Here is a 142,495-nt window from a genome sequence, read left to right on the forward strand (position 1 = left end):
ACCACACTGTTCCTCCTGAATCCGAGGTTCTACTATCGGCCGTATTCTCCTCTCCAGTACCCTGGCATAGACTTTCCCGGGAAGGCTGAGAAGTGTGATCCCCCTGTAGTTGGAACACACCCTCCGGTCCCCCTTCTTAAAAAGAGGGACCACCACCCCGGTCTGCCATCCCAAAGGCACTGTCCCCGACCGCCACGCGATGCTGCAGAGGCGTGTCAGCCAAGACAGCCCCACGACATCCAGAGACTTGAGGTACTCAGGGCGAATCTCATCCACCCCCGGTGCCTTGCCACTGAGGAGTTTCTTGACTACCTCAGTGACTTCGGCTTGGGTGATGGACGAGTCCACCTCTGAGCCCTCAACCTCTGCTTCCTCAATGGAGGACGTGACGGTGGGATTGAGGAGATCCTCGAAGTACTCCTTCCACCGTCCGACGACATCCCCAGTTGAGGTCAACAGCCTCCCACCTCCACTGTAAACAGCGTTGGTAGGGCACTGTTTCCCTCTCCTGAGGCGCCGGACGGTTTGCCAGAATCTCTTCGAGGCCAGTCGATAGTCCTTCTCCATGGCCTCACCAAACTCCTCCCAGGCCCGAGTTTTCGCCTCCTCAACCACCCGGGCAGCAGTCCGCTTGGCCTGCCGGTACCTGTCAGCTGCCTCAGGAGTCCCACAAGCCAACCAGGCCCGATAAGACTCCTTCTTCAGCTTGACGGTCTCCCTTACTTCCGGTGTCCACCACCGGGTTCGGGGATTCCCGCCTCGACAGGCACCAGAGACCTTACGGCCACAGCTCCGAGTGGCCGCTTCGACAATGGAGGCGGAGAACATGGTCCACTCGGACTCAATGTCTCCAGCCTCCCTCGGGATCTGGTTGAAGCTCTGTCGGAGGTGGGAGTTAAAGATCTCTCTGACAGGAGACTCGGCCAGGCGTTCCCAGCAGACCCTTACAGTACGTTTGGGTCTGCCGAGTCTGTCCAGCTTCCTCTCCTGCCATCGGATCCAACTCACCACCAGGTGGTGATCAGTTGACAGCTCCGCCCCTCTCTTAACCCGAGTGTCCAAAACATATGGTCGCAGGTCAGATGAAACGACCACAAAGTCGATCATCGACCTGCGGCCTAGGGTGTCCTGGTGCCACGTGCACTGATGGACACCCTTATGCTTGAACATGGTGTTCGTTATAGACAAACTGTGGCTAGCACAGAAGTCCAATAACTGAACACCGCTCGGGTTCAGATCAGGGGGGCCGTTCCTCCCAATCACGCCCCTCCAGGTGTCACTGTCGTTGCCGACATGGGCGTTGAAGTCCCCCAGTAGGACGACGGAGTCCCCAGTCGGAGTACTTTCCAGCACCCCTCCCAGAGACTCCAAGAAGGTCTGGTACTCTGCACTGCCGTTCGGCCCGTAGGCACAAACAACAGTGAGAGACCTACCCCCGACCTGTAGGCGCAGGGAAACGACCCTCTCGTTCACCGGGGTAAACTCCAACACATGGCGGGAGAGCTGGGGGGCTATAAGCAGACCCACACCAGCCCGCCGCCTCTCCCCATGGGCAACTCCAGAGTGATGAAGTGTCCATCCTCTCTCGAGGAGTGTGGTTCCAGAGCCCAAGCCATGCGTAGAGGTGATCCCGACTATCTCTAGTCGGAACCTATCAACCTCACGCACCATCTCAGGCTCCTTCCCCGCCAGCGAGGTGACGTTCCACGTCCCTAGAGCTAGCTTCCGTGTCCAGGGATCGGGCTGTCGAGGCACTCTCCTCCGACTGCCGCCCGATCCACTACGCACCGACCCCCTATGGTCCCTCCCGCACGTGGTGAGCCCACGGGAAGGCGGCCCCACGTCGCTCCTTCGGGCTGAGCCCGGCCGGACCCCGTGGGGAAAGGCCCGGCCACCAGACGCTCGCATACGAGCACCAACCCCGGGCCTGGCTCCAGGGTGGTGCCCCGGTTGCGCCATACCGGGCGACGTCACGGTCCTTGTAATTGTAAACATCATAAAGGGTTTTTGAACCACTCTTAGTCTGACCCGTCGCCTAGGACCTGTTTGCCTTGGGAGACCCTACCAGGGGCATATAGCCCCCGACAACATAGCTCCTAGGGTCACTCGGGTACTCAAACCCCTCCACCACGTTAAGGTGGCGGTTCAAGGAAGGGCTAGAGTATCTTGAATATATTGTATAGTATATGCAATATCTGTGATAGACAAAAGCAAAGACTCATAGACATTTTTTTCACGTTCACTAAAGTGTCTTTTTGGTTAAAGTGAGGAGGAACATTGCTGAAAGCTTATATTAATACTGTGAGGTGAAGCTCAGACTCCTCTTTGACTGCTGTTGAAGAGCATTATGGTGTGTGTGCTTCTTCCAGAAAGTAGTTCTTATTAAGGTCTGCTGACCAACTATTGTTATCTGTCCCTAGAACACGGGAGATCGAGCATTTTCAAACATGAAGCCTAGGTTGTGGAATGATCTGCCTATGCGCGTTAGAGTAGCTCCCAGCCTTGGCATTTTTAAATCACGACTCAAAGCTCGCTTTTAAACCAGCCTGAGAGTTTATATTCTGCATTTTAATCTTCTAGTTTGTCACTTGTTTAACTTGTGTCTTGTACTCATGTCATGTCAAGTCAAGTCAGCTTTATTTATATAGCGCTTTTTACAATTTTCATTGTTACAAAGCAGCTGTACAAGAAAACATTGACAAAACATCATGTGTTCATAATTTGTCTGAAATGATGTCAGTGTCCAGCACTTTGGCTAACCTCGGTTGTTTTAAATGTGCTTTACAAATAAAAATTGATTGTATTGTATTGTAGCATCTGTGGAGCCCTAATTTATAAGACCTAGCTGTTAAGAGTCTTTTAGAGCGAAGGGTTGATCCAATGTGTTTTTAAAGATGGACTGAATTTATTAGGTCAATGGATAGATTTAACTGTAGCAAAATAAATCAAATACGTTTTGAGATTGAGATATACATGACTTATTGTAGAATTCAAAAGGTATTTCAAAATGTTATTTTATTTCATATTAAAACAAAACTGCTAAAACCAAAATGCTTCGGTAGAAAGTAATTTTTTGCAGCAATCCGGTAAAAACGGTAGTATTCCGGCAGCTGGGATGACAGGACATTTTTCAGTGTATATGTTCAGTGTAAGGACTAAATGCCAAATGCGTCAGTAGCATAGAAAAAACACACATAAATTAATAATACATATATGTTTATTTTATATCTCTTAATATTTCATTTATGACTTTATACTATACATGTTTTCTCTTAACAGTCTTTGAGACATACATAGATCATAGTTAGACTTTATAAAGTACAATAGATTTTCAACACTTTGATAGACGGAATAATTCATTCTGTTAAGAAGGGAAAGATCAGCACTGGATTGAAGCACACGCACACAGCTGCACAATATAGGCTTATGTCTACGACATGCACACACACTGACAGAACCGACCATCGATGTACACCTCACATGTCAGTTCAACAGAGACATCGACATTCACACACTTGCAAACTCAACAAGTACACAACGCCTTACCACATGAATAGCAAAACTCACGAAATACACATGCACATACCTAAATGTGCAGTCACGTCTTATGAAACAAATGTATGTAGGATTAAAGCATTTGGAACAAGAACATACTGTAAGTATTTGGTTTCTGCTACATTGTGATACACACAAAAGAAATATGTAAAAATAAATGTTGAGGTCTGTAACCTTTATATACAAGGGAAGAAAACATGATTCCCCAGTTTTCATATTCGTGTAAATTAAAAATTTTCAGTAAGCGATTTTACATTTGGTCAACATTTGGTAAAATGCCTGTAAATGCCGTTGGTCAACAAAGTCCAGTTGTAAATAATGAAAAAGCATTTAATGCTCGCACAAATAAATATGCAAAACAGTTGGAAAGCCCCTGCTAAAGGCTAAACACTTTATAACTGATCCATTTAGAGCTTGTTGATCTCAAACTCAAACACACATATGCTCACTTACAAACACACCTGTGCAAAAACACAAGAACATCTGCATGAGCGACCAAAATTCAACTAATTTGAACCCTTGCTTTTCTCATAAAAATATTTACCTTTTCCACCACCCTCCGTCCACATTCGAACCATAAAAGAAAACTATAAAATAATATGTGTATAAACATAAAACAACCCATATTTAGTAATTGATTCAGTTTCTAAACCACAAACAGCTTCTTTGAAGTCCTGTAACAACAATAAAGATGTCAACAAATGATTTTTGGCTTTATATAAGAATACATGAAAAACATACCTGAAATTGGTCACAAATATAAAACTGTAATATTATAATCTTTATAAAGTATAATGTTCTATATAATATTTAAATGATCAAAAACACTCTTCATAAAGTTTATATCTCCATACAATAAATTGAACCAATCTGTGCGTGTTCCCATTCTTAACACAAACTCTGCTAAACAGATATACATAGAGTCGTGAATTCATGCCAGTCATTAATATATGGGCTATGGTGATCCTAAAACTGACACGGAACAGAAGGACAAAACCACAAACTCTGTCATCTTTAGAACCTGCCACAGCGAAGCCACCACAGTCAACGAACATATGACAGTGGTCACATTAAACAAATGGCATAGAAAGAAACTATTTCTGTATTCAGAGGCCTGGCTTCACCATAACACAGTTCTCGGACTCCTCTGGGGTGAGGTGTGAAGTGAGGTCAGCTGGGGCCCTTGCAGGGGTCACGGGGTCCCCTGCGTTTGTGCTACATGTCCAGCAGGCGAAATGACTTAGCGTCACACGGCGTTGGTAACAACGATTATGTCTCCGGGATAGCCGCTGTTCCCCGGAGGCTCAGGAGTGATGCTCTTGAGCAGGCGCTGTGGGAGTAAACAGTGAGATGTTTGCAGAGGGTTGAAAATGTGGAAATGTACTAGATTAAAGCTCTCAAAGTGTGTCTAATAGCTGAAGCCTCAAAGAGATACTGTATGTCGCAGCTGTTTTGCATCTTTCTGCACCTGGCAAACAGAGCTAACAGACACAGAGTTCCTGCATAGATGAAGACGCTTTATTGACCGACAGCCATGTGTTCTGGCGACCTTTGATGTCTATCTTCACGTCTCAAACAAAGAGATTGCAACGTGACCGGGCTCATGTATCGCAGTTTGTGTAAGTGTAATTATGTATAGGAAGAGTTTCAATGGGTTAGGCTGTTTAAACTCACCTGTTTGAAGGTCCCTTTGGTGGTGAGCAGATGGTAGACCATGTAAGAAGGCACACAGATGAAGGAAGACAACCCAATGCAGTAGCCCAGCACCGTGGTCCAGAAAGGGTACAGGTAGTCAAACAGTCTCACCTCTGGAGGGAATGCCAGGAAACTCCCAATGATATACTAAAGGCATGAAGCAAATGGAAGCGAAAAGAATACAATTACTTAACCCAGACAGGGTGAACAGGAACCCTTTGACTGGTAACCGACCAATGAAAACCCATGTGATTTTAAACCTATATGGGTTTCATTCATTTGCAGAAAACAAATCTTTTTTCTGAAGAATGTTGGTAACCGAACAACATCGACCCCCATTGACTTCCAATATGGATAAAACCACTGTGTCATTTCTCAAAACATCATCTTTTGTTTACAACAGAAGAAAGAGTCATATACAGGTTTTGAGCAACATTAGGGTAAATAAATGATAGAATTTTTAGTTTTTGGGTGAACTATCCGTTTAAGTGTACATGCATGTGAAAGCATTTGGACTGACCAACAGGAAGCAGGGACAGATGGCTATCCAGCAGACCCTCCAGAACAGACCAGGGGAAAATCCAATCATCAGTTTCACATCATTGCAAAAACGTGTCGTCCCTGCATGCATTTGCAAACACACTTAGTACACATTGCCTTGATCAACTTACAACATTAAGTAGGTCTGTACTGTTGACTATTATACAAATACTCGAATACATGGTAAACTAGATGAAAAAGAAGAGATGGTCGGTTAAGTGATCTTAAGCATTAAGTGATATAGTTTACCTTTAAATAGATTGTAAACTATATACGTTGTAAACTATAGCTTAAACTAGTTAGCTTTGCTAGACTATTATGTTCAAAATTACCCTTACAAAACATTTATTCAAGTGTGATTCTACTATAAAGTAAAAATAAAATGAACACACAAATGTTTTCTGTACTTCTCAGAAATATACTTTATGTACTTCTCAGAAAAAAGTAGTTGTATACTTAAAGTACACTTAACATGTGGGCCAATTTCATCTCATGTAGTACTAAAAAGTCCACTAAACAGGTATACTAGTATTTACTAGATAAAATAGCTATGCTTAAAAATATATTTTATTTGATAAAATGAACTTCAAGTATACTTATTTTTATAAAGGTAACATTCCAAAAACAAGCAATATAAATGAATTATGCCTGAAGGTTTAACGCTAATGCAAAAAAAGATTCTGTTGAAGTCTGTGGAATTTTGAGAAACATAAGGGGACATTTGCGCATCATTTGTGAGACATGAAAACCCATAGAGTAATGCTCTCGGGCAGTTTTTCAAACTTCTGGTTCCAGCCCAAATAATTTCATCTAGAAAAATCTTTGTTCTTTGGAAAACTTTCTCATGCCAACATGGGTTTAGATAGAATAGATAAAGTTAGATTGAAGCAACTACAATAAAATCAACATTCTGGCTTTGTCAAATAAATGACACATACCATAGAACCAGGAAACAGCAATGACCTCCAAGAAGACTACAGTGATAACAGCGGGGCCTGTGGCATACTCCTCAAATAGTTTAACCACAAATGCCCCTCCCTAGAAACATATAACCTCACTGTTAATATGAACACATAGTGTAAGCACTACAAACCACAACATTTTGGAAAACGGAGAGTTATTTTGGTGACATTCCAAGTTTGATCTGTAAACAACGTTTAAGGCCACTATGGCCGTGTTTCTCAGGCACAAATTGCTCTTGGCCACACTTCAGGGGAAAAGCCTTCAACATAAAACAAGTTTATTTTTAGAGGTACTGATAGACTTACATAGGTGAGAGTGGACAGGGCACCCAAGTAACAGACACACACCAGGCCCAGAACAAACCATTCTCTCCTCTTGGCCAACAGGTGAGGAAACTCGTCCAACATGGCGGTAATTACCCCTTCCAGACCTGCAAACTGCAATCCACAAAAAAACAGACAAGAGATAACAGAAAAGTATTTCAAGGACCCATTAAACCCGTGCAAGTATTACTCCTAATAATGGCCCTTATGGTTAATATGACTCGGTGGCTTTTGACAGTGACAAACATAACAAAAACAGAAAAAGACCAAATATAGATGCCTGGTTATATCATTGGCAGAATGTAATAGGTCATGGGCCTATAAACATATTTTCATTCTGTCACCATAGGAACGGATGTGAGTGGTCTGAAAGAAGACGTTCATACTGAAGGCAGATGAGGGGTTAACGGACACTAAAGACCTAATGTAATGAAACACTGTTGACAATACATCATGCTATATTCAGCGCTAATAAGATGGGTAAACAAAAGCTCAAAAAAACTAAAGGAATTGATTAAAAGCGGAAAATTTAATTGGCTGCTATTTATAGAAAGAAAGAGAGAGATAAAGAACGCATATACTGTACATATCTGTTGACATGTTTATAAATGTTATAATGTATGTGTGTACTGCTGAGGAGATACTGAGACAAAGACTGACCGTGCTGTCCAGCCCCAGCATAATTATCATGAGGAAGAATATAATGGCGAAGAACGTGGCAGCCGGCATATTGGCAATAGCCTCTGCATAGATGATGAACAGCAGACTGGGACCTTAGAACAGATGCATCCAATAAACACAGGTAAATCAAATGTAATTTCAGTGTAAGCATAACTCAAGCCACATGGCATGGCTCCTCAAGAACTTTTAACTTCAATGATGTAGCCTACTCGATGTTGTTGTTTAAAAGCCATTCAAAGACTGTTTTTTATTCAGTACTCAATTATAAAATAAAACATACATAATTGTACAAATGAGCTAGAACTGTGGTACTCACCAGCGTCCTTAGCTACAGCTTCCACACCTAGCTGACGCATCTCAGCCATGTAACCCAGCACTGTGAAGATCACGAAGCCTGACAAGAAACTCGTCAAACAGTTGACAGAGCTGATGATCAATGCATCTCTACCACAAAAAAGATAGAAAGAGATGTGTAAAAAGAAGAGCGTGAATAAAACATTAAAATCTGCTATCTAGAACCCAACATTAAACTTTAGGAAAACCTTAGCAAGCACCAAAAATAAACCGTTAAGGTGGATATCTGCAAGTTTGAAATAAGGAAAGTTCAAATCTGTGCAGAAATGCGTGCCAAAAATATGTAAAAATGAAAGAGGTCGTATTTGAACCTCCTCTGAGTGTGTTAAACAACATGAGAGAGTTTGTGAATGTGATCAAGGCGTACTTGTAGCAGTTGTTATGAAATGGATTGTAGCTGGCGAAGGCTAGAAGAACACCAAAGCCTGGACCCAGAGAGAAGAAGATCTGTGCAGCTGCGTCAAGCCAAACCTGAAACAACACACATGGTCTGATATGTGATTTGAAGATTCTCATTCAAGCATATCATCACAGAATGCCAGCTATAGTTTGTTCATGCAAGAAAATAACTCTGCCTGACAGATGCTGAAAAAGGCATAGCAAACCTCAAAATATACAAACATTGTGCAATATCTGGGGATTTTGAATAGGTTTCCACTCACTGTAGTGCTGAGAAGTTTGCTCCAGTCGGGTTTCAGGTAGTAGACAACTCCTCTCCAGGCTCCGGGCAGGGTTGCTCCTCTTATTAACAGGATAACCAACACCAGGTAAGGGAAGGTAGCCGTCACCCATACTACCTACAGAAGAAGTTTACAAATTGTTTCTTAAACTCTCTAAAGTGTAACTTTATTTCTTTAATGCATAACCCACATTGAAACATTGTTTGTCTCTCAATATCAATGTTTCTTTCTTTTTTCCATGCATTTAGCTCAAGACTTCTACTGGCAGTCTAGAAGCCTGGGCATGAGCCATGACCCATCTTTAAGAGAGAGTCTACTGTATATCTGACCTTGCCTGAGGTCTTGACCCCCTTCCAGATGCTGAAATAGACAATGATGAAGATGAAAAGTAGACAAAGGGCCAGCTGCCAGCTCACATAGCCCAGCTGATGAAGACCAGGGGACAGATGTACCTGTAACACCTGCCGTCTACGGAAGGGTGTGTGTGAGAGAGAGCGAGAGAGAGAGAAAGGATGTTATTGGTTAAAACATTTAAATGCAACAAGGACAGAGTTGAATACCTGTAGATGCAGTATATCTATTGGAAGTAAATGTCAATATTTATTTAGCAAAGTAGTAAAACAGGGCGGAATTTTTTGGGTTGATAAAAAGTGATGAGAGGGAATAAAATCAAATAAATTAAATAAACACCCAGATAGCAAAGATAATTTATTTAATGTTGAATCAATGTTGAGAATAACTGAGTTTTCACGTTAAATAAATAATCTTTGCTATCTAGACAACATTTAAGTAGAAAACAGGACATTCCGGCATCACGCACCACCAGACGGGCCAATAAACTAAATAAATCCTTCAGGATCTCTTCTAAGCAGCAGATACACACAAACACACTCTTAACCACAACATCATGTAATTCAAAAGCAGACTCAATCCCCCCAGCATCTTGATTCTTCATTCACAAGAATCTTTCTACAAGAAGTCTCATCAAGTCAAAGTGTATCCCTCTTCCTATTTTTTTCTCAATCCCCTGTCCTTACACACACTTACATGCACTTACACATAGAACTCCTCAGCGGGAGATATGGAGTTGTTGGTCCATGAGATGTTTAAGTCAGTGGACAGGTATCGGGTGCATTTGGGTGTGTTCCACCAATTGTCGCAGGTGGTCCAGGGCAACGTGGAGCGAAAGGAGGACAGGAGGTAGTAGAGAGCCCAGGCCATAATGGTGTTGTAGTAGAAGGCAATGTACAATGCAATGATGCAGATGGCAAAGCCAATACCTGCAAGAGAACATCAGAGCGATTTCAAGTCAGTCAACTCGTCTTGCAAATGTCTTGCTGTTTCAAGTCCCTTCTACTACAGTGAGTGACATTTAGGACACAGTTCCATTTACATACAATCAAGTTCTTAAGCAGTTGGCATTTTAAGAGGTAAATGTGAGAATTTGCATAACAGAGTCCTATTTGTACAGGCTATCAACAAACAAATTTGGAGAGAGTGTCAAGCGGGATCGTACTATCATCCCAGCACAGGTCTGTTCGGCTGATATCGTTCCGACCCTTAACCTGAAGCCTTCGTCTCAGAAGTCTGAGCCCTGTGAAGCAGATCAGCCTTACCCTTGAAGATGGGGCAGATATGTTTCCAAATGGAGATACACCCGCTGCGATGAAACTGGCCCAACGCCAGCTCCATGTAGAAGAGAGGCACGCCACCGAACACGGCCATCAACAGGTACGGCAGAAGAAAAGCCCCTGAAGTCAAAAAGATTTAGACAGGAAGTTAACTTCACGCTTGCATTGCGTTGGTTTGAACGCATTCTACAGGCACAATGTAAATTTCGACCATACTCGGGGCTATGCAACTATAAAAACGTTCAAAAGAGGCTAAAGTACACAAAAAAAGCTCTTGTTCAGACAAGCCCCCGTCCTCGATGAAAGCTTTATAAGTGAGCTTTTGATGCAAAATCTAAGATAACTGCTGATTGAGCAGCACTGAGCCAGATTATTAAACATAATGAGAATGATTGAAGTCCCACCCATCACAACCACAATTAAAGCTGTTGGTTGCACAGTTTGTATTTGTATCTCTCTTTCCTATCTCTCATGCACTCCCCTTGCATGGCGAAACAGGAAATTACAAGGATTTTATTACTTCGAATTCAAAAGAAGACCAAAGGCTGTTTGTACCGAAGAAGCTGTATCGCACAAAAGAGCGGAGACGACAACAGAACTATCCATTGTCTATTTGTTCTTTTAAAACAAACAGCACATAGTTGATCTTGTCTCAAAGAAGGAAATCTTTCAATCTAATATTTATTTAACTCAGTCTCCGGTTTGTATAGACCACATCGCACTTTGAAAATCATACAATCTGTTTTAATGTTGTCAACTTACCCCCTCCGTTTTGGTAGCAGATGTATGGAAAGCGCCACACGTTCCCCAGGTCCACCGCGTACCCAATGACTGACAGCATGAAGTCCATCTTTTTGCTCCAGGTCTCCCTAGGTGGATCCAGACTGGTCTGCTGGACCACCAGAGTCCTGAATGTTCCAACAGCGCTCCCTCTGTCCATCCCGGAACCCGCACCTTCCCTCGGGCTTTGTGGGGATGTGCTCGGGTAACCGTTGGAGACTTGCCCAGACCCTGACACTGACTTCTGTTCCTTCTCTGGAACATTGTCCGCAACCAGACGGCCTTTCTCTTTCTCCGGCTCCTCGTGGTCTCGATTCATCATCACTGGTTGTTTCATCTCCATGCTGAGGACTGCTGTTAGGGTTGAGTCGGTGGTCCTCTTACACTGGCTGATATCGCGCCCATGAGGGGATTGAGAGCTTGGAGGAGAAGGGTCCGGTGTGGAACAGAGCAGGCTGGGATTGAAAAACCAATGAGGGTTCAACCGGTTCTTAACCGGTAGGTTTTAACAAGCAGAAAACTGACAAGAATCCGCTCAGGCCCAGCTGCAAAACAAAAAGACAGGGATTTTGCATGATGCTGGGGGGATCATCAACATGGATTTAACACTATTCATTCATTCCTCTTTTGCTGAAGTTGTATTGCAAGATATCTGCTGATGACTATTATGTTTGGGGTCAATATGAGGTTAAAGTTGTTAAAAGCTGCTTAGTGAACTCTACAACATGCCACTTCAACATTAAGCCATGGAGAGCTTCCAAGACACAATTATTTATTTTCCCTTTCCTTGACATTGATGCTGAATTGATAGGATTGGCACAAATTTATGTGAACCAGAATTTATGTGAAACTGAATATGAAGATTATAGCAGGAGATCCCATTGATACATTTATACTTTATATTTTCTTTTTTTAAACAGTGTTACATGCAGGAGGAAAATAATACTACATGTTGACGGGAAAACAAGTTTTCAACTAGGCTATTTTATAAGATTATAATTTGTATTTCAACAGAACGCTTTTGACAAAAATAGAGGTTAGTTTTGTATCAGTTTAATAGTAATCATAACAGCTTATACTGATCAATATTACAAACATTGCAAATAAGTTTTATTGCATCGGCCAAACAAAGCAGTAAAAGAAGACAGGTGAAGTCCTATCCAGAAACTACATACACTCTGCTTTTCTTGCTGTAAACGCTGTTTTTAATGAAGAGTTGGAGATGAAAGACCGTGAGCTGTTTAGATTTCAACTAACCGCTCAGCATCATCATCTTAATAATGTCAAATATAATGAAGAAAATAAAAACGGGATTTTCCTTCACTTGCCCTTTCTAGCCTGCAACAATAAACAGCGAACGCATTTATTCGACGTCAATAATTTGTTCCTCTGAAACACGTTTCGGGAAAAAATACAATACTATTAATTGTTTTACCGCGGGCGTGGTGAAGGTGCGTATCGCACTATTAATAAAAAGACAGAAAGTTCAATGTTGAAGTGCTTGCGCGCATCCAGCATGGCAACCCATCAATGCAATTCAATCGCATGAGCTGCATTGTCAAATTTAAGGATAACACACAAAAAGATAACGTCCCTGTTTATAAAAATAAATAGATAAAGTCGGAAGTTTGAAATTAACATATTATTTCTCGTCTTAGAGCAGAAAAAACCTACAAGATTTACCAGGACGGCTTCCAGTGTGATAGTGTTATTGGCCAACTGTCTAATAAGTTAAGTAGCTGAAGCAAGCCAGAAATGATTCATCTATCTCACACATATTAAATAAGCTCTCTTAATACATCTTGGCTCAATTTTGTCAGATAGTGATAGGTCAAAATTAGAAAGCGTTGTTATGAAAAGAGTTTTCTCTGTTACCAAGTGCACAAATAGGTCTAGCCAGGTTTGTGTCTAAAATAAGCCAATTTCCCATAATTTGTATTATTACACTGCAAAATGCACAGTTCTTTATAGCCAGTATAGATAGTAAAGAAAGCAATTTTTTTCATCATTATAGCATCATTATACAAAGTTGAGTTTTCTTTGCACAATCAAATCCACTAAAGCATCAGAAAGTAGCACATTTAATATCCTTACAAAAGTCCTATAAAGAGCAAGCTAAGATCTGAAACAAGTTTCATAACCCTATAATTAGCACAATGAATCAGCATGTCAATGAATCAACTGTTGACTTATTAAACAATCAATGGCATGCAGAAAAACATTAAAAATGCCTCCTGCTACACATGCAGACGTGTACAGACAGACACAAGCAATGACTTGTCACCCAAAATCGCTCTATTAACACACACATTGCCGCAAACATCATGCACCGTGCAACCCTACCGTGCTGCGGTTGAGAAGTTCTGTGGGGGTCTGTGTTAGGGTGGGGACCAACACCGTCCCTGAGAGCCGTCCAAGACACACCTCCTTCACACTTGCTCTCCCTCTCTTTCTCACTCAATCTTTCTCTCCTATGGTAAGCCACATAAACTCACTCAAAATCCTGACACATTGTTCTCTTCTATTCAATGCATTTCAAAGTTCCTCCACGGATGTTCGATTATTGTATTTTAATGTGATTAAATACAGGTGTTGCTGATCCTCTTCATTTCCTCTGGCCCTCGTAAAACCTGCTCTTATCATGTTTCCCAGTTTAGTTTAGTTTATTTGTTGAGGATGCCTTTTGGCTGTTGTCTTAAAAGTGACTGTCCTTCACTTCAGATGTAGCCACATACAACAATGCTCACAGATATAATTATTACCCCAACGCACACCTGTTCATGCAAAACAGAGACATGAATGGGGAATTCATGTACTGCACATGCACATCCATCCACGTTTATTTGTGGCAGTGTAGGCCTGACCTACATTCTCAAAATCCCACTAAGATATTCAACTTACATGCAGCATCTTTATACATCAGGTTTAAGAGGGACTGGTTATTACTTGGAAAGGACTTCTGATACCTTTGTTTGTGTTAGTGTGGCCGAACACTATATTTTCCACGATGCAGAATAATAATAAAGTCATCGTAGATGGAATAGCACAAATGCAAAACAAATCACTGCCACCTTCTTAAATGTTTTGCTATAAATAATTATTATTGGTCACGCTTTATGCGTGCCACTGGATTTTGAAAATATATAACCAATAAAATGCATTCAAATGTGCTTGTAAACTTCAAAAACACAGTATTTAATCTTTGAAAGGTACAGTTTTTTGCCTGAAGAACAATATATTTGGAAATGCGAGCTTTCAACGATGAGCTATAAAAATATGTTTAAGGTTTTTTATATACAAGCCTCTTCAATTAATATTTTTATTAAATTAAAATGACACTCTTAAAAGTAAAGGTGCTTTAAAAGACTCTTTACAGCGATGCCATGGAAGAACCATTTTTGGTCAAAGAACCTTTTGAAAAAACTTTTTTGAAAGAGTTTACATTTTAAAAACTAAATCGAGCAAACAAATACAATACCTGTCTACAAAACGAAGGCCTCACTTCATAAGCCTTTAAACATACACAGGGGATTTTGTCAAAATGATTATACAAATATTATTTTTAGATTTCTTTAGTGATGTTTTACTGTATACATATGCAAACAGTGATCTGATCGGGTACAGTAGCGCACTGCATAAGAATTAAAACCGTCACATATAAAATCAAATATATCATTGCAAAAATCACACTTTTACATTCTTGTCATCATCTGAGTTCCATGGCAAAAGTGTGAATATGCACACAGCTGGGGACCTAACTGTAAACAAGAGTGACACATTTAAAATGCTAATGCAGACTTTTGGGCAGTACATGCTACCCGAACCAACAGGGAAATACCATAAATGTATAAAACCATTTGTTTTTCACAACTAAGAATAATGCTTGTTACCTGTTAAGAAATAAACATCAAAACACTAAACTGGTTGGGTGCAATAGCTTCATTAGTCTTGACATATTTATACTTTAAACATTATTATCTTATAACATCTCACCAAAGACTGATCGACATGCCTCGGTTAAGGTGAATATGAGCCAGCACGCCTCAAGGCTTTTCATATCAAAACACACAAACAGAAATGATAGCCAATTTGCATTTTGGGACGGAGCAAAGTAGTAGGTTATAGGAAACGAAATGCAAAAAAGTGGAGGGGTGAACTAAAACAATGTAAACTTGCGAGTACAAACCTAAACATAGAAATAGAAAATATAATGATTGTTATGATTATCGAGCAATTACAGGGATGTAATGTATCTCTGTCAGATTTTTTTCAAATGTAACCGACACAAATATGTATACATTTGGCACTGATATGTACCCCCGAGGCTTTAATATGCACTCTTAAGGTGCAGGTGTACTTTTCAAAGGTGCAGTGACAGCTTTGGCAATTTTTTTACAGTGTAATAAAACAGCACAATAGTCTTTCTTTAAGTTTATTTTGAGTTTATTAAGTCTATAAAGACAGGTAGAGGGAAAGATTGGAAAGAGAGTTCGGTTGAGACTGAGGTGTCCTGGCAAACTGATGTCCGCACAAATGGGCCTAGAGAGACAGAAGGTTTAATCTGTATAATGACCAAAACTGGCAGCTCCTGCAGCGTGAACCACGTCACATGTCTCTGTCTTTTCACCTCTCTTTGACCTTAACTTGCTTCTTTTATTCCCCACTCTTATATATTTACTGTTAACCTTTTCTATTTAACATATTTGGGAGAGACAGCGCCCTCTATAGAGAAGTGAGGGACTGCAGCGAAATTGTGGTTTAAATAGGCTATTAAGACTGCATTATTTAAAAAGATGAATGAACTTATATTACAAATAAATCCTTAGTTATTCATAACCCTCAATGAAAATGTGTTTTAAACATTTTTTTAAAACACAATTATTTATTGCACATATAAGTTTTGTAACACAGAAAACGTTTGCCTAGATGGAGAAATGTGACTTACCTTACAAACGTGAAGACAAGTTCTGCATTTCATCTTTAAACAACCAACCTCCAAAGCCCATGTGGGAGATGGCAATACAGAAAAGTTTAGCAATTTTTACATAGAAGCGCACACAAACCGGCAAGCACACACAAAAACAACGCAAGGCACCAAGCAAGTAAGCAAGAATCAGTGGCATTCAGTTTTTCTCACAGACGTCTGCAAGAGGCTGTCCCACTGATTACCATGTTTTTGTCTTAGACGTCTGTGTGTATCTTAGAGCAAGACGAAATAGATGCTACAAACCTGTTTTAAATCCCCAAAGACAAACACACTAGGCCGACAAGATATTGCTCTCGGTTCTCCCGCACACTGATGCTCACAACAGTTGTTCTTCTAGCGTCCCTCACAATACTGTATATATTTTCTTTTCTGCTGACAAACAAACACACATACAGTTCAGAGAGCAGCAAGTCTTTTCAATCTGTCTGAGCTAGTAGGTTAATCCGCAACAAGTCCAATAAACAGAGCCAGAGCTGAGGCTATAAACTAGGTGAAACAGGTTTTTAAGGAGGGAGAAAGAAGCTATTGACGACTGTATTTTCACTTCGCTAATGATACTCAACAAAAGGCTGTAAAACAGAAGCGTTCCTGAAATCACCTTCCTAAAGCCAACAAAAAGATATAGAGGTCAGAAGAGTTCCTGAAACCACTTTGTGAGATGAGGACTCGGAGGTTGTATTGTTCAATGATCAGCCAACGAAAAGGTACAGAGGTCTTTGAATCCCCATCCAAATGTTTTAATCTGAAGTTGGGCCCTGGTGTCTCCTATGACCCCAGTCCCTTTAAAGTTCAGTGAGATGTGTCTTGCTGAGGCTATGAAAAAAATTAAGTGTTGAATCCATGTAAAAAACAGTCTGATAATATCATTTTATAAAAGTGCTGGAGTTTATTCAATGCGAGCGAAAAGGAATAGTTCACCCAGAAGTTAAAATTCTTTGAACATTTCCTCACCCTCATGTCATTCCAATTCCCATGACTTACTTTCTTCAGGAAAAAATATATTTTGAAGAAGGTTGGTAACCCTCCATTGACATTTCTCAAAATATCTTCTTTTTTGTTCCACAGAAAGTCATAGGAAATGACATGAGGCCGAATGAATGATGTCTGAAGTTTTATTTTCGGGGTGACCTATCCATCAGCATCCAATTTAAATGATCAAAACGTAAAAAATAAAGAAATTTGTTGGCAAAAATAGAGTTGCTGACGTAAAACAGAAAATGGCCAAAAAAACTTCTAGTGATTAGACCATCAGAGTTTCAAACCCCCTGAGAATGAAAAGACCTTTTCCACTTTGGCTGCTGAAAAGAGAAACATATAATCCCTTTAAATATCGTGGTAAAAACAACCAGAACACACATACCAGATGTGTATATAATATGTTGCGTGTGTTTTGGAATCAATAGTTTGTTATTATGTTCAAATGTGTCAACGGTGGTTTTATATCCTCTTATCTTGTGGATGTAATTAAGAGGAATAAACTCTTGTTAATTAGATTAAACATACAGGTTAACTCAGCTCAATTTAACTTATCTTTGTTCAAGTTCAATTATATTTTAATTGCTTAAAACAACCAAGTCTGTGAGACTTAGGCATTCATGTTATGGCAAGTACACAACCCCAATATAGTACAAAAATACACAAAGGGAATGTATAGCAACAAATAACGATCAGTATGTGACACAAAAGAAGATATTTTGAGAAATGTCTCAACGGTTTTGAGTCCATACAATGGAATTCAATGGGGGCCGGTGTTGTTTGGTTATCAATGCTCTTCAAAACATCTTTTGTTTTCTGCAGAAGAAACGAACACATTCGACATGACATAAGGATAAATAAATGATATCAAATGTTTCATTTCTGGATGAACTATCCCATTTTAATACTCATTTCCTTAAATTAATTCACACACAGGAGTCCAGTGATAATAAAAAAAGAAACAAAAAAGTTTATTTTTCAATCTAGAACAGTATTTTGTGGGGGATGAGGGAGGGGTAAAACCAGCTCAGGAGGAGTCAATGAAAAACAGGCTTCAAGCGTGGGCTATGCAAGAGCTCCCATGGGGTCCCAGGCCGGGAGGACGATGGGGTCCTGCTGCATGACCTCCAGCACTTCAGCAGCGAGGAAACTCTTATCCACAACCACCTCATACACATACTCGGAGAACCACTCATCTGTCATGATCAGATATCCTGCAAGAGAGAGAGAGAGAGAGAGAGAGGCAGAGATGAGGCTTAGACAAGATAAACGGCTGAAATGAGAGATGAGCCAAGGAGAGATATTGGAATGGAGGGGGTTTAATTTGCTGCGCGGCATCCAACAGAATCTCTTTTGAGACCTTGTCCATTTATTATCTACACTAAACGTATTTACTACTGCTGGTCTTACGGTCCCAGAATCATGTGCAAATGAGACTATAGCACCAACCTAGAATACTAGAAAGAATATTGAGGAATCTCAGTCATGCTTCAGACATAAATGTTTTTCTTTTAAGATCCAATGTTGTGGTCAAAGCGCAAGTAAGCTCACTTTGTTATGTAAAACAGTTCATATTTGTGAACTAAACCTGTAATGAAGCAATATGTCAAGTGTGAAAGTCTAGCCCTAGGAGATGTCCAGTTTAGTACCCGACTCGAGACGTCACACGGGGAAAGCCGATTAGGACTTGTTAGACTTTAACAGCAAACAGTGTTTAGAGCTGCCAAATCTGATGTTAAACTGGGCTGTGCTATTAACAGAGTATTCTCCATTGTTCTACAGGGATGGCCTCACCCTGCTTACGTCGCGCGTCTGTTCTCACCTCTTTACCTCCATCTCCAGTAACTAAACTAATTGTACTTACAAAAATACACAACTGGCCATTTTAATGTAAGTTTTCATTTCGGGTGTGCTTGGGGTTTGTGTCGTACACTACGTCCTGACACAGCTCCTGCTTCTCTCCTAATCTTTTCTACTGTTATTTCATCAAGCAAATTCTTGACATCGGGAGAATTTCAGGGAATAAAAGCAGGAAGCAGATGATGATAAGGTTCAGCAGAACAGGGGTAGGAGCACAGAATACTTTCACCTTGGCTTGTAAAGAACCAATGAAACCGTGCTTAACGTCATAAATCCTGATCAAACAAGCCTGATCTCAACAGGAAAACATTTTTAAAATGGCAACATACGTATAAACCTTTAAGCATTTTTATTCTGCGGGCATGAATACGTTACATACTGTATAGTGCGATACATATCACACATTTGAAACAATGCACACAACCATTCAACCGTTTTAGAACACTTGAATGAAATGTTTCTTTCAAAAGGTTTTCATCTGAAGGTGAATGCTTAAATGCCTGATATTATTTGTATACACAAAAATTTGCGCAAATATAGACCTTCTTCATTATAAATGAATGAAATTGTATTTAATTAAAAATGGATGACGTTGCCTAAATAATGAAAAAAGAGCAGCCATTAAGAGCACAGAACACATGGGAACTGCGTCTATATTCTTTAAACTACTGCTTGAGAAAATTACAAGAGAAAATTTCTGCAAATTTTATGCATAAGGTGACGACATCGAAGATGCTAAATTATAAAAGTAGTTAAAGTTTTTTTTTTGTTTAAAAAAAAATCTCTCAAAACATAATCCTCATAGTTCCCTAAGTGTTATTCTACAGTTTTGAGGGGCTTGAACCTGAGGCTTGTTTTTCCGGCAAATGATACAGGCGTGTCGTTGTAAGTTCCAGTGACGAACGCGCCATTTATTGTTTTGATCCAATAGGATACCGTCATCTCTACATGGAAGCATTCGTCACTGTCATTTGTCGAAAAAAAACAGCCTCTGGTTCAAGTGCAGCCGTGGGATAACCAAAAAATTACTAATATTTTTTTCCTACTATGGCAGTCAATGGTGTTTCAGAACTGTTGGTTGCTAACATCATTCCAAAATATCTGTGTTCAACTGAACAAAGAAATGTATACATGTCTGGAACAACTAGAGGGTGAGTAATCCATGACAGAATTTTCATTTTTGGGTGGAGTTACCATTTAAACAAACGTTTTAGCTTCAGAAGACCTTCACAGACCCTTGTCTAGCAGTTCTTTGTGAAGCTCCAAAAAGTGCATCCATCGATCAAAGTCGATGGCCATTCACACCCATTCTTCTGCTTGGAAGTAATGATAAGTGGTATTATAACTTCGACCACATCATTTTTTAAGAAGAAACCCATATTCAGTTAGGATGCCTTAAGGGTGAGTAAAACATGGGGACATTTTAATTTAGAATCTCTGATGTGAATGCGATCTCATCCTCCCTTGGATGCCATTGGACGTTTAATGAGGCAAACCCTGTTCTAAATCTGATGACCATGTCTTGATTTCTGCTTCAAAACATATATTTACAATATATATATATTTACAAAACAATATTTACACAAGCACGAAGCCCTGAAAGCAGACTTTGAGCGCTTTTCCACCATCGCATGATTGCGTTCGTAATGAAGATCATTCATTCCTGAGCGACAAGAAATGTCGGCGAGGATATTTACATCTCTGTTCATTCTGACAGTCCTAAAATTTACAAGCTACAATGGCCACCAGTTAACCGTTAACAGCATTATAAATATTCTGTCAAATCAGTTACACAATACCCCCCCAGCCACCCATTTGTACCACAATATAGAAGGATAGAACAGGCAGGAATGAGGCCTAGAGGTCTAAAGTATTTACTCTTCCAAGAAACTTCAACCTAACATATTTCAATACGATCTCATCTCCAGGGGAAACAACTGTTATGACCAATTTGAGAGCCATTAACCCATCTGACCTTAATAATCATTTGTTTTTCTCCTCTGCACTGATAAATCTGCTCTCTTCCCTCCGCTAGCTGTCAAACAAGCATGCTCGCAAGCGCAGATTTATATGCAGTCCGTCTTTTGTTTTGAACTCATATACAGATGTGGTTGGATGTGATGAGTAATTTAACAAGATAGAAAGCCCATGTCACAAGACGTCTTGTTTTAATAATATTTAGCGGATTTCTAGATTGATGGATATTTTTATCAAGCAATAATAATCTCTTTTAATTATTTATTTGTTCAATCACATGTCATTCCAAACCTCTTTTTTTCACCTGCAGAACACAAAAGAAGATATTTGGAAGAATGTTGGTAACCAAACAACATTGAACCCAAATGAGTTCCATTGTATGGACACAAAATAACAGACATTTCTCAAAATATCTTCTTTTGTTTTTCACAGAAGAGTCACATACAGGTTTTGAATGCCATGATGGTGAATAAACTATGACAGAGTTTCTATTTTGAGCTGGACTATACCTTTAAGTCATGCATATGGAACAGTTTGGGATGATTTACACACCAAAGTTTAATACGTTTTAACGCACACAGACACAGATTAAAGTCAAACTGGCTAAATCCGCTGAGGAATGCAGTTCAAAGGAATAAATGCACACACACACACACACACACACACACACTTTCTTTCTCCAGGCATCCAAAGGTAATTAAACAGGCCCTCATTGTAACTTCTTTTTTAAAATAAGACACTGGGTATGGACAAGAAGACCAGCTGCGAGCGAAACTACAGATGTGCAAGTCTAACTAGCAAACACCAAATTTGGAGGGGCCCAGTTCAGACCGCGTACTTAATCAAATATCCGACTCAGACAAAAGTTCATAAATGAAGTCGCTGGAGAGCGGAGTTAGGAGGCCCGAGAGGTAATCCTGCTACAAATTGAATTATTCAATGCAAAAAGCCAAATATCTGTGAATTATAAAGCGTGTGTGAGAGGCAGACCGCCTGTGATCTCTCACCTTTATTCCCACGGTCGTCTCCCCACGAGTTCTCCACACGCCACTTCTCATAACATCCCTCCTTCCCTTCCTGTGGAAGATAGTTATGTAAGATCATGCTTAGACATCATTTGTAAATTTAAGTCAAAGTACTGTGCAGACTTGGAAAAACACAGAAAGGTTTCTTTTTTTACTTGTATCACAATTGGATTTGAAGATTTCTTTTTGAAAATGTAGGTATTTATGCAATGTGGTGTGCAAAGTTGTTCAAAGTAGATTGTGTGGTTGCTTTACAATTACTAGGGTGTTTTGCACAGTTGCTAAGGGGTTGCTAAGTGGTTGATTACCCACCAAAATAAAATTCCACCCATCCACATGCATCAACTAATATGCACAAGAATAAAATGGCAGCAAAAGGAAACTGAACAGTGATATGGTTACTTATGAGTGGAAATGGAAAGTGTGTTATATCTAAAAATGCTGGGTAAAAAGAAACAGGATGTAGCCTGGAGAACAAGAAATATAAAAAACTCTGACCCTGTCAAAGTAACCGTGAGAGCCGTTAATGAGCTGACACAGGTCGTGAGTCATGGGGTCAGAATTCCAATGCGCATAATACGATACGCTGACAATTTAATCTGTTGCATATTGCACAACTTCCTGTATTATCCAAGCCTGTGTTGTGCTTTCTGTACCTTCTCAGTGACGGCTGTCAGGATCATGGCGTGTGTCATCAGGGAATCGCCGTAAATCAATCTTTCCGCCTTGGATAAGTTTTTCACAGAGACGCCAAACACCAGCTCATGGTTAAACCTACATACACATGCAAATCCTTAGTATCAAAACATAAGCCCCTCACAGACGTTGTGACTTATTTTAAAAGGGAAAATGGCAATACTCACACATTCATGTCGTTGATGCCCAGTTTGGTATGGAAATGTTTGCCAACATCACAGCCGAACCATACCGCCTGATAACATTAATAGATACAGATGTGCCAGGTCAGTTATAATATTTATTACTGCAGTGTTTGGAAGAAGCACACTGATAACTCTGAATCTTTGAATCTCACGGCTGTGACCTCTTGTTCTCTCTCACAAACCTATTATTTCACTTTAGAAGACATTTATGAACCCACTGGAGTAGTTAAGATTACTTTTATGGTGGATGCATGTGTTTTTTGAAGCTTTGACATTTTGGAATTTTTTATAAAAAGATAACATTTGTTAAGGGAAGTTATGTGGGTCAATGATGTAAGCAAATTTTTTGTGTCCATATTGTTTAAATAAATGTAAAATTTCATTTTTCTCGCATTTCTCACAGAGGAGCTCCAGAAGCACAAGAGAGGAGCGACAACAGGGAAGGGCGAGAGAGGACTAGGCCTGGACTTTATGTTATGTTTTATTATGTTTGTGTGGCCGGCAATCGACCGTGAGAGCATTTTATTTTCTGTTTGTTTGATTATTATATTAAAAGTGGTTTTATGTTTGCTGGCTCCCTTCCTTTATTGAACTTTGTTACACTAATCCTCAAAAAAATAAAAATAAAATAAACACTGTTGGCATTATCTTACATTAGTACTATTTATTAGTGAAATAACTTCACTAATAAATAATATTTAGAACAATGGTGTTCCAATAGGTAATTTGGGGAATCAAGCGAGTCAAGTCAAATTCATGACAGGTCAATGTGGTGTAACCAAATAGAAGCATTTAAATTGCATGCTGATCTTGAACAATATCAACAAAATGGCTCTTTAAACAGTTTTTTTTTCACATTTTACATCTGATCATTATCGGGTGGATAATACCCCAAACACATGGATTCTACCTCTCCACTCTTGATGGAATCTGCAGCAGCTTTCTTCAGCAACTCGATGGGCTGGTTGTTATACAGCGTCCTGTGCCCCCTCACCATGTTACCCAAGAACTCCACGCTGTACAGCTTCCCATATGCGTTCTGAGGCCGAGGGTCATTAACCAAACAAACCTACACAAGGACATTACCCAACGTGAGAAAGTGCCACAACATGACAGATAAGAAGCCACACTAAGCAGACAACCGATGGAAGGATGTGTCACATGTACCTTGTCCTGTAGATTGTAAAGGGGCTTGACGTGTTTTGTGTAGAACTCCAGAGGTGTCAGAGGGTCCAAGCGATGGAAGTTTTTGTCTTTATCCCGGTATTCCCAACAGATGGTTTCTGGAGGACTGCCTAGACACACACAAACCACTCGAAACACCTGAAAATGTGAAACAAAAGAATACAAGATTTACATTTATGGCATTGTGTAACGATGCATTAACATTGTTCATTTACATATACGATTGACATCCTTAACAATCATTTTAATGTTCACTATCGCCTTGAACATAATGGAAGCTCAACAGCTAAATGGCCCCTAACCAGAAACAAAAATTCTAACTCGTTTGATTGAAAGCTTGCGGTAAGTGTGAACTCCACAAAGACGGATGACACATGAATTGTGATATCTCAAATACACAGGAACAACTAACCGCATGTAAGAAATCCTTTGCTTTGACAGGGTGTAACTCAGATGAGTGGTAAGAACACAAACATTGCGTCCAAGCGTCCCACGTTTGACTGGGCTCTGGTGGTCTCGGTTACACTCGTCTAAACTCAAATTGTTTTAAGTTCTCAGAACTTCGCCTTTATAACTCCAAAAGAGCAATCTCTGGCATTTCCTCCCCTCTCCTGACAGTGGCCTCAGCGTTAAATATTGGAACACAGATTTCTGGTAGCCAAGATTAACTTGACCTTGATGATGCACGCTGGTTGATCCCAAACACGCACAGACAGGAAGGCAGAAAACCAGACTGATAAGATGCTCTTGTCCTTTTTTGGCCAAAGGCTAGTAAGTGGATGAGTGAAGATAAAAACTGAATGTTTATGGTTGACTGTTTTCTTTTTCTGACTTTTACCCCATGATATTTTATTTATCTGAATGTGAATACAGACACATGACATTACTGTTTAGCGGATTAAGGAATAGTTTATTCACAAAAAAATATTGCAATAAAACAAACAAGCTTCTACATAACATCTAATATAACACCAACATTTATTTAGAAAGCACAAATTGCCAGAAAACAGTAGATCTCATATTTGGCAAAACACATCTATAGCTTCCACAGAAGACTTTTAAACAGGTTTAGAATGACACGAAAGCAAACAAATGATGACAGACATTTTATTTTTTGGACGAACTGACCCACTACGGCCATATGCTTCCTGTGACCATTTACAGATTTCGCTTTACTGTAATCTTCATATACACTTAAAATATAACCAATCTCACTATTCCAGCCCTATCCCGGAAAAAGAACCATTAAGCGTTTCAGTTTGTTTTCTCTATTCGGTCTCCCCAGAGGGCGTGTAAATACCAGCAGCGGCCGGCCCGTTTTCCTGCCCGCTGGATCCAGATGCTGTACCCACACAAACAGCCTCTGCATCGCACGCTCTCACATCCTTCCTCTTCCTTGGCAGGTTAGATAAACGTGCGGGCCGTCCAAACAACCATTTTTTTGCCTGTTGAAAAGTACCGCCCGGGCAAAACTATGGGCGAGACTGGATGACGTCAGCATGGAGCCAGAGTCAATATTGAGGCACCTGTCAGTGGCTGGGTGGCCGCAGGGAAGCAGGAAGAGCAGTCGGGGAGGAGCGCTTGGCTCACGGGCTGGGAAGATGAGCACGCCACTGCGCAATCTTTCGCTTTGGCAAAACAAAACGTGCCCTCCAAAAGCATTAAATCTCAGCTCCTCTGGCTGTTCCGTCATGCCTTGACTCTGGATCGGGGTGACTTACGTATGCTGCGCGAGAACCTCGCTTAACAAGACCAAGGTGTACAGACGAAATGTTTGAATCATCCTGCAAAGGTTGTTGTTTGTTTCTGTGTGGCCCAAGTCTGACGGTTTATAGTACAAAGAAAGGTACAACTGATGTGAGAATAACTGCTTGTGCATGAAATGCACAAAAGGCACTGAATCTCTAAAATGATGAAAGTCGAGACAGTTTGGAATGTATTTACAGTTATTTCAATAGAGCCACAGCTAATTTTATTGGCCCAATAATCATGACAATCGAATTTATTGTCACAACACTACACGATGGCTTAAAAAAATGCATCTCTCATAGAATCAGCATTAGGAACATACGTTCTAAGTCATAGGAAGACGTGTCTCTCCTCTCAGTCTTCTCTTTGACCATAAAGCACCTGCTCCTGGTTGAATAACATGCGCTTATGTGGACATAGTGTGCAGAAGATGTGAAAGCGGCCGAATACGTTGGGTAACTGTTAGCACAATGCAGGCCTCAGCAAAGAACCACTACGTCTAACATCAGAATAACCCAAAGTGCAGGCAATCACCCATGCAGCTGGCTGGTCATACGAAGCTGCAGTGGCGCCAGTTAGGCAGCCTGCGTCCGGTACAAAGCTGTCAACGTGCTCTTTACCATAAACAACTAGCAGGCACCGTTACTGAAACCACGGCGGGTGAATCGAACGTTTTTGTTTGTTTGTATCCGTTCCCCAAACACAGCTTTACAAGGAAAAAGGTTAAACGCCAGACGTCATGTAAATAACTTGCCAAACCATGTGCCAGTCTGCTTTCATTTTGTGGGTAATAAAACACAAAGCCAAAATGAATTTATAGCACAACTATGGTAGCCTGAGGGCCTAAGTACAGCCGACAAGTGCACTTGGTTAACATGAACTTCTGCTGTAAACATCAAACACATGCCGCCATTACAGACAAACTCAATGAGGTATGGGCATCTTGCATTGCATTTGTTTGCAAAAACATACAAACATGATTTCAGTGACCTTGTGACATCACAACAAGGATTATGTTATCAAAGGTCCGCCCCCATTTACATATCAACAATGCATATCTGCCGTTTAGGAGCTTGGCCTGACCAATCATTGGGCTGTTTTGTGGTTTATGACACATCAGAGGTTTGTTCTGCAGTCTGAATCTGTTTAGCATGAACGTATTACAGGGAGTTGATACGTGCTTTCGTGCATGTTCTGCAACACTGAGACCTGTCAGATGTAGTTTAAAGTGAAACTCTCCAGTCCAGGGACTGCCATCCCACAAATCACTCTGGTTAAAAGAGCGGCTTTGATCCTGTCTGTAGTTCTTTAAAAACACACGCATACACATGAAGGAACATATAGTGTGTGCATATCACCCATGTAACAAGAGACACTTTTACATACAGGAAATGTAAAAGTATACTTAAGAATGATGAAGGGCACACACAAACCCCATGACTCCCATTTGAGCTCCATCTATGTTAGACTAACATCCTGAACTAATTATTAATACCGTCATTATGAAAAAGCCTGTTAATGTGATTTTTGATACGAACAAAAGCAACTATTCCTTCGCGCCCCTAATAAACACACAAATGCTCACACGCTTCCTTACAGCTCCTCTACAACTAAAAGTGTTACAGAAAACAAACCAATACCAGGTGGGCAAACAAACATTTGTCAAAAAACAGCAAAATGTCGAGCATAAGCGTGCTCCAATGCGTATTACAACCATTTAAACAGGGTAGCAGATCGTGCTCTGCACTGCCTTTATTCTGGGAGAGGCGATATTCTTCTAGCAATATTAACTTGATGCGTGTCCCTCTGTAGATGGTGGAGGTATAGTAATATTGCTAGTGAGATTGCCTTTGCCACTCAATGACAGACACCGGGCGATAAAGATCATGTTTGTGGAACATTCTGTCATCAAGTCTTGGAGGCGCTTGCTCTCTCGCAAACACATACACAAACAAAAGCAAACATATAATAAACATACACAGATATTCCTGAAGCCAGTTTTTCTATGTGCGCAGCTTGGTTCACAGGTGGTGGTCATTGTTATTGCTCAGCTAGTCGTGAAACGCACCTTTTATTATTGATGTGCATTTTTCATCACAACAAGCTGTAATTATATTTATAACATGTCAGTACATCATTGAAAGTGTAACATACAATAAGGCACAAAAAGTCTGATATACAATAAAGTTAAAAAATATACTTTTTGTGATTCCAATTATTTGATGTTTTCTGTAATTATGTTCATTTGCAAACTGTGTTTTTGTCTTAGATTACCAATGACTTTTTTTGGTCACAAAATAATTCCCATTATATTTGTGTCATTCCATTGTTTTGATGAGCTTACTATTGTTATAAAATAGTTTTCATTGCGACTAATGTGTCTAATAATTATGTATACATAACTACAAATACAGCCAAGTATATATTTAAGAAATTATAACATGTGTATATTTACATCTTTATATTTATTTATAATATGTATTAATTACAAATATTTATATAAATATTTAATACATATGGATTTTTTATTTTTAGAAAAATATATGCGTGTATTTATAAATACATAATTATTATAAACAGTACACAAACATATATTATGCAAACAATAATGTTTATTCTGCAAACAATTAGTCGCGATTTAGTTTTTTAGTTAAATCTATCCAAATAAAGACCTTCACAAAACTGAAGTTGGCATCAATTTCACAGATTAAATTAAGGCAGTGATCATGCTGTCGTGCCTTTGTTGATTCTGGAGACGCTATGGAAAGATTTCACGCCTCTTTGAGGGCTGATACGGTGGGCACAGTTTTTCAATGCTGGCAACAGCCGATAAGGAACAGACAGTTGCAATCCCATCGTTTTGAAAAGTGATGTTGGTGCTTAGCGTTTTCTCTGTTTAGAGGAAATTTGCAAGACTTGGAATTATACTGAAGCGGCAAAAAGCCTGCGACAGATAAGATCTAAATATTGTGAATCACTTGTGCTCTCAAAAGCAATCATATGGTGCCCTCATCTGGCTCAAGTGAGTGGAGACACTCTGTTGAAAGAATATAGGTTAGGTCACACCAGTCTAGAATAAACAACTCACCTCCTCAATCATAGTGTCTATAGTGTCAGAGAGCTCGATTTTAGTGACTCCACTGGCCACCATGTTCCTCAGCCTTAGACAATACTCTCTCAACTGAAACACAAACAAAACACATGCAAATAACTCACAAAGTGTTACATTGTTTAATGGCATCACAAAAGCAGACATGCATATAAAGTGATGCTCAAACAGATATCAATTTGTAAACATGCCTTTAATACATGACTCAGTCCGAACTGAGGTGTTTAAATCGTTCCACCGCTACACCGGATATTGCGCTGCATCCAGTGTGGACAATTTTTTGGGGTTATTATAATGGGTTCTATTGTCTTTTGTCCGGTGTTGACACGGTCTGATTGTTTTATTCTTTTGAGGCTGAAATTCTCCTTTTGCACATTACGTCTTTGCCATAGGTAACCTGGAATCCCCTGTTTGGGCCTGGGTTCTCCCGGTGCTTTGGGTTCCTCTCCACCGTTTGCATACTGTTGTGCACTAGTTGCCTGGCCGGTGGAGCTGCTTTAGAATTTTTTTTAAGATTTACTTAACTTATTTAATATAACATATAGGAATGTCTAGTCTGTTTAATATTTGACCTGTGTTTCTCTCTCCTTTTTCTCAAATGTGTGCGCGTGCGTCCATGTGTGTGCACGTCTGTGTGTGGTTGTGAGTCCTTGTTTTGTATGTGGGTGTGTTTGAACCAGTGTGTGTGTCTGTCTTCAGTGTTTTCACCTGTTTTATTTTTACATGTATAACTTTATATGTTTTGCTTATAGTCAATATGTTTCATGTACAGCTGCTTTGTAACAATGAAAATTGTAAAAAGCAAGCACTATATAAATATTGACTTGTCACATTTATTCAGTTCTACATTAAATGTCTTGTGCACTGCTATTCCCCGCATTGACGAGACAAAGGAAGTCCAAATTGTTTCCTCTTCGCTCGTCCTGTGACTGAAAAAGTTGCCACTGTCACAAAAACAGTAAATCCACCAACCTTGTGATTGAGAATATCGTTCATTCTACGGGACGCTTCAGAGCTGTGAGATTCAGGGAAAGACTTCTTTGGAATGACACCATATTTTTCTAGAAGGAAAAAAAAGAAAATAAGAATTGTGTAATTAAAAAATAAATGTGCATTAAATCTGCGAAATAGTTCAATGTGAAATATGCTGCAATTTTACAATACTGACCAATAAGGTTGACCAGCATATCCCACTGTCCACCATCATTGGTAGGATTTGATAGCAGAAACTGAACCAATCTGCCATCTACTGGCTCCTTCCGCTGAGCGGTCTCAACACAGGCATGCAGAAAGTAATAGCACCTCTCCACCTGTGACACAAAATGGGAGCAAGGGTGTGAGTGTCACACCGGTGGGCCGCAAACACAATACATCGCAAACAAAATAAGTTTTCTGCACGTTTAGGTCTGTCACGATAATAAAATAATTTTTGACCTTAGACCTCAGGTTTCAGATCATCGCAATTATTGCACATCTCTATAGATGACACAAGGGGGAGCTACAGTGCCTGCATATAGCATATTTTAGTGTACATATTGTAACTTAAGTATGACAAAACTGGTAAAATGTACCAACAATCGTTTAAAAAAAAAAAATTCAAAGCATATGCCATAGAAACCTGTAGTGCAATTTTATATGATTTAAACTAATCTCAATGTGAAAACCACCCTTCCAAAATGTCATTGACATAGAAGTACAATTTTATTGTAATCTTGCAAGTGAGAAAAAAAACATGCATGTATTGTAATGGGAGCTTCAATTCACTCCTGATCAAACTTGTTTTACACGTATTTGGCGGATGTACTATTGCCATGTAAAAGCCAAGACCTTAAATATATGAGGACCCCATATTTTAAGAGAAATTAAAACATAGTCTTATATTCATAACAATATGGTCATTTCAAAACCGACGAAAAATGTATAAGAATTAAATGTCAAAGCCATAAATCAGACAATGAATAGTCATAATCACAATGATTTATTAGACAAGTAATAGTCAGACATACGTCGTAATCGTGACAGCTCAATGCACCTTCACCACTGATACAATGAGAGCAACTAAAGGCTGCAAAACCAGCATACACCAGAATATTGTGTTTGCTTACAGTATCAGGTGCAAAAAAATATGGTTATTAGATCAAACAGTCCATACATTTCTCATAACACTAAAGGTGAATGGCCATCTGGACTTACCTTATCCCAGAAAAATAGATACGATTGGCTGAATTCAAATTCTTCAATGTTAAACTTCTTCATAAACGGAAGACGCATGACATTGAGGCATGAAAAAATCCAACATCTCCCTGATAGAAAACAACAACAGCAGACAGTCAAGCAGGAGCAAACTTAATTTTACGTTCAAGTCTTCCTTTCAACCACATTATGGTCTTGATAGTGTGTCAGCTGTCCAGTAGGGTACCTGAGTTTTTCTGGTTGGTGACAGGCTTGCCTTCTGTAGGGATACTGTGCTGGAAGATGTGCACTGTGTCCTGAACTGTCTGCCGGTGCAGGCACACTTCTAACGGGTCGATGCAGGTGGAGACATTCTGGGCGAGCAGATATCGGGGTTCCAGGTGGAAACGCTTGACAAAACCAGATACTTTCTCACGACTCAGGCCTGGGCAGCAAAAGACAAAACAAACTCTGTGATATTGTTCTTTTACATACATTCACTTATCAAACCGACTCACCATAAAAGTTTGTCTGAGGCAGCATTTAAACTTGTCATGGCACATTGCTTAGTCGGGTATCTTGAGATAATAGTTGTGTAGGGTGTGGTGTGCGTGATATACAACAACAATACTAATTTATACAGGAAAAGACACTCCACGATTATGCCAAAAGATTATATAACAGCCTGAGTTTATATATCTTGAACATTTCTTTACTCTGACGTTTAAAAATGACACGAAGCACAAAGTGACAAACGAACAGCGGTGACAAAAAGTTAACTATTAACCACGGCATTTAGATTTTAATAGCGTTCAAAGTCCTAAAATGGTAGTTCAATGTAAAGTTTTAAAAACAAACTAATCTGGCATATTTGCATTGCCATTGATGGTTTCGGTTAAACGATAAATGTAACACAATCGGAGTGTTTGACAGATGCTGTGACATAAGTTTGAACCCATTCATGTTGAGCAGTTTGCTAACATGAAGCCGGTGTTTGGCTTATTTCTGACTTTCCAATCATTTCTTTTTCAAACAATTGAGCTTAATCGTCAGATCTTACGTGTTTGAAGGGTCGCTCGTTTGATTTAACTGAAATATCAGCGATCAAGTGTTAAATGTTGATCTTACAACCTTTGCTTAGTCACTTCCAGTACCCGTAAACAGCTCCGGCTTGTTAGCCGCACATGCTACTGGATTCACATCAACATAACTGTAGATCTGAGCCCTCGAGCAGCACCGATACGTGACAAAACATATTATTCACACATACGCACCAGTGTCCATGTTTGCAGGTAAAGAGAGGAGATGTTGAATTCTGATTCGTACGTCTTTGTTTATTTCATTCACCGACAGGCAGTCGGTCCGTACGGAATTCCGGAAACAGGAAATCCAATTGAATCGCGTGTCTTTCAGACGAGGTTGCCATGTCCACGGGAAGCTCCCCCCAAACGTTGGGCAATAGAAATAATATAAAAGCCCTTCTGTTTAACCCCGTTCTCTTTGGACACTCATACAGCCACACAAAGTAGGCCTATACTATATGAAATAATATGGCATATTTTTTATATAGTATATTACATCTGTGCAGAGCCTAACTCCACCCTGCACCCAGATCATTCTAAGAGCCGACCGCAGACTTTTTAATAATATGCGTATTTTAAGCATATTAAGTGTACATACAGAGGACGCATAAACCCCAGAATCGTACATCAACGTTGCCGCCATCTTGGATCGGGCAAGACCGCCCCACGTTTCTATTTACTTAAGTATATCAAAATTAACAACTGTCGAACCAAGAAAAATAAGCACTACGCTTGACAAATGTGAGTTTTCACAATTCTTCATTACGGTATTTTCCAGGCGTCACGCTCTCGAAATGGATTGTGGGATTGACGAAGGCCCAGATCACACACCGGGGCAGATCTTAAAATCAGAAGATACTATCTACGGAAATTCGAGGTGTGGCAGATAATCGAGTAAGAATTGATCGAAGGCTTCCAGTTATTGTGAATAATTACGAACATCAACGCTTCACACCCTAAAATATATGATTTATTTTAGCATAGTGCTACACGTACACCAGTCTGTAAACAGTCCCTGTGAGGCTTCTCTATCGTTTTACGCAATGTAGCGTAAAGAAACGTTTGAAATAGGCCTACTTGAAGTGTTGCTTCAGATTGTTCAGCAATTGTCCTCCTCATAGACATCATGGTTATTGTTCAAGGAAAAGTTTAAGTACTAAAGACATCGTTAAATTGGCCAATCTTTCTCAATTGATTTTTTTTAAGCGACGACAATAGGAAGGACCAAAGTTAAATTATGTGAACTGAATTACACTTCATAGTGCCTTACACCCATAATTACCAAAATTGTAAAAAAAGTATAAATGATCTATTTCGTAGATCAGTATTGCAATCAAATAAAATAAGCATTACTGTCTTAATCTAAAATTATAGAAAATACCAGGAAGCTCTTGAGATGAAAACTGCGCATAAGCAGTTAGGCTAAATAAAAATATTATTCAGTCCCAGGCTGTGAGAGTACTGCCCTCTTGTGTCATTCATCTGTACTATTTCTTAAATAAAATTTATTCTAATGCGACTCTAACATATTGCCACAAGAGGACAGTAACGTTGCAACCGCCACAGTTTTCTGCCTCACGTAAAGTAAATAAAACGTTTCTTAATTGTTTTTATATTCAAGTTTGAATTTGTTTTTAAGTTTCTAAATAAGATGTATTCGTGATGATTTACTTATATAAAATATAGTCTATGTTTAATGTCTAAAATATATATATATATATATATCATCATGTACATAATTTTACTTTGAATGCCGACATTTAAAACATTTTAATGAAGTACTAAATAGTTAAATCTGTATTAAGGGTTGGGAACCAAAACTGTCCGAAATCTTTCTAGGCTACATTAAGCCTTTATAGGTTTAAATGTAGACGGGGAACAAAGAACCTGGTTATAGGGACCAGCTCACTTTTCCACAGTTAACCCACAAGGTTGAGAATAGTTTATTTGTCCTATGTTTTTTTTATAATTATGATATTTTAATTGTATATTTATATACATATATAAGACATAGACGAAGACAGCCGATGCACGCTCCAAAATACAAAAGTACGTAATGGTAATGGAAATACAAGCCGATATACATTTAATTGAATAGGTAAAATGACATGTTAAAAGGAAATGCCTTAAAATGTACCTATTTAAAGAGATAAATCATTCCATGTTTATTATTCTGTTTAAGACAAGTATGTTTAGGGAAGTGATTTCACTGTGTTTATTGCTGGTGTTTGTAACAACAACTTGATAATTACTCCAAACAAAGCCATTTTATGCCAGATGAATTATCAAATACCCTAGTCTCCTTTAAAACATGCATGCTGCTGTGTTGTTGCTCGTAAATACATGTGAAATTGAATGCCAGATGTTGTGCAGTCCAGCTAGTTCTTAAGGTTTTTCTCTGCGATGTGCAGAAACAATAGTGTGGGTGCTCATATAAAGATGGGGGCAGATGGGGTCCCCTCTTCAAACAATGTGCATAGTGTGGGGGAGGGTGTTATGCATTGAAAGTCATCCACGACGAGATATCACCCTTTCAGCACTGTGACAGAGGGGGAAAACTGCACGGGTTTATGTGAAAGCTCATAAACCCATATTGCTGTAATGGAGAGGTTTAGCTAAGGGCCATCTGTCCAAAATTTACATATTTGCGCAAAATGTTTTACCAGTAATCAGAATGTGATTTTGCGTGGTACAAATGGGCTTCCATGGTGCATAAACATGGATTTATAAAACATAATCAGTTTTTTAGTCATTTTGTATTTGACATAAATAAGCAAAATGTATTTGCTTTATATACTCTATATGCTTTAGATGTGATTTTTTTTCTCCATGGCACGTACCTGCAGCCATTTTCCTCTGTAACTGCAGATTTCAGATGAGTTTTTATGAACACGCTGTTAAACACTAGTCTGTTTATGCCTATCCCCCACCCCATCAACCCTGCATTGTGGAACCATGGAAGTGTACACTGCAGTGACCTTCCACAGCCAGTGTAAAGCCTTTGTTAGTCTTAATACAATAATCATTACATTTATTGAAGGAGTAACAGCTTCACTCCAGTGTTTGATAGAATAATGTAAGCTACTTTAATTTTCACATTGAAAAGATTTCATGGACGGCTTGACTTAAATTAACTGTTTTATGGTATCTTATTTAGTTCTTTTACTCTCAGTAAATAAAAGCCAAATGTCTCGGTAGTACTGAGTGAGGACTATTTTGGCAGATACCTATACACATGGAGCATGGGTCTATGTATTTTAGAAGATGCTGGCTAAGTGCTGGATTTGTGTGAGGTGGCTCTTTGTGTGCAGATTGATGCAAAAGTGCTTTTCTCTGGTTCTGTGTAGACACATTGTGTGTCAGTGTTTTTGGAGTATATTCCTTGAAGGAATAATAGGGAAGGAACATGTTTTGTCCATAGCATTTTGTTACAGGTACAATGAGGTTTTTTTAGTTGTAGCCTATATCTACAGTTGCATAAACTTCAGATATCATATTTCAGGTTTTATAACTGTTCAAATAGAATAAAAAGCAGTTAAATTAATAACGCACTAGATAAGAACAAAACAGTCAAATCAAAATAAATAAAAACATTAATAATAACGGTAATAATAATAAAGACGTTTAAACGAATGTAGATTATATGCGTATTTCTAAGCACGACTTTCATTTATTCATGCCTACGATTATTTTACAATGATGCTCGCACCTCCTCCTGCATTGTCATGTGACACACAAGATTATTACGCTTGTTTGATTTGATGCGGCACCGCAAGATCACACAGGCGGATGATATCGAAGTACCGCGAGAGCGATTCGAAAGCAAACTTTTTATCTTTTTTCGAATCGCTCTCGCGATACCTTGATGTCATCCGGCTGTCGGATCTAGCGGCGCCGCATCGAGTCGAACAAGCCTTTATCCTTTGCATCGCACGAGAGAAATCAAATATCGTCCAATCACAGTTCAAGGTGGGCGTGTTCGCTTCTTGCATTTGACAGCAGTAGATTGGGCTTCATATGACGTCACCCGCCGCTCTGCGCTCCAGCAGTAACGCGCAAAGATGCTCTGAAAGCAAGACTGCAGCATCTCCGAATCAGAGCCTAGAAAAAACATTGCATCTCCAGTCATTGCACTTCTCTTCCCTGGACTCTATACAACACCATCTTCACTTTCTAACTGCAAGGTTTATCCACCTGCATGCGGGATCCGAGGATCCGGTTGAACGCTGTTTTTTCGTCCACCTCTTGTACATTTTCCCGTCATTATTTATTATTATGTTACTAGTTTTTAGTACTGAATCGTTTTAGCTTTGCTGACCATTGAGGTCATAAATCATTTTCACGAGGAGAGCACCATCAAAGATCGCTGCTTGATATTTAAGGGGAATAACTCGCCACGAGTGAGGACGTTTATCATATCGTTTGAAAGCATCAGTACGTCCTGAACGTAGTCGAGGCACTGGATATCGATGCGTCTTTAATTCTCTATCTGCGCTACTGCGAAGACTCGGTGAGGTCTTACGGTGTTTTGACGGAGGACCGCAACCAAATCGACGCACCCCGCACATCTACATCATCGTGGTTTCGCATTTTGAAACACCATATCTTATACGCATCGTGCATAGGAGAAACGTCTACAGCTTCTTTATAGAAAATGATGGCCGGTGGGGCAGTACAGCAAAACGGGATTTTCTCCAATCCGCATCATCACAATCAACAGCCGCACATGGAGTCTGATCCCCCCGATTCCCGCAAAAGACCCCTGGAGACCCCGACGGAGGCCAGCAGCACAAAACGCACAAACACAGGAGGTAAGGCTATTTTGTGCATTATCAAACACGCGTATGCCTCCCCCAAAACTATGTAAATGGTCACACGAGACATCTGAAACACAAGGATGCGATTATTTCTAAACATGCAACTGCGTGTTAAAGATACATACAAGTTGAGGATGAAAACAATGGTTGTCAACAGCAGGTTCATTTTTCCTCCAACGCAGCATCTCGCCGTGAGCCAAACATGAGGAGTAAAATCGAAAGTGGCTATGCTTCACCATAAGGCTACATCAGTGCTTGTAAAACATAAAAGAAAATATAATAAGGTCATATTAACAATATTAAAAAATATAATTTTAAGTTGCCCTAAATTGATGCCCGCGACCGCCTGTATGTTTACGGATGTAGCACAACAGCGAAAGTCGTTTGTAAGAAACACATCCACAGTGTTCTCAAGTTAAAGACTTATAAGTGTGGGATGAAGAGGTCGTTTATTGCTAAATTCACATAGCGTGCACGTACACAATCGTCGGAAAACATGGCTCGTGCGTTCAGACGCATCTTTGTCATCACCGCAAATGACCTTGCGTTTTGGTCCGGTGCTTTGCTTTAATTTTAAAATGTGGTAGTTATGAATTATAAATGAAAATGTTTACATTTATATGCGATCGATATCTGTAGTTTTAGGGATCATTACAGCATTTCAGTTTTAATGTTAAATACAGGCCACTCATTAATTGGTAAAAAAGCATGGCCTAGACGTGTTGCATACACATTTGCATGCGTACTCCACAAATCACGTGTTCACTTACAGCATCCCTCATTTCATTGCGTTGAATTATTGTCTTGTAGTCTCATCAATATTTTAGTGCTTATAGTTTGTTTACTACATTCCGTCAGATGCTATAGAAATGAGCCTGCTACCAAAGCAGTTTTTGTTTACTAAACTGCCATTCATCAAATAAAAACAATTTAATTTCTTATCCTATAATAACAGTGCATAAATGAAATGATTGGTGGATGTTTACATGTAAAAGAATCAATGCAGAAAGCCTTATGAATTGTCAGGAGGAAGAAGCATGCTGGACCCGTGGGAGGCATAACCTGCACTTCATCCATTTGCTCAAATGAAATGACTTTGCTATAGAGATCTAGAGTAACCTTCACCGGAATGCATTTACCGATCAGTTTATAGTGTTGAAATGGGTTATTTATTTGGTGTAATTTGTATATTTACAGTACTGTGGGTGTTCATATGAGTGAACTGTTTGTTTTATCATACAATATGATTTATTGCTGTTCTACTTGGCTTGTATTAACAAAAACATTTTTAAAGCCAGAATTATTGTTTTACATCAAATCGAGTGTTGTGAAAAGTAGTGCACTACTACATTCATTAACAGATGCTTTTTTTCGAAAACAACAATACTAAAGTACTGGACACAGATAGGAAAGTACCTTTAGTTTTTGTGCTTTATATTTAGACACTAGCAGGTCGAAATATATAGCATTGATCGGGTTAATATGAATTTGTAAAAAAATAATTTTTAATGATTAAAAGATGTAGAAAACACAAATCTAATCCGGTATAGAATATTTGACCATGATTTAAACAATAAAATGTCAATTTGTTTTCTTATAATATTTATAAATGACCTGATTCGCTGTTCATAAATTTGTCAGTTTTCCCTATTTACTGAGAATCATTTCAGATCAGTATGTGTCGATGACAAATAGTGTCTAAAAAACAAAGTTTTAGAAAGAATGATTAAAGCCAGTTGGGTCGCAAACCAGAAACATTTTCCTGTAAGAAGATCATTAAGGCTGCACCCTATTTCAACTTTTACAAAAGAGCCTCTCTCCGCTTTCCTTAGCTGTCCCGTAAGATGTAATGTTTTAATTTTGTAAATGGATGGACTGGCACGGGACCGCTCATCCATTTACAGATATCTTTTAGGGTTGTTTTAGGAGATACCGATGTCCTAACTGGATGGCGTAAAGGGACTCTTAAGGCACCAAGAAAACCTCAACGTGTTTGTAGAATCCTGTGTTTTTTCACTGTACCGTGACATTTTTGGTTGCCGTATTTTTTAGATTCACTTGCTGTAGCGCGCATGAGAGAATAGGCTCAGAAACTGTCTTAGAATGGCATGTTACATAAACATGATCTGCCAGCTGTGTTTGAAGATTCAACTCCATCCTCTGAGACAATAGGACAAATAACTGATTTGGTGTTGTGGCCCACCACGATCAGTCACATCCCACAATGCACTACTCCCACCGGCTTTCAGATTGAGCACACAGATTTCAATATGGTTACCCCGTAGTTTGTTTGTTGCACCTATATTCGTAGCTCTAGGTCAGGTGATCATTTATTCTCCACCCCATCTCTGTCATCAATCATCGATTGGGCGATTGATTATCCATTCATCCCATGTTGATTTCCGTTCGATCGGTTCGAAACGGCGGGGGCGCTGCTTCGTTTTCTTTTTAAAAGCACTGCGTCAAAGAAAAAAGTCTCACGCAGAATGGCGGGGTTGTGGGAGGGCGGTGTGAAAGGCGGCCCCACATTGGATAATTTGCTTGCCTGTCTCGTCTGCCATGGAGGATGGGACCTTCGATGAATATGGATGAGATGAATGGGGAACAGGAACAAAAAGCGATGCGAAAAGGAAAGATCCAACCTACTCTTCCAGCCTTCACGCTTATTAGAACAAAGCATGCCACACGCTGTGAATTGCTCACGCAGCGGAAATCGCGAATTGAATCCTAGTACATGATCGGAAGCCATTTTGGTCAGGCGGCTGCTTGGACAGCCGAGCGGAGAAAGTGGTCCTTTCATCACCTCACTAAAATTAGATGCTTGTGTGTTATGCCTAAGCACAAATGCTCTCTAAACCAATGATGAGTCCCAAATCTAATACAGTATAAGTCTGATGTGAGTGACGGATACAAAAGCAAATGAAGAAGTCTTTTTCCTCACACACGCTCTTATCCAGCTTAAGGGGTGCTATATTTGCCTTTATTGCTTTTTTGGCTATAGTCTGGTTTGTTAGCCCATAACCCCCCCAACAAAAGCTCTCAGGATCTGAAGCTTCAATCCTCATGCTGATGTTGCTTTTTCTGGACCAAAGCTCTCTTGAGAGCCTCTAGCAACCAATGATTTTGTTTACTCCTACTGGTTTATTTTAAGTAATACCCATTTGGGCTTTTGTATTAATTACTCTGACTTCTCAGTGAATTTAGTACACATACATGCATACTCATATAAGCCAGACGAAATTGAACAGCGTTAACGGTCCTGGAGGAAAAATACAAGCGTACCAACGTGTTCTTGTTTTGTTCCCTCTATAGCTCGTTGGGAGTGGTAGGTTGGGCCCGTTTCCCTCAAAGGCACCGTTACGGATAAACATGCAGCTTAATCCACTCATTTTCTCAGCCAGGGCATTGTGTTGACAAGTGACAGGAAAAAGGTTGATCCAAACTTGGGCTGTAGATACGTTGTGCTTCTCGACCATTTTTTCAATGTGTGACAGTGCAAGACATGAAAGTGTATAAAGTAAGTTCACACTGTTTACCCAGTATCTTTATCCATGACGTCAAAGGAAGCTGGTCAGCATTTACAAATATGTTCTTGATTAGAGCAGGAAGTTTAAAGGTAGACTCTGTAATTGTTCTGTTGCAGAAGTGAGCTGTGCTTTCACATTGTTTTGTTTATATTTCTGACTTTTCCACAAAAATTAATTTTGTCATTCACATTCTTTTAGAGAGATGCAACCAAGCGGCCATCCATGATCCACCATTTTCATCAGATTTTGTCGGATTTCACGGTAATTTGTTTAATTCTCTGCCAAATCACATACAGATCTTGTTATCTGCAAACAAGAGTTTACCGTTAACTCTGAGTTTTCTTTCCTCCTTTCGTTATTCTTTTTTTTTTGGAAGTTGTTTTCATACTTCTCTCGTACCATACAATGTTTTAGAAGTGTTCTGCCCGTAGTTAACTTTGACCTAATTTTTAATGTTATGAAGATGCGATGCTTGAAAAAATGTGTCATGTTTTAAATGTGTTAAACAAATTAGTGTATGCAACACTGTCATTTACAAAAAAGACTTGTATCGGCCCCTCATCCAATTTATGTCCAGTTTATGTTAGATGCCTTTGAAGAGAGAATAGTTATGCATGCATGATACACATTATTTATGAAGTAGCACCATATTAATCAAGGTTAAATTTAGACTCATCCATATCAAAAGGAGGACAGTCTTAGCGCGGAGAGAAATCTGGGTCATTGCGCATGGATCTGTAGTACTCAACAGACCCGGTTTAATACTGGCTGTTCATAATGTGTGAAAACAATGACAAAATTGAGCATTCGAGAGAAAATCAGGACTTGTCATTTAGAGGTGTGACTGAGTCCTTAATTTATGACACAATAATTTCGGTCTAATTTCTTGTGTATGAACGGTTTAACCTTGCGGTGTTGAGTTTAGCCTGAGATCTTCTTCATTACGCTTCCAGATCCATTGCCTACTATTGTAATGAGATTAGCAGAAAAAGATTGGCTTGTTAAAACGCCGTTAAACTTATACTAAAGCTCAATGTTAACCTGCAGTTAATCCGCAGTATTAATATTCAGATACTTAGTCAGTATTAGAACTGGGGGAGACATTTCCCACCTCATAAAGAAACTTATGTCACCCCTTAACACACCAAATCACTTTTTGTGAAATTATGAAAATCATTATTTAAATTGTAAATTGTACCTAGCTGCATAAAACGACGACCAACTGTTCAGACTGAACAAACTCGCAGCAGTATGTAATTATTCTACCATGAAAAGGGCCTACCTGCATTTTAAGAATCCAGTACAATTGGTTGAACATGTCAATACTGGATTAATATTCATGAGTCAAACCAATAACCTTCCTACACCCTTTTATCACTAACCCTCTCATTGACTTCCTGTTCGAAATGATGCGCTCTGTGATGGCCATCTTGTTAACAGTACACTGACACTATTCTTAACTTGGCTCACATGTAACGATAGACGTGTCATTACTTTGTCAGTGATACAGTTAAGCCGGGCCTTCAACCAAATCATGCCATACATCCTCACTGTCATTGCCGTTGTTGGCCCGGTGTTGTTTTTTCAGCTGCTCGCTATAATTAATATTCCACAGTCCACGCAGCCTCGCCTTCATTTCACTGTATCTCTTTTTACAGTACCATTGGCATTAGACTGCAGACGCATGTAGCTTAGCTTAGCCTGACAAGATAAACTGCTCCTCCAGAATAACAGTCTAATCTAAAGCGCCCATCTTCTGGGAGCCGACACAGATTAATTGCGGTGGAATATTAAGCACGTACCCAAGCGGCCCAGGCAGAGGGATACAATGTCATGTTAAAGTCGTGGTGCAGGGGCCATCAGCACTGTGCTTCTGGTGACCTGGATATGAAGCAGACAGGTTGAGCACGACTAAAGATAAAGCACTGTACTGCCCCGCCGCTGATCCACTTTCTGCAAAACCTTCATTGACCTTCCTCAATAGGGAGGTTAAATCAGGATGTCTTGTACTATATCACTATATTATATACAGCATATAATATCAGCTGATTGTGAAATCTTATTTAAATTAGAATAGACAACTAAATAGTTACATTAAAATTGAGTCTTATTTATTCTTAAAATTCGGCACAATGATTGATGTGTTTAACAAAACGCACTCTCATTCTTGACCTTTATTGCTTATGTAACTAACAATTTTCTCTCTCACTAACCTGCTTTACCGTTTTGTTTTGCCCTTGACTGCTTTATTTAACTCCTCTTTTTGTGATTCAGTGTTCTTTTTAATATTCAACCAACCTTTTTTGCTATGGTGGTTTTGCAGTTCTTCGCTGCTGTTATTTCTTACCAGTTTTGCTCTATAGAATTTGTATTTATAGCTATTGATTGACACTTACTTGATATTTGCATTTTCTTATGCTTTTAGCATATCTACCACGTTATTGTTATTCTACAGTCTGTATAGGAAGACTAACATCATTTAACCTCCTGGACATTTATTTTATAATGCAGTGTTTGCCTTCATTGCCCCAACAAGAGAACTATAGGAGGTTGGACACACCTATAAACTTTATTACTTTATTCCAGAATGATAATAATATCCTGAAAACTGAAAAAATGTCACAAATGTAAGCAAAATATGTTGTGACTAAAACATGCGTTTTATATTCTCCAAGCCTGGATGCAAAATATGCAGTTTTTCAGGAAATGGAAGAAACATTAGACATATGCAAAAACCCATTGAAAATGGGTGTCTAGTAATGGTTTATAAAAATAATAAAATATGAAGATACAATGTTACAGAAGGACAGCAACGATATGCAAGATGACAGGTGACTGAATTTTTGAGTGGATGCCATTTACATTTTTATCTACAATGTCTTCTTTTTCTATCTCCAGAGGAGGGTGAATATTTCTTAAAGGTGCTGATTCCGAGCTACGCCGCAGGCTCCATTATTGGCAAGGGTGGTCAGACCATTGTCCAGCTACAGAAAGAAACAGGGGCCACCATCAAGCTGTCCAAATCCAAAGACTTCTACCCAGGTAAGTCTCTTACTTCCAGATAGCCTTAAAGAGAACCTACCGAAAACTCTTTTTGTTTACTGCAAAGCTCCATCATGCGCAGCTTGTGAGGTCGCAGTTAAAAAGCACACAATTAATAGCACATGTAGTAACTGTGTAGCATGATTAATCTGTGCATTTGATCCTCAGTAATACATATCAAGGGTACCCCTCTATACAGAAATATAGAAAGGGTACCCCTTTTTTCGGTCATTGGGATGTGTTCCTAATGGGAATCAAATGGGAAGCTGTCACCTTCGGGCATGTGGCCTTACCATATGGCCTTTATCAGAGCTCAGGTTGCACAGCGTGGCAGATCAAGTGAGGAAAAGCGAGCCGAAACACTTGCAAGCAAGCATGTTGCTCAAAGAGTGAGGCGTTGAAATGTCAAAGTCACGATTCACAGGCAATGCATGAACTGATTGACACTTATAATTGTCTGCAAATGGATGAACGTATGTATAGAGATGATTATATTAATATAATTCTGAGTGGATGCTGAAAAAATGCTTGAAATCAATCTTTCAGTAACGTTTATACAGGATGAAGCTGAGAGATCATTTTTGTGTGCCGTGTTGGAATTCTTTAAATGTTTTTAGGAACAGGGTGAGAAACGAGAAAGGGTGAGGGCCTTATGGGCTCTTACTTAGAAGGGCTTTGTGTGATTTGCTCATCCTCCCATGGCTGGCACGTCCAACAGGGCACCTCTGTCGCTTTCCGCTTGGGACAGAGCGTAGAGCGATGGGCAACCACAGATGCCAAATGCAAGATAACTCCCACCCACCCCTTTCATTAGTTTTGGCCACCTTGTGTGCTCCAATGTCTAGAGCAGGGGCTTGAGAAAGCTACTGCATTACGGATAAGGAGAAACCGTGAGAGAGAGAAAGGATTTTGGGGAAGGCAGTAGTTGCCGTTGGTTTAGTAGGTTGTATGGCTGCTTAATGGGGGGTTCTTCCTCTCCAGTCAAGGGGGCATCTGTATGGAAATTAGCTTGAGCTTTTCCTCGGGTGCAAGTGAAAAGATCCACCTGCTGTGCTTCTCTCACAATGAGGAAGGGGGGAACTTTTGGGTGTCTGGTATATCTAAACATATAAACAGTTTTAGGGGTCAATATCACATATCCAAACAGACCGTCTCTGATTAATATGAGATAAAAAGCCATGCTGGCTTTTAATTCTGGACAAAGCAGAACTGCCCAGAGACAGTGTAGCATCCATTATTTCAACAGACAGGATTTATTAGTTGTCTTTTCTCTAAAAATAGCTCCTCCGGCATTTATTGGGAAGCAGACATATTTTACAATGACCTTGAATCTGTAAACTACACTGCTCCATCTTAAAGGCACCACCACAAGGAGTCAGATTCAGTGTCTGTTAAGTGTGGAATGTAAAAATAAGAAATCGAAATCGGCTGAAGAAGAAACTGGTTGAATACAAAGACCTAATTTCTATGTTTAATCTTCACAAATTTGTTCTGAATGGTGATAAATCTCCTTTCGTCAAAATATTTGTGTGAATGTATAATTTAAAAGACAAATTATTCCTGATATTATTAAAAGTTAAATGAATGTTTTAATTTATTTTAACCCTCATGCTATCCAAGAAATATGTCTTCCTTTAGTTAAACACAAACAAATAATTTTACATAAATATGTCATATACATTTGTCATGTACATCTGGAATGGCATGAGGGTGAGGATAATTTGGTGAACTATTCCTTCAATTTTGCAGCAACTGACTAATTTATAGAAGTGCAAAACACGAAAAATATCTGCCAAAGAGTCTCTTAATGATGAAAATTTCCTTTAACTTCACACATTTAATCCAGAAAGTCATTTGCAAGAAACAACAGCACCAAAGATAATTTAAATACATGAAGCTTGCTGGCTTTTCTTGCAGCATTTAGGAGTTAGAGAGTTTATTTCCAGTCTTCCTCTCAGGTTCCTTGTACATTCTGACATTTCCCTGTTCAAACCACTGATCCTCATCCAGCCTCCTTGTTTCAGAGAACAGTATGTAGCAGAATATTAAAGCGTTCACCTAATCCTGCACCATGATTGCAGTTTTCAGTGTTTAATACCCAGAGAGCGAACCCTCCCCCCAAACACATTATCAACATTACTGATTCCTCTGCTGTGTAATCTGCTTATGGCTTAAGCTTTCTGGCCCAAAGATGAAAAGTCACAATATTACAATATTATTGTATAGGTAATGGAAAAGAAAAAATATATAATTGTGTGTTGTTCTGTCAAATTCACAAATGTTTTTGTGGTTATTTTATAGAGACACTTTTTTGGAGTTAACCTAACAAAACATGATGCTGTTACTGTGTTTTTGGACATGGCACCATGCTAATGTTTATTTGTAGAGATTAAAAAAATAGGATCTTGAAAATATTGCAGTAGTTTACCTATTACAGGTCATTTGAACCTATTACCTATAAATGTGGGTATTCTAATAAATGTTACAAAAAATATTTCAGGTAAATATTTGAGGGACAAGAGGAATGTCTGTAAAAAGATGCAAAATTTACAGTAGAAAATACAATTATGTTAAATTGAGCTAAGAATAAAATTGTGTACAATGTATATAACATGAAAAGTGAGTTTAAGATTTCACAGTAGTGCAGTATTGAATAATAACTTTAAATAACACAAAAAACCCAGAAAGACATATGGTATATCGCATCTGGAAAAAAATTTAATATCAATATAGAAATTAATTGTGGCATTTGAACCATGTGAATACCATGTTACATCTGATACAATCACTGTACCATGGTACCATCCAGGTACTTTTTTGTGAGAATTCTTAAAGGAACAGTTCACCCAAAAATGAAGATTCTGTCAATCTGTTCATTTACTCAGGTTGTTCTGAATCTGTTTAAATGTCTTAATTCTAAGGAATGTATATTCTTATAACCAAACAGTCACCATTGACTACGTCATTCTCAGTTGTGGCTAATGCTCGGTGCCACCCAGTGCCTGAGTCTCACACAACCATTTCATACATAAGAACCTCGCTTTCCACAGCGTCTCTGACCCGAGACTCATCATAGACAGACGATATAGAGAGAATCACTCAGTGAGGGTGATGATGGGACAGTGATGTTGAAAATGAAGATGCTAGAGTACATTCGTGATATAATAAAGAAGTTGCACACTTTGTGTGCTTCCATTTATGCGTGACTAAACCTTTCTCATCATCAAAACCTTTATAACGTAGCATCATACTCTTATCTGAGCTGGCATCTTTCTTTCTCTCGGTCTCCTATTAACTCCCCCTTGTTCCTTTTGCCTCTCGGGTATTGTACATTTGCTGCTGTAATGCGTGGCTTTTTTCGTCAGCTGTAATGAAAAGCCTCAGAGGGACCACCCATTAATAGAACACACCAAATTTATTCCAGAGATCAATTTTGGACCATGGGAGTGGTGCCTAGTCCTCTACACCCCCAGTCCCCGTTGTGTGACCACCATCTCAAATGCATCTCTACAAGGCTTCAGTATAAACAGTATTGATCAGCCGTGCCACTGCATAGGGAGCTCGGTTGTTTAATCGAACACTGGATAAAATGCTCCACGAATGCAGAGGCAGCATAAATGAGACTGAAAATAGCCGACAGGCTCTTGCACTCCTTGTGTCTCTTTCCCTAAGACAAGAACTGACATATTTCTTATCACACACAATACATTCGGAATGGTTTTAAAAGTTTCTCATGGAAACTTTGAAATCAGTTTGGCTGATGTCAGCCTTTAGAACTGTAGCCAGATATGAGAATATTCTCTACCCATAAACTGTTTTGTAGATGTGAGAGCCTTTAATCCAGCATTCCTGTAGGGTCCTAGCAGCCGGGTTCTGTCTGTCATCTATCAGACTTTGCATCATTAGATCAGGCACCAAGTGGGCAAGAGTTTATAGGCAAAAGGCTTAGAACTTCAATAACCATGCCACGCTTGACTGATGGGGGCATAGAGGATTCAGATAAGGAGGGTCTTGGTTTGAGAGCTTAAAATATCCCATTTGAGTTGTGTGTGTTTATATCTGTCTGAGGATTTAAGATACGTATGACAATGCAGTTATGGCTGTTCACGTCCTTAGAGGTTGAAAAGACCAGTTCAGACCAGGATTTCCATGGTGATCCAAAACACAACATACTGGTCCAAAACATTGGGACAATAACATTAAGGTAATGGAAGAAAGTTAACAGGAGGAGGGCATGGGGGGTGATTAAATGTCCAGTTGTTTGAATGGCCAATGATGGTTCTGAACTGTGTTGGACAATGAGAAGTGGTGGGCCACTCTTAATGACAATAGAAGCTTTTGACATTGTTGATGGCACAGCTCAAGAGTGGGGGGAGGTGCAGACAGACTGGTCTCCCATCTGCCCGAGGAGGTGTTGGTGTGTGTGTTTGTGCGTGGAAGAAGACAAAAACAAGAGTGGAAGAAAATGGTGAACAGTGAAAGTAAGCTCACCATGCGAATCCAAATTCAGTCTGACTTTCTTCTGCCGACCACACAAAAGAATGTTTTGAAGAAGTTTTCTTTTAACCAAACAACATTGGCCCCATGGCTTCCAATTAATGGACACAAAACCACTGAGACATTGCTTGTCTCAATCTCATCTTTGTGTTCCACGAAAGTAAGAGTCATATAGACTTTCGTCGGACACACAAGCCTGGTCGAAGTTAACTTCCGGTCTGTGTTTGGTGATCAGTCTGGCTAGTAGCTAAAAATATAACCATGTATGCTTTATTTAATTTTTATTCATATGAATATTTTATTGTATTATAAATGGATTAAATAAACAAATGGTTCCATTTTATATTATATACATTTTATTAAATAAACAATTAGTTGAATGGGTTGTGTTACTTTGTCGCATATACGTTTAGCCAAGTAATGTTTCTACTGGTAACTCAAAATAATACTGTCTAGACATACTTTTAATAATGACAGAATTATTTATAGTGAACTGTCCCTTTAACTGCTTTCATTGAATTGAAGATATTTGGGATTGTTTTGGCCCTCAATAAGTTGTAAATGTACATTTATCACAGTTGTGGATCACCTGCTCATTCTTTATTATTATTTTCAAATAATTGTACTTTTGCCAGTAAAAATCCAAAACAAGTAATTAAGCATCATTAAAGTAGCCTTCCTTTGTCTAAAATTTGCCTTATTTCAGCCAACCTGTCGAGTTCCCTTTTATGCTGGGCTCTTATTTGATGCTTTCTTTTTATTATTCGGTCCAAAAGCTATCCAAATCACTTGGTTTTGTTTTATATTGAAATAAAATATAATGTTTCTAACATTTCACTCAAGTGACCCTAAACTCAAGTGACCACTAAACATATAACATCACAATATATTATCAGGATTCATACACTCTTCACGCTTTATAAACATCATCAACAACTTTTGACTTGATCTCTAATGCTTATGCTATAAATGTAGAATTCTAGTGCTTTTCGAATGATGTTGTCCATGATGCAGAGAGAGATTGGTGATATGTTACATAAGTGAGCCTGCCTCTGTGCTTTTGTCTGTCTGTCAGTGGGGTAGAGATGATGAATGTGTCAGTGGGAGACAGCTATTCTCATCTCTCACTGCGCTCACTGTCATCTGCTGCACATCTTATGATGAGCTCATCAATAAACCCCTCCCCCTCCACGCTGTTCAGACTAAGCTCAGCAATTCAGCGCTTGACAGATTTTATTAATTTGTACGGATGTTTACGTAGTTATGGCAGTAGGAGCTTGTGCTAAGCATCTGCTAAATGATTCATGTGTTTCAATTCAGAAAAGCGATTTTGTATCAGCACAGATTTGCTATCAATCTTGCATGTTTGTTTTGTAAATTTCATCTAACCTTTATATTTTTGGGGAGTGAAAGGGTCTTTGATTTGCTAACCTTGTCTGTAGTGTGTGGTGCGACTTCGGCGTCCTATTTCTGTACTTCTCAGTAGTCACAAGGTGAGCAGGATCTGTCCCACAAAGGTGGCATCTCTCCTGGGGTTTGGCGCAAAGCTCAGTGGGGTGACGCACCCCTCCCCTTATCTCACAGACACGCCTTCCTCCCTACAGTTTCTCACTCCCCCCTTTGAGACAAAGCATGCTTTGTTAGTCCTCTACACTCAGTTGCCCCAGAGATGGGAATTAAAGTGACAGCTCCGGAGGCAAGAGGTTTCCCTCCACCACCATCATTAAAGAGTGTCTCTCGTTTGCCGCAGATCCAACAGACAGGTAGATGGGCGACAAAGATGTCTCTCGCCTCGTCGTTGATGTCTGCCTCTGGGTGAGACAGATGCTTGGTCTGAGAGGTAGCGTTAGCTGCAGTGAGGATGTATACTCTTGCAGTCAGGTCACGTAGAGGAGCAACAGCCAATCAGAAAGCAGCAGCTATGCCTCCATTTTGAAGTTCCCGCGGCGGGGAAAAAGCAGCAGATGTCATGGTCCTCTTTCTGAGCAAAAAGAGAAATATATATGTATATATACAGCATATATATATAGTTTATATATATATGCGTGTGTGTAAATTAAGGTGATTAAAGACATTTATAAATCAATAAATATAATCACATTTATTATAAAATAAAAAGTTTGATAAAAGTAGATCATTTAGCAAGAAATGTAATATTAAATATATTGTTAAATCCATCCATCCATCCATTTTCTTCCGCTTATCCGGGACCGGGTCGCGGGGGCAGCAGTCTAAGCAGAGATGCCCAGACATCCCTCACCCTAGACACTTCCTCCAGCTCTTCCGGGGGGACACCGAGGCGTTCCCAGGCCAGCCGGGAGACATAGTCCCACCAGCGTGTCCTAGGTCTTCCCCGGGGTCTCCTCCCGGTCGGACGGGCCCGGAACACCTTCCGAGGAAGGCGTCCAGTAGGCATCCGTAACAGATGCCCAAGCCACCTCAGCTGACCCCTCTCGATGTGGAGGAGCAGCGGCTCTACTCCGAGCTCCTCGCGGGTGACCGAGCTTCTCACCCTATCTCTAAGGGATCGCCCAGCCACCCTGCGGAGGAAGCTCATTTCAGCCGCCTGTATCCGGGATCTTGTCCTTTCGGTCATGACCCAAAGCTCATGACCATAGGTGAGAGTAGGAACGTAGATTGACCGGTAAATTGAGAGCTTCGCCTTGCGGCTCAGCTCTTTCTTCACCACGACGGACCGGTACATCGACCGCATTACTGCAGAAGCTGCACCGATCCGTCTGTCAATCTCCCGTTCCCTCCTCCCCTCACTCGTGAACAAGACCCCGAGATACTTAAATTCCTCCACTTGAGGAAGGAACTCTCCACCAACCTGAAGTGGGCAAGCCACCCTTTTCCGACTGAGGACCATGGCCTCGGATTTGGAGGTACTGATTTTCATTCCAGCCGCTTCACACTCTGCTGTAAACCGTCCCAGTGCATGCTGAAGGTCCTGGTTTGAAGGGGCCAACACGACGACATCATCCGCAAATAGCAGAGACGAGATCGTGTGGTCCCCAAACCTGACACCCTCCGGCCCCTGGCTGCGCCTAGAAATTCTGTCCATAAAAATTACGAACAGAACCGGTGACAAAGGGCAGCCCTGCCGGAGTCCGACATGCACTGGGAACAGGTCCGACTTACTGCCGGCAATGCGAACCAAGCTCCTGCTTCGGTCGTACAGGGACCTGACAGCCCTTAGCAAAGGACCACAGACCCCATACTCCCGAAGCACCCTCCACAGGATGCCGCGAGGGACACAGTCGAATGCTTTCTCCAAATCCACAAAACACATGTGGATTGGTTGAGCAAACTCCCATGCACCCTCCAGCACCCTGTAGAGGGTGTAGAGCTGGTCCAGTGTTCCACGGCCTGGACGAAAACCACACTGTTCCTCCTGAATCCGAGGTTCTACTATCGGCCGTATTCTCCTCTCCAGTACCCTGGCATAGACTTTCCCGGGAAGGCTGAGAAGTGTGATCCCCCTGTAGTTGGAACACACCCTCCGGTCCCCCTTCTTAAAAAGAGGGACCACCACCCCGGTCTGCCATCCCAGAGGCACTGTCCCCGACCGCCACGCGATGCTGCAGAGGCGTGTCAGCCAAGACAGCCCCACAACATCCAGAGACTTGAGGTACTCAGGGCGAATCTCATCCACCCCCGGTGCCCTGCCACTGAGGAGTTTCTTGACTACCTCAGTGACTTCGGCTTGGGTGATGGACGAGTCCACCTCTGAGCCCTCAGCCTCTGCTTCCTCAATGGAGGACGTGACGGTGGGATTGAGGAGATCCTCGAAGTACTCCTTCCACCGACCGACGACATCCCCAGTTGAGGTCAACAGCCTCCCACCTCCACTGTAAACAGCGTTGGTAGGGCACTGTTTCCCTCTCCTGAGGCGCCGGACGGTTTGCCAGAATCTCTTCGAGGCCAGTCGATAGTCCTTCTCCATGGCCTCACCAAACTCCTCCCAGGCCCGAGTTTTTGCCTCCACAACCACCCGGGCAGCAGTCCGCTTGGCCTGCCGGTACCTGTCAGCTGCCTCAGGAGTCCCACAAGCCAACCAGGCCCGATAAGACTCCTTCTTCAGCTTGACGGTTTCCCTTACTTCCGGTGTCCACCACCGGGTTCGGGGATTCCCGCCTCGACAGGCACCGGAGACCTTACGGCCACAGCTCCGAGTGGCCGCTTCGACAATGGAGGCGGAAAACATGGTCCACTCGGACTCAATGTCTCCAGCCTCCCTCGGGATCTGGTTGAAGCTCTGCCGGAGGTGGGAGTTAAAGATCTCTCTGACAGGAGACTCCGCCAGGCGTTCCCAGCAGACCCTTACAGTACGTTTGGGTCTGCCGAGTCTGTCCAGCTTCCTCTCCTGCCATCGGATCCAACTCACCACCAGGTGGTGATCAGTTGACAGCTCCGCCCCTCTCTTAACCCGAGTGTCCAAAACATATGGTCGCAGGTCAGATGAAACGACCACAAAGTCGATCATCGACCTGCGGCCTAGGGTGTCCTGGTGCCACGTGCACTGATGGACACCCTTATGCTTGAACATGGTGTTCGTTATAGACAAACTGTGACTAGCACAGAAGTCCAATAACTGAACACCGCTCGGGTTCAGATCAGGGGGGCCGTTCCTCCCAATCACGCCCCTCCAGGTGTCACTGTCGTTGCCGACATGGGCGTTGAAGTCCCCCAGTAGGACGACCGAGTCCCCAGTCGGAGCACTTTCCAGCACCCCTCCCAGAGACTCCAAGAAGGTCGGGTACTCTGCACTGCCGTTCGGCCCGTAGGCACAAACAACAGTGAGAGACCTAACCCCGACCCGTAGGCGCAGGGAAACGACCCTCTCGTTCACCGGGGTAAACTCCAACACATGGCGGGAGAGCTGGGGGGCTATAAGCAGACCCACACCAGCCCGCCGCCTCTCACCATGGGCAACTCCAGAGTGATGAAGTGTCCATCCTCTCTCGAGGAGTGTGGTTCCAGAGCCCAAGCCATGCGTAGAGGTGATCCCGACTATCTCTAGTCGGAACCTCTCAACCTCCCGCACCATCTCAGGCTCCTTCCCCGCCAGCGAGGTGACATTCCACGTCCCTAGAGCTAGCTTCCGTGTCCAGGGATCGGGCTGTCGAGGCACTCTCCTCCGACTGCCGCCCGATCCACAATGCACCGACCCCCTATGGTCCCTCCCGCACGTGGTGAGCCCACGGGAAGGCGGCCCCACGTCGCTCCTTCGGGCTGAGCCCGGCCGGACCCCGTGGGGAAAGGCCCGGCCACCAGGCGCTCGCATACGAGCACCGACCCCGGGCCTGGCTCCAGGGTGGTGCCCCGGTTGCGCCATACCGGGCGACGTCACGGTCCTTGTTTTTGTAAACATCATATGGGGTTTTTGAACCACTCTTAGTCTGACCCGTCGCCTAGGACCTGTTTGCCTTGGGAGACCCTACCAGGGGCATATAGCCCCCGACAACATAGCTCCTAGGGTCACTCGGGTACTCAAACCCCTCCACCACGTTAAGGTGGCGGTTCAAGGAAGGGATATTGTTAAATGAAATATTATATAAAATATTAGTATGTATGAATAAATAAAAATCATTGTAAATCATTATGAAAATAGAAGAATATAAAAATATATTTTTGATTGTTTAAATACTGAATAATTATGCAGCAATGAAGCCAAAACAATCTCAGGACACCAATGCTTTACTACTCACCAAAATGACACCTTGTTTGTCGGGTTACTTTGGTGATCCCTCTCATTGAATAATGAGGTTATAAGTGTAAAATTATTTAATGGCTGTGTATTGGGCCAATTTAGCATTTGCACTGAGACATTGGAGCTTAAATAAGAAAAGTCCCTTACATAAGATTGGACAATGGAGCGCTGCATTGTGTCGAAAGGGGGGCACCTTTCCTCTTAGACGGAAGGTGGAGAAAGATGACAAAGAAATAGTATTCAATGTTGGCGGTGGGTTTCTTTTTGGAGAGAATCCAGCCTCTTTGCAGAGGGGACAAAGCTCCCCCTCTGAGCTTCAACAGAGCCTCTAAAGGCACCGGGTTCCACAGCTGCCTCCAGCTCCACCCATTTGCCTCCCATAATCCCCACTGAATGACCCCCGAAACCCCTTTGCCTCTCGCACACTGGCCGGTACGCCACCCTGAGCCCACCAGACTCTCATGATTCATTTCTCTTTTTGTCTACAAAGCCGTCAGCTGTCGAAACGTTCCCTTCAACATGCCGGCTGTAGGCTGATATTAATTGCAACAGATCGTCCGCAGCTAATTATCTGTGACCCTTCTAGCCACGTAGGAGTAGCATGTGTTTAAGGGTTTACATGTGGGAATTTGCATGTACGAATATTCAAACGCGGGACGGTTATTTGTTACTTTCCGAGTAGATATATACCAAATTATGATAATGTTTGTTTGGTAATCTGTCTTTGGAATTGGACTCTGGTGATGGTGGAGCTTTGTGCTGTTACCATTAGAACAGTTGCTTTTCAAGTCAGGATAGGGGACCTCCAGAGCCAGTCATGTGACCATGGCCTTCTAGAATAATGTTGATTGAGTTCAGGGGGAGGGGTGTGGCCCATTGACCTTCACCAATTGTTTGTTTGGTACACGTTGCTCCTGAAGATACAGATTTACTGTACAACTGCATATTTATAAATCATATAATATCATTAGTGGCAAAAACTAATTTCCATCAAGCTGAGTTAAAGGGATAGTTCACTGAATCACAGTGTCGTGGAATATTGTGTGATATAATTGTATGTAAATATGATAATCATTTAGTACAGTGATATATATAAAAGTACAATTTTATTATCATTTGATTCCAAAACTGTACCATTCTGCTGTCACAATATCTTTCGTAAGAATTAAAAATGTGAACCATTGGAACAAAATTGTAGGAGTTTTAGTACTCAATTCTTTCGATCATTTGGAATTTTTAGATTGGAAATGGTCTCCCTTCTCAGTCACACGCAGATACAAAAGACATTGCTAATTGCTATTTTGCCGATTGCTAATTGCTATTTGCTTTTCAGCTTTCGGCATGTTCCCCAAAAGGTTTAGCTGTTACTCAATTTGGGCTTCACCGAAAAAAAGAGCAAGGAAATGTGTGTTGAACTGAATGAAACCTTATTCCTGTCTTAATTCCTGCCTTAATTTTGTTACTAACCCCTCAGTCTTCATGCCAAAGTGCAATGCAGAAGGGGAAGATAAGCGCGCAACACGTGCGCTGAAGACTTCACAATCAGTGCTTTCAACTTTCGGATCCACTGTTAGATCTCCCTCACCCACGCAGGGCAGGTGCAGTCAGAACGGGCAGCGTTTCAGAAGCTGCTTTGTGGTAAAATGTTAGCGCTTTACTCTGTCTGGCCAATGCCAAATTTTAGGAAGGAGGACAAAGCCAAGTCGATTGTGAAGACACCCACACCCCTGAAGCGCAGAGATCCTTCTCTGTTCCAAAGTTGATTCTTTTTTATTCCGTTTGGTAACTCCTTCAGCAGACCTGGATAAAAGCTACGGTTACGTATGCATTTTGGCTAATGGTGCTGAACTAGAAACGGTGCTGATTGCGACTTTTTAGACATGAGATGTTTACTTTAAGTGGCCGAATCTGGAAGAATCTTTTGTGTCTATATACCTCACAATTGCCATCACGATAGCCAAAGGGTGAGTGAGAGGACATGAGCAGAGCACAGTTCTAGAACAGCCAGATGTATATTACACACAAACGCCTGTGTCTGCAGACTTCGCACATCTGTGTGCACACGCAAAATCAGTTCCCTTGTGGGTATTTGTACACAGTGTATGTTCATTTCAAACACTCTGTATTTCTTTGACAGTCTGACAGTATGTTCTTCTGGTGTCGAGAGCCTTAAAAGGCATTGGGGTGTCTCATTTTCAGGTTGAGTTCTTCGGCCTCGCTTGGCTCCTCAACTCCATTGCCTCACTCAAATTCCAGCTGTACGAAATGGGGAACAGATTGCGTGCATGATGTAAAACGGCAGGCATTCTCTCGTTTCCATGGATAAGGTCATCTGTTCAGTAAACTCAATGCGGATTAATACACATTATGAAAACTAGAAAACCGAAAACAACAGCAGCCACATGGGACGAGCAATAAAAATGTGCAGTGCCCAAAAAAGAATCTTTTCCGGTGGTCCCCAAAAAGGGGGGGGGGGTGGGTGGGTTGGGGTTGAGTGAAAGGAGCGATAAGGAGTGGGCTGGAGATTGAGCTTGGCTCAGGGTTAGGAGAATCTGGAAGGTTGAGATAAAGTTTCAGAGCAAAAAGCTGGCCCTGGATCCCCGGGACTGGACACCTCAGCCAGCTCACAGCACATGACTCACCGGCCAGAGGATGAAGAGGAGGAGGCCGGGGCTGGAGACGACTCGTTGCAATTAGCAGTGCCTGGAAATGATGGAGCATTGGGGAAAGCGGGAGCAGGTTTGGATGGTCTTGAAGGGCGTTCGGGGCAGCTGTGCCAGCTGACACAATCTCCCTATATTTCAGAGGGGTAGTGTTTAGACATCTTTGACGGACAGCAGGCAAGCAAAGACAGGTGTGTTGGGCTCCGAGCACTTGTGTGGAACCAAATACCTCCTTAGGGAGATGCTTTCAACGAGTTGAGGACAGGGAGTATGTGAACGGGAAAAGCATTTAGATTGGAGAAAAATGTTTTAAGGTCTTAGGTTATGGTTTGTTATGCTATTATGCGTTATGCTTTTAAAGTCATTATGCTTTGCAGGTGCTCAACAATACTGTACTTAATATTCAATTTATGAATCTATGGTTATTTTCCCAGCGTGCATTGTTACAAAGCAGCTTAACAGAAAACATTTTAGAACATTAAATGTTTTTAAATCGAAATATTATAAACATTATGCAAAAATATCCCATCTAAAATAAACTTATGAAATAAAACATAGTTGCAAACTCAAAAAGGTTTCTTAAGCTAAGCTAATGATTTCCCCCAGGATCACAGATATCTACCAAGTGGTCTTAAGGTTTCACCCTTGTTAAGAGGCAGACTGAAAGTGCTGACGTAGGAGAAATCTTAACATAACCCCTCTTTCAATGTTCTCCTCTCTGCGTCTTTCTGTTGAATTATTAAAAAGGAAAGACAAAAGAAAATGTGAGGAGAGAAGGATCTTAATTGGGTTTACTGAACTACACACAGTGTCACCAACAGACGCATGGCACGTAGGTTATTCCCCCCATTCTCCAAAGCCTAATGTAGATGACCATCATTCACTGTTAGAATCATTTGTGCGAGCCTGGAATTCACACCAGCTCCGGTTACCACACAAGTCTATTGGTGATTGCAAACACACTATGAGGCGGTACACGAGTGTGTGTGTCATAGAGGTTCTGCCCCTTGTAACATGATGCAAGCATGTTTGAAAGAGAATTAATACACGATGAATTAAGAAGGTGCAAGTGAGGTTGTGAGGTGGTGTACACAATTCTGAACATAAGGGTACTGGGGCAAATGTAGACACGTGGGGCAGGCATTGGGTTGGGGTGCATTCTGTATGAAAGGTTGAAGTGTCTAAAAGCTCAGACTGAAATTGTAGTCAGTGCAACACTCAAAATCATTTCAGCAGTAAATTCATTGGCTGTAAAGCATGGCCGACTCTAACAAGGAGCAAACGCTAAAGCATCTATGGATTTTACACCTTCTCTCTGTTCCTCTGCAAGGCAAAGGCGGCTGGTATATTTAAACGACATCAGTCATAAATCACAGACTGTATGACTTCTAATAAAAATATCAAAAGGTAACACAACTCACTCATCGTAATGCAAACGGCAAGTGTGATGTGATGTGCTGGTTAGGCTACCGTGTTGTGGTTTCTGTCTGTGGATTTGGATTCACTTGAAGAGAGTTCTCCAGGAATATCACCACATTCTCGCTTGACTAACAGTAGGCCTATTGCACGCAGCAGATTTACGAGTGTAAATAACGGAATGGCTGGAAGTGATCTGGAGAGCTTAGGTTTAAGAAATGTGAATTTAGGATTACAGACTTTGAAAGTACTATCAAATGTCCCGTTTTGGCTCTGAGGTCCTGTTTCTTTCTTCTGTCTCTTGAGATTTGCAAATGCAGTTCCCTCTTCTGAAATCTGCACAGCACACCCTGTTGAGTTGGCCTCGGCTGCCTCATGAGTCATTTCCTCATCAAATTCAGTCACAAGCCCATGGACCCTGTCTTTGGTTTAAGATCTATTTATAATGCTCTAAAATGCATACAGAAAATTTATGCAAAATTGATTAATTAATTCTTTCGCAGTTTTCAGACATTTTGCTGAACTTCCTTTGATTTATTTGGAAGAGCATCACATGTATTTAGACAGCTGCAAGGGAGAGTAAATTACGATAAAACTTGACATTTTTGTGAACTACCCCCTTAAGCCAAACCGGAGAAAGTGTTTCTGCAAACACAGATCCCAAGAGCCTTTGAAACAGTGTTATGCACCTGGCAGGCAAGTTAAAAGCCCCTCCTACCTCTTATTCTTCATCTTTCTGAAGAGTTTAGTTTCTCTCTGAGTAATGTCAAACCCTCTTCTCAGTGGGTTGGATATACAGAATAAAGAATCTCTTTTCTCACTCCCTCTCTCGTTCACTCTCACTGCCTGTATGTGTCTCTCGCTCTCTTTTTGTCCCTCTGTGAGGTCTTCGAGGGGTGCACAGGAAGGTCTTGAGAGGGTGAGAGAGAACATGAGGGAAAAGATGAGGACGGCTTCCCAGTCCAGGCATCCCTTCAACTGTTTGCACGCCATGGGCCCCGTAACCATGGCAGTGTCACTATGGATGTGGGGGGATGAGGGCGGCTTAGGTCGAACTGAGGAAAAGGGGTGGTCAAACCCAGCACTTCTCAATAGGAGTGACATCACTGAAGAGGAATTCACTCTTTCTTCCAGATCCTTTTGTTATTCATTGGAGACTCTTCTATTCCTTTACACTCCTTTTTTCAAAAGCTTGTAGTACTGTGAGAGCAAAGCTGAGATTGTTGCCCTCTTTAAAAAAGTGAAATTACTCAAATGCTTATATGGCATCTCCCCTATATAGGCTGCTTACATGGGTTACTTCAGGTTTGGATCTGGAATATTCATCCACACTAAATCACTGTTTCTTATTAACGTTATTTAGCATTATCATTAAACTTATCAGTCACTTAAAAAAATAAATACTTGAGGGTGTCCCCCAGATAACACTTGGTTGGGAATCACTATAAAATACGGTTTCGGACTTCTGTAGAAACGGTGTCCAAATTTCTTTCCCTATCGACCCCCTTCCACTTCACTGTTCGTCATTACATAAGCACACGCAACACCCCGCAGTTGCCTTTCTGTTTTAAAATAAAAACACATGACATCATCTGCAGCTGCCCCACAATATTTTCAGTGTCCGTCAGTTGCTGTGGTGATGTCTTATGTCATGTGCCTAAACTGGCCCCCTCCCAAACGTTCATGTATACACAACATAATGAAGCGCACGTACACCAATAGGTGTCCCCTGCTTTCATTTCCCCGTCCCCCAGTCCACACTTCATTGCCATGTCAAAAGAACAACCCGTGCGCTCCTGTGGGACTCATCCATGTGGAGACGGCAATCAAAAGTCCTTTGATGGGTGGACAGGAAAATACGAGTCACCGTGGAAGGGAGATGGCTGTTTTTTTATTCCACCCCCAACTCATTCTTCCCCTCTCTCTCTCTTTTGGTCTCTCGTCCTTTTTTCTCTTTCTCTCAACACTAAAGCCAGGAAACATCTGTAACCTCGTGTACGGGCAGGGTCTGTTCATTTTAGTGAATTTTGGGGCTTTTAGACTCTGTGGATAGAGGCAGGCTGAAACTGACAAACTGGTCGGATTGGACGCAGTGTAGAATAAATGCTTTGCGGAAGCATGTTTTGATTTTTAAGAGATTCTCCATGTATCCCAGCATGACACGTTGGTTTCTTTTGTTATGCGGCGTGCAGCTGTTTTATTCGTTATTGAGTTTGCTGTGGTCATTTCTATTGGTCAAGAGTCCTGTCAATCAATCAATCAATCCATCTCTCCGCTTTGGTCTTGTGGGACTTGTGATCAACATTTGGATCTACATGACACAGCAGTTTCCCCCCACAGTACAAGCCCCGAGCATCTGGTTTAGGAAACATGTTTATGTATCATGCATGCTTATTTTGTAGCTTTGATTCAAAGTGTTCTGACCTCTATCTAAATGAGTAGTAGGATAATTACATTGCCACACTCGAAAAAAAAACACTTAACTTCCCACACGGTTTTAATGAGTCAAGATTGCATTCTGTGCATCTTAATGTTTTAGACGTGCTCGTTTGGTTTTATTTATGAGGTGGTCAATAGATTTTCATTGTTTGTTTTTAATGTTGGTGTCAAGATAGAGCTTTTGTTATTTTTATGGCACTCAAGCCCAGTCTGATTCAAGAGTTTTTTCTGGGGGGGGGGGATTGGCACGGTACAATAATTCAAAATATATCTAAAGATAAGATACAGTTCCCCAGTGAAAACAACAACAATGTGTTCTTAATAGCTAAATCACCGAAGAGGGGCTTCGTATAGCAACAAGATTATGGAATGCATGACTCATCTACTTTATAACTGTACAAAAACTATTTAGTACAACACTGAACACAGCCAAGGTGGCATTCCCCAGCCAACCATATAAAACACCTCCACACTGCCTAATAGCTTTAGGTGTTTTAGCATAAAGGATACATTCAAAAGTATAGATAAGTAGATTCATAATGTTTAAATATTAAGTTCTTAAAGGGATATCCTACCCCAAAATGATTTTGAAAAATGGAAGTCAATGGAGGCCAGTGTTATTGTTTGGTTACCACGGTTTTGTAAATATAAAATCATTTTAATTTGGGGGTGAACTATCCCTTTATTATTTAAAGAAACAGTACAAAGGGTATTATTATAGTATAATTATTGTGATATATACAGTACTGCTCTCTTCATGAGGAGACAAAAAGCGGGTTTCCATTTCTTTCTTAATGTGTGTGTGGGGGGGGTCTATGTGTTTGGATGGTTGGAAAAAAAACTTCCCATCACTCCCAATGAAATTCTCCCCTATGGGGAGAAATTTCAACATGTGTCAGAATGTTGCACAGAGGAAGAAAGAAGACCCAGAGTGACCTCTTTCTGCCCCCCTGGCCATCTTCTGATTATCTCACAACAGAGATCACAGCCTCTACAGGACCCCTTTCAACAGGCACTCAACATATCAACTCTTTTTGTTCATATGCTAAATACCATTTGGCATTTAGCATGTTGTGTTAATGGTTATTGTTTTAAAAGCTACAGTTATTTAATTATAATTAAGTTGAGTGTCCGTTTTGTTTCAGCATACATAATCTTTGCCGTTTGTATGACCGGTGTTTCTATACCCCCATCTCTCTAACAAAACAATGGTGATCTTTGCTCTAATAATCTACCGTCTGATTGGTCCGTCACAGATTACTCTTGGGCTGCCAGCTGTCGGGAGCTCAGCTTTTTTTTTTTTAGAAAGAGACCATCCATGATTCTGAGATTCTTCAATCTGACCATATTAACAGACCTTCATATAGCTGTCTGGGACCGAAGCCAATTATTTTCATGCTTGTAAACAATAGAAGGTTAGAGGAAACCGGAAAGCACTACTGCGCCGTAGCGATAAGGCCAGATTCGCTTCCCACCCTCTCGGGAGCCAAGAGATCCTGGCTTCGGATCGTTTTTGTGTTTTTTCGCCCCCATCTAGTTCAAGCAGATTTCTTTTTACCCCAGAGTCTGAATGGCCACGTTTGACTGCCACACTGTGGTGTGATGTGATTTTTTTGTCGTTTCCTCCTTTCATGCGAGATGTTATAGCGTAGAAGGATTAGTAACCAATCGGAGCCTGCCAGTCATTTAATTCCTTTTGAGCCCGTATTGAAACAAGCAGTTGAACTGGCAGTTGAGTGTATGGCCTTAACCTTTTTGCATACCATAGGAGAGACGGCGTAATTGAAGTCAATCGCCAATATTGTATCAGAATTAATTGAAAGTGGAGACTTCTCGGCGTCTAATGAAAGACTTTCTGTGAATAGACTGACGAAAATAGTAGCATTGCCAGGCGACTGTTATTGCAGCTGCTTCCATAACTTCGGTCCGCATGTACATAGATCATGGTATTTACATGGCCAGATGCTCCAATGCCGGTTGTTTGTCTTCCAACACAATGTCTGTAGCCTTTGGTATAATGTGATTGATTGCCAAATGATTGATGGATTCACTCTTTGTTAACGCATACGATAGTTATAAGCTTTGTATGTGCTGTCATACAGACAATGCTCTGTAGTCTTGTTTGACTCAGTTGACTAAAAGGAGAAAATAAGCCCTCAGTTATGAGGGATTCCTACTGGTGTCAGCTGATTATGGTTTATGTTGCTTGTATGCAAGACGAAAGCATTCCATTACCTTGTTTAGTTCCAGACACGATCAATCTTAAGAACTTGTACAAACTGCACCACTTACGCTAGAAGTTGTAAGCCCTCTTGGGTTACTGAAGGTTTGTGTGAAGTAGTATGTTTTAGAAGACAAGCTGCTGTTATGCTTTTATCCTCCAGGCTTGTGTTATTGTTGTCTGGAAGCTTAAAAACTGTTGCATCTAATATAACAGATTTTATGTTAAAGGGATAGTTCACCCAAAAATGGAAATCATAATTTACGCACACTCTTGCCATTTCAAACCAGAACAACAAACAACCAACCAACCAAACAACAGCAGTACCCATTGACTTGCATTGGTTTTGTGTTCATTCTGTACAATAGTGGTAAATGGGTACCAACCAGAAAAATCATACAGGTTTGAAAAGATTTGAGTGTGAGTAAATGATCACAGAATCTTAATTTTTGTGTGAACAATCCCTTTAAGTCAACGAATGTAAGAATTATGAATAGACCAACCTGACTTTACTAGGTTACTAACAAAAGTACATTTTAAGGGTTGCCTTAAATTTAAAAGCTCATATCCTCATATCCACTTCTTTTTGCAGTGTGTTCTTATTCAGTGGGGGTAGTTTTTCGGAAACCTCTTTTATAACATAATACAGAAAATGTACTCCATGTGCCATCCTCTAGCTGTTCTATGCAGTTCTTTGTTTTGCAGTGTGCTTCAGACTACATTATAAAACAGGTGTTAAACTGAGATTGTCTTTGTTTCACTCCCTTAGGAACAACAGAGCGTGTTTGCTTGATTCAGGGCACCGTAGAGGCGCTCAACAGCGTCCATGACTTTATCGCGGAGAAAGTACGGGAGATGCCGCAGAGCGCTCAAAAAACAGAGCCGGTCAGCATACTTCAGCCACAGACCACCGTCAACCCCGACCGTGTCAAACAGGTAAGGCCTCACTTCCCAAGCTAAGCCATATTTCCTGTTTCATCCCTTTCCTGTTTCCTCTCCATCCTTGTATTGGAATACATGAAAGAGAATGTGAAACTTTGTGAGCATGCAACTTTTATGATCTGTTTACTTTGAGGGTGAAGTTTGGTATCAGTACTGCCTCATTTACTCAGTAATTTTTTTTATCTAACACTTATGTAGTACATTTGGGAGATGCTTTTATCACTGCGAAGTGTCTTGCAAGGCATTCACACTATACTGTACATTTTAGCAGTATGTGTTTCCTTAAAGGGATAGTTTACCCACAAAGGAAAATTCTGTCATCATTTACTACCCCGTCATTTACTATCTCGTCATTTCAGAACAAAGAAGATATCTTGAAGATTGTTGGTAACAATCATTGAGAGACCCTATCTAGTTTTAACGTATGGACATAAAACCAATGGTAGTCAATGGGTCCCACCATTGTTCAGTTACCAACATATTTCAAAATATCTTCTTTTGTGTTCTGCAGAAAAAAATGCACAGGTTTAAAATGACAAAAGGGTTATTAAATGACAGAATTTTCCTTTCTGGGTCAACTATCCCTTTAAATTGATAGTTACTTTGATGGTATCATCCTTTGTCAAACCACAGTTAACTCAGTCGAACAGGTCACAGTTGATTTGGCATTTACATTAACAGCAAACAAACTCTCGCATTCTGAGTGTGTTTCAATTAGACAAGCCATTGATTGCGTACTGGCCATCTATTAAAGAGATTATCGCCACCGGTCACTCCATTGTGATGGTCCATTGATCCGCCAGGCCCCTGCATTGTTGTCATCCACAGCAATGATTCTTTTCCCTTGTTTATCTTTTTACTTAATTAAACCGCCCTGAGGACAAAGAGAGAGGAGGCTGTATTCATGAATAATGTACAACATGCTGCCTTTTTCGGTGCTTTCATTTTTAGTTAAGCTTGTCCATTAAGAAAATGTGCTTATTGAGCAGTCTCTGTGAAGACAGGGCCGTAACCTGAATTTGTGGAACATAAGTCCAAGACGTTCACCCCTGCGGAGTCGCCGACCTAATTATCTATGCATGTAATTATGGGGTTTATCAGCGCCGCATCACATCTCACTTCAGTCTACACTATTGTCCCTGCTGGAACAACACTACTGCGAGTGCTTTCTGCATTCTGCTGCAGTGTGCAGTTTGGCGATCAATATTGTGTACAGCGATGCGGAAACACTTGAGAGTGGAGGAACATTTTTTTTTTAATAGTGATATACAATTAATAATGCAAAATCTAAAACTGTTACAATCCAACATTGTGTGGTCATACGATTTCACCTTATAGCTTTCCTTTGCAATGTCACCACATGTGCAGCTGTTGTGCCATGTATCTCATTGCAGTACACATCAGAGATCAGGCGGAGAGTAAGATTTTAAGTAATATTACGCAGCAGCTGCCGCTCTTGGGTATGACAACCGCTGAGCCTGTAACTCAGAAGGGGAGCATGGCAAACGCCTAACTTAATCCAGAATCTGCTCCTCCACGCCCACCCACAACACAACACAGGAAAGCTGATCATCTATGGCTCATTGTTTCAGACAGTGTTTAAGCTTACCTGCAGTTTTAACTGCCAGCCTACCCTGGCTTCCTTTAGTCAGCACGAGTTTCCTATGATCTTTTCCTCTGCGTAGCACTGCCTGCTTCCCATATCCTGTTTTATCCCCATCCACACAGGAAACGACCCGTTAATGCACAGAAAGACAAGAGTCTCTTATTTTGTCTATAGGCATGCACAGGAATACTCTGTTTGTTTTGCGTTTTTGTCACTGAGGGGATGCAGTTGTATGTGAACAAACAAAGCACTTCATGGAATAACAATTGTGTCGTAATTTATTTAACTGAGAATCTATAGGGTGGCATGTTGCACTGGGAATAAAGATTCAAGACAGAAGACTGAATGTTCAGCTTTCATTCAAAATGACATCAGCTATAGGCAACAAGTTACTTTTTTTATAGATGGTTTCATTGGACACACGGTCCTGGCCCAACTTTAACTTCCGGTCTGTGTTTAGTTATAATATAACAATTTATTTAGATCATTTATTTATATTCACAATAATATTTTATTGAATCTACTCAATAGTTATTGATTCCTACAGGAAATTAAGTTTGAGCCACATAACGTTTGTTTATGCTGTTGCTCGTGAAACCACTGATAAAGGGGTAGTACTGTAACCATTTACTCACCCTCTTGTCATGTCACGCCTGTATGAACACAACGAAAGTTGGTAACCGTGCCGACACACATTCACTTTTCACTTACTTGGACCCAAAACCAATCTAAGTAAATGGGTGCCAGTTATCAACATTCTTAAAAATACGTACAGATTTGAAATGACAAGAGCATAAGTAAATAATACAGAATTTTCATTTTTGGGTGAACCATCACTTTTTTTTGCCTTTATAATGATAGGACAGTTGAGAAGTGACAGGAAAGTGCTGGAAACAGACAGGGTATCGGCAAAGGACCGCACGAGACTGGAATCATACTGGGGTCCCTGCGAGGGAACTAGCGCTATGTGTCGGCACACTAAACACCAGGCTATTGGCGCAAACTGGGTGAACCATCACTTAAACGTTTAGGATTATTTAAACTCTTTAAAAAAGGTGCTACAAAAGGTTCTTTACAGTGATGCCATTGAGAACATAAAGGTTATTTCTTTTTTTCCTTTTTACCTTTTTTATTAGATTGGTAAAGGTATGGATACGTTGATCCAAAAATGGTTCTATGGCATTGTGTAGCATCTTTTTTTATAAGTGTAGATTAATCACTGAAACATAATAAACGGCTCCCCATGTCTTGCTTATGACTTTAAAAAGTGGAACAATTTCCCTCTAATCTCTATTCTTCAGCATCAAAGAGAACCGAATGATTATCTCTATGCATCGCTGGTCTTTCCTGTAATAACCCACAGCTTCACTTCTATTATATTGATGAGTGAGATTGCCTTAAGTGGCTGCGCTGTTTCAAACCAACCTTTCCCTTCACGACACCACCAAACCCAGCCTATTTAATTATCCTGCATCGTGAATCTAATAAAAGTTCTCACTGGAGCACTACACACACGCACACAAAAACAGTCAAGCGAAACACTGCTATGTGTTCTCTGTTCGTCTTCTAAATTAAAAGCGACATCAGGAAAATTGCTATAACGTCTAAAATTGGAAAAAGACTCCCTCAATAGCCCCCTGCCCTCCCCTCACTGCTCCCAGGAGGGACGACGGTTGGCTGAAATATTTTATGCCTTTTTTAACCTTCAAATCCATCAGCAGGACAGAAAAAGGTCACTGTCTCTCTACAGAGTATCGATCTCATTTCCAGAGGAGCCAATGGAGACGAGGCTTACACCACATTGGTTGTTGGACAAGGAAGTACATGTTTAATGCCAAGCTTTAATCTCTTTCGGGAGAAAGAAAGGACAGATGCAGTTTGTGTTGTGTGTGTCTTTAGTATTTGTAGAGTGAAAATTTTGTTCGTTTATTTTGTTTATACAGTCATAACATATTTGTGGACAGAAAAAAATGATTTGTCTTTTTCTGCCCACCGTTGTGACTATCAGCGTTCTCTGTTAATATAATTTTCACTTTATGAAACATCAAGCCATGAAATGTCCAATTGATGATACAAGAGGATATTAATAAATCAGAATGTTGAGCATTATTATCAGGGATTATACTGGGCATTTCAGAAGAATTGACATGTCTATATCAAGTCTCACAGTCTGTGTCGATCCTTAAAGCAAGTTGTCCCATTGATATTGGAGTCTTCTGATCTCATTTTGTGTATGTGAGAGGGGGATGTACTCTATCCAAAGCTCGCACATCTCTAATCCCGAGCCAGACCCCTGGGGATATGAGTTGTAACATTCTTTGATGGATGCAGGACTCGAGCTGTCTAAAATGGCATAGAAATAAATAATAAATCAGGTCTTTATTAAATATGCATTTGTAAGGCGCATACTTTATTTAGTGTTGCTCTGTGTTTGGGTTCTGAAGAGATCTGTGATGTCAAGGATAGCACTTCAAGGCTTGGGTTGTTTAAATCGTTTGTGAAGATGGATATTTTTAGGGCTGTCAGTTTATTGCGTTGACTTGTTTTGTGGGCTGTTGTTTTAGTTTGATATATGTATTTATATAAAGAAATGTTTGAAAAGCGATTTAATTATGCTGCTTGTGGGGGGTTGAAGTCCTAATAGGATTTTATTCATATAGAAGCAATTCAAATTTGAAGTCTGCAGTCACAGGGTCTTGAGACATTAAACTGTGTGGTGTAACGTGACACGTTCACTTAAAACAGGCCAAAGAAGTCCATCCGCCGCATGTGTACAAAGATCAACATTTCAATAAATAGCACAGACGTCCTCGGAGAACAGCCCTGAAGTCAACCCGGGACAAGTTTGCAAAATGGATTGCTGTAGAGCTTTTGTTCGTGGAGTGGGTTAAAAATGCTTTCTTCTAAAAGCAAATGTAATCATTTTATTCAATGCTGTTCTCATCCTTCACAACAATGCTTTTGATGTATTGTCTTGGTCATTTTCTAAGCAGATATACAGAAGATGTGATACATATTCATGTTTTTAGTTAAAATTCAAATGACAGATAGATCTAATGTGAGATTATTTCTACCAGATTTTGGATATTTATTTATACCACTAAATGATATACAGTATGAGTTTGATATGAGATTCCAATGACAGAATGTTTATGTCTCATTATGACGACGCAGCAAGGTGGTCTTGGCTATTTGCAAGACCCTATTGTGGAAATGCCATGAGCACGGTCCTTACAGGACTAGTTTTGGGTGCGTCACCACTTGTGATTGTGCTTAGGGTTGTTTAATGCAATCTAGAGAGCTGAGGGTTAAGAATTTTGTTTATGAAGAGAGAAAATGTTATAATTCTTAATTAAATGCATATAATAATTGGGTTTTCATCATCACGTGACTGGGTGAAAAAATTAGACACAAGGTGTGTCACTTTCCTCAAGCAGTGTAAACTATGTAATCTCATACCCATTGCATCTTGCTCCAGCGCTCAAAATAAAAGGCAGGGATGAAAACAGCAGCAGGCAGAATGATGTTCCTGCTTCCTGTGTTTGAGTCTGCCAGAAAGAATTACACAGAGTGAGAATTGAGACTTCTTCAGCTGCGACCTCTCGCAAAGGCCCTTGCAAGCAATCAGCAACCTCTCACGACAGTCATAAGACCAAGGTGATGAGGAGGAGGAGGACTGGGTGTTATTTTTAACTCATGTGTAGCTTTTTATTTTGTTGGTGCCAGCAGCAAGAGCACACAGGCACAGGCAGATGCTGTGTAGAGAGGTGCGACTAAGCCCGGGATCAGGAGACAGGCGATTAACCCAAAGGCAAGCGCTTAAGACTTCAAAGTGCAAACAGCTATGGCTCTATAGTCAGGCACTGTTTTGGGGACAGGGGCGTAGGGGGTGTAACAGTTGCTCTGTGCCCAGGCTGTATGGGATGCGCCAGGGGTCATTGTTCAAGACCTTTGCCACTGTTCCACTGCTTGGAATAGAGACCATGTTTTTTTCCCTCCGTTTTGCGTACATTAACATTTGTAAAAAAAAATAAAAAAGTGAACCATATACTGTGTTCCGTCTGAGTGCAGACAGATTTGCTGCTATGAAGAGTCAGGGGGTCCCATCTGCCCATTCAGCAAAACCCACACAAATAGAGACTATATCCTTCTATTCATTTGAGCAAGATGCTCATTATTATTTTTTTTTTGTAGTTTAATAAAAGGAAGTTATACAGTCTACATAGAGAGTACATACAGCACACATGTCCTTCATGGCTGACCAGTCTTTCATTGCCCACTACCCACAACCCCCTGCAGCATCCTCCCGACAATTCATCAAAGACTTTGAGTCCCAGATAACTGGTGGCGCAGCAGAAGACATCTCACGCTCTCTGTCTCCTTTGCACACTTATTTCACTGCCTCATCATCCCTTTTTCTTTCACTCTTATAGATGGAGGGCAGAGACATCCAACTCCTCTAGCTCAGCGTTTGGATGTATTCAGTGAAATGAGTCTGCATATATGTTGACGCAGTTTGATTTTTACCAAATAGTCTCAGTTTCATCAGCTCTTCTCCTGCCAAATGTGATCGTCAAAGATTAAAGTGTCATAAAGAACAAGAGCGATGAAAAACAAGCGGATGCTAATAGCAGTTTTATATTAAGAAATATCTTAGAAATTAGTATAGTGTATAATTATAATATATCGGCAATAATAAGTGATTTCGTTGAGAATCTATCATCTATTTCATGTAAATGTAAAGGCAAAACAACATTGGTCATGTTTAAGACAATGTTAAACCACTACGCAAATAATCATGCACGATTGGACAATTATTATGTTTGTTTAAAATAAAAAAAGTTTTAAAAAAGGTAGTCACGTCATATGGTGCAATGATGCAGAGAGATTTTGCATAAAAATTGCCAATAATAATTATTACAGTTTATTTTGTTATACTTATTTGATTGTATTTATTATATTTGTATGGTTAATTTATCAAATATTTTATATATTTATATAATAATATACAAATAGGAGATGGCGTACATGAGGGTGTGGACTTCATTGATTTTTTACTGTGTTTCATCCTTTAGTCATCATTTGTTTTTTTTCTGTGCTGTTATCCAATATGATTAATTGCTCAAAATCTTCCATTTAAACATTCTTCTGTTAATTCCAGCAAGGTAAAACGTTAATAGTCCATTTAATATCCTGTCAACGGTTTTTAATTTCTATGCTAACACAGTTGAGCTAAATGAGTGTTGGAGCTACAGTAGCAAGGCTAAACACCTTTTGTGAATATCTTTGTGGGCAGCTAGCTACATCCTTGAGGGATTGAAAGAAAAGAAGGTAACGGCTTACAAAAGAATCAAACGTAAGGCTGAGCCGTTCAGCACCCCCAACCTCTCTCTCTGCTTTTCTCTGCTCGCTTTCGCTTTGTTCGTATACACCCGTACAAACACGCACCCCCACAGACACACATCCTCCTTCAGTGCACACACACATCTACCCACTCCTCTTGTCTAAACCGTTTTCATCTCTCTATCTGTCATTCTGACTGTGCACATATTCAGAATATAGAATTGTCAAAATGCTATAGGACGGCAGGAGCTTTTTCATTATAAAGAGTTATTAACTGTCAAACCACAACACATGTGTAGTTTTCTTACAAAGCTCAGATTTATCTGGCAGTGATCTAAGAGATCAACCGCTTATTGTCGACTTATTAATGAGTGAACATTTCAAGTAACACGGATGAAATTAATCTTTATCTCTTCAAAAGCAGCCCCGTCCTTTGTCCATGTATGTGTTTGTGTATGTAGACGTGCAGTATAATAACTAAATGGTGGATTTAAGTGAATGGGTGAGAACATACAGTATAAGGAGGGGGCTGGTTGCTTGGTTGCTATGCATCATTCCTACTCCCTTTCAGTCCCCCCTGAATGCTGGAGTTGAGTTTCCATGGAAACACTGACCCCTGGGAGTCGATGCTTTTCAGGAGGAGCCTATTTAACCTAGTGATTCACAGCTCAGAAAGTACAAGAACATAACACACAAACATCTTTATATTTTTTGTCTAATGTACATGTTAGTATATTTATTTTAACCACATACAATGTTGTTTTTAATATTATTAATAATTTAATTATAATTATATGGCATATTTCTGTTGGCTTTCGTTTGGATTGTTGTCTAAAATGTACTCCTTTTGCTTTGTCTATTTTTGTTCCAAAATCATTTTAACTTTTCTTTCGGTATGTATTTTAGATAATCTGAATATGATTGCTGGTTTCATTCCTTAAATGGATAGTTCACCCAAAAATGACAATTCAGTCACCATTTACATCTTGTCATTTCAATGACTTCCTTATTCAGAACACACAAAAAAAGATATTTTGGAGAATGTTGGTAACCGAACAACAGCGGCATACATTGACTTTTGTGTTTTTGATGCATATAATATTTTCCAAAATCCTGATGTTGACAAAAGTTAAAGAAAGCCTGGTTGAATGAATGTGGGCGATATCATTAAGAGTGCTTTTAGCAAAATTTTAACAAGATCAGTATGTTCTTGTGTGTGAAGCTTTGGTCAAAAGTACCAACGTGAGTCACTGTGTTTCAGAGAGCGAGTCTTTCTGAGTTACAGATAAAACTATGGTAACCACTGTTTACACTTTTCCCTCTTTCAAAAGGATGTTTTTTTTTCACTGACATTGTCTGAAAGTTACTCACTGAGAACACTGTGTAGCTGTTGCACCCGATTAAATAACCAGATTAAACTAATTTTTCACGTTGAAACCCAAATGGAATTATGCATTTATGAGATGGCAATTTAAAAGTAATTACCTTGAAAACAGTTAGTCTTGAAAACATTTGGTTGATACAATTTTGTAAAATTTGTTTTTGTTTAAAGCAAGCACTTACAGGTTTCCAATTGGCTACTTTTAAATCCTAAAAACTGAGAAATGGCTCATGCTAAACTAGCATAAGTAATGGAATGGGTGGTTTACGGTGACTCATTAACAGATGCCTGAATTGAGCTTCTCTGTTTATTTTCTCTTTAGGCCAAGCTTATAGTGCCCAACAGCACGGCAGGACTGATCATCGGCAAAGGCGGGGCCACTGTGAAAGCTGTCATGGAGCAGTCCGGTGCCTGGGTGCAGCTCTCGCAGAAACCAGAAGGCATCAACTTGCAGGAGCGTGTGGTCACCATCAGCGGGGAACCCGAGCAGAACCGGAAAGCCGTGGAGATCATCGTGCAGAAGATCCAGGAGGACCCACAGAGCAGCAGCTGTCTCAACATCAGTTACTCCAACATCTCTGGCCCAGTGGCCAACTCCAACCCCACCGGTTCCCCGTATGCCAACTCGGCAGAGGTGATGCCATCCGCTGCTGCAGCGGCGGCAGCCACAGCCTCCAGTCTCCTGGGGCAGGCCAGTCTGGCAGGAGTGGGCGCTTTCCCCACCACCATGTCCAGCTTCTCAGGGAACGACCTGCTGGCTATCACGTCCGCACTAAACACGTTAGCCAGCTATGGATACAATACCAATTCCCTGGGTCTGGGGCTCAACCCTGCAGCTGCCTCAGGAGTCCTCGCTGCTGTGGCTGCTAGCGCTAACCCCGCTGCAGCTGCAGCCGCAAACCTGCTAGCCTCCTACGCCAACGATGCATCCACCAGCATCGGCCACCCAGCGGCCAGTTTGGGAGGCTTCACGTTAGGATCGCTAGCTGCTGCCACTGGAGCAACCAATGGCTATCTGAGCGCTGCTTCCCCACTGGTAGCAAGTTCTCTTTTGGCCACTGAGAAGCTAAATGAAGGGGCCAAAGATGTGGTGGAGATTGCCGTGCCAGAGAACTTGGTGGGTGCCATTTTGGGGAAGGGAGGCAAAACGCTTGTGGAGTACCAAGAACTGACAGGAGCCCGCATTCAGATCTCCAAAAAGGGAGAGTTTGTTCCCGGCACCAGAAACCGTAAAGTTACCATTACCGGATCGCCAGCTGCCACACAGGCAGCCCAATATCTTATCAGCCAGCGAATTACATACGAGCAGGGTGTGAGGGCCACTAATCCGCAGAAGGTGGGCTAAAAACAGGGAGTATGAAAAAGGAGAGAAAGAGTGGGGGATGGGGAAGATACAGAGGAAGAGATGGAGGGCACATATAATGAAGAAAATCAACCACATGCTATGTGGAAATCTCAGTATTAAAAAAGATGAAAAATCAAGAAAAAATGTGTAAAATGTAAATATGGGGGGGTTATTTCTTAAGTTTTGATCTTTTGGGATTTTTATTGTTTGATTTTTGTTTGTTTTGTTTTATTTTATTTTTGTGTATTTTTCTGGACAGCAGTGAATGGCATTTCAACCTGGCATGCTGCCGCCCTGCAGTTCCCAGCAGGTGGGCAAGGTGGTAGGATGGGGGAAAATGGGGTGGAGCAATCGGAGGTCCAAACTCCCTGGAATCAGCCCTTTCCCTACCCCCATCCCCTCCTAGCGGACAGATTTTTGTTATTTACTTTTTAGCCCTTAGATTAATTATCTAACCCTTTTACCCATGCCCCCCTTTTCAAGAGGGTCTGGGACTGAAAACACCCAACCCCTCCCCAATTCTGTGATACCCCATATCCCCCCTCGCCCCAGCCCTCCAAATTCCAGCCAGCCCAACCCTGCCTCGGATGATGGGGCAGGATAGGGCAGGGGATGCGAGGCTGCTACAGGGTCTTTTAGCATCACTAGACATTGACCTGGGCTACCAGTTTGACCAGGTGCATGCCTTGCGATGCAACTACAGATGTTGTGAGCATAAGGGAAGCTTGTTGTTCACGTTGCAGGACATAGGCAAGGATGCAAAATGCACCTGCTTTGGTCAGAATTAGTACCAGAGATTTAGGCATTTTCTCTATGGAATCTGAATTCTGGTGTTTATACAAAAATTATAATGATTACAAACTATTATCATTATTCTTACTACTACTATTATTATCACCATCATCGTTATTTATTAATATAATTTCACCCATAGGGACTGAGGTATCTTTTTTTTGTTTTTCTTAATCTGTGAATTCAGGTTGACATGAATGTAAAGACAATATTTTGGATTTAGTTTTTTATTTAAGTAGATTGACACGTGTGTCCATGTAATATATGTCTTATTTAACGTCCAGTGATAACCGCACCGTAGAGAGAAAAAGGGGCAGATGTACTGTACAGTCATATCAATACAGTTTAAAAAACCTCACATGGCCAAACACACACACTCAGCAGATGATTGCCACATAAAGTGCTGAAAATGCAATTAAATGGCAGACGGGACTAGACCATTTATTTACATATCAAGTGAATTTGAATGTAGGTCTTTGCACAAGTCCTAGGGAGTTATTAAAATATAATAAAAATAAAAATATATCGAATTAAAAAGAAATGTAACGTCCCAAAAAAAACTCCCCCTTCCTGTTAAGATCTGCAGTGCTAAAGCCATTGTGCACTTCGAGCCACTGCAGTCAAATGCACAAATTTTCTGTTATGAAAATTAGCATAGATATCAAATAATTTATGAACTCATACTACTGAACAACCACAGCCATGAACAAATTCATGCTCTGATCAGCACAGGCAAGTTCGTAACATGGCCTGCCCTGGAAATCCTTGGTTTTGGTGCAGCACCAGGTTGTCTGCTCTATTGTGGCTGATATAAATTGCCAGTGAATCTATGACTGTGTTATGTTTACCATATATTTTCATAATAGAGGATTTCTTTCAGTACGTTCTTACAAACTGAACCGGCTGCCCATGTAAACAACTTCCTGTGCAGATTAGAATTACCCACGTGCGAAGTATTTCGTATGTGCTGCTAAGATCCTTTTTCGTTTTTTTTTTATCTGAGTACACTGAATTTTGTCTTAATGCACTGTGAAGTGTGGAGGCCGTGATGGAAGGCCGAAAAGTCAGGGTTCTGTATTGTAATTGCATTGATGTATCACAATGATGGAATGTACTCACGTGGAGCTATTTCAACCTACGTCCATGGAGTCGATGTATCGTTCATGGTAGGGTAGAAGGGATTAGAGAATCAGGACTGAAGGGTTTGTTAGGCTGAGGTCAGAGTCGGCATCAATCTGCAGTATCCAATTATTCTTTTTCCAGATGTGCACAAAGTTACGATCAATTCCCAATAACTAACTCCAAGTTGCGGGTGTAGTGTGAAGGGGCAGAGGATGGTATATTCTCTTAATTTTGTGTCCTCCAGAAAGGCTTATACAAAATTTTACATTGATTATTTTCTCTATCTTTTTTTAACACATCAAGACTGTTCTGTAATTTTCTAAATGCATACATAAGAACAGAGAGAACTTCCAAACAGATTGGATGGCATACAGGCATACAGAATTAGACAGCGCTGTGCTCTCTCTCCCCCGACTAAAGTTATGACTCTTTCCTCTCCTTTTGCTATTGGAGTACCAGGGAGAGTAAATCTGAACCAATTGGTAAGGAGGCTTCTTTATTTTCATCAACAAAAACCATCACCTCCCCTCACCTCTTTTCAACCCCTTTTTACCTCCGTGCACTCCCATTCTGATACACATCAACCCAGAGAACCCTTTCTCTCACATCTCTCCATGGGTGGCGATGTCTGGTGTAACAGTGCATGTGTGCTTGCCCTTTCACGAAACAACGACAATACAAAAGGAAAGATGTTTCTATAGAGTAGAAAAAAATGCTTGCACTAGGTCAGAGTCGACCACATCACACCTGAGTTTGTCACATCTGGGCCGCTCTTTAAAAAGGGATTTTGCACAAAGCCATCAATGTGTTTGTATGGTGAGTGTGTGTATGTTTGTACAACAAGCTTGCAGTCATGAGTTCGGATAGAATTGTATGAAGTGTCCAGGAGGAAATATAAGCAGTTGTGCCCTAAGTGGGGATGTCTAACAAGCGATGTAAAGAAAAGATTGTGTTGTGAAACAACAATGACTACAGGTACTAAGTAGGCTAGTTGCCCATTTATGAGATAATGTTTTCCAAATGAAGGCACATTATAGCTAGACACCATATTTTTTAAGGGAGTGCTATAAAGATCAAGATGGCAATCGAGCGCCTCCACATTTTAAAGTGCATCTGTGCATTCGTTTTTCCCCCATGATGCAGTACTTTATCAGATACTTCGGAGCATGTGGAAGCAGTTAGGTTTCAGTCTCATTAGATCCCCCAGATACACATATAGACACACACAAACAAACACTGACAACGTTTCTTTTTTTACTATTTCAATTGATCAACACAAAAAGCAAGATATTACTGTGACAATTTCAATGTGAAAACAAAAAAAAGGTGCCAACGTAGTGTCAAGGGGCAGCTTTCTGTTGTTATTTTTGGAGGGTTTTGTATTCAGTACTGTAAGTACATATGGGGGGTGTCTGTTTTTTTATTCGTTCGTAACTGGGAAAATAGATCAAATGTGAGTACTGAAAGCAATATACGTAATAGCATGTCGTCATGTCTTGTCCTTTTGTTCTATCTGTGTAGGAGCTTTGGATTTACATAGATGTTGAGTAGATTTGCATATACTATTTTTTAAGTTGTGAAGATGCTGCTATTGAATAAGTGATGTACTAAAATTTAAGATAAAAAACATATCTGGTCAGTCATTTAGCAGGATGTGGTAGTTATATGAGGTGTAATGCTACATTGATAATTAAATTGCTATATCACTGGATTAAATAAACCTGTGCCAAAATTGACCTTTACAGATTTAAATGGGATTTAAACACCATTAGTAAAGAGCAGACATACTTTTGTAATGAAAAATGTGAAAGTGCCAAACAAGTAACAATATAACTAGCGGGGGATAAAAGTGACTAGCAAAAGCAAATATAGACATTAGCACTATAAGAGTTTTCTGCCCCCTACATGTGAAAAAATAGGGAGGGATTCATCTGTTAGGCCAAACAAAAGCAGGGTGCCATGTGGCCATTAACTCACATCCCTGGGGCTAGAAGACTGCCGAGTTAGCTTAGCATGGTTAAAGTTTTATAAGTTATCAGCATTCTTAAGTCAGCCTTTTATAGTTCTGAAAATGTATTTCGTGAAGATAGATGTTATCTTTTTTGCACGTTGATATTGCATGATACCAAGTGAAGCGTGGATTTAAATAATGAAGACACACACACACACACAAAAAAAAATCATACAAAAAGAAAAAAAACAATTAGGCAATGTGCATTCATTTTTAAGAAATCTTTGCATGGTAATAACAGTTAGAGCTATTAAATTAGCTTTTCCACGTTTTTAAGTTTTGCTAAGACCAAGCTAGGAGATATTTTTGTCCATTAAAACTATAGGCCACAGCAACCAACATCTTTCAAAATCATTATCATATTCAGCGTCATATTTAGAGCACCCATCTTGTACACGTTATCAGCATATTGTGATATTTGGAAAAAAGGGAAGCTGGGAATGAAAGGTTAATTTAATCTATATTCTTGTGAACATTACAACAGTTCATGATTGTGAATGTATTCACCACTACATAAGTTTGCATATCACTATGTTGATCATACTTTTAGGGCTTGTGTTTGCTGTAAATTGTGTGTCAGTACTAACATCATAAGGCTATATTTCTGTTGTTTAGCTTGTTCGGCCATCAATTCACAAGAAGCATCCTTGTGATAATATGCACTTTATACTTCTCTTTTATTTCATGCTACCCCAGTAAAAACAGCCCTATTTCCAAATGAGAGCAATGCTGCGACACTGCTCGACCACTTGAATCCTTTACCTCATACTGTATCTCCACCAATAAAGAAACAGCAGAACTATTAAATGGGCAGATTATCGAAGTTGACCAAAATGGCAGAATAGTTTTTGAGCGGCAAAATTTGGAAATGTTGCTATTTTGATAGTGTTTTGTTTTTAATACAAGGTGCAAAAAAGATGTCATAAATATTTTTTAGGGCCATGCTGAGACTTTGATTGGTTCATGGTTGCTAAATCAGGGCGCATTTTGCGCATACAGAGGATGGGTTAGCTCTGTTGCTCAGTTGGAATAAGGGATATTTGTGTTTTTGTGTTTTGCATTGAGCAGTTTTGTGTGTGTATGACATGCTGTGCAACTCATGTCAGTGTGCCCACACAAGCAGGGCTTATATTTTATTTCCCAGGTTACTGGGTTCAGCTTTGTCATATGCCGCCGAGTCAAGATTATTTGCAAATTTATGGTTTTGCTGACGTTGAGAAGGTCATTGCTTTTATGTGGGCACACAGCTAGAGCTTGTTGCTCTTCCAAAACACCACACGTCCCCAGTCAAACCCCACCCTAACCTCGCCTTGGGTCCCCCACCATCAGAAAAAATAAAAACCTGGGGTCACTCTTGAGCTTGTACCCATTGAAGCACCAGCAATGTTAGAATACATTTGTCATATCACTGTTTTGTTCTCTCTTTTTTATTTTCCTGTTTTTATTTGTATGACACTCTCTAACCTAGACCAAGTTATAACAAATGTCATTCACATGTATCCTGTTTACTCTCCCTTTTTCTCCCTTTTGCACTTTTCACTGCTCCCCTTTTTTCCAACCACTCCCCACTCTTCTGCCGACCTCCCCCTCACACCCTCCCAGACTTTCTCCTGAGTGCCAAACAAAAACAGTACCATTCCAAACTTTTTGAGTTCTCTTGTATGTTGGACATCCATCGGAAGCACCCATGAAGCCAGCATGTTTCTCCATAACATGATGTCAGTCATGACGCCTCAACATTACCCAAAAAGCAAGCAGTAAAAGTGAGACCTGGATTAACACGGTAAAAAGGCTGGCTACCTCTCATAAACTGCTTTTCCTAATTCTCTGTCATCTCTTCAACCTCCAGGACATCACTGATTATGTGCCATAATGTTGGGGGGGGGCTGTCACTCTCCTCACCCCTCAAGTCTCTTCATTTGATTTTTCGATGGAAATCATTAAACGCAAACAAAGAAAAATCCATGTTAATGGCAGGTTTTTTTCTTTAACATAAACATGCTCAAAAAAAAAGCTGAGGAGTGTAAACGTCAGCTGTGCAGCCATCTTCTGTCTTCTGAACTTTGAACTTCTCACCCCTCATGAACTTTATTGACCTTCTTCCTACCCTTCTATGTTCATCAACTGTTTGGACTTAAAATCTCCATTCCATCTCCAAACCTTTTTGAGACTGTGCAATTCTAGTTGAGATGATTGGATTTATTTCTTTTTTAAGTCATCATTGGGGACGATTCTCAGAGATACAAAAAATAAACGCAAACAAACAAACAAAAAATATTAATAAGATCCAAACTGTTTCTCCACAATTTCATTATTTTCTCTCATTGTAAATATTTGTCAGATTTTGTTTAACTGTAACCAGAAACGTGTTCAACATAAAGGGGCTGGCAGCATAAAATCGGTTTTGTGGAGTGCTCGCAGGAGCCAGTGATAGAGAATCTAAAGTACAGACGGTTTCATTTTGGTTAGCCGAACTTAAGCAGCTCCTTTTAGAAGCAAAATAAATAAATAACCAGTTTGGTCAAGGAAAGACGACGATGTGGAACAGTGCACTAAAATGTTTTTGTAGAAATGGGTGTCAATGCAGCATGATTTCTTGTTACATTGTAGACGAGACTTCGAAACAAGTACTGTGCTACTGTTCATGTAGCATGCACACTTGATTATTGAATATAGGGGAAAGATCCATCATTGAGCCACAAACACAATTCTGCGATTGTCAGGTGATCAAAGTGCTAAGCTGCCAGGAGGAATGTTCTTTAACACTAGTTCGTTCACATAAAACCATTTACGCCCCTCAAAATGCATAATCACTACTAACCATTAAGCTAGTCAAGTAGAATAGGTTTCATACTTGAACTGATGGTAGTTGCTAATCTCATTGTATATCCGATATGTCGAGTGTAAATTGTGATACGTGTTGATTAGATGTCTTGATCATTGCATCTGTTCATGAGATCATAGATGAAAATGTTTCCTGCGATTAAGAAAGTTTGATCATTCTCATACGTCTCAACCATGCTTTGAGCTCCACATCTAATGTTTCTATGCTGCCAGCTTTATTTTCTGATAACCCTTCATGAGCTTATTTATTTTAAAACTACTCTACACTATTAATAAATGGCATCAAGAACTAGAAAAAGGGAATGACTGGAAAGATGAATTACTGTTTTGTTTTTAGTATTTTAGTGGTTTCTTTTAACATCATCCATTAACTGACTTAAAAAGTATTAAATATTTAATGTAACTGTAGCATTGTGTTTGTAAAAAATAGTGAGTTGTGTTTCTTGACTTGTGGATTACCAGTGAAGTCAGCGATTTAGTGCTAATATCTATTAAGTCGTTTTTTTCTTTTTTATTTAAGGGTTATTCTTTTCCGACAGCAACAGCAGTCATTATAAATGTTCATTTTACCATCACCTGTCTTCTGTTGTCTTATTCTTCACCTCCCACTACACTCAGTTTCATCAAATAACACATTGCAAGTTCGTGCCTGAAATCATGTGCTCGGTCGTGGGGAGGGGCCATGCTGCGTGAGTGATGCGTGTGATGCGAACGAATGCGACTGCTGAAAGAAGCTTGGGCGGGTGGGTGTTATGTCTTCTGTCCACCAAAGCTAAAACCTGTTGGGTTTCCATTTACCAATGGAACCTGCTGATGTTATAGCTCAATCCCATCATGTAAGCCTGGTTGATTTTGATCGTCCATAACTACCCCCCGTTTCCCAACCACTTTCACTACTACCTCCCCTTACGAGCCATTCCCTCGCCACGCACCCCCACACCATGTGATGTTCTTCATGATAACATACTACTCGACCAGACCCACATTAACTCTGTCCTCATGCCTGCAGAGGAGGCGGTTGCCAGTCAACTCACCCTTCGCTCATGATTCGCAACCATCCCTTAACGGCTGCCGGGGCCACACCCAATTCAAAATATTCACAATTTTTTAAACTGTAAAAAGAGTAAAAAAAACATTCAAGTGACTCTCAGGGTGTTTACATAATCTACCTTATTCTGTGATTTCACAGAGCCGTGATCCAGCTGTCCCTAAAGCTATTTGGGAAGCCCAAAGACAATTTACCATGTATTGCTTATCAAGTCTTCGAAAAAAAACAAAGAATGAAATGCACCCAATTAAAGAAGCAAAATGCTGTAATGTTTACAACCTTATCGAGACCAACGCTGTTGAAAGAATGTGTAGGAGTTCAAAGACAATTCTTTAATAATACATTATTTAAAAAAGAGCTCATTTTTAATGATAATTTCTATGTGACATGAGGTTATGTGTTAATGAGGCATTTTTGAAACATTGCATGTTACTATTTTTTGCAATGACAGAATGGCTGGTACCGTGTATAACTAAAGCTACATTTAGTTGCTAATAATAAAATACATTGATGTCAGTGTTCATCTCGCGTATCTAAAGGTACCGGACTTCAGTCCGCAAAACAAATGTGATTGAATTACTGTATAGAATTTGTTCATATTTGTGCATGGTGACAGTGAAAATAAAAGATTTACTGGAGGAATCAGGGAGACATTGGTAGAGTTTGAAGGGCCAGGGGGTCACTCACAACACCAATTTTAAAAGCTGACAAGAATTCACAAGGGCCAGTCAGTCAAACACAACACAGACAGAGCTCAGCCTGTGACTTTAACAGCACATGAGGTAAGTTACATGGAAGAAAAAAAGTATTTTTAATATGTGCAAGGTTAAATTTGAATTTGGGATTTTAAATGACATCATACCTTGACTTATACAGTATGAATATGATTATGGTTTAAGAAACTGATAAAATTCTATTTCATAGAAATAAGACAATCCAATTGCGATTTGACTGTAATGGAATTGGTCTCAAAGAAGCGACGTGTCTTCCTAACATAAAGAAAAATTGCAGCAAGAAACATGATTTCACATTTTTAACGGTGGATCAATGACAAAAAGATAAGAATATTTGTACTGGCGTGTGACATATGAAAATGCAGTGTGTGTGATGTAACAAAATCAAATATGCCATTACATTATTGGTCTAGAATAGAACATGGCAATCAGTCGTTTTACACCAGTTTGGATGACTCAAAATTATTTCAGTAACATTAAGAAGTCTTGATCATTGTCATCCACCCACTTTCTCTGTGCACCAATTCATCCAACCTGCAAAAACCACCTTCACGTCACAACATCAGCTAAAAGCACTGTGAAGAATACCATAACAGCCATTGGTCAATGGGCTGGACCCTTTTTATGCTGGCTTCCAGCACATTGATCTATGATGAAATCTCCAGGGAAATTAACATTCACATGATTTTAAACCTGTCTCACCAAACCCTCCATAAAGAAGTATCTCCGATGTTCAGAAACACATCCATTTAATGGTCTTTTAATGATTGCATATTAAAAGGACTCACTGAACTAGTGTGCAATTCTAATAAGATACATTGCAAAACTTTGGATTTGAGAATTTGTAGACGTCTTGAACAAATAAATCAAGACGTTCCGGTAAAAATCAACATCAACCAACAGTGAGGATTGTAGCTGCAATTCTGTGATATCTTTATCAGGCCCAACGCTCCCTTTAAGGATGAATAATTAGACCTCTTGACTAGAATCATCTCTATCTCCACTGGGATTGGTGAGCTTGTGAAGCTGGGGAAAGTTGGAGCTCTGTCATTTCAAATGTATCCAATCTCGCTAATTGTGCACCTTTATAAGCCTCGGGCCACAATTGATTTTTCCCTCCCCTGCACAGCTCCTACCCCTCACATCAGTTCTCATCCAAGACCCAATAGACTTTCCCTCCTTTCAGCCCAGCTGTTCCAGAAACTGTTTCGGCCCGCCTCTCCTCAGAGGGGGTGTAAAAGGAGCGAGAGTGTGCAAGAAGCAGACAAGAATATGCTCTCAGCCCTCATAAATCCCTAGAGTTGGAAAGCAGACCTATGGAACATGTGCAAAGATCTCCAGTCCTTGGTCCAACACTTATTTAGGGGGAACACACAGTACTCTGTTCTGAATCAGCTTTGGCTACAAGTGAGGACTTATAAGCTGTATTATCCCCAGAAGTATTTGGACACTTAAGTCACTGGAAAGGCATTGCATTAGATAAAAAACCATCAAACCATGTGATTATGGCTAACAGCATGTGTTTATTCAAGTTCCTTTTCAGACCAAACAGGTGTCCTATAGCACAGTTACTACCACATGAACGTGTTCTACTAACATCTGAAAACCAGAAAACCTTATACAGTATATATCCAACTCAAAATGTACTAATGTTTGTAAAATGCTTGAAAATCGTTCCTGACAATAAGGTATTTTCATAATTATCGCATCAGTATTTTTACATTAAAGGTGTTATTTAGGTGCCCAAATACTTTTGGGGGTTGTGGGATATGTTTATGGATTTGTATGGAATCATGCTAACTATTCAACAGAAGAATAAGCTACTTTTAAATAAAACTTTATGCTGGAAAAATGAAAGATTAAAAAGAACAAAACAGACACTTGTCACTACAAATTTGCAAGAGCAAATCATTTGGATTTGCAGTTTGCAAAACAGCATTCAGTCCGTTTCACTGGCCCCCTCTTGTTTTCCTTGTTTCCCAAATGTGCCACGTTGCTAAAGTGAACAGCATGAATTCAGCATGAAATATGTAGGCCTACATATTCTTGGGCTGACTCCTTAAAAATTGCTAGAATACAAAATCACTCAGTGTGACGCAGTCTAATCGATTTAAAGCCAGTGCATCTCTCAGCTACATGAAGGGTTGTGCTGATACAGAAAGTAGCTGTCACATCAAAGCGAGGTAGAATCTGGTCCACCGGAAGAGAATTTAGCGAAAGTCAGCAATCTGATCCTTAAAGCAGAAAAATTACATTGTCCTTGTTTGCCCCACAAGTTTTAAATATTATTTTATACTTAAATATACTTCTATGTCTATTGCAAGTCATTGTAGAAATTTGACCTTAAAACTGTTTTAAGACCAAACCAAATAAGTTAGTAATAAACTAATGGTGGTCTTTAAGAATATGGCCTTTAAACAGCAATAATGTTTAAAAATGAATAAGCTATCTTTTTACAGCTTTGATATATTTATTTGAATTTGCAGAGTTACAATGTGTCCAATGTATTCTGACAAACCAGTAGCCTACAAATTTCATAAAAATAATTGATAAATTGAATCCCTCTTAGCTATTAATGTGTATTTTAAAAATACTTTTTTCAATTATTTGATTTATTTCTGCTTTACTGTAAGTGCAATTTTAAAGGCAGACTGTAATATGCTGCAAGATAATGCTGTCTAAATCTACTGTGAAAAAATATGCTTCCAAGAAGATTAAAATGATTAAATGCACTCTCTTAAGGGTGTAAAACTTTCTTAGGTGGGAATGGCTAGATTATAAATATCCAGTCAGTTAAAATCTACTAAATCGCCATTTTATTCAATTGAATATCTGGTTGCATCGGTCACTCCAGAAACACTGAAAATAGTTGTAATAATTTTGTATGTTTTATTCTTGCTGTTGTAATATTTCTAACAAACGAAGCAGAAAAAGAAGTTCATACATATTATAAAAATAACTTTTAACATAAGTGTTTTATGAGTATGTGTACATAAGACAAAGAAAGATCAATTAAGAAAGTTGCAATGCAAAGCTGTGATTTTAAAGCACTGTAGCGTGTACAGTGATATGTTTTTATCAATTTTATGGTACATATGATATGTTCTGCATTTCTGCAGTTGTTGTTTTTTTCTTTTTGTTCATGAGCATATGCTTTAATAAATATGTTTTTACAGTATATCTGTAAGGCCTAACCCATTCTTGAGAAGAAGCTATTTTTACAACACTGAGAAAAAGGAATAAGCTTACAGATTCAAATCGCATATAGGTCATGTCTTCCCGTCTTTCTATTGTCAGTGTTTTTAATTATCCTCAGTCAGGAATCCGGATAATGACAACAATTCTTGCTTCAATCTGTATTTAGCATTGGAAATCTAGTTGAAAGGTTTTTCATATGTGATTCATGTTGGTGTTGTTGAACGCTGCTAGGCTAATGAGCAATATAAATGCCTCAGTCGGAGTCTGCGTGCATAGCTGAAACTTCACACTACTGATGTATTTTACTGAGGGTGCCTAATTGGGTCACTGGTTGCCACAGATATGACTAGAGCACAATTAAGACAACATATGCTCCCAAGACACAAGATAAAACAGAAAGTTAGTTCTTGAATAAATTTCCCTATACTTTCTGTGTAGGCTTACAGTGTGAGACACTCCATATACCAAACAAATGTTCTGTGGAGGAAGATCTTCGAGGTAAAAGATTTACATTAATAGCTAGACAGAAAGTTGTGCATTCAAATACACATCTAAAGAAATGGGTCAATGACAAATAAGAATGTCTGAGAACCTAAAAAAGCAACTTAATGGCAAGATATTCAAATCCATCTCATGCAAAGAGAACTTTAGGTAAGCCTGTGAATGTGAAGCTGACGTGACGCTCTATATTGCATGTTGCATTGGCGGCGCCATCTTGGGAGGCTCACACTCTGATGCTATAATTGTTTTGAAATGTACCATTTCTTTTTTAGCGGTTTTGTTTGATAAATGGAGAAATCGAAAGTGAAAGAACCAGGGGCTTTTCCTGAACTACTCCCCATAATGGGATTGCAGTTTTTAACACAGCGAGACCGACCTAAACAAGCTATATTTCCCAATCAAACAAGAAAAACAAAACACTGCCTTGATCCTCCCAAGATGGTGCAACATTCAACGCGGCCTGAAGTCGATTAACAAGCTCTATTGACTGCTTATGCCAAACATTCTTTGATGCTACAAAAATGTTTTTCGTTTGTTTCTTTGCAATAACAAAATATTTTACGATGTGATTTGCTAATCAGCTGCAAAACTAAGTCAAAATAATTTTTAAAACTTAAAATTAAACCAAATAAGTGTATGAGAAAAGAGCCTACAGAGCAACAAATATAGCAATACTTGTTTAATCACCATAGAAACTGGTGGACCTTTACCAATGGAGCACAATAGCCTATGTGACTATTAAACTCTCATTACGGACACTCAGGTTTATAGGATTGCGGTTTAGCCGAGAAACATTGAAGCTCCAAAAGCTTACTAGATGTAGCTATTACGCTTATTAGCACCTGATCTAAACACCTTTAAAATAATCTTTGAACACGTTCGAGAATGTGAAGTTAAATCACGTTGAATGTTGGCCCACCATTAAATGCAGTGTTTGGTTTTTCTTGTTTAATTAGGAAATATAACTATGGTAGGTCGGTTTTGCTGGGGAAAAAAAACTGCAATAGCATTATGCAGAGTCGGTCAGGAAAAGCCCTGGTTCTTTCACTTTCGATTTCTCCATATATCAAACAAAACAAGTGAAGGTACACATCAAACTAAAATATAAGTGGAGTATGATTCTCCCAAGATGGCGGCGCCACTGCAACATGCAACGTAGGGCATGGCGTCAGCTTCACATTCTGTATAGGCATATACAGTCCGATGGTAAGGCTCCTTTCACAGCACTTGTCTGAAGAACTGTGATAGGCTACATCTATGCTCTCTGACCTTCCTCAACCTAAACACATGGTTTTTAGGCAAATGCTCGTATTTAGTATTTCCATAGCATTTTATAAGTTACTGATATAATTTATCATGTTGTAAAAGTGTCTTACCTCAGAAAAGCTGGCCTCCTGTCAAACTCTCTTCCCGCAGCTCCAGTCAGTTTAACGGCTTTTGCGCGAGAGATACATTTATGTCTCATGCGTTTATAAACAAAATGCTTTCCATTAAAAAGAAGTAAAATTATAACTAATTACAATTTACCAAAGTAAAATGAGGATAGCTGTGGTAAACCGAATTCCCCATTGCTGCGCATATTTTGAAGTCATTTAAAAAGTTTATTTTTACAGTACGGTTTTTAAAATGAAATTCATCACTACGCTTTTGAAGAACCAGATAAGTTGAAATTATCTTTGTATTTTCATTGTTTAAAAAATGTGTTACAGTGAAGTTACCTAATCACAAGCCGGATTGTCTTCACACTGTATTTTTTCTTGCGTTTGTTATTGATGCGATGGATGAGTAACGAGGAATACAGGTTGCATGAAGATTTTATGAAAGCTAGTGTGAAAGCATCTCTGATGAAATGCTCTTCAAAAGACGTAAAGCTGTCAAAGTGACACACTGGGAGGACAGGACAAATGCCAAAGGAAGCCATTTATCTCTTTTACTCAGTCACATGGGGAAGAAATACACATCTTTTGACCTTTCCAAGCAACTCACCTAAGACATCTGAAGGACCATAAGGAAAGTTTTAGGCTGAGTTAAAAGAGGGATTTTGCTAGGTAGCCTACTTTTGTGCTGCCTTGAATGGTGTTATGTAGTGTTTGGCTTTAATGTATTTTAGTTCCTAAATATCACGTTGTAACCTTAGGCCTAAACAATCTCACGAACATTAAATCAAACCGACTGAATTTTGTCATATGTTTGCCTTATGCATAATTCGGCAACGCAGCTTATTAATAAAAAGAAAATGAGAAATGTATGCTTCAACTGTCCATTGAAATGTACCAACCTCTCGATCTGAATTGACTTTCCTTTGCAGGTGGCATCGTTCGTGGTGCCAAGAGTCAAAGCACAAAATCGTGAATCTTTTGTAAGCACATTCAAGCACTATAGGCTACTGTAAATAATCAGCGATCAGTAATAAGTTACTATGGAAAAAGGGAAACCCTTATCCAATTTCTTATAAATCAAAGACTCCATTTAGCCTACTTTACCACTAATCTTCCTCCCTTTTTTCCACATTTTTAGCAACAGTAGCAAACACCTGAAGGTTAAATCCAACAACAATTCCATGAGGTTATAAAAAGCTCCAGTGACCCACTTTCCATCTGCACTCCCTCTTTTATCTCCACAAGCTATAAAAAAGAGGCAGAAATGAAGAATATGTCAGTGTTGCGCTGAGGGAAATATGCATTTGGCACTGCGTAAGTGACCCTTGGACAGATGGAAGCCCAGCATGCCTGGCAGAGATAGTGTCGGCCTACCCTAATGGTTCATGCAGTCTAACTCTGCCATCATGAACCCTGGTACCAAACAAAATAGTTTACAGAATTCAGGCGGCATAGAAAAAGGACTGCATATTTTCAATAGATATGGTAAGAAACTATAAATAATAATGGAGAACATTTTTACTTAAAACCAAGCCAAAGTGCAATAAGGAGATTTGCTTACAAAACCACATGCTAGTTATCCTTTCCTATATGTCCTAGCTAGAGATTGAAAAATGGGAAACATATCAAATATATGACATATTATTAATATATATATATTGTGTGGAAATCAACATACAAAACTAATCATGCAAGTTGTTTAAATATATTTTTTGTAGGGCATACCAAGCACTGGCATCTGTTGAGTTTGGCCAGCCTCCACTTGTTTATTTAATCTCAGCCAAAACTTGTTTTGAAGGTCTGTTTATTTATTTAATTATTATTATTTTGTTTCTTCTTTAAAATATGTACAATAATATTTTAGACAACCACAAGTACAGTTTTTGGCCAGTAACAGGAAGACCTCAACCGTGAGCATTCTCAAGACACAACCACATTCGTAGAGGTGCGTAACAATGAGAGTGAAACATGGCATTGCAGTTGTCATGGAAACCAGCTGAAAGACTTGCTGCTTTTATACGTATGTCTGACTTGATTTGTGTGCGCATAGCAACAGTGGGATCAGAATGATTATTTTATGCAACGCAGGAGTCAAATCACCCATCCTCACAGAGCTGATATCAAATAAATCAAATGAAAGAAATAATCCTTATTTTACCCATGCTGAAATGAAATGGAAAATTGATGAAATGATAATGGACAAGCGGCTTAAGTCAATGCCATCCAGTTTTACTAAATGCTCCCAGAACACTTCTGTGCGGATTATTGGCAAATGTCATACTGTGAAAGACATTTTTAAGTTCGATATGCCAACTAATTCGTATACGCTTTCTAGTGCAGCCATTTAGAGTCTATAGCTTGCTCTCTGTCTCATTGAGGCGAGGATGGAACCTATCGACGTGTGCCGTACCCCATTCTAAACGGTCTGCAGCTCCGAAGTCCTTGGTAAATCTGCGTTGCCATGGCAACCCCCCAATACTGCAGGCCGCAAGGAGCACGCTGAAGAGGAACGAATGAGTGAGATCACCACGGTGGGGAAATACAAGTATTGCTGCAGTGAAAGGGGGAGGGTGGGCGCCATCGAGATTGGCTCAAAAAAATTCATTACTCCCCCCTGCAAACCTTATCGTTTGCATCAGTTTAGGGCGCATAGGGCCTGCTGCTACTTTGCAGTCTGGGCACGTTGCTTGCAAACTTCAGACCGAATTCAATTATTTATCCGCCTCACCAGACAACCAACACTGTTTATGCATCGCGTAGCGCCTATGGCATACCATGATAGCATTATTGATTGGTTTGGATGGAAAAATAAATACAAGGCAAACAGGTTGTATGAGTCTTCGTCTCACTGGTTTAATTAGAGTCCCCGCCTCTGTGATAAAATCCCAGGTGGTGGCAAATCACTTGAGTTTCTATGACTCAAACAGAAATTAAATGGCAAAAGACGCTAAGTGTGGGTGTTGTTAGAACGACGCACATCCACGGATGCTGTCATGGAGTGGAGAGGCTAGTTGTTGGGTTAAGTAAGGCTTAGGAAAAGTTTTTTTACACGCATACAACACTGTTGCATTACCATCAGGTATGTATACAGCTGCGTGGGTTTGATCAGTTTTTGTTTATTAAGAATAATTATACACAACGCAATATGAGCTTTTTTCTTATTAAGAGAATCAGCGAGAGCAGATAAAACACCTTCAAATCTAGGAGTGATATGTAGCTTATGTAAAAATCCACATCTGATCCCATTGGACTCTGGGATGCTAAATGTTACCTGCATGTACGCAGTGGGAGGGGCAGAGAAACAGAATTTGCAGGCGACAGACGTGCCAGGTGCTCATTAGAAAACATGACCATACTCCAGTGCAGAACAAGAGGCAGACCATCACTGGCCGGTGAGATATATCGCCACCTATCTGTGCACTTCAAACATTGCAGAACTGCAGTATTTAAAGCCTGCAATACAATGCCATTCTCAGCACACTTGTCATCATATGGCTGTGCAGAAAAAAAGTCAACCAAACAATGTGATTTTAAGTAACAGCTTCTAATACAGCATTATAGGTAATATACAGTGTTGTATATAATTGAATACCGTTTCCTTTTGACAGCTAAATGTTACAAGCCTTTGTGAACATGACGGTGTATTCAATAAAACAAGTTGAAGTCTATTCATTTCGAAATTTCTTTTTCTTTTTCACAGGAGTGTCAGTGTCAGGATAAGAAGGATCCAGTGGTTCAGTTTTGAATGTTAAACTAGAATCAACTGTGTCTTCACTCCTATTTTTCTCTCTCTTCATCTTTTTCTTTTTCCTCCTTTCCTCAGTTGGCACTTCCTCTAAAGGAACTTCAGGTAATTCTATCTGATGATACTCAGTTTGCATCGGTTCTTGCTTGATATAATCATCTTCATTAGCTTCTACCTCGTTCCGCTTGTCTTTCTTTTTCTTCTTCTTCTTTCTTCGTTCCCCACTAATATCAGGATCCAGTGTGGTTCTTTCCGGCGATGTGGAAGAAACCACAGCGACTTGCTTATCAACGTGAGCTGCAACGGAACTACCGAAAGGCTGGAAGCGTTGCTTGAGACCGGGTGGGATGCACGGAGCTGGAGCTGCTGGGATGGCAATCGAGCCCTGGTTCTCACTGCAGTTTCCATTACTCTCCGAGATATTGAGGACACCAGAGAAACCAGAAGAAGAGAGGGAAGTGGTCTGGTTTCCACTATCGGCAATGAGCAAATGAAGGTCCGAGGGTGCTGTCCTGCTGTTTAGAACACTGTACACCTGAGGCATTGTACCACTCGATTGGACCCTTTCAAAGCCTGATAGAGGAACTTTGAGGTTTTCAAAGCTGCGGAAGACAAGGAAATATGATCAATCAAATATAAAAACACTTTTTTTTACTTTATTACAAACATTTTCAATGTACAGACATTCATTTTCACGAATTTGCCCACCTATGACAGCTTTGAGATTTTGTGGAATTCTTTCTGAAAATGTAATTTCACCATTTGTGGGGATAACTCCATTAAGTGGATTTCCATTAAGACACATATTAGCACTTGAAAAAAATTATTTAATCCATTAAAACCGAACCATTTGTTTACTAAAGGAAACAGTTGATGAATTGAACAAACAAATAATTTGAACTAGACAAAATGTTTAATAATACTTCGATATTAATGCCTTTAGCAGATGCTTTAATCCAATCCAAACCATATATTTCAGAGCAAAGCATAATTAGAAAAAAGTACATTTACTTCAGATATATCCAAAGTGAACGCATTCAAAGTCTTTAAAATAAATATTTACCATTTTGGATCAAAACGAGCTGGAGCTTTGATGAGCCATAACTCCTTGTGTTCGTCCGATGATACACTTGTTGAGAGATCATACGAAAACGGCACGAAATCCGCCGGATTTTGATATTTAACATCTGAAAAATAAAGTTAGATAACGTTACATACCACTCATTTGACATATTTGGAAGGTTAACACATAAAACAGTATAATCTATTTTAACACTTACTTCTTGAAGATTCATCTTCACCGGCCGACATATCTGAAGACTGTTTTCACTTCAATTTAATGAAATAACATGCATTCATAAGCTACAGTTGCTGTTACAATGCTCTGGGAAGATGTTGGTGTAAACACGTGAATTACATGTGGATGGAAGGGAATCGGATTTGACCCGGAAACACTTTAGGCAGTTATAGCGAAAGAGCGTGTGTCTGTAATACCTTACATTTACCGGCAGATGTCGCGCTAACAACGCGTTTCTATTGACCTCTAGCTTGAGAGCAATTACACGCAGACTTAAAATTATTTTAAATATTTGACTTTGTTTTTTATTTTACTTAAACGCTTGCTGTTTCATTCTTGTTTAGTTGTTAAAAGATTTCTCATAAACTTATAAAATAATTTTGTGAGAAAATCTCAATATTTTGACATTAAGTCACAAAATGTCAACATGTGTTTAATCTATCTCTGCCATTTATTTTTATACAGATAAGAAAATGATTTTAAAAATAAAACCAATAGAGAGCAACAGAGAAATTATAACGGATTTAATGCTTATAATGGGAATTCTGTTGATGTTAATGAAAACCATCATGATTCATTAAATCCTACTGGATAACAAACTACACAGCCTAAAGGAATTTCTATTGGATTTAATGGTTCATTTGTAAGTGGTTCATATTGGTATTTGTATAACGAAAACCACATGCACTCTTCCTTTTAAGCAAGGATGAAATTATTACATTTACATTTTGTATGCATTATGTGGTTGCAGATGGTGTGAACTGAATAGTAATGTGACAGGGCCGTATGTTTTTTTGGAAGGCATGGGCTTGATTTTCTCTTACCCTACTGCGTTTATTTTCCCAAGTTCATCTCTGGTTCAATACTGTGGGAAAGCTCCACAGAATAGTAGACCACAGTAGATGCGTTTTGTAACAAGAGATGCTCCTCATGAAGACTCAATGCCTCCTCCAGTGAGATCCATTGTAAGACAACAATATCACATATAGCAGGTCACTGAACAGGTCGTATAGGCCTCAAGGTTGAGGGCTCAAGACAGAGCGTTAGCTCTTGTAAATTGAGTTAATTCTGTTTTGTTTGGGTTTTGTGTTTGCCCTTGTTTCGTTTTAGAGTGCACATGAGAAATATTCTGCACCTTTCGAAAAACCTTTAGAATGCATTGGCTGTTGTACACAGAATTAAAACACTGTATTGTTTTCTTTCCCGCAGTTAAACTATACAGTAAGTTGACCATAAGTCAGCAAAGCTGTCACAACATTAGATCTGCAGGGCAGATCAGGACAGAGTCATTTCGTGCTCAAACTATGCTGACCAGCAGGCCTGAGTTTGCTGGAATCAGATTTTTAATTATATTATATAAACTGTGGACTACAACATTGTGTTTTAAAACACAGCCAGATGAAGAGGTGCTGGTTCTATTACATTGCTTCCCATGAGCACTAGCACATCTTCAGTTTTTGCCTAATCTTTGGTATTGCAATTTCAAGAGGTTATTCACTAAGGGGATGGGAACATGGGAAATTCAACCACATCCTGCTTTGCATCCCCAGGCCTTCTGGGACCACAGCAGTCTGGTAAACTGAGACCCTGTCATTCCGCTGACCCTCTGTCTTGTACTGGACCCCCAGCAAATGCATTGAAATCAGCAAGATGGCAGACGAACCCTGCGGTGGCCATCTTGCGCCTCCCCTCGCCAATCCTCAAAGACAGAGGTGGTTTCTACATTTTGAAATGCAATGTATCAGAGAGCCGTAAAAATAAATACTATTAATATTAATAAGTAGCATTGACGGTTTCATTGGACGCACAAGCCTTATTTTATATTAATATAATTTATACAAATGTTATATTGATTGTATTTAATTAAATTAACATTATTCAACAGTTATTGTTGATATTGTTGTCTGTAAATTTTTAACAGAGGTCTTCCAGAAGTTAAGTAGGGCTGATGTTGCCATTGAAACTGTTTATTGGATAAACCGTTAGACGTAAAACGTCTGGATCATGAAAGAGGAAAAACTTGAAGTAACATTGGTTCAGCTTTTACACGATGGAGACAGCTACCTGCCGGAGGGGTCGAAAGACGATACCATGGTTGCTCTCTTTTTTTTTGGACAGGAATAATGGATTTAGTTTGTAATTCGTTACATGGATTTGCAAAATACGTCCATGTATTTGGAGGAGGCATGGCTTTGGACGGCGAATCACATAGAGGGTGGGATTATAATTTCAGTGCTAGTAGGCTAATATTAGCCCCTTTCCAAATCACCCACCCCACCTTTAAGCTGTTACATTGTTGTGGGTCACACCAAGTTCAGTCTAATGACCAAACACAACAGATTTGAAGGTGAACACAAGGTTACATGGGTGAACTACGTCATAAAGTCCAAAATGATTGTGTTCTCATTGTTCAAAGTGCAGTGAAACATATTTTTATTATAGTCCCCAGGCTTTCATGCATGACAATGAATAGAAAACATTTCTCTTTCCACACATGGATGCTTAAACAAATCAGTTAGAAAATGTGTTTCCTTTTGTTTCTGTGTAAGGAAGAATAGTTCTAGATTTAGATTTAATGATGAAAATTAGCATAAATCACACTTCCAGAAACACTGCATCTTTTCTTCTCAAGCTGCTGGTCAAAATGATATACAGTAAATTGTTTACAGTTGTACAATCTGGAGATAAGAACTCATTGATACTTTCCAGGTCACCGGGCAGCCACACTGCAACAGTGCAAAGTCAAAGTGCCAAGGCATTGTGTTTCTATCATGAAGAGAAACGTGACCCACTGAACATTGACCTTGGACAGATGGCCAGTGTGCCTTAGTACAGTGTTTAAGGAGAACAGGCATTCAACCAAGATGTGAGTCAAACAGATGTTGAAGGAGAAATACATAAAGTGTGGCAAATTGACTAACTATTGGCTACAGGACATATCTATAAATAAACATATGGGTATTGGAGCTACCTGTAATTCTTTGAATTTATGACTTATTTGGGAGATTGAATACAGGGCACTGAGCTTTGTGGAATGGTGTGAAGCTAACCACCCACAACTAAATGTATCAAAAACAAAGGAAATAGTCATTGACTTCAGGAGGAAAACAGCACAACCCATCCCTGTCTGTATAACAGATTGCGATGTGGAGATTGTGAACTCTCACAAATATCTGTGGCTTCACATTAATAATAAACTCAACTGATCAAAAAACATAGAGGCAATTTATAAAAAGGGCCAAAGTCGACTTCAACGAAGTCCTTCAATGTATGTTATCAAATGCTCTACATGTTCTACCAGTTAGTGGTAGCACCCTCTTTTATGCTGTGGTGTGCTGGGTCACTGGTGTGAAAGTGGGTGAACAAACTCATCATGAAGGCAAGGTCTGTCATTGGATAGGACCTGGTTCTGCTGGAGGTGGTTGCTGAAACAAGAATGATGTCCCAACGTTCAACCAATTCAGACAATACCTGTCATCCTCTTCATAACACGCTAGTTGAATTGAGGAGTAATTTCAGCTGCAGAATGATCCCACCCGGTGCAACAGTGAACGCTATCGAAGGACTTTTGTGCCCTCAGTAATAAAGCTGTTTAACACGTCCCTCAATAGCAGAGGAACCATTGACCTTCTGGTGGACTAGTGGGCCCTACTATTAACATTGCACCTGTGAATATAAACTTGTCAAACGCACAAATTTTGTAGGTTCAGCCATCTTTTTTTTCACCCCATCTGTATGTATAGTGTGCATATCCTGTGCATGTATGTATACCGGGTGTAGATTTCTTTGGTATCATTATATACATCCTGTTTTTTTATATTCAGTTTACATCTTGGGCATTATATGTATGTTTTGGACATTGTAATATCTTTATTCATTGTTTTACACTTTTTGTAATTGTACTGTAGTTTACAATTGTGCTGTTGTGTCTGGCTGCTCATGCAAATGAATTTCTCCACAGGGGATTAGAATATAGGATCAATCCATCTATCATCCACCCACCCATCCATCCATCCATCCATCCATCCATCCATCCATCCATCCATCTATCTATCACTTTCAAACACTGTCCTTCCCCAAATGTCCTTTCTTTTAACTTTGTGAAAAATGGTGAATGATTCAACAAAATCTTTTCCCAGAAGAATTTATGTATGCTGTGTATTTACAAAGCTATGTATAACATGCTGGAATTTGTGGATTTACAGTAAATAAATAGCACGTATAAATATTATGGAGAAAGTCTTATGTGTGAGAATAGGCATGAAAGGCCCGCTGCTTTGCGAAACGAGTTAAACTGATTCATCTTGACACAAGGGCCATGTTGACAAATTGGTTGGTACCATTTCTTTATTGGCACTGAAAGACCACACACAGAAACAAGTTTTAAACCTGGTGTCATTATCCATGATCACAACATAATGATGACATGGTACTTCCTCATTTATGACCGTATCTTTTATACTTCCTTTACAAAAACACCTGCTTACCAGCAGCTCGAAAATAACAGTAAACACAACAGAAGAAATTACATCATTGACTTTATTTTGGCATAACAATCCTTTCATTACATTGCACTTTCTTATTGTTGACTTCCAGAATTTACAGTTTGCTCGGCTGAAAAATTGAGAACTGTTGAACACTAATGTAAACAGCTGCAAAGCCCATTGTTGGGAAAAACGTTCCATTCTGGGTGTTTGTGGATCACTGAACAGAGAGGATTAAATTGAACATGAGACAGTTGAGAGAAACACGTATCTCTACAGCTGAAGGCTTTATACAGTGTATTAGGAGAATTTGATATATCATAAGGCTACAACAGTCACACCTGGTCAGTATTTGTGTTGACTGTGATGGCTGGAAAATAAATAACTGAACTTACGATAAACAGTCGTGGCACTTCCTGCCAAATCTAAAAGGACACGATTGAAAGCATGATTGTACATAGAAAACATTCAAATGGAGAAGGGAAATAAACATCAGCGTTTTGCGGATATTGATTCATCCTCATCCTCAGGTAAAGACAGATCAGGTTTTATCATAGACAGTGTCTCAGGAAAAAAACATGTTGTTATAGTTGTGCACATTCACATATAATGGCCCGAAATACCGTAGCATTGACACTATGCACATTTAAGAGTACTGTATGATTATGCATTAAATAGCAAAATATCCAACCAATTGCCATGTATTTGAAGACACCTGGCACAAATAAAAAATTAAGACTTAATACATATTAAACTAAACCGGTGGTTACTTGAGAGCTAAAATTCATGGGACTCAGTCCATTCGATAAAATTACCTTAGAAAATGTATGTCTAAATAAACTGATCCTGGGGAAAAGTTCTACATCATTTGTTTGCTGAACACTTTGTTTGATATTTTGTGTATAACACAATTCCAACAGCTTTATTGGCTTATATGTTCAAATGCGTTTTGGGCTTCTGTTTAGGGATTGTTCAACCAAAGACAAAAAATTTGCTTCACGTCATGTAGGATTCAAGGATTCAAAGTGTTTATTGTCAAACATGAGTATGACTATTTTTGTGAAACACAAAAGAAGATATTTTGAGAAATGGCTTTGTGTCCATACAATGGAAGTGAATGGGGTCCAATGTTGTTTGGTTACCAACATTCTTCCAAATATCTTCATTTGTGTTCTGCAGAAGAAAGAAAATCATTTTCAGGTGAATTATCTCTTTAAATCTATATGTCATGACACTTTTTAACACTGAGAATTGTCATTTGAAAGCACTCGTCCTTAAGCACCTCAATGTCAGTTTTGTAGCCATTAGCCTTTACCTCACCATAGAAGTCCGGCTTCTTCAACGCTAGGGGTGTCTCCACGGTGATGGACGTCCCCATCAGTGTATCCGTTTGATTTCGATGGAACAAACCCAAGAGGGTGGTCAGAGCTCGGCCCACGTCGTGACGGGCCCCCTCATTGACAAAGCAGTAGAGGATGGGGTCTGCCACGCAGTTGAGACTGGTGAGCGCAAGAGTCACATGATACGCACCAAACAAGTCCTCCTCTGCACCACAATCGCAGGGATTGCTGAGAAAAAGCACACTACGCCACAGCAGGAGCACATGGTAGGGAGCAAAGCAGAGGAGCACAATGAGGATTAAACTGAGTGCCAGCCTCTTGATTTTGGCCTTCTCTTGTCTCTCAGTCGAGACGTTACTGTGCACAGCTCTCAGGATACCTCTGTACGCAGCCAACATCACACCCCAAGGCGTGAGGAACCCCAGAAAAGTGCGGTAAAGGTTCATACCAGCCACCCAGTCCTGCATTGGGTACTTCTCAAAACAGAAGGTATGGTTAAAGCGGTCCTTAAAAAGTTCGTCATGGAAGAGCGGGGCGGAGTTTGCCACGATTTCCGTTACCCAAACAACGACGCTGACCAGCAAGGCGGTTTTGACCCGGCGGACTTTGGAAAATCTAAGCGGATGAGCCACGGCCAAGTAACGGTCCACGGATATGCAACAAAGGAAGGCGATGCTGACGTAAATGTTGGTGTAGAAGATGAAACCGAAGAGCTTGCAAGAAACCTGGCCATAAATCCAGTTGTCGTGATGCACAAAATAGTCTATCCAAAGTGGCAAAGTGGCGATATACAAGATGTCGGCCACGGAGAGGTTCATCAAGTAGATACCCAGCTCGTTCTTCTGTTTCACCTGCATGTACGCGGCCCATAGGGCCATGCAGTTGGTGGGGAAGCCAAGTACGATGACTATTATATACAGCGCTGGCTGGAAGAACTGGTCTATGTTTGAGTCGACGTTGCACGAGGTTGAGATGTTACACATGGTCTCTCTGCTTCCTCAGAGACTTATATAATCATCAGAATTGGCTGAGCTGCCTATGGCTCCAGTTCAGGCCATATTCAAGACTACAGAGTTGAGAGGCTTCATTCTGGCTTTACTGTGACAGTTACGCTGTAACCCACTTTGGTCTAGCATGGTGGGTCTTTTGTGTCACAAGCCTCTACGATATCTCATGGTTAGTCTATAAACCATACATTCATGGTCAGTAGAGCAAATAAGAAAGAGGCTAGATGGATAATGTGATTAATCCTTGTGTAATGATCACCATGGAATGGTTTTAGATAGGGGTCAGGGCTCTTTCAGCAGGCGCTCCCATCACTTTCTCTGAAGGTCGCATGGTGAATAATGTTCTTTGGTATGTTCAGCAACAACCATCTGTAAAAAGAGGAAAAGGGGGATTTTGTGAGTTTCTAGTGAGGTTTAGGAGATCCCATGAATAGCATGCTTTATATTTGGTAATGTTGAGAAATGTAAAATTTACCACATATTTACACACCTTGTCCAGTTACTTCAACACTTTTTTATTGTTATAGATAAAACAAGAACTTTACATCATATTAACAACAATATTTCAATTGAGAATTCGAATACAAATTTGACAAACATTTGAAAGTTTTACATTTATAATTATACTTGAACTTGATACTTGAACGTTGGATTATACTTATACTTGAACATAGATATATAATGCTAAATGCAAACAATGTACATATTTCTTGTAAATCAAACTGATTTTTTGTGTAAATAATCTTCAGCAATCTTACATTTAAACTCATATTATATTTTGTCTCTAATCGTCAGTTTTTGTGGACTTTTGTAACTGAGAGGATATTTCAGTTTAAAGACAGATCAAACATCCTAGGAAATGTGATAAACACATTATTTTGTAACAGCCTTTCTTTTTAAAGTGTTCATACTGAATTACTTAAAACTAATGAAATATTGTAATATACGGTATGGCATTTATGAAATGTAATCTTGGTACAAGTGGCTGATACAGTTTAAACCTATACTTAATTATAACATAAATACACCCACAACACTTTCCACATCATTTGGCGCGTCATTTGTCACATAGAGTTACTGTGCACAGGTTAAACAAGATGTTAGTTAACCAGGGTTATGAAGCAAAGTTTCAGTGCCTGGAGTGAAACCAAGTTTGCTGTCTGCTTGGAACTGTTTATAGATTCTCCAAGAAACTTGGAAAGATGCTGTGCAGAAGAGATGAGAAATGAAAGAGATGTAAACAGGACATGCGTGATTCTGAATATCAATATGTGGCAAGAAAAGTAAATTTCTTTCAGAATGCACAATACTATTTCACACAAGCAATTTAAATAATTTGACATTTTAATAACATTTTATTAAAATATTTTCCTATATTTTTTAAAAGGCAGAGAGTATGAAATTTAGCAGCATCTAGTGGTAAGGTTGCGAATTGCAACCAACGGCTCACTCCACCCCTCACATTCAAAGCATTACGGTTGCTGACACAGATAACATATTTATGAAATGCTCTGTAGATCAGTTTGTCCGTTTCGGGCTACTGTAGAAACAACATGCTGAATTTCATGTAAGGGGACCCGCGGTGTATGTAGATGGAAATAGCTCATTCTAAGGTAATAAAAACACAACGTTTCATTATGTAAGGTCTTTATACACATCTGAAGACATAGTTATGTATATTATATTGCATTTCTGTCAAAAGAGCCTCCAAACAATTACACACAGCACCTTTAACAATAAATTTTCCATGGAAAGCATATTTTTTGTACCGAGTAAGTCATAAGGACAATTTAAGGATAAAAATTGTGGTAAAAACCAACACTTTATCATCCTGGTCACCCACCATCATTTACAATTATTTATTTAGCAGATGCTTTAATACTACAAATAGTTAATCTCACAAGCACCATCAGTGAGCTCAGTCAAAACCAGTACAACATACAAAATCAGGTAGGATACACCACAGGTGACCGAGCACTTTCTAAGTGTGTCACTATTTTGAAGACATTGCTTATGAGTCTAAAGTTTTTCCAAGCAGTAGGAAATATGAGATAACAGCAGTGGCCCACTGATCTGCCTGGGGCCGGTAATGGTGACCGATATACCAATACGCGCCTCATATTCGCTGCCCTAATCCAATCTGTCATTCTGCTCCAATATCAATATCTCATAGTGGCAGATAACAATGTACCCTTTAATACAGAAAGATAGAAAGCACTACAGGCTAAAGAGACTTACCGATGATGGAATGTGAACCGCTGGAAAGTTGTCAACTCGACTTCATTTTCGTTTGGGTTAGGAGATTAAAAAGAGTGAAGGAGAATGGAGCTGGCTGTGACAACACATAACATCTCAGATCAAAAACGTGTTTTGTGTACATTTTAAACTGAGTGATATCGCATATCTTTTAAGTAAACATATATGGCCTCTTTTGGGTAACTTAATGCATTACTGTGTATGAAGGCCTATTACTATCTTTTATAGGGAGGCAGAGATAAAAATCACAGTTTCAGATGTTGAATTCTATCTTCAATAATGCAGAAAATGATAGCATAAATAAAGATAAGAGTTCTGAGATCTATTTTAGTCATAAGATACAGATGGGTCACAATGAAGAGCACAATGAAAATCCATTCAAACTACACAAATGGTACAAAAACATAATAACAAAAGAATGAAGTGTTATCAAATAAAATGAATAAAAATATTCATAAATTTCTATTGGTAAGATACACATGCCCATGGTAAAAACTCACCAGTAGGCCTGCCCAAATTATTTTTCACATTGCAGTACTTTGCAAGTATGAGCCTCCACAGACCGAGTCCTTTCTGTGAGAGCACTTATTTGTCTGGCACACCAGCTGCATTGTGGTCTGAAAGTGCTATAAGCTTCCCTCATAATGTAATCGTACTCTGTTTTCACAGATCTCATGTTCTTTCCTTTCCTTGTGTTTCTCATTAGTAAATGTGGTTAAGGCTGTAAGGCTTGGTCAAAGATGTTGAAAGAGAATAGCAAAGTGTGAAAACAGGTGTTAAAGGTCCAGTGTGTACATTTTTGGAGGACCTATTGACATAAATGCAATATAATAAACATAACTATGTCTTCAGAGGTGTATAAAAACCTTACATAATGAAGCGTTGTGTTTTATAACCTTAGAATGAGTTATTTCTATCTACATACACCGCAGGTCCCCTAGCATGGAATACACCATGTTGTTTCTACAGTAAACCTAAATGGAGAAACTGTTCTACAAAGAAGCGAAAATGTGACGACATCTTCGTTCTTTTGTCAGCCTCCGTAGTGCTGCGAAAGGGAAGGTGGAGTGAGCCGTTGGTTGCAATTCGTAACCTCACCACTAGATGCCGCAAAATGTTGTTCTCTGGACCTTAAAATTAACCAAAAGATACTGCTACCCAGAAGAATCACTACATTGAACTTAAGCAAAAATCTTACAGGTTTACGTCAATAAAGGTTGTGTAGGCCTACTACATAATCGTATCATGTTGGCAAATGACAATTGTTTCTTATTTATTATGACATACTGACCAATGGGAATACAAGCCACATTTAATGGTGAACAGCCAACAACAAAATGTGATAATCACCTCTTGTGAAATGTTACAATGTTCGATGATAGGGGTCACTATCAATCATAATAGCCTTATACCTATAAAAACTGTCAGCTTTATTATCTATCATCTCAATGTGATTTTCAAATTGTTAAGTGTAACAAGCTTTCTTGTGTGTAAAGTCAGTATTCGACATGTACGTGCAGGGAAAATAAACTGGAAAAGGAAGACTTCGTACACTACACTTGACCACTGCATGACCTGAACTCCTAAGCCAATGGCTCTTAAAATGACAAATGTTGTTATTGTCAAGTTCAAAGAAAAAATGTGAGGGTTTTGCAAAGTAACAACGTGCATTCTTACAACAATGCATATGCGGAAACACCTTCTAACACAAACCCACAACCATTACTTGCATGTTTCAGTGCACAAGTGTAACTTGAAAAGGGAATAATGAGGCTTAACCCTCCCAGATGGATTGAATCTGAACTATTAACCACTTCAGAGACAGTTGTCCCTTTGGTTTGCCTTATAGGGTCACACTATATAATGAGTGTATGTAGTGTAAACATAACGTGTCCCTAATAAGACCCTCTGTGCATCTAACCCCCCCCCCCCCTTATGGTCTGATGGAATAGACCCCTGTGTTATCCCAGACCCCTCACAATAACAAATACAGTATTTGAAGAGTAGAGCAGGCAGCTTTCCAATCAGAAGGTGACGAGAGACAAGTCTTTCCGCTAACTCCTTAATGAAAGAAACGGAGAAAGACAAAGAGAGGTATCTAAAAAAAAGGCTGAATCTAAAATAGAGCTGACTGATTATTCATTTTTTCACTCATTAGGGACAGATCAGATCAAGGATAACACAAACACGCCTGGCAGAACTCATGGGCACCAACACACACTAGGGGTCAAACAGGGTTCATTACCATGAGGGCAAATGTTCAGGGGAAGGACAAAAGGACAGATGTAATTGGCAATGAATTTTACTATAAAATAAACTCACAATTGATCATAGTGTGTATATTGATGATATATGTGGCAGTTTTTTAAATTTATAGACTACTTTACACATGCATAAAAAAATTTGTCATTTAAACATTTGTGCCAAATGTTAAGTAACTGTGCATAAATAGACCTACAAGAATATATCATAATGTTACTGCAAGTTATTTTCTGGTTGTTAAAAAAACTTTATTTTCTGGTTGCAAAAAATAGAACCCGAAAAGAACGTTCTTGGAATGTTATTTTTCGGTTCCCAAAAATAACCAAAAGGGTTCTGTGTTTACTGGGGTGCACCTTCATTTTCTGATCGTATGTTTCTTCATATCATTCATCTGTCTTTCTTCAGATGGTTCCACATAATGTTCAAAACTATCAAGTTATTTTAAATGGTGAGCTAGAAATCTGTCATCACAAGATGATGAGATACTGTTTAATGTATATAAAATCTAACTTAATCGCTTCATAAAAAAAATATAAACCCACGGTCTCTAAAATGATACTTCTTAAAATTACAGGCTAATTCTTTTAGCTGTTTTATCAATCAAACAAAAAAAGAACTCAGAAATCACACATTTCCATAACAGTATTTAATAAATAACAAATGTGTATGCATATTTATTATTTTTTAAGTCCTCATAACCATCAGAACATACACCTAACTTTTATATGATAGCAAATATATTCAGCTTTATTTATTTAAAGTGTAAATATACCTTGATTTTTAAGGTCCTCTTTTGGTTTATGTAGTGTCCAAAAACTAGTTTACGTACATACACGGTGTAAAAGCACTATTATTTTGTTATAATATACCTCACTTCTTGACTGACTCTCAAATGATTCGCTCGGCGAATCATAATTTGATTCCCCTCCTTTCCGCCAGCCTAGTCTGATCGGATTGGTCAGATGGTCTAGCCTTTTGTGATTGGTCTACTGCGAATGAGGCTCACGAGCTACTAAGGGAGCTATTTTATATTACAGTAACAATATATTTCAAGGTAACAATTTCTTATTATATTTCTATATCTAATACCTAATTTTTCTTATATTTAATTGATTTATTTATTACTGTTCATTACATTTACATTTAGGCATTTGGCAGACGCTTTTATCCAAAGTGACTTACATTGCATTATCCTATACATTCTACATGGGGATCCTATTCATTTTACATATGTATCTGCAATTCCCTGGGATCGAACCCACAACCTTGCATGTTAACACAATGCTCTTACCACTGAGCTACAAGAAAGCATTTAAATGCTCACCATAGTTAAAATGTAGGCAAGACACGAAAATGAACTAAAGATATCTGGTGTTATGGTGTTCATGGGGTCTGTACTGTAGGTATTCATCGATCTTTTCTCTCTATTTAGATGCTTTCGATTGGATGTGATTTAGGTTTGTGTATTCTTGCGCTTGTCTTTGCACTATAATTCTCTGGTGAATCCACACAAGTCTCCAAAAACGGGAGGTAGCAGCACATTACGTTAAAAGCACTGACGTGACGAACATCATTCCGCAACAGGGTTTCCTCTCTTTTTCAGAGATCTTTTTCCAGGACTGTCCCAGACTTTTCCAGGACAATCATTACGATGGAAATTAGACAAGTAACCTTAAATAATATAGTCTTTAAAAAACATACAGTTTATGAAAAGGATTTAACAAAAATAAAATATAAATTCTCTAAACATACTCCCACACAGACATGCACCCACACCAAGCTTCTGGTACAAAGCTTTTTATTTCAAATCAGCAATGCCGAAGCTTTTATCATTTAAGATTTCCCTTTACTTTACTTCCAACTTTAAATTCCAAAAATAATCATTATAATGAGTCTGAAAAAAACTTGAATTTACTTTCACAAATAATTGATTGATATTAATTAGATTAGTCACAAACAGTCTGAACAACATCATACATATCTACTGAAAAAACACATTTTTAAGGTCCATTGAACACCAAAATACTGAACTTTAGCCATGTAAATGTCATGTGATACAACAAGTGGAGCAGTGTGATTGATGGGTAACCTTACTTTATTTTGGAAATTTTTACTGATTTATATATATATATATATATATATATATATATATATAGCGATTTTCCTCTGATTTTATATTAGTTTGCTGTGTTTTTCTTTGGTTTGTGGTGGATTGGTTTATTATATTGTTTGCTATGATATTGCTGGACACTTAATATCACGGTTTCCCTCTTTCACAAACTGTAATGAGAAACACTGATTGACACACCTGTAAACCCCGATCAAATCAACTATTTCATTGGCCAGCTGATCAGACCATCCCAAATAAATAGGAGGCAAGATCTCTTACCAGAAAGAAAAAAGGCTCTGGATGGACGGATGTGCTGAGTGCTGCTGTGGACTGGCGTGATAATTTTATTCTCACTCAGCGTTGTGGCTGACTGGAAACCCTGTGCTTTGGTGGAGCTGACTCACAGACCTCACAGTGTCAACGCTCACAAAACCTCAGACTAAAGGGAAGTGGTACTTTTCTTCCACACTGATGCGTGTGGTGGTTTTTAGAGCCGAAGACCTGTTCTAGTTATTGCTTATTTTTGTGAAGGTGCCAGGTCCGGTGGTCAGCGGTGGAGCACCAGATACGGCAGTATTGTTGATGGACCCAAGGAAGCAGCGCAACACGTTATCTACTCAAAGTCCTGCTGACAGAGGAAACACTGAGCTAAATCCAGACGGGACTGGATTTGGGTATTGTTCACCCTGGGACAGAACATTGGACAAACCCTGATTTTACTACATCCCTGGGTCTTTGAAGAGATGTCACTTTAATATTGTCATTTTAAAGTTAACTTATAGAAATAATAAAACTTTTTATATTTATTTCTTGTGTCGTTCTAAATCTAAATTTGATTTATATTTAACAGACCTTCTAATCTGTTACATAAACATTTACTCATTGGGGTCATTATTTCAAACGATTCATTCAAAATGCTGATGCATTTTAGAACCGAAGCAGATGACTGTCTTCATGAATGACTCATTAAATCATTCATGTTGACTTAAACGAGACGACCTAAAGCAGATTAAATCACAAACGCATTTGCTCCGAATTAGTTTGAGACTATTTCTGTTGTTGAAGGTTCGGAAAAACGAGTGAACAGCGGGATGCTGTTACAACAAAGTGAATGATATTACTGTAGACCATATATTCAGCACATCCCGATTCAAAACTGACTTGGGCCTCGACTTTACAACACTTACGTTAGTTGTAAGTTTGTCTATGCTGCATATCAGTAAACCCTGCATCTAAACGCAATGATCTGCTGTACATGTGAGTGTCTCATTAAGGCTTTTCAATAAGATCTAAATAAAGCAGGCTTGATGACTCTGTGGAAGGATTACTTTGCGAGACAATTTATCATGGGATGCAACAACTCAACATTTGTAAATCGAGTCCCGCAGAGTGCTTTGTGCCATTATGTTCATTATTTTGGACCAACTGTAATAGTATGATATCTTCCTCAATTAATGAGAAAACAATCCAGGACAAGATTTTCCAGGACATTTCTTTCATTTTCCAGGCTTTCCAGGACGCGTGGGAACCCTGTGCAAGTTTAGGCTCGCCCAAAGTTAAAATTTATTAAAATTATTAACAGCTTCACAAAGCAATCTGACTTCTGAAATACGTGAGACTGAGCTTTTTTCATATGTACGTGCTGATCCCTGCACCCCTGCACGAGCACTGCGGGTTTGAGAGAACGCGCTGGACTGAACGAGCAGATCACGAAATTACAGACTGAAAGGACAAAAGAATATTTGATTTGTTAATTTGGTATGGGAAGATTCATTCATATGTATTTTTCATCATAACGCCCAATTTGCAGAGCGCTGAGTTAACCACGCCTACTTATTTACATTCTGCAGAATACAAGGAATAGACATTTCATTCCGTGGTAACGGCATATTCCTTCATTTCACCCAGCCCTACGACCTACAGTGTTTGTGGGAGAAGTGTAAAGTTTTCACGGGCAGTCCTAGCAAAACGTAGGCGGGGACTATATGTAGTGATGCAAATCTGCACCGGTTCACGAATCGAACTAGGCCACGGCTCGCTTGCATGATTCAGAGTCGACTCCCTTTTTCCCAGCCAATAACCTTGTTATTCATTCACCTTCGACTTTACAACTTGGCAGACTGTTTACATTCACACACGGCAAATTACACACTGCATGAAATGTAATTTACATGATCTCGTAATATGTACTCTTTACGTATATTATAAGCAGAAGTAACTGAGCCATATGCAAGATAAACATTAGTGATCTATTATACAGATTATTAATCACCCTATTTGGTATTTTAAGATGACCAACCTTAGTCAGTAAAAATAGGCCCTTTTCACATGATGTCACCCATCTTCTGTTCTGTATGCTTACTTCCGCTAGCGCCTCAGAATGGAGTTTACCAAGTCCCTTGCACAGCTGCCACAAATACAGCTAGATGATGTACAACATCTTGCTAACAACAAGATCAAAGCTAGATGAAGGATACAAGTTCTTTGTTGAACGGTACCTGTTTGATTATGAAGGTAAGTGTTTTGTTTCGTTTTTGCCTAAAAAACGAGTGTTCTTGTGAGTCAATTACATTACGAAATATAAACACAATAAATATCTTACCAATGTCTTGACCACTTTTATTTTCAGTCACTGTTGTTAAATGCTAGCGCAACGGCAAAACAAGTTCTTCTTCGTTGCAAAACGGAAGTTATAATAGACTGCTTTGCTAAGTTGAGTGACGTCATTGTAAAAAGGGCCTGTTAACCATGTATGCTTAGTAAAAATAGTGTAAAAAGCCTAATAATAAATGTTTAAAATCCAGGGAAAGCAGTACATTTGTCCTCTCCTGAAGGACACTGTGTCAGGACAACTGCACTCATTGCTTTTATAGCATGTTCATGCCTTTGTCGAACCCGAGAGAATACAGCAAGAATGGAGGTCAAGTCCTGTGGTTAACTGCTGTTTCTAGAATGTCGACTGGTGAGATCTGACACTTTTCCCCTGCTGCTATCCAACCAGTTTCTCCTTCATTTTAAACGCTGATGCAAGTTTCTGTTTTCACTTATGCCATTTAAATATCTCATCTTTGTGCTTCTGGGTATTATTTTTACTATTAGTGTTGTAAAAATCAACACTTACTTTTATAAGACATGCATACACAAAACAATTTCATGTTAGTTTGTAAACAACACACACAAGCGCAGAGAGAAGATATTCAATCATCTGATATTTTGTAATGGGGATCTGCTTTTGCACCTGCTATATACACGTTGTATTTCCTGATCCGCCAACCATGAAACAAAGGCTAAATAACAGCCAAAAGTGACGGAACAAATAAGAAAAGCTTTCTAAATAAGCAATAAGCAAGCATGAACCTTATAACCCTCCTGCATACAACACTGATGATAGCCAGACATCTCGCTGACAGTGACAGTTTAGTAGAAAAACCACAATCACACAAAGACAAACGTAATTATAGACTTACAGCATTGCTCAGTCCGCTATAAAAGTACAAAAGTGCTCTTGTCGTCATACCAGTTACCCATTATGCTCATTTTCTTTTAAACCTGGCTTCTTTAAGCGTCACACGTTGGTTTTAGCATGATGGTAGTGCTGAAGTCACACAACTAAACTTTTTTACTACCAGGGTGCACCTGGCTGTTCAAACAGCCGAGGCTTTTATCATGAGAACATTGGGCAAGTGAAAGGGAACTAATTCAATTGGCCTTCAAACTGCTCAGCATGATGAATAAGCAGGTAGCTAGGTAGGACACAACCTCACCGTCTCCATCTGAGAAGATTGTCCTCCTCACCATGTTTTTTTCTGGTAGACAAAATTATTGAATTAATAAAGGAATAGTTTGTCCAAAACAAAAATAAGACAGAAAGTGTCTAGAGGCTCTCGGGCTTCAATACGTACTATTAAAGTACCATAAAAATGGTTTACACTGCTGGAGTGCTGAAACCGCACAATTAAAAGCGTATCAAACTGTCAGATGTGATGTCAAACAAAGACTTTATAACGAAGAAGAGTTATAGCGCACATGTAAGGCCATTTTATAAAAATTTTTGAGCATGATAAGAGCCTCTAAAGGCAAGAGTAGACTGAATATTATGAAGAACTTTTAAGTTAAATTAAGAGAAGAAACTAATGTGACTTTAAGATAGGGTTGTACAAATGATGTCCCTTTAAATTGTATTTCAGCTTGTCCGATTGTCAAACCAAACCACTTCAAACTAAAACTGTAGATAAAGGAGCAATGTGGAGATTTTAGCGGCTTTCCTCTAGCTCAGTGGTAAGAGCATTGTGTTAACAACGTTGTGGGTTCGATCCCAGGGGATTTCAGATACCTATGTAAAATGTAAAGGATAATGCAATGTAAGTCGCTTTGGATAAAAGCATCTGCCAAATGCCTAAATGTAAATGTCTAGCGGTGAGGTTGAGAAATTACAACCAACGGCTCACTCCATCCTCCCCCTTTTGAAGCACTATGGTGGCTGACACAGATGTTGTCACTTTTTCGCTTCTTTACGGAAGGACATAACGTATTTATGAATCGCGCTGTGTAGAGTAGTTTGTCCGTTTAGGGCTACTTTACAACCATTAGTACCAGAAATGTGTGGCAGGGTGGTTAAGTCATCGACGAAAAGGGGGTTGGATGACGATTTGGCCTAAGGTCTTCTGGAACGAAGGTAGACTAGGAGGGTTTGGTACGGTTAAACTGGGGACTGGAGATTGAAAATGTAGATGAAGCGGCCTCTCCTGGCCTGAGCCATCTTTTGAATTAATGAAGCATGAAATCGTTGCTGAATCGAGTACTGATAGGTCGGAGATGGTCGGACGCATTGTGGGCTCGGATTTGTATGTGGTGGTGATTTGTGAACTTCTGAAAATGGCCGAAGAATGCCAGGATGAACATTGCATCGAGTGTTCGTGTTTTTAACCTTAGTGACTTAGCATTTGTGCTGTTGTGACCTGTTTTTCATTACTGAACACGCTGATAACTGCACAATGTATTTGCGAACTGTTAGCTACAGTGACCGACCAGTCCATTCGACAACGTGATTTCCCATCCCGCTTTTTAATGTAAACACACGCTAGACAGATGGGTTTCAACGTTTGCATGCATCTCTCGCGTCTCTCATGTCTGGAACGCTTGGTGCATAAGCACAAATGTTTATGGCAGTTCTCGCTGATCAGCAGCTGAGCTAACTGTACCACAAGTACAGTATAGCAATTGCAAGTTCAAATTACGTTATTTTAAATACATTACATTCATAGGCTAACATCTTCAAAAACGGATCATCAGTCTCTTACTTATGTGTAATGTTAGCATATAACATGATGTGTTTAGATTGTAGTTTTAACTGTTTCTCCGAAGGCTATTAGGTTTCAGTCAGTGGAGGAAGGAGGATTGACAGTGTGATATCACCACCTCTGCTAACACAAGCAGTCAAGCACTAGGCAAAAGCATATAGAGTTAGGAAAACAAAGTATATTTTTAGTGCTTTAGATCAGTTTAGTTTGTGACAAAACCTTTTGCAGTATTTACATATTGTTTATTACAACATAATATTATTCATTAAAATAGAAGTTTAATTTGTTTCATAAAGTAGAAGTTGATTTTATAATGTCTTCATATTTTGTGTTTAAAGGTGAAAAATTTTGCTATTGCGATAACATGATATCCATAATATTGTTACATCCCTACAGTAGTGTGTTAGAATAGGGAACGAGAGAGGATTTGATCATTTATATCGCTACAAGTACAAGTACATGTTGATTTTATAATGTCTACATATTTTGTGTTTTAAGGTGAAATAAAATTTCATCATGAGGATTTATTTAAAAAGGTCTAGAAATCTCATCTCATTCTCGTGAACCCAGTCTCTTGTCTCGTCTCGTGGGATTAGTGTCTCGTCACACCCGTACTCTTCTGTGATTTATCACATTGTTAAGCATAAAATTCAATAATGAATTCAAAAGTAGTGTATTGTGCACTTTAAGAGGTAAATATTAAGGGGTTGAACACCTCCCTTTTAAAATCAGGCTTAAGCATCCATGAGATAAGTTTATGTAACAGCTAAATTGATTGTTAGCACCGAAGCTAAATTGATTGCGTTTTACTGATCAAAACTTTTACTATCGGTTAACGGTCAATATGAACATCCCTATACTGGACCTTTAAATTAAACCACACATGACCAAATCTGTAACTATTTGTATCCTCTTATTTGTTCTGAACAAACAGATATCAGACAAAATCACAAACAGATCAAAGATTCTGAGAGGGGCAGTGTGCTTTTCAGGGAATGGTCCATTATATCGGTACACCGTGTTCACATAGCAGTCTGACCATGGCAGGTGAGCTAAGAACTGCCTGTCTCCCTTGGTATTGATTCAGGGCAGCTATTTAATCCTTTCCTAACTGTGTTTTATGGTCCAGTGGAGAGGTGGCCATATGTCTCTAGAGAGACCAGGGTAGGCGTCCTGCGAGGGGAATTAATGACTTCAATAAAAGTGCCACATTTTCCACTTAAATCCCCAGTCGAGAGTTTTATTGGTGAGGTTTAATTCGGCTTAAACTGGCCTGCTGCTTTAGGCAGGGTCACAAATACCAATCACCTCTGTCCTGAATTGCGAACAGGTATCAAAATGACTATGCTTTCTTCAGACACACACAAAGGAAAGAAGTGTAGGGATGAAACAATATCAAAATCTCACTGTGCGATAATATCTCGGTATAACACCCACAGCTCGATATTTAATGCACCGTTTAAAATGACAAATGATGACTTGGAAACGTTCCATAAGCTAGAGTATGATTATGGTATGATTATGGGTCAAATGTTATTTTTAAAATAAAAAATTGCACCAGATGGACCTTGACAAAGGTAACATCTATTATTTTTACAACTTTGTTTATGTTAGGCCCGGAACACCTATCGTTTCATACAATCATGTGATCACGATAATGTTAAGACAATTTTGCTATTGCGATAACATGATATCGATAAAATTGTTAATCCCTACACTGGTGCACATCTACTATTGTTTTATTGGATCCGTAATTGTTTTTAACAATTCAAAAATGCTGACACCTGTGTTTGGGCCATTTTCGAAAAGTGAACTTCAGATGCAGACCTATCCAGTGTCGATGTGTATGTCTATGTGATACTGAAGTTGCCTTATAGCTTTGTGTGGTAAGGATATAGTAAAAAGTGGTAAAGCATTATAAAAAAGGCTGTACGTCAATAATTAATAATTATGGATGAGGCAAATCTGTTCTAGACCTACAAAAGTCTCATAAGTTTATTTTAATGAAGCCCACAACTGATACACTGATGTTTACTGTCAGCATGACCTAAACACAAGAGGTTCATTTTTCATGAAATTCAAAGGTTAAGAGGTTTCATTTTGTGTATCTGTGAATGTTTACATTTGCTGGGTGTATGTGTGTGTGCATGTGCATAATTTTGTGACGCCAGCATAATAATGAAATCAGGAAATAAGAAGTATTTCCCTTATGTAATACAAAGAGTTCAAAATGGCTACAACGGCTCGAATAAGTTTAAAACGTGTACGACTACCCTGCCTTTTTTATCAGGGTCCAAAGATGGACCACAGGAAACAGCATTGTTGTTTCCACTCATTCTCTATGAAAATCTGATGAGAGACAAAATAACAGCGCTGATCTGAAATATTAAAAATGTCCTAATTCTATCCTCCTATTTCATTCTTGCACATCAATACTACCACAAGTGGCCACACCGGCAGCTTCACTAAGAGCTGCTGCTTTTATCCATTGGACCCCAAGAGGCTGCCGCTTATAGCCAGCACAGGATGGATTGAGTTACACCGTTGAGAGAAACATACAGCAAAGTGCTTTATCAAAGACCTGATGCATTGCTGTTTTTTACTTTTTAAACACCTTTTTATGACATGGAGGGAAAGTCAATTCTACGCATATTTTAACCATACCATTTTCTCTCAGACTTTTGACCATATTAAAATTTTAAAAGCACGTTTTTCAATAGTCAGAAAAGTGCTGCATTCCGAATTGTCAAAACTATAATGGTACATATTCCTCACAAATGGGCACATTTAAAATTCATGTACGAATAAATGTTTTATGAAGAGTCCACCTTTCTCCGTTTGTTGAGTATTATCGCTGCGGGTTCGGGCATTTTACACAGAATGTTGCCTGAAAAAAACAGGTCCTTTTTTTGTCACATCCATAATGCACATACATTTCCTTCATCTTAAAGGGACAGTTCACCCAAAGATTAAAAACATTTACTCACCCTCGAGTCGTCTCAAATCTGCATCATTTTACTTTTCTGATGAACACAGAGATATTTGGAAGAATGCTTGTAACCAAACAGTTCTTGGCCACCATTGACTACCACAGTAGAAAATATGACAATGGTACTACTGAAGATAATTGCTTTCCCACATTCTTCAAAATGTCTCCTTTTTAACATATAAACAAATTTATAAGGCATTTTTTTCCTACGGTAGTCAATGGTGAACAAGAACTGTATGGTGTAGAGCTACACGATTAATCGTTAAAAGACCCACATGATCTCATTAATGAAAATAAACGATTCTCATGCGTCTATTACACCTCAGACTAAAGGCATAACGCTCCAATCTGTGTTGGTGCTGCCGCTGAAGCAGAGAAAGCATTATCATCATTAAGTATGAAACGGCGTTCCTTACAGTCTTTTCAACACCACACTATCATTATTTATGAGTCAGATGATCTCAGAAGTACTGTTTATAAACTCTCAGTCTGCCCAAACCAAACCAAATCTCTGCCCAAACCAGTTTATCTCAAACCAAATAACAAACCAACATAAAGTAAATAAGCCCTAACAACAAAACTGCTCTTATGATTGTCTTTCAGGATTGTGATACATTGTTCTGATTATGCTTCCCATCTTAACTGGACAAGTATGAAACAAAACTCTATTGCAGTTTGTAGCGTGGACAAATCCGACTGCGCGCTTCTATCTGTCACTATGGTAAAAACACGTTGTGAGAATGTACGCAAATAGAATTGCTGTATGTTGTTTTTCATCAAACTGCCCTCCATGTTTTCAGGTTATTTTAAACTGTTTATAGGTAAATACTGTGTTGGTGTAGTTGTATCGTTCTTTAAAAACTTCTTCAAGCAAACTGTAGATGTCAGGCAAATGTAGTAATCTTTCTAAATACCTTTAATTGCAGGTGTCACCTTATGAATTTGTTTGACTATTTATACAGGTCACTTCCATGCATTAACACTTTTACAGTATATAGTTTAACTTTTACATGTGAAGTAAAAAAAAGTAACCACTATAATTTATCTATGGTAATTGTTGTAAAAAAATCTGTAATTACTTTTTATTTGTCATTCAGAATCGTAAGAGAATCATGATCTCCATTTGAAACAAAAGAATCGTGATTGGTTGGTGACAAGCATTCGTCCAAACATCTTTCTCTGTGTTCATCAGAACAAATACATTAATACAGACTTGGAACAACCCGAGGGTAAGTTTTAATTTTCGGGCACGTGCCCAAAGATACAGTAGGCATGTGTCTGATGGTGTTACATGATACGGCTTGATATATGGCATGGCATATTCCTGCTGATGTATTGTAGGAGTCAGGTTGCTTAATAGATCAAACCGCTCAATACCGGCCAATACGCCTAGTGTGCTGTGCACTTCATATTGGCAACAGAGGAGGTCCATCTTTTGTTCCCTATTGTAGCCAATGCAAATAAATCCAGCATTTTCATGTGGCTGTAATAAGATCTACCATAGATGTTTCAAAATTACAAATTACTACATATTTAATTATACGCTTGAATGGAATGAGTTCATTAGTCTATTAGAAAACAGCCACTTGTGGAGCAACCAAGCTGTTGGGTTATAGCTCCCCTCACACAATCCAGTGCCCAAACCAGACATTAGCCAGGCAAAACACCCTTATTACATCAGGCGGGTGGCATTGGTTTGCAAAGCCATTACTCTCCTCTGCTCGTCATGCTTTTAATGTTAGTTCTTATCTCGCATCCCCACGAGGGCAATTGCTGTTTGCTCAAACGGACTGGTTAAATGGTTTCCCAACACGACCAGGAGAAAGAAGCCATATCAGGATAAAGCACTAGGGAACATTCCAGAAAAGCGCTTCATGTGCCACACTGCCCTTTCGCCTCTAAAAGATCACCTACACACCACATGAGATCAGATACGATGTGAGAAACGAAATCAGCCACAAGTTGCGCCGAAGAGGAGTGGACAAGACACGCAAGAGCTAGGCTTAGACGGCAAAGCCACCATATTGAATTTATATTGGATTACATATTCCAGCTATTGAAATGAAAAAAGAAACCTAACTACTTTAGTATTGGATTCATGAATATTTTTGTAACTCACTGCCAAAAATGGATATACAAAGTCTGTTTGCAAACGTCCTATTACTGGTAACTCTCACGAAAATGATCCATGTTTAACTGTGGTGACCAAAGTTGAAGTTTACTATGGTAAAACCGTGGTTAATTATCCTAAGAGGATTTTGAGTAAAACATTATACAAAACATAACATGTTGTAAGAATAGCCAGAGGCTATTTAAAGCTTGTACACTTATTGCTTAAAACACTGTAAACCACATGTTCAACAGAGAAATTGAGTGGAAAGAACATGCACTCAACCATTACACTAAATGCATTAATACATAAGCCATTACTACTGTTGTCCTTTACAGTTATGCATCCTTGTAAAAACCATGACTCCTTAAAAATATTTTTTAAACGCAGTTTCCTAAGTATCCACTGCAAAAAAAAATTAACGTATATGCATTAGTTTTACTTCACAATTGGTTGCCTTTACAAATCTGACAGAACTGACACCGTGATGTGCCAACAAGGCAAAATGTAACAATGTGATGTCAAATAAAGTACGGTAAACATACATATATGAAAGGCGAACTGAGCGAGTATTATCGATGCGTAAATGGTCTAAATAAAGCACACGATTGATACTCACATTGCTGGGTGTTCATCCTTGCTCATTCTGTGATGGTATGACAGACAGTCAGTATCTCCAAACCGTAGCGGTAACCTCTCACAAACGCTCGTTTCCCTTGTTTGAATGAGCATCTGGAAAGACATCGAAAGGCAGCACTGTTTAAAGTAGCGTCAAATGTCCTTCATGTAGTTCCCATCACACCGTCGGACAGGCATAAACACTCGCGAAGTTACAAGGCGCAAAATGACAGTGTGCAGCTCGAGGTTACGGAGATATGTGACGTATCCTACCCAACACTGATCGTCCCATTATAGTATTGAGACGGAAAATCGAGATTTGTTTTAGATGAGTTGTTTTATCGCATCATTTCATCCGTTTGAGTTGACATACATGACAAATAAATATTTGACATTTAATACAGTAAAGCTATGCTAGGTTGTTTTTTATTGGGTGGATTGACTTTTGTACATGCTTACTAATAATACTCGCAATGTTAGGGGCATTAAAGGCTTTTTTCTCATGTCTTTCTCGAAAGGAATAAAACAAGAAAAATCTGTTTTCTTCTAAGCGACATTGGTTCATTAAACTCTTAGTTACATATTTATTGTTAGACTCATACTGTATACCAGTTCTATATTAAAGGGATAGTTCACACAAAAAGGAAACTACTGTCATCATTTAGGGCTACTCACCCTCTTGTCATTTAAATGAGATAAATAGAGATACATTTAATTTGGCTTTCTTTTTTCTGCAGAACCCAAAAGAAGATATTTTGAAGAATGTTGGTAACCAAACAACACCCTTTGACTTGCATTGGTTTTGAGTCTATACAACAGAAGGGAATGGGTACCGCCATTGTTCGGTGACAGCTTTTGTGTTCTGCAGGTTTGAAATGACAAGAGTGTGAATACATTAGCACATAATCTTTGGCCTTTTTGGGTGAATTCTAACTTTCAGCTCCACAACTGTGTGAAACACTATATCGCAATGGTTTTCAGCTACTTGCATTATATCTGAAATCACTTAAAACCGAACTTACCTTTAAGATTGATGGAATCTTCTTCGTGTACTGTCTCCATCACAATGCTTTTTCCCCAGGAGCCCATTAGAGTCCATTATCATGCTAGGCTTTTCCTAACTGCACTCTCTTTCTGAAAACATGATTAGTTGCGCCAGGTAAAAAAATCAACACCGTAAAAAAAAGCTGCATAAAAGCAGTTTGATTGTTTGATGAACAAACAAAGAACGCATCACTCAGAGGACATCTGTTCTACATTAGTCTTGGAAACACTTTCCACTCTCCAATCACTTGAGATTGCATGCTTACGATGAGCAGCATTATCACTTGAGAACCGTTTTACATTTCTATTATGCTCTAGATCTGGGATTATGCATGACAAAGTCTGTATATCTATAATTCCGCTTCCAATAGGTCACAATAACTTTGCAACGCCAACCCGCAGCTGTGACAAATGGAATGTGTCAAATGCACTGCAAACAAGCCTGATAAACAGCCAGTAAATCTCCAAGGAGATAAGAGCAACATAATTAACATGTGTAGCTTAAGAAGAAAACAATATAGGGTTACTACTCTGGCCTTAACATCTGTACTTTCTTTCTCTAACTTAGTAAATAGGCAGATCGATAAAACATAAATTCACATTTAGAATCAAAACAGCAGTTTCAAAGATGGTTTTTAAATGAGCCTATAGCTTCAGTTGTTGTTTTCTGTGGACAACAGTGCTCTAATCTTGATGCACACTTAGTCGTACTGTAACTGTTAAAATGCACGGCTGTAAATGTTAGGTATGGTAATTTGTTACATTCCCTGAGGCATGGCGATTTGGTTGTTTCCAGCAGCCACAATAATAAATTGTTTCTGAGAATACCTAGCACCTTTCCCCTTTAACATCACTAAAGTAAATGATTATTATTTATGATACTGTATAATAATACACTAGATTTAAATCGATTGTTAATCGAAAAATTTGTCATCATTTACTCACCCTCAGGTTGTGTCAACCCTGTATAAATGTCTTAGTTCCAATGAAAACAGAGAAAGATATTTGGAAGAATGTTAGCGATTTTCAGTTCTATCGGAAAGACTCGGGAGGCAAAATGTTTGGCAATGAACATTTATTAAACAACTGATCAGCGACAAGGTGCAAAATTGGTAAATATATAGTTGCCCTGTCCGTAGCTCGCATCCAGAGGGTCAAGAATTCCTGCACTTCCTGCCTGAAGATGAAGGCATGGGGCAGCCAACCCCCCTGGGGTTAGTGGACAGAGGCTCTACTGCTGGTGGTGGGGAGGATGGGGGTTAATGTCTGCTGCTTCAACTGCAAACGCAAACAGAGGGTAAGTGGCGATATTATATATTCCAGTGTTAGATGGTGATTGGTTAGGTGATGATTGGTTAGGTCTAAACGTAGTGAGCATTGCAAGATTGAGTATTCCTGGCAGAACTTGCGCTGAAGCTTACATTTCTGGGACATCATCCCCTACCATAGTAGGAATAACAGAGCTCTTTTGCTCTGTTGAACACATAATGAGACATTTTGAAGAATTTAGGAAAACAAAGAGTTCTCGGGCACCTTTGACAACCATTTAATCTTCCTACCATGGTAGTCAATGATGTCACAGAACTGAAAATGACTAACATTCTTCCAAATATATTTCTCTGTGTTTATCAGAACAAATTAATTTATACAGGTATGAAATTACATAAGGCTGAGTAAATGATGACAGAATTTTCATTTTGGGGTGAACTATCCCTTTTAGTCAAATAGATGAGATAGTATCACATTCTACAGTATATACAGTGTAACATTAATCAGCACTGATGTTCTGTCCCAGGGAATGCTGTGGTATCAGTTCCATTACACCGTTATTAACCCCCAATGTCAGACCCATAAAATATGTCTGGTGAGACCGAGCCAAAAGTCATAGCAGATTCAGCATACAGGCTATAATGGATGCGTGTGGAATGGCTGTCAGAAATAGCATGGGGAGGATTTGCATTACATTTTCAAAATTGATGCAATCTTCAAATCCCTTAAAAGTTACTGATGCATCTGCAAATCTTGTACATCAGATATAAATCGGTTTTGGGAATGGACTGCTTGGAATGGGAATTCATATCAGCGAGGTGGTCAGAAAGTGCATGACACACAAGGCTGGTGCCTTGCACTGTTTAAGGACATCTTGCACAAATTCACTCCCCCACCCCATCCCACGTTGACTTGCAATCCCAGTGGACAGCTTTGCTTATTTTCTTGTTCTGTCACCTCATCTCCTAGTAGACAGCTGAAAACTGTGGCTTTGGAATGAGACGAGGACATAATGTCAAGTCACACTGCCGTCTGACCGGCTACAAAGCTTGGCTATCTGACTAATTATTTAAATGTTTATTTATAAAGGCAATGTAAAACGGAGGCAGGCATTCTGCTTATGAAACAAATGTGTATTAGAAATTAATTACTGATGGATATAACATTCATATTTGTGCACTTTGTTAACCAAAATAGAACCGGGAGATAAGATTTAAGATACTGTATCAGGGCATACTGTTATGTAAAAAGTTTTATGAAAAACTAAAGAAAACAACTTCCTTTTCCCTTTATTTATACACAGCATTAAGAAAACTGGAATGAGAATGCAGACATAAAAGTTGTAATGGACGTGACCGCGCTCTTACTCTGGAGAAGGAAAAAGCACAGAATTACTGTGGGTTTCAAACAAAGAGACTCCGTAAGAAGTCCTCTTACATTAGATTCCTTTGCAAGCATGCTGTTACATTACATGGCAACCTCAGGAAAAACTCAACTAAAATATATGGGAAACGGACATTCTGTTATTTTGATAACCCAAGCTTGATATATCAAGTGCAAGTCTATCTTTATCCATTTTATGATTAACACTTCGCCTCAGGCAGGAATTTTTTTTAGAGAAATCAAATTTATTTCACAGACGAAAACTTTTATAAAACAAGGATCTGAAATGTGCTGCTTGATATTTTGCCAAGGCCACCCTTTTTAAAATAGATAACCATTTATTTCAGAGGTCAAAATAAGATATTTTGAGACTATTTAAGGTGATAGTTTCACACCTGTATACATTTCTTTGTTGTATAGAACACAAAGATAGATATTTGGAAGAACGATAGCAACAGATTTCTGGGGCATTGTTGACTACAATTAAAATGCGTGTCAAAGGGGCTTCTTTTCTTACATTCTTCAAAATATTATACTTGATGTTCAACAGAACAAAACATATGCAATAATTATTTTAACTATGGTAGTCAATGGTGCCCCAGAAATCTCAGTTGATAACATTCTTCCAAATATCTTTGTCTTCAACTAAACAAAGACATTTAAACAGGTTTGGAACAACTTTAGGGTAAGTAAATGATGACAGAATTGTCAGTATTGGGGGAACTATCCCTTTATAAAGCGTTCCAGTTATAATACAAAACCCCTAAATTTGTCTGGTTTAACAGATTCATGTTTGGCATCCCAGGAACAACATCCATTTGTTCTTCCTTTGTAGAGAACATCTAAATTCAAGGCACAAAAGATTTATTGGAAAGATGCCTCGACTTTTTATGACTTAAAAGCAGGTCTAATTTGAGCTTCAATTAGCTTTAATCTTGGTCTAAAAACTTTTGAGGCGGCCGCTCATCCCAGCCATAGAGAACATTCCATCTGGCCAATTTTCCCCAAGAAGTGTTTGCCTGAAAAGAAGGGGGGCTTTTCATTTCACTAAGATGTTATTTCCCCTTTCATTCACTAGATTGAGAGCTGTAGATCTTCACTCCCACACACAAAGGTTTAAAAGCCAATATCTACTGTGCCGTTGCCATGCAACCAATTACCCAAGATTTTCACTTCCTCTTTGAATATGTTTTTTGTTTGCTGTTAACGTTACATATTATTAACTCCAGAAACGGAGTGATATATGTGCGGATGAAGGGATTCCACTGCAAACACCACAGAAAGAGATTTCCAGTGCTCAATATGTTCGTAAATATCAGGTTAAGCGAAAAGTGATGCGTTTCTTGAAGTAAGCTGATGCCAGCCCTCACTGTACCTTATTGCTGTACTCAGCTCTGACATCGCAAAAAAATATTGCAGCCACTTCTTCCATCCTATTCATAAGACACATAGGAAAGAAGAAAAGAAAGGAAGAAATAGAAAAAGCTGATGTTTTACATTTTGATATTCAATGAGACTTGGTGTCATGAGTTTAATTCCACAGAACAAAATGTCTGAATGCACTGCAAGTTGCATTGAAAAAGTGTCTACCAAGTGTATAAATAAAAAACACCATTGTAAAACACACGTATAGTTATTTTCTTTAATTCTATTTAATATTAAATTAAATCCAATGCTAGAATAGATACACATACTGCATATGCTCTGGCCTGGGCGTCTGTATCTTGAAACTGTAAATGCTGCAGTTGTTTGTTTACGTTGTTGGGTTTCTTTTACCTGATAACCTTTCTGACTGTCTCCATGTAAATGTTGGCTGTAAATACAGTACATACTTCTTCATGTGCTTCTACTGGGAGGCAGAAGTGAGATGACTTAAGGACCATAAAACAAAAATACAGAGTAGTATTCTATTTTGTTAATAGGTCATCGTAGATAGGCCATCATGGTTAGGGTTGTCAGTTGATCGAAACGTAATTCAATACAAAATGTATATGCAAATCACCATAGAGCTGTAGAAATGTGCTGCTAGTTCGTCAAACATACATTGTCGAAGAAAACACAATTGCTATGTGAGAATCTTTATTAACAAATAAAAGGCAAAGCACAGCTTAAGTTCACCTCTAGATATGCATCAAAAGCGAAGTGCCACAACATTATTATGTCCTTCCCATATTAAAATACCTCCACTACGTAACTGCATTTTATATATTCTATAGGCTTCAGCAACACAAACAGCAGCTAAAACTCTTTAAATAGGGTTAAATAGTGTCAACATCTCAGAACATGCTTACTCTCCATCACTAGAGCTCCTTCTGGTGGCCCTTCACCAAAGTGCACACCTCACTTAACCACAGTTGAACTAAGATCCACCTCCACCCCTTAAACATCACGATACACCTGGATAAGTGACAAAACTGGCCCATACCAGCAATTAATGGAAACCCCAAAAACAAAGTACACAGTAAAGGACAGTCAAAAAAGAAAATAGGCACAGCAGTGCTGCCCTCTAGTGGGCAGAGATCTACAGTGAGGTTGCAGCAGAATTGCTCCGGTATTGTATTGCTAAGCGAGCACCCATTGAAGAATGCTGGTGTCCTTTCCACCAGTAGAGATAAGATGACTGTCGTCATGGAGGAAGGCAACATTGGTCACATGGCTGCTATGCCCACCATAGATATGGCTGGGAGCCTGAGGAGAAAGAACAGGGAGTGAGTTGGTTGAATAGGGGGATTGGATTGGTATTTCAAGGGCTAGGATGCAATTGAATACAATAATCTCACCCTTGGTTGGGGACAGGGGTAGGAGAACAAGTGCACTTTGCCAAAATCATCAGCGGTAGCGAGGAGATTTTTGTCATGTGACTTGCATACAGCATTAATGTCTGTGCCATCTGCACCTTCTGGCCAGATTCCTGAAAACAGCAAAAGATAAAGTAACAAAAAAGATGAGGTGCATTTTGGTAACAAGAGCTTAAAATAGCTTTTGTGTTCCAGGTGAAAACCAACAGCAAAACGGTTTGGAACATCAAAGTTGAGAAAACATTTCCAGGTAAACTGTGGGCTTGAGAATTGTGAATTTTGAATCTATGTGACTTACCAAACACATTGAAACCAAGCACACAGGTGGAGGTGGCCCACTCCAGGTTGCGCACCACATCTGCACTAGTAATGTGTTTACCAGTCGATGCTTCCCCTTTTCAACAAGATTCAAGAAACAACAGGTAACAAGACGCAGGTCAGCATAAGAATCATATCTGATCTACATTCACTGACTAAACTGTTAGGAACATAAACAACTCACAGTATAAAATCTCATAGTCGCCTGAGTTGGTTACAATAAACTGGCTGTCGGTGGACCAGTCAAGATGAGTAACAAAACTGGAGTGTCCCTGTGGATGCGAGACACATAAAATGAATGCTACAAAAACATCATGCCTGACCTTCATGATCAATTCATGATCAAGATATCTTTCAAGGGACATTTTGTTTCCTTGTAACTCACAGTGCATTTGCCAACTCTGTTGTATTTCCTGCCATTCTCAGTCACAGAGTAGATGTAAACAAAGTTGTCATGTGAAGCCACAGCAAGGTACGCCCCATCTACAGAGAGAAAAAGGACTTGTCAGCGGACATTTTATGTGAATGAAAATAAGTTATGGCTAAAAAGCATAAAACATGTAACGCACCAGGGGAATATTTAACAACTGAGATGATTTCATTGCCATCTGTATGCATAGAGATAAGATCCCGTGTGTCGGCGTCCAGCACCAGCCACCTGTAAGGTTACGAAGGATTGGCGGAATTCAGACACCAAAATACGTAAAAAACACAAATGTTTTTTCAGTTTAATAGAGGATCTCAACTTCAATGCTTTGTTTAGCTAAAGCAAACCTTTTTGTACTGTTCCCATGTGCAAACATACCTTCCTGTCATGGTGCCTACAGCAAGCACAGCACCACTAGGATGAAATCCAACAGAACGGCCAGGGTCCTGAAGCCCACAAAACATAAAAAACAAAGATAAAATTAAAACAAAAATCTAAATTGTACTGTAAGTTTACTTAAAGCGACAGTTCACCCAAAAATAAAAATGCACCCTCTTGTCATATTTTGGAAAATGCTGTTAACTGGACCCCATTCACTTGGTTTTGTGTCCATAAAATAAAGTGAATGGTGTCCAGTGCTGTTCGGTTAAAAACTTTCTTTAAAATATCATCTTTTGTGTTCTGCAGAAGAAACAAAGTCATAAAGGTTTGAAATGACAAGAGGGTGAGTAAATGATGCAGACTTTTCATTTTCGGGTGAACTATCCCTTTAAGACCCCATTACGGTATTGTGACTTTATGGGCACACACAACCTACAGAGCCTGTGAAATAGAATTTTTCTGATGTTTTCAAATGTTCCTAATAACCTCAATGGCCTTGCTCCACAGAGGCAGATGAGAGCTGGTGTCCCAGAGATAAACCTGCTTGTCTTGACCGCACGTCACAAACTGCTCAGTAGTGGGATGCAAGTCCAGTCCCCATAACTCATCAGTGTGACCCTTTTACAAGAATACATAGATACCAGGGTAAGAATGATAACCCAGAGAAAGAACATATTGATCCTGCAGATATTCTGAAAAACACCTTTCATAAACAGCATAGTATAATTTATACCTGAACAATGGGTGTGAGTGAACCTGAGAAAGAGCCCCGCAGAACAGCATTTCGAGTTGTTCCCACGAACAGCTCATCTTGTTTTCCTTCTGCTAAAGTACGGACGGGGCCGTACGCCTCAGAAACCTGAAACATTGTGAATTCAGCTGGAGTATTGTATATGTATCTGGATCTAATAAATAAGAAACACGCACTGCCTGGAATACACTTCACTTCTAAGAATATGATCAGATCAAAAAATCATGTTTCATTTCTGAAGGAATTCTGGATTTCATGGAAATCATTAACAAAGTCCGTTTGCCATCTGGATTTAATTCTGAATGTCATCTTTCATAAAAATTCATAGAATTGTTTTTTTGGATTCAGGGAATAACACAGAGAATAAAACATACCTCCATCTCACTCTTTTTACGGTAATCATGGTCCCAGAGAATAACTTTACGGTCTTTTCCTCCTCCGGACACCAGCGTTCCATCCTTTAGCACACACAGAGAGAATATCCCACCATCATGGGCTCCTGAAACCGCCCGGCTGATCTTGTTTCCACCTTTAAATACACGAGGTTCAGCAGGATAAGTTACAAATCTCAAATCAGGTAGTGGATATTTAGTAGCAGTTACTTTTTAAAAACCTTTTGCCCATATGTAAATGTTTCCACTAGAATCCCCTGTGATTGCATCTCCATTCTCAGCAAAGGCAACAGAGAGTACATACTTGGGTTTTTCATGTTTCTGGATTTAAAGAAAGATAAGAAATCATTACAAATCTAGTTAGTACCAAGTATCCCTATGGAACCGAGCATGCATTCTTGAGCCAAACGGATTTTGAACGCAACCAACAGAGTTTGACAACATTGTCAGAATTCTCTCTTGTTAAACAAAAACAACCACCCTATTTCCTGTGAAGGAAACAAACTAATTAGATGAAATGTCTCATTTACAATGTCTTCTGACATTGCATGAAAAAATATTAACACAGAAATTCGGCAAACCTCAAACAGTCCCTGACGTTTTGTAAGAGTTTTTCCTTCCATTGTCCAGAAGGTAAGATGAGATTTCCCACAAGTGAAAATCAGGTTGGCGTCCATAGGGTGGAAGACAGCACCCAGCACAGAATCATTGGAACACTGCAAAATATCGAGTATGTGTGACTAGGAAGCATAGGTTTATTAAAAGTGTCATTTTTTAACAAATATCTTGAGAACAGAATCTAGTGGCACCAAAGGCTCACTTTCACTCCTTCCCCTCCCTTTCAAAGCACTATGGAGGCTGACATAGAACTGTCGTCACGTTTTCACTTCTTAACCAAAGGAGATAACGTATTCCAAAATGCGCTCTATAGAGCAGTTTGTCCATTTAGGGCTACGGTAGAAACAACACGACGAATTCCATGCAAGGGGACCTGCGGTGTATTTAGAAAGAAATAGCTCATTCTAAGGTCATAAAAACATAATGCTTCATTATGTCAGGTCTTTATACACCTCTGAAGACATAGTTATGTTTATAATGTTGCATTCCTGTCAATAGATCCTCCAAAAAAATTTACATTGGACCTTTAAATCTGCAATAGACACTGATATGCTAAAGTCCCACAACCCATCTGACTGAGTAAAACAGGACATAAAACTGTCTGTAAGAAACCTTGGATAACCACAGCATGATTGTACAGTAAGGTAAGCTTTATTGCTTCCTAGCTCATACACATTTTTTGGCAGCATGACAGACCTTACCTTAACTTCCGCCAGTTGTTTTTCTTTCTGCCAGTCCCAAACAGACAGAATGTGGTCATTTGCATCATCAACCGCACACAAATGAGCACCTCCATTCTGAGAGCGGAAAAGATAATACAGCTATGTAAAACACTACCATTGTGCACTATTCGTGTATATTATGAAGACTACAAATACATATTATGTATATTATAAAGCCAAGACTAAGGTTAACAATATGACAGACCATTTATACAGAATTGAAACTCCTTACCGACTTGGAAAAGGCCACACAGGTGACAGCTCGGTCAATCACACCCATTCCGATCACATGAAGCGTGTTCAGACTGACAGAGTCCCAGATACGAACATGAGGCTGCAGAGGCTGATGGGAAAGATATGCGTCTAAGATCTTCTCTGATGTATATTAAAGCCAATAAATAACAATACTAATGCACACTTAAGGCCAATTTGATGATCTAACAGAATGAGATCAAGAGTGCATTGAGTTTTATCTCAACACATTATACTATGAAATGTAAATGTCAACTTACTTTGCCATCTTTGGATGTGCCGGCAACTTGTCCGGTTGCTATAGTGACCATGTCTGGATGGACGGCCAAACTGCAAAGAAAGCATTTTTCGGATCAGAGCTTGTCAGGAAAGCTTTCCCATCTCTCACTCTCCAGGGAACTGTAGCATGAATGTAGCTTAGTCCAAAAAACCTTTAGTAAACAGCCCGGGTTGTTTTGTGAACCAGCGAGCTCAGTGAGCATTCCAGACAAGCATCACAACAAAGTAATTTGATCATTTTACTACAAAAACATGCTAGATGTGTTAACACGGTGTATGGCAGAAATAAAATCTATGAACAGAGAGAAAAAAAAGAAGGCAGAAGAGATGTGGTTTAATTGCAAGTGTATTTAAATATACTGCAAGATAGAATCATCAGGTAGATCTCTTATCTTCAAGATAAGACAAGCGACGGAAGATCTGACCAGAAAAATGCAAATCTGCCTGAAACCTGTTAACACTTCCTGAATACAACGGCTCTTTTTGCATCGCGATGGGCACCGGAACAATGTATATTTTCATTCAGATGATAAGAACACAGTAACTGCAATGATCTAGTTCAAGCAGAACCACAGATGAATTTGTCACGCTCAGCAGAGCCGTACAGTAATGATTTGGGAGTGAAAGGTTTCATTCTTTCTCTACGGAGGAATTGTTTTATATCAAAACGTGATAAAAACTTTAGTAGAGATTGTGATGATATACATTGTGCTTCAGCAAAACCCACAAATTTGACTAGTAGATTAGAACATTAGTACATTTTAATCTCATATACACGTCCACATATATGGGTTTTACTTTTTTTATATCTAAACATTTTGCACTACACTTTGAATATAAAAAATATGAAAAAAGCCCTTTCAGAAAAAGGATGTTAAAAATGTAAGCAGTCACTGTTGTGCTCCGTAGTTTCATCAAGTCCCCATTCAATAAAATCAAGATATTTACCACTTGACGTCGTCATTGTGGCCCAGATAGTGTCTCTGCTGCTGCTCCTCTACATTATACAGCACCACAACAGAAGCATTGAAGTACACAATCTCTCCTGTCGGGAGCAGGTAAAGGTTAGAACGGCAGTCTCTTCCCCTGTAGCCGTACCTGATGAACAGTGTTAAGCAAAACTTGGATGTAAATGACATGCCTACTTAGAACATGGGCTTGAATTTATTTCAAATTCAATTATGGATTTAAGTAATTTAAATAATTAAATATCAATAAGTGGATTTCTCTTGAAAACCAACAATGTTTCAATTATACACTGGAATTGCACATCTTCATCAACTTGAACAGTTAAAGTGATAATTCACCCAAAAATGGAATTTACTATGGTGGTACCCATTGACTTGCATTGGTTTTGTGTCACCATTGTTCAGTTACCAATATTATTTAAAATATCTTATGTTGTGTTCTGCAGAAGAAAGTCATACAGGTTTGAAAGAAATGAAAAGAGGTTGAGCAAATGATAACAGAATCTTTATTTTTGGGTGAACTATGACTAAGTTAAGCAACTTCTATGGCATTTCCATGACCGGGACAAAAGTAAGGATACACCCATTGAAGCTTCAGCTTGCGTTCTGGCAGCGCCACCCTGTGATCAAGACTGTAGCTGTCCTTCAGCTGGTCTGGAATATGCATCGTGATTGGACGGCCACGTATAAACATCCTAACGTAACCATCATCTGTTAAAGAAAGACAGAACATTAGCCGCTAAACACAAACAAGAAATAAACCATTGTTTTGTTAAATGATGTCTTGTGGGACCGTGATCACTTAGAAACCAGCTTGCCAAACCATAATGGTTTTAATGTGAATGATAATGGGATCTGGTCAGCAATTTACGAAAACATTTAATAGGCTTAGTCATTGTCTTTAAACAAATGCTATACAGCCATATTTCTATCAAAATGTGGATACTTAAGTACACTAAAAACTACACTTACATTAACTGAGTAAAACCGGAGTGGTGCTTATTTATGCAAAACTACTCAAGGGATTCGTGTTTTGCTATGGAACTGTAATGTGGTTGACAGTGAATTCTGGGTGGTTGCTAGTTCTTATTTAGTTTTTTTTTGCTATTTTTAAGTATTATTTTAACTATATTATGCCAGAAAAGTAAACACAAACTTACCTGCATTGAAGGTACATTCTTTGGATTTGCTGCAAGAACACAAGAGACAAAGGTTTGTCATTCTTCTATTACACACAGACCATTAGCCTTTTGACATAAAAGATTACTGCATAAGTTGAACAAAACATTCAAACCACTTCCAAAGGTTTGTTTTGTTTGACTTTGTGCGTTTTGTAAGATGTCTAATTCTCAGAATTTAGCCTTTATAACTGACTCTGCTTTCATGCATGTGGCCTCTCTCACAGAGCTATGTAATGTAGAGAAAACTATGTTTCAGGGTCTGTTTGAACAACCAAAGCTTATTTGGGGTGGGAGGGGGACTATTTCCAAAACCCCAAAACATTTATTAAAACACTGCCAATAAATGTAAGACCCACACGAAACATTTTCTGCTTTTCTGTCTGTGCGTGCATTTTGTATACGCTTTTTCTAACCACATTGCTTTCACTTCCTGTCTGCTGATGCAAGACAGGTATGATTGACAGACTGTCTCAGGCAGCGTCCATGTACATCAATAACAAATCAGACCCATCAATCCAGTATTGATGAAAAACTGGCTAGGATTGGCATTCTAATAAAAAGCTTTCCTCAGAGCGAGGGCAAAAAAAGGCTGTTATGTAAATGGAAGACAGATTGTGGGTGGCAGCCCAAAAATGTTCTGTTTGTGTCCATGCAACAATAAACCCTCCAAAACCTTCATTAAAGCTGCAACCAAAGCAAGGAACAAACGAAAGACGGTCTCAATCCTGAAACAATCCCATAGTGCTACTGGACTCAACCATAATGTAAATTAACATTTTTGGTGCTGTTTTATCAGAGTTATCTCAGCTAGCCTGAAAACAAGTCCATTTCCATTAGCACACACTGGGAAAAAAACTATTTCACCACCGATCAATATAGTCTATGTAGCAAACACGCCCAATATAATGGTTTAAGTGTGTAGCAGTAATGTGCCTGCACTTAAAAGGAACTGTGAGCCCTAGACTAATACACTAAACACACCCGTTCATACCAATATACTTAGATATTTGCTAGATGTTATACAGAAAAACAATACACACTAGATTTTAATGCATAGTGTTTCTGAAGTTTAAGTTAAAACAACAATAGGAAATGAATGAGTGACTGACAGGCATTTACAGATTGTGATGTTCTTCAAAACCATTATCTTTCCTGTAAGGCACTTAGTCTAATTTGGCAGTGGATGAGTTTCATACGACTGAGCATCAATAGCTTACTAGTACAATAGTTCAGAACGGCAAATTAACAATACACAGACGGTTTGTAAAGCGCATTACATGTGAGAACATCTTCAACTTCAATGAAGGCTGGGAACACAATAACTGTTTCGTCTTGGTAATCTAAGCCAGATGGAAACAAGCATAATTTGGCTACATGACTCATGCACAAAACCTACAAGGCAATGCAAACAAACAAACAAACAAAAGGAAACACACATAACACCATCAAAGTCAAGTACAAATGAAGAATAAACAAAAACTTGTAACAGATTTGCCTTTGAAGTATAAAGAAATAAAGCCCATGATCTGCAGTCCCCATTTTCTAAGATAAAACAAAGTGATTCCATATACACTATAGAATGTTTTGGTAGCGTTTTCATGGATCCGGATGAGAACATTCATGTTTGCCTACCACTATTTGCTTTGTTGCAGGAAGCAGAAAACAGCCGCTCAAACTCACCCACAATGCAATCTACCAAAACCTGGTCTTTTAAACTAACCAAAAAGCTTTGTACCTTGTGGATTTCTTCATGTTGACTTTTCCGTTTTGCAGTTCAAGTTCAGGCAAGAATTTGCAGAAGCGACAAGCGAAAGACTGAGTTCCTTGTTTGAGTTAACCTCAGCCCCGCAGGAATATGGACCTCACTAGCCAATGGCAGGACACTTCCTCAGTATGCATGACAGCCCCTTTCTGGGTGACCACACCCCCCAGTGCTTCAATGCAGTAATATGATGCACTCTTTGGTCAAGAGAAGTTTCAGTGGTGAGCGTGTTAACCAAGTGAATGCACAGTGCTACCGTGCGCTAGGGCTGCTCGATTATGACACAAATCATAATCGCAATTATTTTGGCCAATAGTGAGATCCCGATTATTTAAAACGATTACTCCTTAACCTTTAAATCAACATAGAAAATAAACTTGGCTTGTCAACTCTGAATTTAACTGAAAAAGAAAAAAAGTGTAAAGAAATAGCAGTAAAAGAAAGGTGTGCGCTGTGGATTTATACTACAAGAAAAAGAGAGGTTCCTTGCAAAATGGAATGCGGCACAATAATCGTTTACCTCGATTATTTTGTCTTTGTAATTGCTGAAGGCCAAAATTGCCGCTTATGATTAATTTTCGATTAATTGCACAGCCCTACCATGTGTTATACAAAGTTTAGTCTCAAACAAGTACCACGACAGATAAAACGCTACTACCATGTGGGATTATCTGCTGTACAAACACCCTGCAGGTGTGTAGAGAGAAACTTGTTTGAACTGACAGTTAACCCTTTATTATATTGGAGCTTTTATTGCTTCGTATTGTTGATATGAATAGAAGTATAATTAATATAAACAAATATTAAACCTGTATGACTTTCTTTCTTCGGCAGAACAAACAAAGGAAATATTTTGAAGAATGTTGGTAACCCAACAACATTGATCTCCATTGATTCCACTGTACTGGACACAGAACCACTGAGACATTTCTCAAAATATCTTCCACAGACGTAAGAGTCACAATACAGGTTTTAAATGAAAAAAGATGAATGACAACAGAATCGAACAGAAGTGAACTGCATCCCTTTAAGTCTTCTTAGTCTTTGGACAACAATGCAACAGTTGTGGTTAAATTTGAATAAATAAAAAATACGTTCTTCATAAGAAACGACACAGTCCCAGCATGCAGGTGAGAAATCCATTTTACTGTTACAGTATACAAGTGCACATAATAGAAACCTAATAAGCAATGGGTGTCTCCCTGACCAAAGGTTTGGTTTGTCATCTACTGTAATTATATGCTGATATTTAATTTTCATCTGTCTTGACCCAAAATCATAATTCATGGCAATACAGGAAATACAGTGTTACATTAAGTAACTTAGCTAGATGAAATAGTCTATTTAATATTATTCCGTTTAAATGTGCTACGGTGTTAGAAGAAACAGACTAAGGAGTGCTACGAGACACAAGATTGATTACTACTTGTAGACAACAGTCAAAACAGGCTTTCATGCTGTGTCTGAAAGGTTATAGGCAGCTGACTTTGTTGCTCTGCTACCTAGCAGTGATTTTGCTGGCAGGACTGCATTCGAACATCCTATTGCAATAGTTTAGAACACAGCTTTCTGAGGCACGGGTGCTCCTTTTTTCAGTTCAGTTTTTTTACAGCCTTAGTTAATCTGTCATTTAATTCCATTTATATGTCAGTATGACTATTCCTGAAAGCCATGTGATAATCCTAGATACTCTGGCAGCTGTTGCACACTTACTTGTACTTTGTAGTAAACACCCTGAGATTACCTGTCTCTCTTTCCCCCAGTTGAGCTGCTAGATGAGGTGGTTCTGCTGCGTGAGTCTGCCGCCTCCTTCCTAACCGTGGACAGACGCTCTGTGGACATACTCTTCCTAACACACAGAAACACAAACAAGAAACTGGTGATGAAGCACAAGGAAATACTAGCACTACAATTTTACAACTATAGAGACATACAAGGCTACAAGTAAATGACTTTTGTAAAAATGAATAAAGGAATACACAAGTACATTTATGAGAAACACATGTACAGAAATAAATTAATGCCAATCATTTTTAATTATGCATAACTTCATGACCAAACTTTCGGTGTTTATGCATTCATGAATTTATTTTATAATTTTTTTCTTTATTTGTATTTATAGCCAAATGGATTTTCATCCTCCCTCTTAGCTTTCCATAGTCTTGAGTACACAATCGGATCTGTTGTAAAGTTGATTTATATTTTGATTAACTTTGTAAGTCAGAATACTGTTTAAACAAGTGTTTTAGATAAGCAACTGCTAACTGTGGGATTCAGCAAATTTTGCAAAGTTCACGACATGATGAAGTCAAACAGGCTTTGACCAGGCCATTGGTCAGAAGCACACATGTTCCATTATTAAAAGCACTGGTGTAATCATCGATGCTTTTTATATGTGGGTGGTTACTAAACATTATCATCAATTACTGTAATTCCACTCATTTCTAAAGGGTTCTCTGCAGAATGTAAAATATCTGCAGAACGCCGCATATTTTGATATGACACCGGCCGTAGCTGTATCCCTTAGAGCCACAACATCTGAACACCAACTTTCCTGTTAATATGCATATAATTTCTGCCGGTTTTTCATTACTCAATACTGACACCTCCAGGCCAAAGTCGTATAACTACAATAATTTCACACTGTAGCCTACTGTGTGTGTTCGAAACAGTGACAATATTTCTCAGAGCTGTTCTGAAATAGTGGATAATACTATCTGGCTGATGATGTACATATATTCTTTTGACATCTTGAGTCTCACCTTTTAATAGACATGAGCACTTCTTTTTTAGGAGATGAGGGAGAGGAAGGATAGCCACTCAAGCGTTTTGTTTGGACGTAGCCATTGGTCAGAGGCTTGGAAGGCAGAGCTTGCAGTATCTGCCGAACTAAAGGAAGTCAGAAGAGCACAGGGGAGATTACATGCAAATTAAACCTCACACAGGGATGTTTTTCTAAAGCATTTTATCATATGATATCTATATTACAATCATATCCATGTAGCCTGTAGTAACTGTTAATAGTTAACTTATAGTAAGGTTGCATCTCATAACCTCGCATGAAACAGCAGACTGGCCTCTAGTCATTACACTGCAAGTTTAAATAAAAATCTTGCAGTTGGCATCTTGGCTCAAGCCAAGTTTCCACCTGTTTCCCTCCTTAAGAGACTTTAATTATTTTGACCTGGACCCGGCCTAATAGTCGTGATGATGAAATGCAATGTTTTAAGTTCTGACCTTTAGTAGGCCCGCCTTTCTTGCTACTGGCCTGTGTGATCTCTTCACAGCAGCCCAGCCTTCTCAAAGCATCTGCCAGTGCTGCTTTCAACAGCTGGATCTCATCCTCCTGCAGCTGCACCCTCTGCTCCAGGTGAGAGAGACGGTCATCCATCTCCATCCCACTCCCAGCAGATACATTATCATCTGTGAGAGAGAGAGCGACAAACAGAGTGGGTAGTAACACGCTACATTTACTTTGTTACATTTGAGTAACATTTTGAAATATATGTACATTAAAGGAAAATTACACTGCGTGACGTTCCTTCGTTCCTTCATTTTAAAATATGCATCATAAAATCATAAACCATCTGTATGAAATACATTTTTATATTGACCAAAAATAGCTGCGGAAAAAGTATGACTATAGGAGGAAAAACTGGAATAAAATGACTAAATTCTTATATTTTAACTTTTTGGATACACTCTTTAATTGTACAACTGAGATGATGACAGAATATAATGTATACATTATATTATTTACTCATATCAATTAAAAGCCCAACAATCCATTAAAATAATTTGAAAGCATTATTAAAGCCGACAAGCCTAAAAGCATCTTCAAGCATCCGAGTTAGTTTCAAATGCTAACCGATGCTCTCTGTAAATCTAAAACAAACTTCATTTCATAAATATCCGTGGTAAACAAAACCATAACAAGTTAAATCAGCTAACCATACTCAATCTTCACAGTAAACACGTTGCCTGCTTGCCTTTCGTTTCATCCCAAGGGCAATGCAACGGGACGCACATTACGTGTGCATATCTAATTAAGCTGTTTATGTGCCTGCACATTATGGCAAGCACATAAACTGAATTATAAAAGTGACATCCGGAAGGCATAAGTGGACATTGAAAAAGAAAAGAAGGAAGATGAAGGTATAGCCGCATGCTGTATGACAAAAGCAGCCTGGATGAAACCAGATGCTCAGTGACAGAGCCTGCTGAAATATTCATTGATAACGTTCTGGTTGTGTTCCCTCCTACCTGCCATTTCAGTCAGCATGTCCACCTGTCAGTCACCTGCTCAGACAGCCTGATCCTCTATATCTCTCTAGGGGATTCCTAAAGGTGCTAAATGTCTGCCCAGTCAAAGCTTCTTTCTCCCACCTTCCCCTTTAGCTCGCTGGATGGCTGGTCCTGTGTCTGGACCTCTCCCTCCCTCCCCCACCCTTCTCCACTCTGTACTGTGAGTAAAGAGAAGGGTGATGTTTGTAACAGGACGCTGGTCTACACTGCCGTCTCCTATGCGGTATAAAACTGCTGGTGGTGATGTTGGCGGAGAGAGATGATTGGCTGGACTCCAGACCTGTCTGATGCATCGGTCAGTCACCACCAGGAAGTGCAATGACCAGCTAGTCCACAAATAGCACAAATATAGTGCATCTATTGTACAGTTTACAAAATACAATGGTTATTTTATACATGCACATTCTTATACTGTCATTTAGATTATTACTCCAATTTTGATTGCATAAATCAAAATTACTATCATGTTCTCAGATTTTCAGCCTAAAGTCTAGACCATACTTCTGACACATACACATGACAAAGCATGTAACATGTATTGTTTGATTTATACACCAAATGGGACTGTACTACATGGACAGACAATCTTTGACCCAGCAGACTTTAATCATATAATGCCTGCCACTCCATCTGCCGTTCAGCCAAACCATCTGTCACAGAAACTGACCTACTGGAAAACAATGCCCACAATGTACAGAGAGTGTAATGAAGACCCAGTGACACGTCAACCCAGATACCTATCCTTAAGATAGAACCTGTATTTTACAAAAGGTGTTATGAAATGTTTTTAAGAAACATAGTAGCTTTAAACTGTGTATCGTGGTTATAGCAAGAAGACTCCATGGCAACCCGATTTCCTAAATAAGACTTAACTGACTGATATAAGCATGTCTTTATAATTTTTTCTTCCTCTTAACTCTCTTTTGTGCTCTATGGTGTTTCAATGTTCCATTTTAAACTACTACTATTTGCTGGCTTGTCTAGCTGTAAAGCGCTTGTTCTTGTTCTTCTGTTATTTATAAGAAAATACTGAATAATATTCGCTGTTTTATCATACAATTATTTTTTAGGCCACATCACATTTTGAAAACTGAAATTGAAATCAAAATCTGTGCAGTAATAGTCATAGTCGTGATAACTAAACAGAGACGCTGTGTTTACAACTGACCGTTGAAACATTGTTATCAACAGACACCACTGTTGCCTAGGTATCCGTTTTAATAGAGGGGTAATATTACCCACTTATTGGGTCCCAGTAAATAAATAACGCACTGCATTCTTTTAACCTTTAGCATAGCTGAAATCGGTTGATAAAAACCCAGTAATTTACCAAAGTGAATCAGGTGTGTTGTCAAGGAAAATTAAAAGAAGCTGGGATTGAATCGAAAGCTGATGGGAAGCAGTAAATAGGTTTCTTTTGTTGCACACTCGCGGACGGTGACGCAATGTGACACGTCAATTCCATAACATCGGTGGAATGTCAATGTAACATTCGAAATGACATCATGACAATGACAAATATCGCAAAATTCGAATCATTCGAAGTCGAATTGCGCAACGTAAACAAACGCTCTCACCTGCATTCATTATGCATGCACGCCGCCAAACTCACCGTTGCAATATCGCAGTAGAAGGGTGCTGGTGTCGCATAGATTTCCACATGACGCTACTCGCTCCGACATGTCCTTTTCTTTATAGCGACAATCCTATATCGTTTCTCTCTCACTCGCCGATCCTCCGATCCGCCCGCCTGATACTTTCCTGACATACGAGTGAAACCTCAATACCTTTCTTCCACCGAGCAGTCAACGACAACCTGTGCTGCCTGCGTTTCTATAGCAACAGTCTCACCGCCGAGCTGCTACCCATAGGGAATAAAAAAAGCGTGTTTACTCTTGGAGTCTCATAGTTAGTTTCCCCATAAGCATATGTGTTTGTATTGAGTTCAAATATGAGAGCTAGTCAAATTACCAAAGCAGGAGGACAAAGGCCACATCAGTATATTTACTTAATTTGCATTGGCATATGCGACATCAATAGAACATTGTTGTCGGTGTAGAGATATTTATCTTGGGAATCACTAAAGGTGTTGGTAGTCACGCAATTGCTGTTTATAGTAGTTAACAGTAGAGGGCAGTGTAGACTTATTCACTTATAAGAAATGTCAATTTTCCAACCAGTTGCTGAGCTACGAAGGATTTAATAATTGCATTAGAATGTGTGACTTGTTCTATTTTCTTGAAAATATTACTGGAGTAATCATGCATACATGTATAAGTACTAAATGAAAGAAAGAAATAATGATGCCTAGCAGAATAAACTGACACCAAACTCTATAAATGTACCTTTAAAGATGTTTGAAAACACAGACATACATACATGCATGTAACACCACCATACAATATACAACTCTAGTTTCAATGGTACATTATTCAGTTGAATGGAAATGAGAGAGTGAAGGTCAGACTCTATATAAAGGTAACATAAAAAAAGGAGTAAAAAGTCCCACATTTTTTTGATCGGTGTGAAGAATATCGCATGTGCAATAGATCTTCCAGTAATGCAGCCTGTATCCTCATGTGCAATGACCTGTATATGTAATCTCCACTTAGATTTAAATGCTTTTGACCTGCTGTGTTTCGCTTGATCACTGAACTTCTGTCTAGTAAGTTCGATTGGCAATGAAGCTTTAACCACCACCTTTGTTTATTTACAATTTTCCTGTTCATTGGGCTGAAACAAATGTGTCTTCCCTGAAAGCAAGGCTTATTTTACCATAAAAATAACCCCTCCCCCCAAAAAAAATTATGTTATTATGGTACAGTATGTACTTTGTGAGTGCTTTCTTTCTGTCATGGAACACAAAGCTATCATGGTTTCAGATGGCTTGAAGTAACTTACATCTACTACATTTATGCTTTTATGGTGCTTTTTGTCCTTTTGTATTTTTACAGCTCCTACAAATCATTCACTTTTATATCATAGAAGAAAACAGACATTAAACATCTGGTGTGTTATAAACAAATAGAACAGAAAATATGATTTGTCCAAACCATACCTAATGGCTTGACTACACTACAAAACCTTTAAAATCTGAACACATTTTTCTAACTTGACATCATACACTTGCAGACTTTTTGAAAGTTTCAGATAGAAACAACAAAAATATGTGCATTGTGATTTTCACTTGGATTCATCCACCATCTAAAAGGCACCCAAGGGCAGCAAAAATAGAGACCATTATAAAAAAGCAGATATTATTTGTGACTCTCTAATCTGATGTGCTCTCAGAGACTGATCTTGGGTAACTTGCTTATAAACCCAATGTTAATGGACCCATTTCCTTTAAAGTAGATGCAGAACTAAAGTGCTTTAAGTTGAGTTGTGAGCTGTACGGACATAATCCACCTTCCTCGCATTAAAAAAAATATCAGTCTTCTAGTTTGTTTTAACAAGCATCTGAAATATATTTCAGCCATGAGCACTGATATCTGTCTACTCTTCTGATACGGATGTGGTTGTGGCCTTACAGGTAAACTGCTGGTGTATTTAGCACACCAGCAGTACGGAAACATATATCAGAGTTTCCCTTTGTTTGACTGCAGCTGTGCTTAGACATGACTGGACATGGGGTCACCCTGTGGACATTTCCTTTTCTTCTCATACACATACATTTATTGACAATTGCAGAAAACTTTCTACTTATCATATTTCTGTAAAAGTTGTTTGTCATACACTTACCAAGCATGTGGTTTTATACGGCAATGCATTTGTTCCATGGCTGCAAATGCAAAAATGCAAATGGATGGGACCCCGGGGGGATACATTTTATATCTGCTGAAGTGATTTGAAGAGCAGTGGGGAGTTGAAAATATGAAAGTTGAATAGTTTTACATTATGAATTCTTGTTTGGTATTTCATTCTAATGAATTCATATAACAATTGCATATTATTATGTTGGCAGCCCATAGGAAAATGTTATCACTCAGAGGTTGATTTTATATAGCTCAAATTTACATTTTTCATTTTATTGAAAGGGACTTATCGAAATGAGGGAGCTTTTTACATTTTGCAATACACAAAGATATGTTTACAAAGAGTTGATGTCAGGAAGAGATGAACAACTGCGTAAATGTGTAATATGCATTGTTGTACTGATTACTTATGTGGATTACTAAAATGAAACAAACTCAACTTTATTGTATAAAATGAAATACTGTATTGCATATAAAAAGTGTGTTTTAAATATGCCACAAAGCCAACGACTCTGTGGTTTCAACTACATGTTTAAATGAGTCATTTCCACTCATGTAAGCCATTGAAAAGCTGTATCCGACAGGAGGAAATACACATCAGTTTCGGTCTTCAGAGATGAACATTGAGAGATGAGCTCAGATGTGAGATTTAGATGATTAAGCTTAGACATCTCCCTATTCCTGCAGCACTGATTCAGAGGATTTTTATGACCTGATCAGTGTATGTGTGCCTGTGTTTTGGTAAAGAGATTGCTCACCTGAAAAATAAAGATCTGTCATCATTTACTCAATCTCCTAATGTTTCAACCTGCATGAACACAAAAGTAAAAAAGAGGCAGACTAAATGCACCAATACTAAATTCCAATACCGATAGCTGATTTAAAATGATATATGCTGACCAATGAGTGCCTACACACCCATATACTGTATATTGTTGCATATGAACTGTGCTCTGAATACATGAGTAAGTCTTTGATTAATGACTCTGCATTAAAAATAAATTTGTCTTGCTACAAACACACTGCCAAGGTGGAAGTGGATATGAAATGGAGCTCGTTTTTAAAAGCCCTAAAATGTCCATTTCTATATACATGTCAGAACAGGGTCTTTGTGCACATGGCAGCATCGCCATGGCAATAATAAACAAACAGCTTCACTAAGCAATGACTGAAAACCTGCATTTCTTGATTCACAAATTTACAGTAAGTCGACTTCTCCTGGCAGGATACACAGTTTATAAAAAAATCAGCTGATGAAAAGATGGGTTTTCACCTAAAGCTGTGCCTTCATTATAGATCCAATAATTATCTTATGAGATAAGAATTATAAATGGACGAATTGCATAGATTTAAGAAGTCCAAATGTTATCGATTATAATTTATGAATGAATTATCAAATATTTTCAGTTCACAATTGTTTTGAAAGACTAAAAAAGAAAATGTTACGTAAATGCAGTGGAAAAGGTGATTTTCAGAATATGGATTGCGGCTGTACTTTCCTGTTGTGAACGTGGAGGAGGCAGAGCCCAGATGCAGGCAGCGGGGAGGGTGAACAAGACTTTATTATAAAACACGAAACAAAACACCCACAATGGGGGTAACGGTAACAAAACTAGACACACATGAGTCCATGGGGGGAAGTCCAAAGGGGTTTGGGGTAGGTGGGGGAGCCTTAGTCCGGGGTGGCACTCGGGAGCACGAAGTCCCGGGAGACCTGCTTATTCACTGACTGGAAGACCGGCTAGATGGGGATGCCAGCTAGACCAGAAAATCAAGACAAGAGAGGGCAGAATCATGACACTTTCCTAAAATGAAAGAGCATGTTCAGTAATCTGCTGAAAGCTGTCCCCTGCAGAGAAATATACTGCACACTTTTCGATTCCAAAAAAAGCCATGTGAAAAACGCCATTGTCAAAGAGAATGATTAAGACTTGAGCTCCACGATGACATTTCCCTGCAGAATATGTGTGGAGGTTGTGGAAGAGATGATGAAAGTTGTTATGAAAGCTGGTTGCAGGTGCACTAAAAGCAATGTTTTCAAAAGCTTTGATTGAATAAGAACGAAAATTCCATTGGTTGTATTTTCAAGTTATTTATGTTATTGTCCCCTTCTATTAGTGTGAGCTCCTGTGATTAGTGTGGGTTCTAGGAATTATAGTGCCAGAAACTGAGGTAATGGGAATTAAGAATGTAGCAAATCTCTGCTGGCAAACTAGAGCCGTCAGATCAGCTCCCCGACTCACAGACATGTTCCAGTGAGGTCTTTCAGCTTAGTTTTAATTGAGCACTGCATTCCTTTTGGTGGTATGAAAATTCAACTGAAGTAGTTTCGGTTGTCACACCAGAATATTAAAATTTTTATGCATTTTGACACTTGGATTACTTTCAGGTAGTTCATTTAGTCAACTCATGGACAAAGTTTCTTCATCGCACAAATCAGATGTCACGATTTGATTATGGTTTTGTGTAAGCAATCTATGATTTGAATTTCCCAATCATGAATAATATGAATTATTTGTTTAACTATAGACAACAGAAAACAAAAATATTATTTATTTTTATCTAAATTAATACTGTTTACATTATACAATCCATCAGAAACCTATTATCTCTTTATTATGTGATTCCTTTTTCATAAATCAGTATGCTATTGGTCATCCCTTATGTTTGTCTGTGCGTTTAATATTTTTCAATCTTTGTGAATATTAGGGGCTTGTCAACTTTGACAACATTTTCTCATTTTCATATTTACATTTTTTAGAAACTAAAAGTCATTACTAAATGGAAAGCAAATTAAAATTAAAAAAGTGCCAGACATAGTGGGAGTTACAATGTATTGTACATTCAATGTATTGAGGAAGATTCTCTTAAATTACATTTCATTCTCATAAACGAAACACTTACACCCAGTGTAACACTTACCACCCAGTGTAGCAATGCAATTAACTGCTTGTATTGCTTATCGGTTTAATCATATCTGGAAAAAGAGAAAATTCAATGGTGCTGTACAAGCAGTCAGATTTGTAGAGACACATCTTTCATCAATGTAGAATACATGCCTCTCTATGGATGTCCAAAGCCCAAGGCATGTGCTGGACTAAAATACCTCCAACAACGGTTGCCAGATTTAGATGTTTTGGAAATATTTTTATATTTATTTCACTCAATATTGTGATCGAAAAAGATTTTTGTTTCTAGACTTGTTCATAAACACAATCATTGCCGAAATGGACGAGTGGAACTAGGACATAACAAATACAAAGTTCCTCCAAACTGGAGACAGATTAAACTGAATTCCATAAAACAGAGCCTGAAGTGAAGGTTTTATTCCTGCTTTAAAATGGAGACCCTTAAAATAGGGTCTAATAGAGACCTGTAGTAGAGTAATTTCTTCGTGGCTATTGGCTCTAGACAATTAAAATCATGTGTGATTTACAACCCCAGTTAATTTGTTAAAATATAATACATTTTTGATGCATCCTCTGCTTCTAGGAATTATCATCAGTTATTTCACGGCTCACTTGAATGCTTGCTTCTGATTGGCCAGTCGCGACATTATGGTTGTTCAAAACTAATAACACCCTGTA

At 39.3% G+C, this 142,495-nt stretch overlaps 6 protein-coding genes across 9 annotated transcripts; 1 reads left to right on the forward strand and 5 right to left on the reverse strand.

Moving 5' to 3' along the window:
* Positions 1-3,201: 3,201 nt before the first annotated feature.
* Positions 3,202-13,579, reverse strand: slc6a4a (solute carrier family 6 member 4a). Its single transcript, XM_079481492.1, has 14 exons — positions 13,546-13,579; positions 11,185-11,747; positions 10,408-10,542; positions 9,849-10,071; positions 9,121-9,259; positions 8,774-8,908; positions 8,479-8,582; positions 8,074-8,201; positions 7,737-7,849; positions 7,059-7,190; positions 6,729-6,828; positions 5,771-5,871; positions 5,230-5,397; positions 3,202-4,885 (listed from the first exon to the last, which is right to left on the reverse strand). Exons 2-14 carry the CDS (start codon positions 11,543-11,545, stop codon positions 4,802-4,804), a joined length of 1,923 nt encoding a protein of 640 aa, XP_079337618.1. The 5' UTR covers positions 11,546-11,747; positions 13,546-13,579; the 3' UTR covers positions 3,202-4,801.
* A 4,529-nt stretch (positions 13,580-18,108) lies between these two features.
* blmh (bleomycin hydrolase) lies at positions 18,109-33,073 on the reverse strand. The gene is made up of 12 exons (XM_079481493.1): positions 32,397-33,073; positions 31,370-31,567; positions 31,144-31,253; positions 30,119-30,260; positions 29,923-30,011; positions 28,930-29,022; positions 24,075-24,230; positions 23,818-23,976; positions 22,890-22,957; positions 22,683-22,800; positions 22,009-22,078; positions 18,109-18,378 (listed from the first exon to the last, which is right to left on the reverse strand). Exons 1-12 carry the CDS (start codon positions 32,404-32,406, stop codon positions 18,230-18,232), a joined length of 1,362 nt encoding a protein of 453 aa, XP_079337619.1. The 5' UTR covers positions 32,407-33,073; the 3' UTR covers positions 18,109-18,229.
* A 3,184-nt stretch (positions 33,074-36,257) lies between these two features.
* Positions 36,258-74,448, forward strand: nova2 (NOVA alternative splicing regulator 2). Its single transcript, XM_079481717.1, has 4 exons — positions 36,258-37,015; positions 43,447-43,590; positions 63,309-63,475; positions 72,134-74,448. The coding sequence occupies exons 1-4, from the start codon at positions 36,859-36,861 to the stop codon at positions 73,154-73,156; spliced, it is 1,491 nt and encodes a 496-aa protein (XP_079337843.1). The 5' UTR covers positions 36,258-36,858; the 3' UTR covers positions 73,157-74,448.
* Positions 74,449-89,584: 15,136 nt separating this feature from the next.
* Positions 89,585-91,977, reverse strand: polr1g (RNA polymerase I subunit G). Its single transcript, XM_079480757.1, has 3 exons — positions 91,811-91,977; positions 91,594-91,717; positions 89,585-91,132 (listed from the first exon to the last, which is right to left on the reverse strand). Exons 1-3 carry the CDS (start codon positions 91,839-91,841, stop codon positions 90,451-90,453), a joined length of 837 nt encoding a protein of 278 aa, XP_079336883.1. The 5' UTR covers positions 91,842-91,977; the 3' UTR covers positions 89,585-90,450.
* A 5,342-nt stretch (positions 91,978-97,319) lies between these two features.
* gpr4 (G protein-coupled receptor 4) lies at positions 97,320-116,425 on the reverse strand. Its single transcript, XM_079481066.1, has 2 exons — positions 116,305-116,425; positions 97,320-99,027 (listed from the first exon to the last, which is right to left on the reverse strand). Exon 2 carries the CDS (start codon positions 98,632-98,634, stop codon positions 97,531-97,533), a length of 1,104 nt encoding a protein of 367 aa, XP_079337192.1. The 5' UTR covers positions 98,635-99,027; positions 116,305-116,425; the 3' UTR covers positions 97,320-97,530.
* A 5,218-nt stretch (positions 116,426-121,643) lies between these two features.
* Positions 121,644-137,281, reverse strand: eml2 (EMAP like 2). 4 transcript variants are annotated; one of them, XM_079481334.1, is made up of 23 exons: positions 137,125-137,281; positions 136,766-137,014; positions 134,086-134,271; positions 133,611-133,737; positions 132,593-132,697; positions 129,066-129,094; positions 128,487-128,616; positions 127,886-128,035; positions 126,919-126,988; positions 126,639-126,749; positions 126,386-126,481; positions 125,648-125,782; positions 125,288-125,387; positions 125,049-125,203; positions 124,657-124,782; positions 124,410-124,541; positions 123,921-123,988; positions 123,685-123,773; positions 123,501-123,598; positions 123,300-123,387; positions 123,096-123,191; positions 122,780-122,910; positions 121,650-122,687 (listed from the first exon to the last, which is right to left on the reverse strand). In XM_079481334.1, the coding sequence occupies exons 2-23, from the start codon at positions 136,833-136,835 to the stop codon at positions 122,562-122,564; spliced, it is 2,418 nt and encodes an 805-aa protein (XP_079337460.1). In that variant the 5' UTR covers positions 136,836-137,014; positions 137,125-137,281; the 3' UTR covers positions 121,650-122,561. The 4 variants fall into 4 exon arrangements, with proteins under 4 accessions (XP_079337463.1, XP_079337460.1, XP_079337462.1 ...); XM_079481336.1 differs by lacking the exon at positions 137,125-137,281 and having other exon boundaries at positions 136,731-136,849; XM_079481335.1 differs by lacking the exons at positions 136,766-137,014; positions 137,125-137,281 and adding an exon at positions 135,112-135,373.
* Between the last annotated feature and the right edge of the window lie 5,214 nt (positions 137,282-142,495).

This window comes from Barbatula barbatula (assembly GCF_947034865.1).
Source record: "Barbatula barbatula genome assembly, chromosome: 19".
Taxonomy (NCBI): Eukaryota; Metazoa; Chordata; class Actinopteri; order Cypriniformes; family Nemacheilidae; genus Barbatula; species Barbatula barbatula.

Bases quoted from the DNA above. Each gene is read 5' to 3' on its own strand.
- blmh (XM_079481493.1), bottom strand. The intron at 31,254-31,369 runs GTACCCTACTGG...GTTTTCTATCAG, and splicing joins CACCAACCAGAAAAACTCAG to GGAGATGTTGGATTTTTTCA. The intron at 30,012-30,118 runs GTCAGTATTGTA...TTTTCCTTCTAG, and splicing joins TATGCTGGTCAACCTTATTG to AAAAATATGGTGTCATTCCA.
- polr1g (XM_079480757.1), bottom strand. From the start codon at position 91,841: ATGTCGGCCGGTGAAGATGAATCTTCAAGAA. The intron at 91,718-91,810 runs GTAAGTGTTAAA...TTTATTTTTCAG, and splicing joins TGAAGATGAATCTTCAAGAA to ATGTTAAATATCAAAATCCG. The intron at 91,133-91,593 runs GTAAATATTTAT...TGTCTTCCGCAG, and splicing joins GCTCGTTTTGATCCAAAATG to CTTTGAAAACCTCAAAGTTC.
- eml2 (XM_079481334.1), bottom strand. From the start codon at position 136,835: ATGTCGGAGCGAGTAGCGTCATGTGGAAATCTATGCGACACCAGCACC. The intron at 129,095-132,592 runs GTAATCTCAGGG...GTGTTCTTGCAG, and splicing joins ACTGGGGGAAAGAGAGACAG to CAAATCCAAAGAATGTACCT. The intron at 123,388-123,500 runs GTGAGTTACAAG...TCGCATCCACAG, and splicing joins ACAGAGTTGGCAAATGCACT to GGACACTCCAGTTTTGTTAC.
- gpr4 (XM_079481066.1), bottom strand. From the start codon at position 98,634: ATGTGTAACATCTCAACCTCGTGCAACGTCGACTCAAACATAGACCAG.
- nova2 (XM_079481717.1), top strand. From the start codon at position 36,859: ATGATGGCCGGTGGGGCAGTACAGCAAAACGGGATTTTCTCCAATCCG. The intron at 37,016-43,446 runs GTAAGGCTATTT...TTCTATCTCCAG, and splicing joins AAAACGCACAAACACAGGAG to AGGAGGGTGAATATTTCTTA. The intron at 63,476-72,133 runs GTAAGGCCTCAC...TTTTCTCTTTAG, and splicing joins ACCCCGACCGTGTCAAACAG to GCCAAGCTTATAGTGCCCAA.
- slc6a4a (XM_079481492.1), bottom strand. From the start codon at position 11,545: ATGGAGATGAAACAACCAGTGATGATGAATCGAGACCACGAGGAGCCG. The intron at 7,850-8,073 runs GTGAGTACCACA...ATCTGTTCTAAG, and splicing joins AGCTGTAGCTAAGGACGCTG to GTCCCAGTCTGCTGTTCATC. The intron at 5,872-6,728 runs GTATGTGTCATT...AAATGCATGCAG, and splicing joins TGCTGTTTCCTGGTTCTATG to GGACGACACGTTTTTGCAAT.